At 44.2% G+C, this 118083-nt stretch overlaps 6 protein-coding genes across 13 annotated transcripts; 3 read left to right on the top strand and 3 right to left on the bottom strand.

Moving 5' to 3' along the window:
• Positions 1–3424: 3424 nt before the first annotated feature.
• Positions 3425–8906, bottom strand: LOC308410047 (T-lymphocyte activation antigen CD80-like). Of its 2 annotated transcripts, none has more exons than XM_080903135.1 (5): positions 7698–8906; positions 7119–7496; positions 5871–6164; positions 4137–4228; positions 3425–3971 (listed from the first exon to the last, which is right to left on the bottom strand). In XM_080903135.1, the coding sequence occupies exons 1-4, from the start codon at positions 7747–7749 to the stop codon at positions 4143–4145; spliced, it is 810 nt and encodes a 269-aa protein (XP_080759261.1). In that variant the 5' UTR covers positions 7750–8906; the 3' UTR covers positions 3425–3971; positions 4137–4142. The 2 variants fall into 2 exon arrangements, with proteins under 2 accessions (XP_080759261.1, XP_080759262.1); XM_080903136.1 differs by having other exon boundaries at positions 4137–4225.
• Positions 8907–12914: 4008 nt separating this feature from the next.
• Positions 12915–19769, top strand: LOC308409881 (ICOS ligand-like; the record flags this gene model as incomplete). The annotated part of the gene is made up of 6 exons (XM_080902881.1): positions 12915–12951; positions 13549–13668; positions 16044–16421; positions 17013–17309; positions 17897–17971; positions 19085–19769. The coding sequence occupies 6 exons, from the start codon at positions 12915–12917 to the stop codon at positions 19111–19113; spliced, it is 936 nt and encodes a 311-aa protein (XP_080759007.1). The 3' UTR covers positions 19114–19769.
• A 1155-nt stretch (positions 19770–20924) lies between these two features.
• LOC308409458 (ICOS ligand-like) lies at positions 20925–29630 on the bottom strand. Its single transcript, XM_080902238.1, has 5 exons — positions 29484–29630; positions 27151–27513; positions 26780–27070; positions 26416–26517; positions 20925–26162 (listed from the first exon to the last, which is right to left on the bottom strand). The coding sequence occupies exons 2-5, from the start codon at positions 27368–27370 to the stop codon at positions 26065–26067; spliced, it is 711 nt and encodes a 236-aa protein (XP_080758364.1). The 5' UTR covers positions 27371–27513; positions 29484–29630; the 3' UTR covers positions 20925–26064.
• Positions 29631–57081: 27451 nt separating this feature from the next.
• LOC308410498 (CD276 antigen-like) lies at positions 57082–70848 on the bottom strand. 5 transcript variants are annotated; one of them, XM_080903846.1, is made up of 11 exons: positions 70510–70848; positions 69316–69366; positions 69059–69101; positions 67621–67959; positions 67172–67465; positions 62393–62500; positions 60323–60364; positions 60168–60218; positions 59794–59850; positions 59651–59707; positions 57082–59353 (listed from the first exon to the last, which is right to left on the bottom strand). In XM_080903846.1, the coding sequence occupies exons 3-11, from the start codon at positions 69093–69095 to the stop codon at positions 59283–59285; spliced, it is 1056 nt and encodes a 351-aa protein (XP_080759972.1). In that variant the 5' UTR covers positions 69096–69101; positions 69316–69366; positions 70510–70848; the 3' UTR covers positions 57082–59282. The 5 variants fall into 5 exon arrangements, with proteins under 5 accessions (XP_080759972.1, XP_080759973.1, XP_080759974.1 ...); XM_080903847.1 differs by lacking the exon at positions 70510–70848 and adding an exon at positions 70277–70503; XM_080903848.1 differs by lacking the exon at positions 69316–69366.
• A 13364-nt stretch (positions 70849–84212) lies between these two features.
• Positions 84213–98392, top strand: LOC308409318 (exosomal polycystin-1-interacting protein-like). Its single transcript, XM_080901953.1, has 2 exons — positions 84213–85489; positions 95055–98392. The coding sequence occupies exon 2, from the start codon at positions 95103–95105 to the stop codon at positions 95844–95846; it is 744 nt and encodes a 247-aa protein (XP_080758079.1). The 5' UTR covers positions 84213–85489; positions 95055–95102; the 3' UTR covers positions 95847–98392.
• Positions 98393–104533: 6141 nt separating this feature from the next.
• On the top strand, positions 104534–117338 carry LOC308410177 (uncharacterized protein). Of its 3 annotated transcripts, none has more exons than XM_080903343.1 (8): positions 104534–104680; positions 112114–112211; positions 112351–112474; positions 113492–113682; positions 113835–113995; positions 115206–115359; positions 115635–115762; positions 116338–117338. In XM_080903343.1, exons 2-8 carry the CDS (start codon positions 112163–112165, stop codon positions 117046–117048), a joined length of 1518 nt encoding a protein of 505 aa, XP_080759469.1. In that variant the 5' UTR covers positions 104534–104680; positions 112114–112162; the 3' UTR covers positions 117049–117338. The 3 variants fall into 3 exon arrangements, with proteins under 3 accessions (XP_080759469.1, XP_080759471.1, XP_080759470.1); XM_080903345.1 differs by lacking the exon at positions 104534–104680 and adding an exon at positions 106607–106777; XM_080903344.1 differs by lacking the exon at positions 104534–104680 and adding an exon at positions 108430–108585.
• Positions 117339–118083: the final 745 nt, after the last annotated feature.

Genomic DNA, 118083 nt, shown 5'->3' with positions numbered 1-118083 from the left:
AATGTTACAGTTCTGAGAAGCTAGTGTATACTTTAAAGTTTTTAAATGAAACAACTTACTGAAGAATTTTACTGAGCTTGGTGACCTAAGAGGTGATTGCTTGATGTCTTTGCAGGTCTATTTCCTATTTTCTTTCCAGGCTTGTTTAACATGTAAGTGATCAATCATTTGACCTCATGTTTGTGCAGCTTTGGCTGCATTTTAACTTTTTCTCCTCGGTGCAACGAGGACCAAGATGAGCGCTGTCAGAGCTACAAACCAGGTGAGCTCCAAAGGAAAAGTAATAGTGATCAGCAAACCTGATTGGTCAGGATATATTCAAACTGGAGTGTTTTTTTCTAATGTTTGCTCGACGTTAGTGAGTGAGACTGGGCGGTTGCTGGTAGAGGTGTGAGGTGTGTCTGCATGTTGAGTTTATGGTGTTTCTGATGTCTTTGTGTTGTAATGGTTTAGTTTTTTGTACGTAGTTTTTAGTTTAGTTGTGTTTTTTCCTTCTAAGTTACTCCCAGCCCAGGTTTCCTGTCCTGTGTCGCATCCTTGCGTCTCGTCTCTCTTTCCTGTTTACACTGCCCCTCCTCGTGTATTGTGCTGTCATATATGATCCCTTCCACCCTCCCTATTCACCTTTATGTCCTTATATTGTCTCAGTTTTCCTCTGTCCTCACTCAGGCGTCGTGTTTGTGCTTCCCTGTGTTCTGTGTGTTCCTATTATGATGTTTTGTGAAGCTTTTATTGAAAAATGGTTCATTACTCAAAGCTTTCCAACACAGTCCTCTCTGCTGACCTCTGCTGGACAAAAATATGAAGAGCAGTTTGAATCCACAGCTTATAATGAGCTGCTTTGTCATGATTGGCTGCTCTGCAGAGCTTCTGGCTGATGTGACGCTTTGATCTGTTGTTTTGGGTGAAAGCATGACGTTCTGTCTGTTTTGATATAAATAATCTAGATCCGTGCAGAAACTTCTGACCACCTCGTTTAAACATGTCCCGTGGTCTGGTCTCCTTTTGCGTTTGACTTCTTGATGTTTTTTATTAATAAAAATAAAAAACATACTATATATAACAATTAGGGGTGCAACGATACTCGTATCGATATTGAACCGTTCGATACAGTGCTTTCGGTTCGGTACACATATGTATCGAACAATACAAAATTTTTAATCTATTTTATCAACTTTCCTTCTGACGATGCTGTCTGTGTTGAGCGCTCAGTGGATCTGCGCTCGACTACTCCGCCTAGGCTGCACTGTCGAGCGCAGATTCACTGAGCGCAGGGCAAGCTAGCAAGACAGAAGCTAATCTCCTTGCAACATGGCAAACTGAACCTCCCCCACCCTCATTCAGATGTGGCGTTTGGAACTATTTTGGTCTTCATGTGACGTATGACCCTGAAGGTAAGCGCGTCATGGACTAAAGTAAAACAGTATGTTGGATGTGCCACGCAATGCTCAATTACATGGGTGGGAGCTAGTGTGTTAGCGCAGTTAGCTCGTTAACATGTTGACGCCGTCCAGCCCCAGGCACGGGGCGATCCGCGGCAGCTCGTTAACGGAGATTTGCCGTGTTGTGGCGTTAACGTCATTTCAGATTAACGCTGACAGCACTAGTGGGAACACAACGAATATGACTGCACATTTACTCCGACAGCATCCTAGTGCAAAGACAAGTGGAAGCAGACAAAAACAACAAGCACGCATGCTACAAACTTTACCCGAGTCATTTAGACAGCCGTTAGCACAGGATTCTCCTTATGGGGACCTGATATGTTTAATATGCTGCTGAGAATATAGCCCAGAAGAAGCGTATAGTAGAGCTTTTATTTTGAAAGAGCCATTTCTCTGTAATAAACTCTCTTTTCCAAAGATGAGTGATTCCTCCATCAGATAGATTATTTTTTTATTACTTTGTTGTTTCCGCAACATTAAATTTGAAAACTACTTTTGAGTTAAAATATATATTTATAATTTTAATAAATGACAAATTAAAAAGGCATGAACATTTTTTTGTATCGAAAAAATATCGAACCGTGACACCAAAGTATCGAACCATAAATTTTGTGTATCGTTGCACCCCTAATAACAATGTACACCACGATCTTACAACAGGCTGTGAGTAATGCTTGTGCTGTGAGGTCCCTGCTTTCATCTGATTATGAAATAAACAGGTATGTTTATATGTGCTGTAACTTCTATAACTGTAACTATATGTACTGTGTATTTGTTATGTACATGTTAGAGCTGGGAGCAGAAGCAGATAAACTGGTTTTTATTTACACTGGACCTATACGCACATACATACTATATTTACATATGGGGATGTGTACATGTATATACTATATATACACCGGCACTGGAGTGTTTATAATGGAACCTGCATGCTTAAAATCACAAGACCCAAACATTTAGGTCAAATATGATCCACAATTATATTAATGAAGTTTGTGACTGTTAGGTTGAAATTGTTAAATGTTGTCATTGTGTTACTTAAATGTGTAAGTCTTGGTTCAAACTGTAGGATCAAAGACATTCCTTTGTTTCTGACCCCTCCCCAGCCTGTTGAACGTGGGGGAGGCTGCAGTGTTTTATTACAGGCACATCCTATGTGAGGGTTCTGTTTTCTTGTTTAGCAAACTTCCTGCCTTTATGACCCTTTTGGTGAGCAGGTCACACAAACATACCCCAAACACACACACACACACACACACACACACACACACACACACACACACACACACACACACACACACACACACACACACCTAGTGCCTGACACCATAGGGGTTTTTTACAATGGGTGTTTGTGTAAACTGTGTGAGGGGAAGCAGATTCTTTGGACTCGTTTGACACCAGGGCAGAGGACTGCTGCTGTCCGGCTCCCTTTGCTATAGCAAGTAAAACCGATCGATTGCTGTTCGTCTTGCTTCGTTAACAGGAAGAAGTTTCTAAACCAGCGAAGCCTGTGGAAGCACAGACCCACCAGTGACACTTGTTGTATGAGCATGTGTGATCAGTACTGTCTGAAATGTAGTGATTAGGATCAATAAGTAACCTTTGATTGTGTTATGGCCAACAGTGACAAGTCCAAACACGGGGCTAAATAAACTTGGCCCTGCTGAGATGCTCCTGGGAGCCTCTCTGCCCAGAGTTGCGGTAAACTCTTCCTTAACAGATATAGTAAGTCCGCCTGGCAGCAAAGCCAGCAAAGTTGTCAGGAGGATTAATTGTTTGGTTGGTTCGCTGTGCTTGCTTGTGTCTCTCGCTGTATTATACAGTTTTTTCACGTAACGCTGTAACCTGTGTTTAACACGGGCCTGGTGGTCGACACAGGAAGTCATGTTTCCAGAATATTTGTCCCTCATGCTGCACACATTTCATCTGATTTAGGTTAATAATACACACAGATGTGTGTGTGTGATTATATCAGATTATATTTGAGATATAAAAAATTTAAAGTTCAAACTGTTTGAAATGAGCTCAGCAGCTGCAGCAGGAATATTTTTTTTTAGCATTTTTCAGTAGAACCCGTCTTTACTTTTGTGTTTTATTTAAAAAGACACATTAAGACGAACACTTCACCACAACATGTAGATGTGCCAGATTCACACACACAGCCTCATTTTCATCTAAATAACTCTTTGATTTATTTTAAATAACACTTCTAAAGACATAACAGCACGTGGACATAACATTCAGTTAAACAGGCGCCCAGCATGACGTTTGATGGTCCAGTAACTGCTGTGTTTCACACTGTGGTGGGTTTAATACTCCAGCCTGAGCAGATATAGCTTCAAGTTTTGTTTTAAGCACCAGCTTAGTGCCACCCAGCAGGACCCATGAAACCCAGATTCAGAGTGTGCGCACCGTCAATATCACGCACAGATAAGGTGCAACATACAACACGCTGAAGTGTCTCCATGGCACACGGTTTCACCCCTCCACCACCGAAACGCTGCATCGCTCTACCTCGGGTGGCTGAAACACACAGATGATTGCAGCTGTAAGCACATCAGCTGTTTCCTTCATGTTCATGTTACACATGCATCATGGGAAAACCACACATCTGTGTGTGTGTCTGCGTTTAACATGCTCGACCTCTTTCACATGTTAGATAGTAAAAAGTAAATAGTTCATGCTCACCTTTGCTCACTGCACAGCTGTTAGAAGAACCACAGCAGCTGCTATCAGATATACAGTTAGGGCTGCAGGTGAGCTCCTCGCTGCTGCACCTGCTGAACACCGAGACACCAACAGTCAGCCTCATACCAGAGCATCCTAGGGCAAGTTTCTGAGTTCCCCCGACGATCAGCCAGAGTTACAGGGCTGAGTAAATGTCTCTGAGTCAGAGGGATGCTCAGTGTACGGTGAACTCTGACTCAGGTTGAACTTTGACTTTGAAACTTCTTCTGCAGAAACATGTTTCATGGTTGTGTCGCCTACGTCAGTCTGAAATAAGACATGAATGATCGATACAGATACAAAAAGAACATAATCAAATGGCAAAAGCGACACTGGTCCTGCACATTATGGACAATGCCAGGCATCCTCTGCACACGGCCATTAACAACCAGAAGAGTCTGTTCAGTGACAGGTTGCTTCTCCCAAAGACAAGAACTAACAGACTTAAAAACTCCTTTGTCCCACACGCCATCAGACTGTTTAACTCCTCTCTGGAGGGGAGAGGGAGGGGAAACAGGAGGACAAAGGAGGGGGGAACAACTAAGCTGTAGTGCCTCTTCACCTCACTGTACAATACTTTTGTGCAATACTTTTTTCTTTTGTAAATAGTCAATAGTTAATTCTATTTTTTTATACTTTTTCAACATGTTCAAAATAAAGATTCAATCAATCAATCAAACAGTGCAATAGACCTCAATACTGGAAATGTGCAATTCACTTGTATTTTTATTTTTTATTCCTATTTATTCTATTTATCCCCTTCGTATATTTTATTTATATTGTCTCTGTATTTATGTGTGTGTGTGTGTGTGTGTGTGTGTGTGTGTGTGTGTGTGTAATATTCTGTAACTCTGTAACTTCTGTCGGTGCTGTGCTTTTTTGGAAATCGAATTTCCCAGAGGAACCCACCCGAGGGATTAATAAAGTTCTATCTAATCTAATCTAATCTAATCTAATCTAATCTAATCAAAGCTTGACTGACTACTGAGGGACTCGTTTATGGTTCTGTAATTGAAATTTGAGTGTTTTAGCTGTTTTTAGTTCTGTAAGAATGGAACACGGAGCAGGTTATGTAGGGAGGCCTGCAGGGACACAGGACGACCTGCATGCATGATAAACCAGCACAGATGTTTCTCTGCAGACGTCTGAGGATTTATTTTCCTCTCAGCTGAACAGCAGCTCGAGAGCTCTGAACCTTCCACGATTACTCAGCGTGTTCAGGTCTGACTGCCTGACGGCTGACAGCTGCACATCGCTGTAGTCTTTGCACCCTGTGATTGTCAGTTTGCTGTGAATGAGCTCCTCATGTCCTGTTTGCACAAACTAAAATAGTGATGGTCTGAGGTTACTCAGCATATTTCCTGTCAGCTCTCATAATTCGTACACTCGTCAGCGCTAGAATAATAACCATAAATTATTATAAATATAAATCAGTAGTAGTAATAACAGTAATAAGATGATGATACGCTCAGAGAAACTTTTTTATCTTCAGGCATTTTTGGTTCCATCACCTGAGATTCACATCTTAAAAATATGTCTCACATATATTTTAAAAACACTTCATTATAAGTGACGTATATTCACTAACCGACTCTTTGACTGTCAGTTGGTGTCACTTTCATCATTATTAGAGCGCTCCCCTTCGCGCTGTTGTAGTTTACCTTCCCTCGGCTGACTGGACGATGTGGAGCGTACCTGTGTTGAAGTAGTGGGTGACCTTGACAGTCCTGTTCAGGGTGGGGTTGTGGCTGAGACAGCTCACGGCCTTGTGACGACCTGCAGGGATGTGCAGGATGCTGCGGGAGCTGTACAGGTGATCGTGGACGTTCTGCTTCGTTTCAGTGTTGACGTTCCTGGACTCCACTGCCTGATGGGAGCTGTTATGGAGGAGGACCCACTGTATGTCAGGGGCAGGAAATCCTCCTTGCAGACTGCACACTGCAGACATAGCCTCTGTATTAACGTCCAGCCTGGGCTCCTGGTACGGCACTGAGGAGAGAGGAGAACAAAGGTCACCTTCACTTTTTTGATTTTTGTAGTGGGCGTTAAACAGGAAAAGGAAAAGCGTTCCAGTATCTGTGCACTAAATATGAAGCTACATCCAGTTAGCATGCATGCTGGAAACAGCTGTCCTGGGTTTGCTAACAACATGAGCGTGCTAGCCATGACAGCATGTTAGCTAAGCTGAGCTAAGCTAATTTGTGTTATTTTTGTTTGTTTTTGTATTTTGCAGTAATTTGTTTGTAATATGTTGGATTACAGAGCAAACAAAAAGGGTTTTTCCTATTTTAAGACATTTTTTTAATCTCATATTGGGAAATGCTTTTGTTATATCAGGTAAAATAATTATTATAATAAAATTTAATGCAAATATGTCAACAACCTTTGATCCTCTGAGAATAGGACAGTGTGTAAAACCAGAATATCAATGATGTGGACTCTCAACACCTCATCAGCCTTTCATGGCTGAGGGGGTATAAACATTAAATAAATCTATTAGTGTTGTTACTGTATTATTGTTGAGTCTTTACCTTACGATATAAAGGCCTTGTTGTTGTGATTTGGTTCTGTATAAATAAAATTTAATTGAATCATTGACAGCAAAACCTCAAAAAGGAAATTCCACATTCTGCATAAATCATAATAACTACAGATTTTCTCTAAATGTAATCTGTGCTGACTGTAGCTGCCTATGTTTGACCTCTGATGATGTCATCTGTTGCTAGGCAGCTCTGTGAATTAAAAGTTATTCAGCATGCTCAGGTCTGCAGTTCGTGCAGCCCAGTGTTTGCTGCAGCATGAGCTCAACATGGCCATCGTTGAAAAGCTAAACTGGTGAAATATAATCTGTGCTGATGATGTCACGTGTTACTAGCCAGCCCGGTGTGTGCCGGTCTAACTTGCCTTTCCTATTTTTGTGAGGAAAACAGAAACCTTTCTCACCAGCTACATGCAAAGTCATTTCACAGATTTGTGTGTGTTCCAGGTGGTATCGCGTCGTCCCGCTGTCGTCCAGCACTGCTGCAAATGATGAGTATGTTCTTCCATTATCGTCAAGAGTCAGGTTTTTGAGTACGATGGTGATATTGCCTCTGACTATGTCCTGAGGGAAGTCTGTGACTCTGTGTTGATAGAGCTCGTTTACATGCTCCGCCACCTTTCTTCCGTTATTATAGGAGTACAAAACCACATTTCTATCATCTTGCCAATAAAATCGGAGACTCTTCCAGTCCGTGATAGCTCTATCCTGTATGCTACATTCGAGGACTGCCGAGTGAGAGATGGTGGTGTTAACATCACGCACGAGAGTCGCATCGCCCGCTGAGATTAAAAAGAAGACAGAAAACTGTTAAAGATGAATGATTCCTCAAAAGCTGCGACACTCCAACACCAAACACTCACATCTGTAGACTAAGTTTAGCTCCAGATAGGCCAAAAGCTAAAGACGCTAGTTAGCTTTGGTGTATTACCACCAACACACACACACACACACACACACACATTTAAACTGGAGTAACTTACCAACCACGAAACTGGAAAATAATCCAAATACAGAAATCACTTTGGGGAGCATTTTATCAGAGACCAGCGAGCAAAATGGATGTTAGTGAACACCAACACGACAAACGAGGCTAAACTCATGTGCAGATCAAGAAATACTTTCTGTTCTGACTCCGGTATTTCCCCGTGGCATCAGCGCTGACTCATCGTTTCAAAATAAATCACAACAAAGCTCTGATGATACACATTTAAAGCCCTACAGACACCAACTAATATCTGCACTATCTGTACCCTGTGACCACGTGTAGCTCATGTGCTTTAGCTGTTTTGCAGAGGAAGTGGGACATGCAAAATAGCTGCTGAATAGGAAATGACGTCTGTTTGGAGGACATGGAGACTGTCTGAGCCCTTCCTACCCATCAAAGGGTCATCGAGTACCAGATTCAGAGAGTACTTTCTGCTCTGCACTTTAAACAGCTTCCGCTCTGCTGAGGACGTTTAGCTGACTTCGTTGATTTTAAAAAACACCTGCTGCTAGTTACAGATGTGAAATCAGTTTGATACAATAGGAAAGCAGGACCATGACTCACAGATGTTTGCAGGTCCAATGAGGATACCTGATTCTGTTCACCTGGACGTAGCGTTTTGGGGGAGAAACGTTTCGTCACTCATCCAGGTGACTTCTTCAGTCTCAGCTGACTGCAGGTTTCCCCAGTCTTATAAACAGTGGATGTTGATCAATGTTCATGAGAATTTGCATAATTAAAATTAAGGAACAGACCTCCCAGCCCATTGTTCCTTCAGTGGGCTGGTTTCAGTCATTATGCAAATGTCCTGGTTATAAGATTGGAAACCTGCAGTCAGCTGAGACTGAAGACGTCACCTGATGATGACGAAACTTTTCTCCCACTGAAAACATCCTGAATTTTGGAGATTTACTTACCTGGATGACTGAGCATGCATCAAGATAAAGAAGGCTCCGTTTGCTGCCCAGCAGTTAAACCCAACTATGGCCAATAGGAGGAGACTCGTTACAGCTTCCTGTTGCTGTGGTTTAATTCTGAAGTTGGTTGTCTCTCTCTTACCTTTGGCTCCTCTGATCAGGCTGGTTGCAAGATAGACAGCGCACAGTGTGCTTTGAGGCAGCAGCCAAGAAAGCTGTAGTCTGCGTCTGTGAATACCCGTGTGTACACCTGTGTGCATACCTGTGTGGATCAGCATGCTTGCATTCCAAAGGTTTCTCCATGTAACGATCTGCTAGGGAGTGTGGGGGGGCCACAGCCCCGTCCCCCAGGGCATGAAGCAGGTATGGAGGAGATCAAAACTCCAGACATCCAGAGGCCCCCAGAACACAGCCAGCTGTGCCTGAGTGACCGAGCCCCAGGCCGAGAGGCCGGGGTCACCCCACCTCCGAAGTGGCCCGAGCGAGCCCCAGGCTCCAGGCCCCGATAAGCGGCCGCCAAGGAGTGAGCCGGTGTGTACCTGGACGCCCACCCCCAGACACAAAGAACCACCAACGCACCGACACCTGAGGGGGTCCGCCACTGGCAGGGGAAGTGGTGGTGGGGGGAGATAGGCCTCCAAACCTTGGAGGACCTGAGGTGTCCCCAGAGAGGTGGCGTCTGACACCCAACCTGACATATAGACACAGACATACAGGCACACACAGACACAAACATCCATTCCCACTCTCATGCTCTCATATGCACTCACTCCACACTCAACCAACGTGGAGACAGACATAAAGAGACGCTGTACACACGATCACACTCCCCAAGCGTACTCTACAAACCGGGTCTAGGTACCCTTGCCCCTGGAGGGGGGAACTGCACCCAGACCCAGGTGGTGTTACCCTTTTCCCTGCGGTGGGGGGAGGCAGACCGCCCCGACTCCGCAGCAGCAGGGAGGCCCCACACTCCAGACCGCAGTTGGACGGCCAACTCCTCCTCCTAGCCCCCCCGCTCCAGCAGGCCGCAGAGAATGGGGGTGAGAGAAGACTCCAAACCTCCCTCCACCCGCTCATTGTAGTGTTGATGCATGTGTGTTCTAAGGTGCATTTAAAACCCAGGAGGGCATGGAGCTACCTGCCAGAGAGCAGCAGGTAAACGCATGGTCCCTCCTGCTGGCCCTCAATGTCTACGTGTATTCAAAATTGAGAGGTGGGCAACGACGCCAGGGGTGGGGTGTACACCCTGATGGTACTTTGGACTCCGTGTATCGTGCCCACCCCCAAGATCCTACATGTATGTGTAATGAGAGTGTGAGTAATGTGAATGTCTAAGTTGTGGGATAAAATTGAGGCAGAGGCAGCCAGAAGGGGACAGGGGGGGGGGGGGGGGGGGGGGGGGGTAGCCTCCTCTGCACCCTGGTGACATACCCCTACTCCAAGGCCCTGCATGTGTGGGTGGTTGTGGTGGAGCGGGAGGAGGGAGGCAGCTGGAGATGGGGAGGAGGGGAGGGGCAGGTGACCCCTCCCTGGGGCCAGCTCCCCCGCTGACCCCAGTAGGCACCCCCATACTCCGCGACCCGCCAGGGAAAGGGGGCCCAGGCCCATCCAGACCGGGGCCCAGCGCAGCAGCGCCCCCCGGCCCCACAGAGCCCGGGACAGTCCACCCAACCCCACCACAGAGAAAACTGCACCTTCACTGACTGTACACCTACCACCTACCAATTTATTAGGTACACCTTGCTGCCAGCAGGTTGGAGACACTTTTTTTCTTCAGAACTTCATTCTTCGTGTCACAGATTCAACGAGGTTCTGGAAACATTCGTGCAAGATTCTGGTCCAGACGACGTCACTACAGTGTCTGCAGAATACTGCTGATACAAGGATGCAGGATGGATCCATACTTTCATGTTATTTATACCCTGTGTTGGGTAAGTTACTTTAAATTAGTAACTTAGTTACATTACTAGTTACTTCTATCAAAGCATGAGGGTGGGAATGGATGTTTGTGTCTGTGTGTGCCTGTATGTCTGTGTCTATATGTCAGGTTGGGTATCAGACGCCACCTCTCTGGGGACATCTCAGGCCCTCCAAGGTTTGGAGGTCTATCTCCCCCTACCACCACTCCCCCTGCCAGTGGCAGACGCCCTCAGACATCGGTGCGTTGGTGGTTCTTTGTGTCTGGGGATGGGCGTCCAGGTACACACCGGCTCACTCCTTGGCGGCCGCTTATTGGGGCCCGGAGCCTGGGGCTCGCTCGGGCCACTTCGGAAGTGGGGTGCCCCCGGCCTCTCGGCCTGGGGCTCGGTCACTCGGGCACGGCTGGCTGCCGGCGGAGCTCACGGGCGCGTCACTGCAACTCCCCCTGGCTTCTGCTCCGTGGCTGCTGAGTGAGCCCTCATCTGGGACTCTCCACAGCTCTTACTGGGACAGTGGCGCGGCTGCTCCTCTGTTGGTCTTCCTTGGTCTCTTGTGTTCTGGGGGCCTCTGGATGTCTGGAGTTTTGATCTCCTCCATACCTGCTTCATGCCCTGGAGGACGGGGCTGTGGCCCCCCCACACCCTCTAGCAGACCATGACCTTTTGAATACAAGCGCGCTGATCCACACCTGTGTGCACACAGGTGTTCACTGTTCATAGACATAAACTACACCTCTATTGGCCTCACTGGAGGGGAGAGGGAGGAGAAACAGGGGGACAAGGGAGGGCAGGAACAACTGAGTTGTAGGTGCTTTTCTACACTGTGCAATATTTGTTTTTTGTTTTGTCTTTTTTCTTATATTTGACTGTGCAATAATCACTGTGCAATATACTCACTCAAATGAGCAATCCTATTTATCCATATTGTATATTCTGTATCTATATATGTGTATATATGGTGTATTTGTATTTATGCTTATATCCTTACTCTCATTCCCCTTAATGTATCTGTAACATGCAACTTCTTTCGGTGCTTTGCTACTGGAAACTGAATTTCCCGGAGGAACCCACCCGAGGGATTAATAAAGTTTCATCTAATCTAATCTAATCTAATCTAATCTAATCTAATCTATTTCCAAGCACATTGTGCGCTGTCGGTCCTGCTTGCTACACAACAACATTCAATATTTAGTATTTACTGCTGTTTACACTTAGCTAGATTAACCTGATGGTGTTGTGTTTAGTATGTTGCTCTGTTGTTTTTGCTTGTTTTCTCTTCTTTCTCTCTCAACAGGTGATCCAGGAGATTTTTTTCTCTTCTTTCTCTTTTTAAGTGCCCTTTCTCACTGTCCCTCTTCCTTTCTGTTTTTCTTTTCCTTCATCTTTCTTTCTCCCTTTCCTATCCCTCAGTCATGTCTGTCCCGTATGTAGCAAGTGAAAATAAAATAAAATAAACAATAAAAGGTGAACCAAATAGACCAATATGGCAGGGCTGGGATGGTCCATTTGGTAAAGTAAATCCGTTGGGCATCTTTCTTTGCCTTTAGACAAAAATTCTGATGCAAAAGAGCCAAACGGGACAGGCAGAAAAAAACTCCATTTACTTCAGAGATGATGAGATCTCCTTCTTGGTGGCTTTGGGCCATATTTATAGTTCCCCCCCCCCCCCCCATCTTTAGCCAGCTCTGCCAGGTTGAGGTAAACCCTCAGCCTCTCTGCGGTCTATTGCTTGGGCTGCGTTCCACGTCCATCCTGTACGGACCTGTACGCTGGCATTTCGAATGCCTCGGTCTGCTGACGTGGTGGCTTCAGGACTAATGTCATGGTGATGTCACACAGCTTCAGCGGCTATATGATATGAGATAAACTGGTAACACCAAACCTTAACTTTCCCTGGCAAGAAGCACAGATCGATCACACCAGCAGCTCCTCCAGCCTTCTCCTTGGACTCAGCTCTCCTCCATGATTTTCTCAGGTGACGTTGTTCCTTTACCAGCTGTAGGTGTTCTCTTTCTCACCATCTTCTATTTCATTTCAAACTTGGGATCATTAGCACTGGCTGTGATAACTCCTCACAGCCACTGGTACTGGATGCTGCCACACACCTTCACTCACTCTGTGTTAACAGACCTCTGTGCACTGAATCACTTCCACAGCATGTCTTTGTCCTGTATTCCATCTCTCACCCTGAGGTGGACCCTACAATAACACACATTTATTATATTAATATAGCACAAGGTTCAGTTAGCTTTGCAAAAAAATAGCTGGTAGAAACATCCTTCAAAGAGCTACAAGTTACTTTCTTACTCTGAGTACATTTCATAGCCTGTACCTTTACTTTAAATCTATATTTTTACCAGAGTATTTGTACTTATGACTGAAACTAAGCTGACCGTTCAGAGTGTGAGAGGTTAAAGCAGCTCTGCCACATTTGTACCATCAGATCGAGACTTTGTGCTGTTCGGCTTCTTGAATTCGTCAGTTCACATTTGAACTTTCACACAGTCATAAACCACATTCCTGGTTTTCTTTGCTTTTTTATGTGTTACATGAAACATTGCAGAACAAATATCCACAGTTTCAGGTTCATTTCCTGTCTGATCAGATAGTGGCAACAAAGAAGGAGGTCTGACGGCGATCTGTCGAAACATGTGGCACTCAGACTTCTGCTTTTTGGTTTTTACTCCTCTGGGAAAAAAAGGTTTCACAGAGAGTTTCATCCAAGATAAAATGATTTATTCGGATCCTGTAGCTGCCAAGTGTCACACAGACGATCTCTGATGGGAAAAAGAAATCTGTGAGTCGCAGTAAACTGCACTCGGACAGTAACGTGAACATAACCATCGATAACATGTGACCAGAAGCCACAGCGAGAGTCAGAGTGGCGTCTGAAAGAGGAAACGGCACCACAGTCTGCAATCTGCTATCAGAGCTGCTATCACTGTTTATGAGAACATTACTGGAGCTTGTAGTTGGAGTGACTTACAGCCAAATGGTGCTTTATCAGGATGCGGTGCCCGAGTATCCACTGATGGACTGAACATCCTGCAGACACTGATCGAGTCTCACCAAAGCTTTTTGTTCTCCCTGCGGGGCGCGATGGAGTTTCTGCTCCTGATCTTTCTCTGTAAGTGAGATTGTCGCTTTTCTCATTTTGGTTTGTGCCAGTGTATTTTAATAAACCTTTGAAAGTTATTATTATTTTCCAAATAACAGCTGCAAAGAGCGTGGAAGAGAAAGAATATAAGTCATCATTGTTTAAAATGGCCTTTTTTAAATTAACATTTTGGGTTATAGTTCGTTATCTATAATTCAGTGTAGTAGCTGTAACTGACGGACTATAATCTTAAGTAATGGTTGTAAACCCAGGCAAAACAATCATAAACAGATTTAATCAGAAACCCTGCAGTGAAATCAGACAGCAGGTATGTAACAGGTAACAGGTTACGCCTCACTGAAACAGTGAGTCAGGCTATTCACAAACACCTGACGTGTGATACAAACTCACACACAACAACACTCAAACACCAAAATAAGGGACTTTAGTTAAAAGACAGAGAAATGAGGTTTCAGACTAAACAAAATAACTATATTACCGTAATTGTCGGGCTATAAGCCGCTACTTTTTGCACAAGCTTTGAACCCTGCGGCTTTTAGTCAGGTGCGGCTTTTCTATGGATTTTCCATGATTTTTGTCATATCGTAAGAGGATTTGTTTTGTGTGTTCCGCTGTTGTACGGCACTACGTTGCCTGGCGGAAGGATCGGGGTTCAAGAGTGGTATGTTAGTCACATGTCCGTCCGCCAGGCAACGTAGTGCCGTACGAAGTAGCGCGAAAAACAAACTTCAAAGTAGCGCTACGCATTCAGCGGGAGGCGTGGATGACGAGCGGCGATAAACTTGCGAAAAGCAAGTTATGCCCAACTCCACCGGTGGATTCTGACAGCGTGGAAAAGTGCGAAAACATCCACGATCACCAACGGATTTTGAAGGGCTGGACTGCTGCATGATGGAGAGGAGGACACCGCCACGGCCCTTCTGAGGGTGTTCGACTCTGACACTGACAACGAGGATTTCTTTGGTTTTGAAAGTGACAACGAAGGAGAGAAGCGGAGAGTGGATGACGAAGCCATCCTGAGCCTGTTCGTTTCCGACATTGGAGAAGAGGACTTTGGTGGTTTTAGAGCGCAGGAAGAAGAGAAAGATGGTGAATGACTGACTTTTCTTCTCCGTGTCACTGCACCTGAGCCTAAAAGGTAGTCTAAATCTATTTTTCTGGTGTGCTGTAGGCTACTGTTATGTACTACATGTGCAAATATGTACCCATAACTTGTTTTTCAAAATATTAATAAAAGGGGTGTGTCTCCAAACAGCCATCTCTTTCCTGACAATTCCCTTTGTGCATATTCTCTTACATATGATAAGTCAACATTGAAACACCTGCGGCTTTTAGTCAGGTGCGGCTAATGTATGTACAAAACAGGATTTTCCCCTGATTTTAGCTTTTGCGGCTAATATTCAGGTGCGCTTTGTAGTCCGGGAAATACGGTAAATAAATGTCCGTGTCAGTTCCTTTGCAAACACATAATAATCACAATCACTTAAGGAAAGACTGTCTCAGTATCTCAGACAGCAGAATACTCTCACACTGTTTTACTGCAACCACAAAGCAAAGGATGAGAAGCGACAGCGACCAAACTCCCACAGAGGAAGTCAACATCTGGGCTGGTCTGTGCTCACCCAGGAAAAAACCTCCCCTGGCCCTGTAGTCCAGGGAGCACACTCAGTCCATTCACTCAATGACGCTTTTAAACTCATTTCAACTTTTCATGACTTACAACATCAGCACACGTTACCATAGTAACACACAGCTACAGGTGGTACCTGTGCTAACACTGCTAGCCACTAACATGCTGTTATTAGTAATACAATAATACACTGACAGAAACAGTTTGAAACAAATGCATTTGAAATAATTAATCTCAAAGTATTCATCACCTTCAAACCGAGCTCTGAATTCACCAACAGGAACGTATTCTTCAGTACTCTTACAGTTCTCACCTGCTCGTTTGCTGTACATCTGTTGGGTTTCTCTCCACATCTCGCGTAGTTGCTCTCTGCGAGGTCAACTTCACACCCCGCCCCACAATTCCCTGGTTGGTGCAAAATTGAACAACAACCAATACCAGTGAACAAACTTCAGACTGACAGTCTGCTGCTCAGCCAGGATGGCAGCAGACTGCACGTCAGCGAACATTTTAGACTGTTCTCTCATTCTTTCAGTCACTTGTGGTCTGGGCGACATTTCAATAAACAGGAAAAGACTGGAAAAGCTTAAATGTACAAAGTCAGTTTCCATCATGTTAGCAGTGAACATTAAAGGCCTTTTCGACTCTGCTTGAGCCTCATGGGGTCAGGTGAACTTTGACCTGTGCCTGTTTTTGATGAATGCGCTGAATTTGCTCGTTTGGAATGAATGAATCGTTTTGTCTTTCGTCACAGTTCTCCTTGCACCTCTGCTGCTGCCAGCCTGGTGCCAAACCATCAATGGAAGCATTGGAGAGACGCTCCTTTGGCCGTGCATGCACAAACTTACTAAGAGGTTTGTCCGTGAGCAAACTTACATCTACTGGCAGGGGATGGACGGCAGCAGCAACCCCACTGTGGCCCACGTCTATGTGAAGGGAGAAGAAGACTTTCTTTATCAAAGCTCATCCTTTCAGAACAGGACTGCAATCTTCCTTTCTCAATTAGAGGATGGAAATTTCTCTCTCCTGATTAGAAACCTGATGCTGGACCACGATGGGACCTTCATTGAAGTTGTTTTTATTTCAGATGACTCAAAGGAGAATATCTGTCAGAAGACCCTGCATGTAGCAGGTCTGTATACTTCTCTCTGCAAAACAAAAGCTGATTAACATTCCTGTTTTCCTCCTCAGCACAACCAGCTAAAGTAAAATCTTAGATACTCTTGTTCAGGTTTGGACCTCTGTAGAAAAATCTGTGTGAGTTTCTAAAAATAACAACATGAAAAAATAATAAGTTAGAGCTAAAAACTAAAGTGTAATCTGATCTCTAGACTCACTGATATCCTTCTTCCTCACCATCAATTTGGACTCACACAGGTGTAAAATTCCAGGTGGAGGCAGGTGGGGTGAACAGTGCACGCTGCATCATGTTACATTATGTTGAAATCATAAATTGACCCACAAATAATCGAAAAGGTACAAAATTGACCAGAAATGAAGAGAATGACATGTCTTATACTCTGTTTCCTGTGAAAGGACCAGACCGGGTTTGGATGCTTGGATGTTTTTGTGAACTTCAGACGTCTGTGGGACCTCAGCCTGTGACGACCCACAGAAGCCGTTAACTCCTGTGGGTCATCACAGGCTGATAAATTAATCACATGCTCAAACACATTTGTACAGTCCAAAACATCCTGCTAAACTGCTTGTGACTTGTTTCCAGCGGTCTTCCAGGAACCAAACATTGAGCTAAGCCAGGCCTCAGCAACCTGCAGCACGGCGGGGGGCTATCCTGAACCTGAGGTGACGTGGCTCTCCACAGACGACCAGGGGAATGAAACCATCCTGGAGCCACTGGAAGTAAAGACTGATAATAACACCAGGAATGGAACATTCAGCGTCTTCAGCAAAGCCAACATCAGCGGATTAAAAACTGTAACGTGCAGAATTTGTAATCCCACCTCGGGCGAATGTCAGACAACAACTAAAGACGTCTCACCTGCCGGGACTTTTATTACAGGTACTTAAAAGCCAGTAATATCTCACTGTTAAAGTCACAAGGACCACGAAACACCAGCTCAGGTCACAGAGTGTAACTGCCAAACTTTATTTATTCTTATTGTACATTTTTATTAGATATAATAAACTTTACATTCATGTTAGATCTGATCTAATACCAGCTTGTGTAATGATGGAACCAGGGGTGTCCAACTCCAGGCCTCGAGGGCCGGTGTCCTGCAGGTTTTAGACGTGTCCAACGCAGCTGATTCAAATGGCTAAATGACCTCCTCAACATGTCGAGAAGTTCTCCAGAGGCCTGGTGAAGAACTACTCATGTGATTGAGGTGTGTCGACCCAGGGTGAGATCTAAAACCTGCAGGACACCGGCCCTCGAGGCCTGGAGTTGGACACCTCTGATGTAGACTCACTAACAATAACACCGATGTTCTCCTGTAGGGCATCAGGATAATCTGATCAAATGTTTCTAGAAGGCTCAGTCATCTTTGTTTCTTCTGCTGTGTCCTCGGAGCAGAACAAGCCTCTGCACACCGACAGACGTGATCAGTAAAACTAACACCACGCTCTTTTTATTGTGTTTTTTTAAAGGTGGCATCGCTGTCATCGTCATCATTACCGTCATCGTGGGGATTATCAGCATCGCTCTTTGTGTGTTCTGTCAATGTGAGTGATGATTGATATAAATGCTTCTGTGCTGAGTCAGTATTGTCTGAGTTACAGCCGAGTACAAAGACAGAAAACAGGAGTCACATCTGCAGGTTTCACTACGTTCTTAAAAAGCTTTTAGCTTTTAGCTTTTAGCTTCTGTGTTTTAGGTGAACGTTTGCAGTCTGTCCATACTCTGCTGCTCAGATCACTCAGATCATCCTGTCTGCAGCGCTGACGGTGTAACAGTCACCCAAGAGCAAGGCACCAGGAATCAGAGGCAGTATTTTAACCCTTTAACATCCACCAGGGTAGTGGTGCTTCATCTAGGGTGGGGGTTATTCAGCTTCCACCTCTTTTTACTGAACCTTTGCCTGTGTGCAGCAGGTTTCACAGAAAAACGTCTGATGTCCAGAATGGACGAGGCTTTAGTTGAAAAGTAAGATCCTCTAGTTTCTACAAGTCACATGTGGTTAAAACTAAACCCGGCTGTCGACAGCTTAGCTGTGACCTGCTGAGAGGTGGACTGGAGTTGTTTCCTTGGATTAGACAGAGGGGCAAGTCCAGGAAAGAGTCTGAGAGTTCATACATGAAGAACCTAAATGCTAATACACAAGCAGCCATTTCAACAAGTTTGCAGGTCCTGAAAAGAAAAAGACACTTTTTCAAAGCTCTGTGTCCACAGCTTGAGTCAGCACAGTTAAGATTGGTTACTAGCTGTTATGAGCTGGTACTAGCTATTCACAGTGCAGCAACTAAAGCTAATTTGACAGTAGGGAGCAGGGACACAGGCCGAGTGCACCAGTTCAATCCAGTTTTATTTGTATTGCATCACAAAAGCAGTTGCCTCAGAGCAGCTGCTGGAGTACCTGAGAGATTCTGGGAGAGAGAAGATGTGGAAGTTAGACGCACCTGTTCAGGTCCAACAGTCTGTCACACAAAGTGTTAGGAAACAGTAAAAGTGTTTGTGAGCCTGAATGTGACACTGGTTGAGAGAACTTTTCTACCTTCTGCTTTCAGACACAATCAAATTCTCCCATAAACACAGTTTGTTGGATGTTTAGGAAAATGTTGGTCTTCAGTGTTCAAATCTCTTCTTTCCTGTTAATGAAAAACTTTCTTTTGTTGAAGTAAATGGAAGAAGAACCTCCACAGGATGAAGGTCTTTCTGTTTGACTGTGGACGTTAGAGGAACTCACATTTTTGGACACGAACACCAACGTGAACGCGGATGCTGGAGCCTTATTTTTTTATTTATCGTCTCTTATTGACAGTATGACATCTTAATGAACACTGACAGGTCCGGCTCCACATTGAGCAGGACGCCGGGTCCTTCTGAATCAGCTGACTCTCTTTTTACCATAACTTTAGAGGAGTTATAAGAGAAGCCACGCAACACTTTACTTCATGCTATAAAATTTTAAAGTGGCAGATTGCAGCCGACTTGTTTTCTGTCAGGAGTCGTTGGGAGAATGGAGCAGGAAGCATTATCAGGAGGAGGAAGGACCGTCCACCGTGCGCTCGGCTGTTTGTTTGGACTGAAACAGGAAGTGATCGGGTTTTGGAAGCGGTCTGCTGGGACTGAGTAATAAAGACTGGACTGCGCAGTGACCAACATCCATGTTATGACTGTTTCTGCAGGACACGTCCTTTTCTAAAGTCCACCCTTTACCCAGAGTTTATGACTGACATCTTCTTATTACAGCCAGAAGAAGGTCGGCCCGTCTAATGCTGTGCTTCCCGTATTAGTCATTAGCAGTGTTGGACAAGTTACTTTGAAAAAATAATTAATTATAGTTACTAGTTACTTCTTCAAAAAAGTAACTGACTTAGTAACTGAGTTACCAGATTCTAAAAGTAATCAATTACTTGAAAAGTAACTATTGTGTTACTTTAAAAAACAGTTTAACGCTCTGGGGTCCAGGGTATTAATGTCCATTTTTGACTACTTTTGATGTTTCCTCCACATTTCACTTTAAAAACTGTTTATTTGTCTTGTTTGGTCTCATTGTTTTCAGCACAACCTCACGTGTCTGAATCTACAGTCATGTTTTAATTTTGACTGTATTAACAAAATTGATCTAAAATCAGATAAAAAACATCAAATCAGAGTAGAAGAAGTTATATTTTTACTGTAACAACCACAAACATGTTTAATGATCATATTTCATAACTTTAAATGCAAATATAAATTGTCAATTTTAATTTATATGCACAAGTTTTGCGAACAACAAAGTTATTTGCAGCCATTTACCTTTTACCCTTTTTTAATAACCATTTCAAACTGTTTACAGAACAATCAGCTGTTCTTCAATAAGATGCCACAAATTATTTGTGCCACTGCAAATATTTCTGTCCACTATAAAGGAAACATCACAGCCTGATACCTGCAGGTCTGACAGCAGCAGGTGTGTCACTCCTGTTTCTACCTGGAGACAGCAGTCGCCTCATTGTTCTGACACACAACACAAAACTATCCACAACACACTAACTACACAAGACAACACATTAACTACACAAGACAGCACACTAACTACACAAGACAGCACATTAACTACACAAGACAGCACATTGACTACACAAGACAACACATTAACTACACAAGACAACACATTAACTACACAAGACAACACATTAACTACACAAGACAGCACATTAACTACACAAGACAACACATTAACTACACAAGACAACACATTAACTACACAAGACAGCACATTAACTACACAAGACAACGCATTAACTACACAAGACAGCACATTAACTACACAAGACAACACATTAACTACACAAGACAACACATTAACTACACAAGACAACACATTAACTACACAAGACAGCACATTAACTACACAAGACAACACATTAACTACACAAGACAACACATTAACTACACAAGACAACACATTAACTACACAAGACAGCACATTAACTACACAAGACAACACATTAACTACACAAGACAGCACATTAACTACACAAGACAACACATTAACTACACAAGACAACACATTAACTACACAAGACAGCACATTAACTACACAAGACAACACATTAACTACACAAGACAACACATTAACTACACAAGACAACACATTAACTACACACTCCAAACACGCTAAACGTCACAAATCTCTCTCTCTCTCTCTGTCACTCCTAAAACTTCCCCCTCTTCCTAAACAACCAAACGTCATGTTGCCATATCATTTTTTGATTGGTCGACATGGTGCATTTTTCCACCAACACCAATGGGCTGTTTTTTGTTGTGGTTTTTTTTGCTCATAAGCAGAGAGGTCTCGCTGCTGTCCTTAGACAGTAAACGTGACGAAACTATTGAGAAAAAACAGCGCGTATATCTTGTTTATCATGACTCTGGTTTTACTGGCCTATCAGCACAGTTTATAAACTGGTATATGTCACCTTGTTGCTTTGTCTTGAAGTGGTCATGTGATTGACCACGACTACTTTATTCTTCCTCAGTCAAACAGCAGCACTCGTGCGATTGTTTTGTCCCCTGAGCTCCAGGTGTTGTGCCAAAAAGTGGTCGTCGGCCAGAAAGTGATCGCCGCCCGCGAGAGCGCAGCTGCTTAAAGCTGCAGCGCCCAGATTACTTACAGCTACTTTCTGCAACTGATACAAGATGCGGTAAACTGAACACAGCTTCAACCGTCTGTTTGTTGAAAAATAGTAACGGACTGCATTTTCTGTAACGGTGTTGTAACGATAGGGATAGTAATTAGTTAGCTACGTCGTTACTAAAAAAGTAACGCCGTTACTTGTAACGCTGTTATTCCCATCACTGGTCATTTACAGGTATTTTTCTGTACTTCTTAACTATTGCAGTGCATTGTGGGAGCAAGAACCCCAAAAGGAGGGCAAAATAAGAGCAAGAGCAGACATTAGACTTTTTTAAGGCTTCATTTAGGTTTTAGACTCTGGAGTTGGAGAAGCTGCCTTCACATTTCTGTGGTAAATATTAAACTTTTAGATTTTTTTTATTAAGATAATGTTTTTCAAAACACTCAGTGATTTTGTTTAGAAAGAATTGTTAATTTATTTGTTAAATGGTGTCCACTGTATCCAGATAAGTCAGGAATATGTTGCTGACTTACTTTGAAAAGAGTTGTTATTTAGGTTTAACATGACATAAACTTTCCATTTTAGTTAATTATCTTTCGCTATGATACTCGGTTTGGCTTCCAGTGGCTGGAGCAGTTTTCATGAATACCATCTGGTCTTTAAGTCTGAGGTCATTTGCTGTTTCTCCATCCAAACTCCGCTTCTGGTCCCAACATCAAACGATCACTGAGAGTTAAAAACTGTCTAAATTCTTTCATCTTTAATGAAATGATCAGTGTAACAATTAAGTTTAACATCCATGAAAACAGACTTTATGAAGTTTAACGGATTTAGAAGATAGCAGGAAGTTGATATAGCATGATATAGCACAGTGAAGCTGGAGGATGAACACTAACTTTTTTCCACTCAATAAAAGTTAACATGAGGGTTCCTGATGGTTAGAGACAAATGCAATCGCATGGCAGGATGCTGTAAACTTCAGCCAGGAGAACAACTGAGATAATCCATCCACAATACGAGGTTAGTCATTCATATACTGCTGCATGGGCTGTAGTTACATCGTAAGGGTTTAAAACTGAGCTTTAAAATGAACAGTGGTGGTAAAAACCAAGAGAGGCCGACAGTGATCACTGACTGTTTTTAGGGGCTTGTTCAGATTAAATAGAACAAAATACAAAACATGTTAAAAACACAATAATAAACACACCGTAGGTTGGACCTGGAAGCAGGCTCATCATCACTTAAAGACCAGATAGCAGTGTTGCCAGCTTAGCGAGTTTGTCGCTATATTTAGTGAGTTTCAGACCCCCTTAGCCACTTTTTTCTAAGAAGCGACTAACAACAAATCTGGTGACTTTTTCTGGTGTTATTGGAGACTTATGATGACACATATCGCTCTTACTCTCAACAAGCAACAGGTGCTGGCACAGGTGCAGGTGGGCAACAGGTGGGCACCTCGCCCGTGCCAAAGCGCTCACAGGCAGCGGGTAGTCCACACGGAATGACTGAAGTAATGTTGTTAAGTCCTTAAAGTCATATTCTTTTATTGTCATGACTGTATTTGAAGCTATTTTTGTATGATACCTGATTTATATGGAATATGGCTGAAGTAAACTAAAGCCTAAAATACTTAGTCAGTCATTTGTTTAATAGTAATTTAACATTATATAATTCACATATAAAACTATGAATTGTAATTTTAAATGGTTTAAAAGCAGGTAGAATAGCATATGTAGGCAAGTATACTTCTCCTTTTATCAAGAAGCAAAGACAAAAAGGGGAACAAAAGAAACAGGGCAGGGTTCGGTGGTTGAATCATCCGTCCCCACCAATGCCACAACCAAATCTACGCCCTTGGAGGAGTTGGCAACACTGCCGGATATTTAGTTGTCTGCTTCTCTCTGGGCTTTGCACAGCTCTGACTGCTAGCTAGCTAACTAGCTAAAGTCAGCCATGTAGATAATAATAATGGATTGCATTTATATAGCCCTTTTCAAGGCACCCAAATGCCACTATTCATTCACTCTCACATTCATACACTGGTGGAGGCAGCTATGGTTGTAGCCACAGCTGTCCTGGGGCAGGCTGCCATATCGCGCCATCGGCCCCTCTGGCCAACACCAGTAGGCGGTAGGTGAAGTGTCTTGCCCAGGGACACAATGACCTGGACAGAGAGCCCGGGGATCGAACCGGTGACCTTCCGGTTACAGATACGCTTCTCAACCCCCTGAGCCACGGTCGCCCCATAACTGGGAAAAGTGAAAACTTCATGGTTCTACTGATGTATAGAGAGGAAGAAATAATTTTAGGACTATAAAAACTTCCATAATAATACTTATGCTCCACGGTTGCCTTTACTGTACACTTTAAAGGGTTTCAGGAAAAGTTACACAAACTCTCGTTTTAGCCTCAGACTATCCTGGCTCGTGCTAGCAAATGCTAATGTTAGCCTCTGATTTAGGCTGCTAAAGTACAGACTTTTAGCTAGCTGACCAGGATAGACTAATTTGGTGGTTAACAGACTGAAGTCCAACTTTTGTTGAAAATTTACCCACATGGAAAAGATAAATATAACTCTTATAAAGTTTGTATCTGTCTTGTGTGAAACTTGTATGAAAAGCATACAAGAGTGAAAACAGATATAAGATCCCTTGAAAAATTATATAAATGAAACTTGTGTGTTTTGGATACTAAAACAATAAATGAAAGTAATGAGAAAGTGGCCACTTTCATGAGTAAATCATGTAAGTTTTTACTGTTTCTTTTCCATGTGGGTTATGTAGTGCTGAGCATGTCATTTCTGGTATTGTGGGATATTTTTGTGACCTCGTTGAGCTAATGTGGTTAAATCATAACTATATCTTGATTGAAGCATAATATAAGCACTGTGCTGGTGTGCAGGGCTGTGATATGCCTTATGGGGATGCTGCTAAAATATATAATTGTCTATATCACGCTTTTAGCCTAATAATGAGCAGAGATATTTGCATGTCTTCCTTCAGATCCTTAGAGATTATTTGAGAAGTGGATCATCAGCTTTTACTAAATGAAACACCTTTTACCTGTAAGCCTGGTTTAGTAACCTGTCCTAATAAATTTGTGTTGTATTTCTTATAAGGGGCAAAGTGGTGTCAGCCCTGCGCTGAGAGGGCTGTGCTCATCCATCCGTCCTGTTCTAACAAAGACACGTTTCAGGAACACCTGTAGTTCCCTTTTATTCATATAGCATCAGTGAACAAACACACGTGTTACTGTAAGGTGAAGACCCCACAGAGTTAATGCAGGACAAACGTTCACTCGGATTCATTGATGAAGTGAATGCAGGACTACATGTGTGTCCTTCTCATGAGTGGACACACATGGATGTGAACCACGCGTGTTTGGCTGAGCCAAACAACCGCAGCAGTGATTCGAACCTAAAGTACTCTGGATACTGTTACTGTACAAATACTATTACATGTTTGTTGGTCAGGTGTCCTGTAGGAAGAAAACACGTGAATGTGCATGAACGCGTTTACATGAGGACAAAGTGACTTCAAGGGAAATACAAATCTTCACATTTTGATGTCTGTCAGTTATTTTGTTCATGAATCGGCTGTTTAGTCATTCTAGGATGAGATGGATGCTGTCATCATATTTTAGGATAGTTTTTAAGGTGAAGAGAGTAAAAGAATATTTCACTTTAAACGTGCCGATGTTGTTGTGGACTAAGCTCAGATAATTATAGGTTGTAACTGCATAGTATGGTTAAGGATATAAACATTAAGTCTAAGCTCTTCCTCTCCTGTCCGTCTTTCTGATCTGTCTCCATCTCTGAGTGAACGTAGCTCTCACCTTTAGCTTTAGCACACACTGTGAGACAAACTGTGTGTTTGCTGATGTTTGTTGAGCCGATAGAAACGTTGGAGAAACATCCTTGATGCTCTTTCCTCTTCTGTAGAAACTAGAAGCTGACGACATACGTACGCCCGCTTTAACCCAGAGTATAAACACTATAAATGATACCGTTGAACCAAAAGTAATGAGTCTGTTTTGAAAAGTCAAGGAGTAGAAAGTAGTGTTAACATGTAGGCAGTAAAAAGTTGTCAGAAAATACTGAAGTCCAGATACCTTCTACGTAAGTACAGTAACAAGATCCTTCAGTTTATCTTCACAGAGGGAGAAATGTTAAAGCTCAGAAATCTGTTTCAAGCAAGAATTACAAATACTGAGCATAACGAGGTACAGCCCATCATGTGAAGCTCTAACTTTAATAATGCCACAGAGATGAAGCTGGTCTTTAGAGTCTTGGTCTCACTCTGAATCTTAATGCAGGCTTCATCTGTGGTCATCCTGCCTCGATGGCAGGAGAGCTGACCTCAGAGCTGTGCTTCTCCTGAGCTTTCTCTTTGGCTGTCTGCGCCTGAATGGAAGGACAACGTTCCTGCATTGAGGTACAGCAGAGCAGCAGTGTTTGGTTTAACACACGTATCCCCGACAAAGTCCTGCCAGTACTGGTCAGCCCGTGTGCAGCGCCACCTTCCTGTACAGCACTAGCACACACCTCCATTCTCTGCTAGCAAAGCACCGTTGGAAAGATAAGCAGCTGACGGCTCAGGGCTGTCTGGCCTCCGTTGTCTCTGTTGGTGATCTAGAGCAAAAGAAAAATGTGTCAGTCACAAACCAGGACAGCAGGGGGCGCTCGCCAACTTTTGTTCAGTGTTAATGATGCTGCTGTGACACTAAGAGCACTCTGGCTAACGTGTGCGCAACATTTTTTGTAATAAATTAAAATTTTGATGTTTACATATTAATATCAGCTGTCCATAATTATTGTTCGACACGAAATCAGATAATTGTATCTGCTAAAACTGTAAAAGAACAACATTCAGAAGCTTACTTACATTTCTTGTAGCCAAAGGCTGCGAGTACTATCAGTACTACAAGTACGATGGCTACTATAAATACTCCAATCCCAGCCGTTTCAGCCACAGGCAGACCTTCAACTGTAAATAAGCAGATTATGTTGCATTTGTGGGTGATGCACAAAGTTATTGTGACTGCATGGATCATGAATGTAGTGGAAATGTAGTATAAATGTAAAGTCATAAATAGTAGCTTCAGTTTATTTGGTGTGTAAGTAAGTTAGCTGTGATGTGACAGTAATGGACAACAAATAAAACTGCAGCTGATCAGCAGCTCTGCTCATTTCAGCAATGCAAGTTGTCAGCTGGATGCTGATTAATGGTGATGTAACCCTCTGTGTACCTGCAGGCAGGTCTGCAGTTGCTCCCACAGTCTTGTTAGAAGTTGGGTTGTAAACGTTGCAGGTCACCGTCTTTGACCCCGTGATGTTGGCTGTGCTGATGACGCTGTAGGTGCCGTCTTCCTCCTTGTGGATCTGCAGGGTCAGAACATCAGGTGGTTCCAGTGCACGTTCATGTCCTTCGTGGTCGGTGGAAATCCATGCCAGTTCAGGTTCAGGAAAGCCCCCCTGTGTTATGCAAGTTGCTGTCATCTTCTTTTGGTTGATCTCGATGTTTGGCTCCTTAAAATTAGCTGTAAATATTGTAAATATGTATTAATGACATATATAAGATAACAAGTTTGATGTGCTGTAAAATGACGCAGATACCAACCTGCTACATGAACCATGGTTTGGCAGAGTTTGTCCTTGATTTCTCTTGCGTGGTTGAAAACGACTTTAAGGGACTTCAGGTTGTCTTCATGCATCAGCGGATCGATGATAAGGGACAAGTTTCCAGATCGTAACTGATCAGGAAAGATTTTGGTTCTGTTTTTAAATGGCAAGCTTTGATGTTCCAAATCCTCCTTTCCATTCCTGTAATAGTGGAGCATTTCAGTATTGTTTTGGTTCTGCCAATAAATGCTGACTTTCTGTGGATCAAACTGTTTGCTGAGTGTGCACTGCCAGAGTAATGGCTCTCCTCTGGTTCCATTAGTTTCAGAGGAAGCTGCCACCAGTGGGAACCCACAGAGAGCTGCAACGAAACAGACAAAGGTTCAGTCAGAACGAACAAAACAAAACAAATTTCCCACGTGTGGGACTAATAAAGGTTATCTTATCTTATCTTATCTTAAACCATAACCGCCATTCATCATAGTCGCTCCTTTGGCAGTCTGAAATCATGCAACCTGTCAGCCGTCCAACTATTAATGAAAATTATAACAAAGTTTTCAAAACAAACGTGGTAATAGTGGGACAATACAGAGGCAACAAGGCGCTAACGATGTGGAAACAATACGTTAATTTCTAAAGCACCAACCCAGTAAGACACTGTATGACCAGCGAGCTCAGATGAGTTCTGTTGACATTTTGTAACTGGATAAAAACCAGAAACTGAAGGTAATGATGTATGCACAAATACTTATCAGGCAACACCAGTTAGTAATGGTGCACTAATGTATGTGTAACAACACAGGGGCGTAATTTCCAATAATCAGACCCAGCCAATACCCCCCCCCCCCCCCCCCCAATAAAATTATGAATTATCTTGCATGAGTAGGCTATTGAATTTATTTACTCATTTCAGTTATTATAATCAAAATAGTTGCATGTTTAATCATCCGGGAATTTACCCAGATTTATTTATTTATTTATTTAGACAGACATCTTACCCCCCACCCAATGCTCAGCACAAAGTTACACCCATGTACAACACGACAAACCTGTTAATAACATGGTAACATCCATGAATAATAGTTTTCATTTAACAATTTGGTGGAAAGATTCAGAAATCATAGTATAATGAACAGCAGTACACGAGAACTGCAGTATATCAGTAACGTGTTTTATGATTATTTCATTTTCATGATTTTATTAACTCTAACAAACGTAATAGATCACAGTGTGAGCAGTTTGTCACATTCAATAAATTTCATTGAACAAAAAATGAATGAATGTTTGTTTGATTGGTTAACTGTATCTTTAAGAAGCAGGCGCCGCGCTTTAATACATCTTACTTCCCACTATCACACAGCATAGTGCTGTGGAAACGTCAAAGCTTCCTCTCGTACTGACACACAGAACAACCAACCAAACAAAGTTATAATTTAATCATTTAATAATAAATAAATAATTATTAATAACCACGTTTTTTTAAAGCTACAGCCTGTTAGCAGCAGCTAGCTCCAGGCCACTGAAAGGTCACAAGCAGAATGGCTGAATCATCACCTCACTGCTTCACGCTGACGGATTTATGAAAGTAAAAGTGCAATAAAGTCAAAATCAGACCTACCGAAGAAGAAATAAAAGCTTTTCTTCTCCATCGTGAACGAAAACCCACTGGTTTGTCTCAACACGGCTGCCTGCCTGGCCACACCTGATGCCTACGATGTTTCTGCCACTGCGTTTACGTTACGCTTGCTCCGCCCTCTCAGGGCGGGCCTGATGCAAAACTTCGACTGCTGGGATTTTGTGGTCAGACACCATCTCCAGCTACGAGACAGATGTCGACTCTGATCTGCTTCATTTCTCTTTCATTAAACCTGTCAGCGCTCTGAAAGAGGTGTAGGTGTTGTTATAAGGCTGTTATTAACCCGTAATTACATTTGTCAGATTTCACCAACAGATTATTTTTTTCACTTGAAAATGTCAAAGAATACTTTAGATCTTTAAGGTTCAATAACTAAATCACTGAAAAAGCAGCTTAGGGGTGTGTGTGTGTGTGTGTGTGTGTGTGTGTGTGTGTGTGTGTGTGTGTGTGTGTGTGTGTGTGTGTGTGTGTGTGTGTGTGTGTGTGTGTGTGTTGGGATGCCAGGTTGGTGGTAATGCTCCCTCTGTGGGTTTCCTGTCAACGTTTTGTTGCTCTATTACTGCCTGACTTGAAGTTCTTTCTTTTGTAAATAAAAATCTGAGAGACAAAACTCTGGATTAATAAAAGTTTGCTGTTCCTCCAACCGTCTGTAGTACAAGCTGTTAAAGAGCAAGAACAAGAAGGACTCTGCCTACCTGCTGCAGTAAGTCTGTCCTCTTTGATGGGTAAAGCTGACGTAGCTCCTCGAATATTTTCTGTTGTTCTTAAATTCAAGTTTACATGAACTGCACGAGTTAATCACACAGTGTAGAAACTGCTGTGCTTCTGTTTCAGTCGCTCCCTATAAGAGGAAGTGTTGCAGCCACTCCTTCATGCAAACAATGTGAACAGACTGGTACGTCAACTTTGTGTGTTTAATTTAAAAAAGAAAAGGTGCCTTATTCTTTGCATGTTTAAGTCAGTCTGAGGTGACTTGTTTGCCTTGCAGCAGTTTGAAGGCTTCTGTCTCTAGAATGAGAAGACGGGTTCAGCACGGGTTGGGGAGGGGGGCACCGTGTCATCAGACTGAACCAAAGCCAGGGTCTAACTGGTTAACTGGACTGTGGTTGGTCAGTGTTGCTTGGTGATGGAGCAGAGAAATTAAAACTGAGCTCAGTGTGGAAAACGATGCTTTAAGGAGTTCGTGAACTCAGAGCGAGGGGGAATTCAGATATTACAGTGAGGGAAAAATTCACTTCCTCCTGCTAAATTTGTAAGTTTGTTCACTTCCAAAGAAACGAACAGTCTCTAATTTTAGTGTATGTTTTATTTGAATAAGACAAAATAACATGACAGCTCTTTGGTCTTTCCCGAGGGACTGTACTGGGTCCTGGTGTTGTTGTTGTTGATGTGTGGCTGGCAGCTGCAAGGCTGCAGCCAAGTGCGTTGGAGTGTACAGCAACTGGAAATAAAGACATGTATTCTGAATGTGTTACAATGTGGTTGGGTCCAACATGCATCTACAGTGGTGCTGATAGCCAGGAGTGTGGCGTGGTGGAACCAACACGGGGCCAGCCAGTGGGACCAGCTGCAGGACCGGTCTAAGCACCGGATGCAGCTAATAGAAAGTCTGTCAGCTCCCCATGGAAGTGGCCGGTCTCTACGGTGAGGCCTGCATCGACACTGCCTACCTGTGCACCTATACCCACTCCTCCAGTGGGAGCAGGTAGTGGCCGGCAGGTTCCTGTTCCCCAGAGGAGGGCGGCTGTGGTCGGGTCCGTCATGCTTCTGTACAGCCTTCCTGAAAGCTTTCTGACAATAATAGGAGGCAAAAAGAGTTCTGACAGTCTTTTCTTCTGGATCAGGTCATTTTGCTGTGTGTGTGTTTGTGCATGTGTGTGTGTCTGTGTGTTAAAGTGTGCAGTGAGTGAGTTTGTGTCTGTAAGCATTTACAATGAAGAAAAACGTATCAGCGTTATGAAGTTTGCCCTGTGCTTTGATGCTGCTGAAAACAAACGTTATGATCAGGGATGTCAAACATTAGGTTCGGGGCCAGAGTTGGTCCGACAAAGACTCCGATCTGTCCCGCTGGACGGATTTGGGAAATATGATGCTGGACAAAGAGTTTTGTACTTGCATATCAAACAAATCTTACATCTCTTCTAATAATAATGATAATAATAATAATACAATTTATTTAATAAATCGCCTTTCAAAACACTCAAGGACACTGTACACAATCAATAACAACAACAAACATAACAATTTACAAAATAATAAGGATAAAACGTTGAGCAAATAAATGAAAGTAGCAGGATGGAAAATGCATGTGGAATAGACTAATGTGAACAGGTGAGTTTTGAGTCTGGACTTAAAAAGAGGGAGGGAAGTGATGTTTCTTATCTCAGAAGGAAGAGAGTTCCAAAGACGGGGGGCAGAGCAGCAGAAAGCCCTGCGCCCCACGGTGGCTAGCTGGGGGGAAGGGATGGTGATCTGAACCAGGTCAATGAGGTATAAAGGCGAGATATGGATAGCCTTGAATGACATCGGTGGTGTCAGACTGAACAACAGTGTTAGCCGCCCTGGGCAGACCGGCTAAAACACTGTGGTCAGCAGTCCTGTCAAAGCTCCGTGGGGAATGACGAGAGGTGGAGCAAAAGGATTGTATTGGTTTAGAGTTGTCATGATGAAACGTCTTGATGCTCAATCAGCCAAGTAAGTAAATCTCCAAAAGTTGATTCTGTTCATCTGGACGTTTTCAGCGGGAGAAACGTTTTGTCACTCATCCAGGTGACGTCTTCAGTCTCAGCTGACTGCAGGTCTCAATCTTATCAACAGTACATTTGCATAATGACTGAAACCAGCCCACTGAAGGAACAATGGGCTGGGAGGTCAGTTCCTTAATCATAATTATGCAAATGAGTCCCAATCACAGAGAGTTGGGGAATGGCTGCAATCACAGCATGTAAGATGGTGACAGATGTACCCTTAGGCCCCTCCTAAATTCAGAGATGGTCTTTCCCTTTTCTCGTAAATGGCCTCCTTGACTCCGCCCTGAAACCAGCGTTCCTCCCTGTCCAGGATGTTACATCCTCATCATTGAAAGAGTGTCCACTGGCCTGTAGGTGTGAATAGACTGCAGAGTCCTGGCCTGACGAGGTGGCTCTTCTGGGTTGTGCCGTCCTCTTAGCCAGAGGTTGTTTAAATTCCCCGATGTATAAATCCTGCCAATCCTCCTGCACTGAACAGCGTACACTCTGTTACTCTGTGTGTGTCAGGGGACCCGATCCTTGGGGTGGACCAGTTTTTGGCGCAGCGTGTTTTGGGGTTTAAAAGCCACAGAGACCCGGTGTTTAGAAAAAATGTGTCTCAGCTGCTCCGATACTCCTGACACGTACGGGATCACTACAGGTTTTTGCTTGGGCAGCGGTTGTCCTTCTCTCCTGGATCAGCTGGAGCTTTCTTTGACAAAAGTCCAGCTGGGATAACCACACTTACTCAGGGCCTTCTTGATGTTCTTCTGCCTCCCTGGCTGCTGTGTCAGTGGGGATGGTGTTCGCTCTGTGTTGTAGCGTCCTGATGACGCCCAGTTTGTGCTCCAGTGGATGATGAGAGTCAAATCTTAGATACTGATCCGTATGTGCAGGTTTACGGTACACGTCAGCTTTTAGATGTCCCCCATTACTGATGGAAATCTCACAGTCTAAGAAGGCTAACCTGCCACTGTTCATATCCTCCCTGGTGAATTTGATGTGTCGGTCCACCGAGTTAATGTGATCCGTGAAATGTGGTACATCCTGATCTTTGATTTTCACCCCGGTGTCATCCACATACCTGAACCAATGGCTTGGTGGTGTTCCAGGGTAGGATAGCAAAGCCCTCTTTTCCACTTCTTCCATGTACAAATTGGCCTCGATGGGTGAAACTGGGAGCCCATGGCACCCATGTTTCTGCCTGTAGCACTGACTCTTGTATGTGAAGTAGGTGGAATGAAGACACAGTTCAAACACACTTGGTCGATGCTGAGAGTGGTCCTGTTGCTGAGGTTGGTGTCATCCTGTAATCTCTTACGGACTACCTCCAACGCTTCCGTGACTGGGATGCAAGTGAAGAGAGATGTAACGTCGTACGAGACCATGGTTTCATCTGCCTCCTTCTCAACAAAATCCAGGGTGTTCTGGATGTGGTTTTCAGAGCTGCCCACCAGCGGGTTGAGGATCGAAGCCAGAAACTTGGAGATGTTATAGGTGACCGAGTTGATCATGCAGACAATCGGTCTTAAAGGTGCACCCTGTTTATGTATCTTCAGTAAACCATACCGACTTTAAGATTAAGGAACTGCCATCTTTTGCTCCACATCCTGCAAAAGAAGCAACCATGAGGGGAGAGGGTGTGTCTGGTAGCCATGTGAAGACGTGTTGTACAGGGCTCCTCAATGGACTAACTTTTTTCATAATTTCATTGCTCCAAAACTAATGAACTTTTAATAATAGTACGATAACACGCCCGTGTGCTGCTCTGAGGCACTTTTTACATCTTCAAAGCTCCGTTGTACGAAATATGAGCAAAACTAGATCGGGGAAAGAGCAGGCCGCAAAAGCCTCGGACCATGCTGAGGACAGACCGGAGGCACCATCCCATGACATGAGTGAGATTATGAGAGCTATTGCTAGCTCTGAAAAGAGGATATTGGACCGTATCGATTCAAGCACGAAAGATTTAAATGATAAAATAGACACAATCAAAGAAGATCTGGAGAAGCAAGAGACCCGTTTGGAAAGTGTAGAGTTTGGTTTGAATACTTATTCAGACCGGACAGTGGAGTTGGAAAACGAGGTTAGCAAGCTGAAATCGGACCAGCAAGTTGGACGACATCGAGGGGCGACAACGCCGGTGCAATGCACGCATTGTAGGGGTGAAGGAGGGCTTTGAAAACACCGGGAAACCCACGGCAGCTATTGCTACAATGCTGAAAGACATACTGGGCCTCGATTTTACTCCGATGCTGGACCGCGCTCATCGAAGCTTGGGTCAACAGGGAAACTCCCCCAGGGCGATCGTGGTGAAGTTTCACTATTACCAAGAGAAGGAAGAGGTTTTCCAGAGGGCCGCCAAGTCGCAGCCGTTGCTGCTGCAGGACATGAAGATAAGCATTTTTCCTGATTTTACAGCAATGGTGGCAAAGAAACGAGCTGCTTTTATGGAGGCTAAACGTTTGCTCCGAGGCTGGCGTTAAGTTTGGACTTTTGTTTCCAGCTGTTCTCCGCATCACTTCACCTACGGGACAGGACAATCGTTTCACCGACCCAGCAGCTGCAATAGACTTTATCAAAAAAGACTTACTACGGCCGTGAGAGGTACAGGCGAGTGAGAAGAGATAAGTTGGACTTCACCAGGGCTGGACTGGGACAAAAAATCGGCATTTTGACTAGAGACCGGCCCACCAAAAATGTGACGTCATTCAGGGGTAAAACCGCAAAGGATTCTGGGAACTTGTGGCAAGAGGTACTAGCGCACGCAGGCTTTCAATTGAACTCAGTTACACAGCGATAAAAAGAAACACAAACAATGGCAAGAAGCTGTTGTATTATTAACCGCAATAGCCGGCGTTGTGCCAAAAACTGATTGCTCGTATTTAAATTGCTATGAGTAACTTGTTGGGCTATAATATGTGAAACATATGTCAAATGCATCCCTCATGGATGACATAAAGTCATCTCTCCATCTCTCTCTGCTGCTCTTCTGTCTCCTGTCACAGACTTCTCCACTTTAGATGATAAATCAGCCTGGTGCAACATGTAAGGATTGGCACAATTTGTTAAGATTTTGAGGAGTTTGAGAAACTAACCTTAAGCATAAAATAAAATGTACTATCAGTAACTTCATAGCACCCGCCCAGCAGTATATAAGCTCCGTCATGCTAGCTAGTACGCAGTACCAGTTATTCTAAGCGCCTGTAAAAAGTCAGCACAACGAAAACAAACTCCAACTAAACTTGGTTTATATCTGACACAGACAGCAGGTCATAACTTCTTACCTGAAGTTCAGTTCCTCTGCCACTATGACCGGCGGCCGCCTCGCGTCTCTCCTCCTCTTGCCTCCCCTTTCCCTTATCCACCTGCTGGCCTCCACCACTTGCTGATGTTGCTAAATCTGTGGAAGCTATGCCATAGCTACCGCCAAACACTTCAGTTATTTTTACACATTTGGCAGCATCTGCCTGAAGGGCTTGTTTCTTTTTGGCCCTAATTTTTTCTGCACCTTCTTTCCTTTTTTTGTTCTCCATTTTCTTTAGTTCGTCTATAAGATTGCTAAACAAGGGGGAGGGTGCATCCGACCTCCTCGGCTGTAATTGGTCCAGCCCAGAGTCGATCATGACCAATTGGCCAATCCAACACCTTTCATTATTTATACCCTTCCCAAAAAAAAAAATCGATCGGCCCATAAAAACAAAAAATCGCCAGCGGCCCACCGGGCTAATGCCCGGTATGCCCGATGGCCAGTCCAGCTGCGGACTTCACATGTGCGATTGTTTGAACTCAAGGGACATTGTTATACATCGGTGTTGGGGAGAAGTCAAGTAACTAATTGGGCCATATTCATAAAAGGCCGGAAGGTATAATAATCTTGATTTAATTTATTAAACGGTGCATAACCAGCATAACGGTGCCCATCTGGAAAGGGAAAGGCGATGTGGCTGAATGCTCCAACTACCGCCCGATCCGACTCCTAAGCCATACTATGAAGGTTTTCGAACGGATCATCGACGCCAGGATGCGAGAAATCGTCAACTTAACGCCCAACCAATGTGGCTTCATCAGGGGGCGTGGCACGACGGACGCCATCCATGCTGCCCGCCTGCTTTTGGAGAAGCACCGAGAGAAGTCCAAGACCATCCACATGGCCTTCCTCGACTTGGAAAAGGCGTTTGACCGTGTCCCACACGACCTCATCTGGCACTCCCTGCGATCACATGGAGTTCCTGAAGCCTACGTCAACTGGACAAAGCTCCTCTACCGACAAGTCACCAGTGTGGTCAGAAACCCAGTGGGAACATCGCCGCCCTTTAACATCAATGTGGGCGTCCACCAAGGCTCGGCACTCTCCCCGCTGCTCTTCATCCTTTGCATGGACACTGCGACGGCAGATCTCCAGTCACCCCATCCCTGGACACTTCTCTACGCCGACGATGTCTTCCTGGCCGATGAATCGCGAATAGAACTGCAATACCAAACGCAGCAGTGGAAGACTCGCCTAGCTGACTTCGGCCTGAGGCTCAACACCAACAAGACCGAATACTTAGAGGCTGGCCCCCAGACCGACGGCACGATCAGCGTCGATGGAGAAGATCTGGCGAAAGTACCTCATTTCAAATACCTCGGATCGATGATCAGCAATGACGGCGATATCCTACTAGATGTACGAGCCAGGATCAACGCAGCGTGGATGAAATGGCGCCAAGTCACCGGCGTCCTGTGTGACCAAAGAATGCCCAATCGCCTCAAGTCAAAGATCTACAAGAGTGTAGTGCGCCCCGTCGCCCTCTATGGATCCGAGTGCTGGCCAGCCACCGCAAAGCACGAACAAGCCCTTCACACGATGGAAATGCGGATGCTGCGATGGTGCCTAGGCCTGACACGATGGGACCACGTCATGAACACCGACGTTAGAAAGAGGATGGGCATCGCGCCAATCACAGATAAGATGCAAGAAGCGAGGCTGCGGTGGTACGGACATGTGGTACGGAGCGATGAGAACTCAGTGGTGAGAACAGCACTGCGGCTCAGCCCCCAAGGACGTCGACCTAGAGGCAGACCAAAGCGGAGATGGATGGACCGAATCAAGGACGACGTGAAGAAGATCGAAGCCGATCTGACCGACGCCCTTGACCGACCCAAGTGGAGACGACTTTGCAGAAAAGCGGACCCTGCAACCGAGCGGGAAAAACGCTAGGAGGAAGAATTTATTATGAATACTCTGCCTTCCTACTTTGTTCCGATTTTTGATATGTTCGAGATATTGCTGTTATTCTGGGGCATTTGGTTAGAATAAACACGGGGAAAGTGGAAAATATAAGTTTTGGAATTTAGTTTAGTTATTAAATGTTATATATTTGCCCAGTTGAGGGGCTGTTTGATGGTTAACAGTATGTTTAGTCACTGTGCTATCCTAGCCTGGAGGGTTGCGATCTCAGGGATAATAGTAGATCAGCATGGGGTTTTGAGGCTCGTTTTATTTATTTATTTATTTTTCCCTTTATTTTCCTTCTCTTTCTCCCCCTCTTTTTTTTGGGCGGGGGGGGGTTCCAGAGGTTGGGACATATTTTTTCTGCACCTGCATTTTTGTACCTGAATGGTAAGCTCACAAAGTCATCTGCCTCTTTGTTTTATAAGCTGGAATGTTAAAGGTATAAATAATCCGGTTAAACGCACAAGGGTTTTTACTCATTTAAAATCATTGAGATCCGATGTTGTATATCTGCAGGAAACACACCTCCGATCAAGTGAACAAATTAAACTTAAAAAAAACATGGATAAGCCAAATATTTAGCTCAAAATTTGAGGAAAGATCACGGGGTGTGGCTATTCTAATTAGGAAGGGGATTCCATTTATTCCACTACCAACTGTGGCGGATACCAGAGGGAGATATATTATTATACAGGGCAGTTTGTATGGGAAACAAGTAATTCTTGCAAATGTATACGGACCAAACTGGGACGACCCAAATTTTTATTGTACCTTTTTAAAACACCTGCCAGATTTAACAGAGTCCCATTTGATACTGGGTGGTGACTTTAACTGCGTACTTAATCCTCAACTTGACAGATCAAACCCAAAACCTGATAGCAAAATTTCAAAAGCGGGTAATGTTCTTAAATCCTTTATGCAATCTTATGCTTTTTTTGACCCCTGGAGGAACAAAAATCCTGCATCTAAACAATTCTCATTTTTCTCACCAGTGTTGTAGATAGTAGAATTCTTCCCAAGGTTTCAGATTGCCAATACAACTCTATTGTTATCTCAGACCATAGTCCAGTACAATTAGATGTTAATTTTTATGAACGCTCAAGTCAAAAACCGGCCTGGCGACTTGATCCTTTACTCCTAACTAAAGACTCATTTAAAAAAATGGTCTCTGAGCAAATACAGTTTTTCTTAGAGACAAATCAAACCCAAGGGATGAAAATGACTGTTGTATGGGAGGCATTAAAGGCCTATCTTAGAGGCCAGATAATTTCATATGTATCATTTCAAAAAAAGAAATACTTACAACAAATGAACAACCTAGCCAACAGTATAAAAGAGATTGACTGCTTATATGCAGAAAATCCAACACCAGACCTATATAAGAGAAAATTATTACTAAATTCAGAATACAAAATTCGGTCCATTCAGCAAACAGAACGTTTATTTTTCAAATCAAGGCAAAAGTTCTATGAACATGGGGAAAGAGCCGGAAAACTTTTGGCACATCAAATTAAGCAATCCATATCAGCTAACACGATTTCTGAAATCTGTAAAACCTCTGGAGAAAAGACGTCTGATCCGAAAACCATTAATGACCAGTTTAAAATGTTCTATTCCAATCTTTATACCTCAGATCCAGTTGATGAAAACAAGGTTGCTGAAATGCTTGATAGATTATCGATTCCACAAAAATCGGTAAATGACAGAACAGAAATTGATAGAGAGATAACCATTAGTGAAATTGTTGAAGCAATTAAATCAATGCAAAGTAACAAGGCACCGGGACCTGATGGTTTCCCTATTGAACTATATAAAATGTTTATAGACAAACTAGCACCAATACTCAAAGATGTATACCAGGAAATATTCTTTCAAGAGAAATTACCAGATACTATGAAACAAGCCATAATTTCTGTGCTGTACAAAAAGGGTAAGGATCCCTCACAATGCAGCTCCTACAGACCGGTGAGCCTCTTAAATTGTGATTACAAAATTCTCACAAAAATCTTAGCTAATAGAATCAATCTCATACTGCCAAAAATTATTAATCCTGATCAAACCGGCTTTATACCAGGGCGACAGTCATTTTATAATATGCGCCGCCTATTTAATATTTTATATGCATCAGAACCAAAAGAAAAGTCAGAAATGATCATTTCTCTTGATGCAGAAAAGGCCTTCAACCGTATAGAATGGCCATATCTTCATGCGGTCCTAAATACATTTGAATTTGGCCCATTGTTTCGAAAATGGATTAAAATACTTTATTCCTCTCCAGTTGCGGCAGTGAGGACAAATAATGTAACCTCTGACATTTTTCAGCTTAGTAGAGGCTGCAGGCAAGGCTGTAGTTTATCTCCCTATCTTTTCAACTTAGTAATTGAACCTTTAGCTATCGCTCTTAGGGAGGACGGTCAGGTTGCTGGAATCTCTAGGGACGGGACAGTGCACAAAGTATCACTGTGTGCAGATGACCTATTGCTGTATATATCTAATCCAACGGCATCAATCCCTAAATTGCTCAAGGTATTAGACCAAAAATGTGACGTCATTCAGGGGTAAAACCGCAAAGGATTCTGGGAACTTGTGGCAAGAGGTACTAGCGCATGCAGGCTTTCAATTGAACTCAGTCACACAGCGATAAAAAGAAACACAAAAATGGTAGGAAGCTGTTGTATTATTACTGCAATAGCCGGTATTTGCCAAAAACTGCACATACCTGCACATACAAAGTTTTGCAAAAACATTGTTTCCTTCATTCTCCTACCTACCTCCTAAAAATCAAGTGGATAGCATTTTGGAAATGGATCCTTTTGGCAAAAGGCGATTCTCCGTCATACACAAACTGATGCAGAGCTTAAGGCCTATTACTTGGGAAAAAACTAAAAATAATTGGGAAAAAGACATTGGGGTGGATTTATCTGATGATGAGTGGAGATCTTGCTTGAATCGTATACATACCTCCTCCCTTTGCACTCGCCATGGTTTCATTCAGTTTAAAATTCTTCATCGTCTTCATTATACAATAGAGAGGCTTTCAAAATGTTTCCCAGAAGCCGATCCTGCCTGTCCCAGGTGTGGACACAATCCAGCAAATGAAGGTCACATGATGTGGTCTTGTCCAAACCTGGATAATTACTGGGGAAATATATTTAAAGTATTATCTCACATCAGTGCGCAGAACTTAATGCTTGATTTCCGCATTGGCATTTTTGGAGTTATGCCACCTCAATACGAAATTAGTAAATCTCAGGAAAATGCCATAGCGTTTGCTACGTTGCTTGCCCGTAGACGTATTCTACTCCACTGGAAGTCTGATAAGGCTCCTTCATACATACAGTGGTTAAAGGAGGTGCTTTTGTTTTTACCACTGGAAAAACTTAGAGTTCTCTCATCACAACAAAAATTCTCTGCGACTTGGAACCCATTTATTGACCATATAAAAACGTGTTTTCCAGATGTGTGACGTACATTTTTTTTTGTTTTGTTCTGTTTCTCTTTACATGAGCCTCGGGTGGGGAGGGGGGGGGTTTCTTTTTGGTTTTTTGTGTATAATCGCGACGTTTTCATTATGTATTGTGACCATGATTTGTGAAAAATTTGATTTAAATAGAATTTTTAAAAAAAAAGATTAAGGAACTGCCCTCCCAGCCCATTGTTCCTTCAGTGGGCTGGTTTCAGTCATTATGAATAATTATGAATAATTACACACACCCCACTTTGCAGTTATTTATTTGTAAAAAATGTTTGGAATCATGTATGATTTTCGTTCCACTTCTCACGTGTACACCACTTTGTGTTGGTCTTTCACGTGGAATTCCAATAACATTGATTCATGTTTGTGGCTGTAATGTGACAAAATGTGGGAAAGTTCAAGGGGGCTCAATACTTTTGCCAGCCACTGTAGATAGACGTAACCAAACCCAACTCTGTGTGGCTCAAAGGCATTTACTCAGCGCAGCGCCTTTATCGTTTATCAATCCAGTCCTGATAGCCCTGTGGATAAATCTGACCCGTCATTCCAAAGTAGGCCTCCAAACCTTGGAGGGCCTGAGGTGTCCCCAGAGAGGTGGCGTCTGACACCCGACCTGACATATAGACACAGACATACAGGCACACACAGACACAAACATCCATTCCCACCCTCATGCTCTCATATGCACTTACTCCACACTCAACCAACGTGGAGACAGACATAAAGAGACGCTGTACACACGATCACACTCCCCAAGCGTACTCTACGAACCAGGTCTAGGTACCCTTGCCCCTGGAGGGGGGAACTGCACCCAGACCCAGGTGGTGTTACCCTTTTCCCTGCGGTGGGGGGAGGCAGACCACCCCGACTCCGCAGCAGCAGGGAGGCCCCACACTCCAGACCACAGTCGGACGGCCAGAGAGCAGCAGGTAAGTGCATAGTCCCTCCTGCTAGCCCTCAATGTCTACGTGTATTTAAAATTGAGAGGTGGGCAACGACGCCAGGGGTGGGGTGTACACCCTGATGGTACTTTGGATTCCGTGTATCGTGCCCACCCCCAAGATCCTATATGTATGTGTAATGAGAGTGTGAGTAATGTGAATGTCTAAGTTGTGGGATAAAATTGAGGCAGAGGCAGCCAGAAGGGGACAGAGGGGGGGGATGCCTCCTCTGCACCCTGGTGACACACCTTTATCCCAAGGCCCTGTGATTGTGGTGGAGCGGGAAGAGGGAGGCAAAAAAAATTACATAACTAACAAATCAGAGCACAAAACGTTGAAAACTTGGGTCCATTATCAAAGTTTCCTTCCTTTACAGTCCGGGTCGGAGGCTTTTGATCCTCCTGATTTTCTCCAAAAAGTTGTCCAACTGGGTCTCAACTCCAGGGAGAGTAGTAAGGAACATTTGGATAGCATTGCTAAAGCCATTTGCACTGATCTTTGTGAAAAATTAACTATCTCTAGGGCTGAGGATTTAATGGCAGGTAGCGCCTTTGGATGTCTCTTGGTTCCTGTTTTACTTTGACAGTCCCGCGTCCTGTGTTCAGTTTTCTGTGTTTTGCTTTCCCGTTGTCTCACCATGTCAGGTTAGGTTCAGCTGTATCTAATGACAACTCTCAGCTGTTATTATGTTACTGTCAGGGGAGTTTTCCCAATTCTGACCTTATACCAAAATTCTACAATACACATTTAATAAATAAATATATACATACATTTGACCATTAATCTGATTAAAAATTTTACATTTTACACTTACACCTTAACAATTATTATTAAAAAAAACACCAAAAACCTATGCACAGAGATTGGCCACACTCCCTTAACCCATGACCTTCAAATGGTGTCCAGACCCCCGGGGAAACATTTGCCCAAACATTTGGGGGGTGTCCAAATTTATAGGCTGCATCCTGCAGTCCTGCCGAGGACCCGGCCTTCGTGGTCTACGTGGGCCTTCGTGGTCTACGTGGGCCTTCGTGGTCTACGTGGGCCTTCGTGGTCTACGTGGGTCAGGTCCTCCGTAGGCTGGAAATGCGAGGCTGTGAAATTGGACGGTCTAGCCTTCAGTTTTGCTTCACCGCTGTCTCGGTGGAGTTTAATAAACTCAGCCGTCTGCTCCATCACGAATACATCATGGCTGAGCTGCTGTCATTCCCAGTCAATTTCGGTTTGTTATAATATCACTAACAGTTGACTGTGAAATATTTAGTAGTGTGGAAATGTCATGAGTGCAGTGGTCAGAATTCTGGAAAAGATTTTTAAAAAAGACGTGCCCACTCCCCCCCTACCCCCCAGTGGTCCTAATCCTCTTCCATACAAATCAAAGCAATACAAGACCAAACAAAACCCAAACTTGAAAAACTAAAAAATAAACTTGAAAGAGCCTGAACATGAAAATCCGGCGCATGTGTTAAAAAAAATCAACACACTGGCTTGGTTCGTCTCACCAGAGTCACGCGATCAATCATGTCCAAGGCATCAATCGTCACATCACTGCGTCAGTACCTGATTCAATGGTTTATAACAAAGTGATTCATTGGTGTGTTTTGGTGATTTTGTGGCACAGTGAACCAGTGTGCGACATGATTAGAAACATGGAGCCAGTTAGACAGGACGTCTGCCTGTTCCTAAACCAGTTCATCAGCAGTTCTGCTCCCAGGTCAAAAATATACATAAGAAATACACAATACATGTAGTTATTACAGAAGTTATAGTATATTATAAACACACTTGCCCACTGGTTAATTACATAGTCAGGGTGCTCAGGGCAACTTATTGTGGTTTGGATGTAGCGTAATTTTTTTTTTTTATTAATAAAAAACATAAAGAAGTCACAAGCAGAAGGAGAATGGCACATGTTTAAACAAGGAAGGTTTATTCATCTAAATTATTTATTCTTAAAATAGACTGAAAGTAATTTTTTCACCCACAAAGTATACATGTTTACACATAATAACCCGACATCAACAGAAGCTGTCGGCTCAGCTCTGTAGAGCAGACAATCAGAACAAAGCAGTTCATTATAACCTCGAGATTCAAGCTGCTCTTCATACTTTGGCCACCAGATGTCACCAATGAGAACTGTGTTGAAAAGCTTCCATTAAGAAACCGTTTTTCAGTACAAACTTTAATGCTTTAGAAAGCGTCATTTGGCCATCACTGTGCCGTGGATGCGTGGAAACATGGCGTGAACGTAACAGACAACCTAATACTGAATGCATGACAGCTAAACCCATAAATACACATGAGAGTGACGAGGGAAAAGGAAACACACGGGGAACACAGCTGGGACGAAATAAACATAATGACAAGACAGCAGGAAGCAACCTGAACACACTGAACATGAGATGCGAGACTGTCAAAATAAAACAGGAAACACGCAGACTAAGACACACAGACCTGACATGGCGATTGAGAAATAGACACTGCAGATGAGACATGGACAAAACTAAGCATCAAATACAGAGAAAGGGATGGATAGGGAGAACAAGCCTGCAGATGGGAAACAAGAGGAGTAGACGAGACAGAGCGAGTGAGGGGGACACGAAGGGAGACAAAGACATCACCGAGACACACAAAGGGCGAAGGAGACTTAAACACAGGAGACATGTAAACTCACACACTGAAGACACGACACCAACCAACATAGTGGGCAGATGGGAGAAACCTAAACAGGGAAACATGGAGAACTCAAAGAGAACACACTGAAGCCTAAACTAAACTAAACAAGAACATCACAGTGCGAAAAGGTGTGATGGCGAGGCATGAGAGGCAAATACTGTTTATGGGGTTTGCCCTAATACTGCATTAAACATGGGCTATGACATTTATCACAGGAATATCCTGAAATTTCTGCCTTCCACCTGTAAGCAAACAAGCAAAGAATTAAAGCTGTGAGGCCCGGAGTCAAACTGCCAAGCTGATGGTCGATTGATTGTAATTTGATGATATGATTATATTTCAGTCCTTCAGATATAAAAACATCAGAGTGTGGCCAAATTTCATCAAAAAATTTGTATTTTAATACAAACTTCTTTATTTTCTTATTTAAACTTTTGTTTGATCAGCCTGAAATCTTAAGAACAGTAATAATACCAACTTCAGGACCAACTTCACACCCGATCAGATCTGCACACTGTTAGACCTCTGCCTCACCACTACATATTTCAAGTACAACGAAGGCTTCTACACACAAAAACATGGCTGTGCCATGGGCTCCCCCGTGTCACCTATTGTAGCCAACCTTTACATGGAGGAAGTGGAGAGAAAGGCTCTTGGCTCTTTCAAAGGAAGAGTACCCAGCCACTGGTACAGATATGTGGACGACACCTGGGTCAAAATCAAGACACAAGAAGTGGAATCCTTCACTGCGCACATTAACGCTGTGGATAAAAACATCAAGTTCACCAGGGAAGACACAAAGGACGACTGTTTGCCTTTCCTGGATTGCGCCGTGCACATTGAAGAGAACGGCAAACTCAACATCGAAGTTTACCGGAAGCCCACACACACGGACCAGTACCTCCTCTTTGACTCCCATCACCCTCTGGAGCACAACCTTGGAGTAATCAGGACCCTACACCACCGGGCAGAACATGTTCCCTCTAAGCCTGAAGGGAAAAAGAAGGAACACACACATGTAAAGGAAGCACTCAAAACGTGCGGCTATCCTAAATGGGCGTTCTTAAAGTCAGCAAAGAGGCACAGAAAAGAAGACCAGACACCAGCGAGGGAGGATAAGAAGGACAGACGCAACAACATTGTCATCCCCTATGTAGCCGGTGTATCAGAGAAACTCAGGAGAGTTTTCTCCAAGCATGACATCCCGGTGCATTTCAGACCCAGCAACACACTCAGACACAAACTGGTTCACCCGAAAGACAAAACCCCAAAACACAGACTTAACAATGTGGTGTATGCTGTACAGTGCAGTGAGGAATGCCCAGACCTCTACATCGGAGAGACCAAACAACCACTTCACAAGCGCATGGCACAACACAGAAGAGCCACCTCCACAGGACAAGACTCAGCAGTCCATCTGCATCTAAAGGATAAAGGACACTCTTTCGAGGATGCCAATGTTCACATTTTGGACAGAGAGGACAGATGGTTTGAAAGAGGAGTGAAAGAAGCATCTATGTCCACTGTGAGCGACCATCTTTGAACAGAGGCGGGGGTTTATGACACCAACTCTCTGCCATCTATAATCCAGTTTTGAGATCCCTTCCCAGACGCCTTAACGCCCACTCACATCCTGGGCCATCTGACCTCAGGAATTCGCATGATAAGGTGGGGTCAGGTTTCACAATGAACTCACCCGAAACTCTGGCTGATTGGGACCCATGCCCAGTTTCCCACCTTGGCTCAGGCGATTAGAGGATCATCAGGGGTCCTTTTGTCCCTCTGTGGGGGGAAACTCCCACTGGGTTTATATCTGGGACTCTCCACCATTTGACCTTAGAACTGAAGAAGCTTCTCGGACGAGAGGTGAAACGTCTTCAAGCAACTTAAAGAAGTCCAGACGCTTTTCTTTGCAAGCTCCTTTGACTACGATGACCTGGATGACTGAGAACCTTCACAGACAACAGTAATAATACAGTAATTTATATTAGTGAAATGTATTTGTTTGTATACCCAATCTCCTCTGTGATTTAATCTGGACCTCTGGACAGCTTTCGTCCGCAGACCTCCGCGATCTTGCAGGAGTGTACCAATTCAAAAGATCAGGAAGGTATGAGGGTGCTAACCTGTGCAAAAACAAATAATAAAATCTTAAAAACTAACAGGCAGCCCGTGTAAGGATGCCAGTATGGGAGATATATGCTCTCGCTTCCATGTGCCAGTTACTAACTGTGCCGCAGCGTTTTGGACCAGCTGCAGACGGCTAACTGGTGACAGACTAACACCAGAGTAAAGAGTATTACAGTCGTCGAGACGAGATGAAACGAAGGCATGGATAGCTCTCTGAAAGTCTCTGAAACAGAGAAATGGCTTCTCATTGGCAAGTAGCCGAAGATGAAAGAAACTGGACTTGATTACAGCATTTATCTGTTTATCAAACGTTAGGAGTGAGTTTTGACTCGAAGTTCCTCACAAAGAGATTTTTATACATTTCTAAGGGGCCGAAGTCGCAGTGGTCACAGGGACCAAACACAATCACCTTTGTTTTCTGTTCATTTAGGTTAAAAACGTTCAGAGGATTCACAGATTTACGTTTCAGTCGCAGGTAAATCTGTGCGTCGTCTGCGTAACAATGGAATGAGATGCCAGGTTTCTAAAAAACTGAACCCACAGGGATCATGTAACCTGAAAAAAGAACTGGGCCAAGAATGGACCCCTGGGGGACCCCACAAGACAGTGAGGTCTTTGAGGATTATGTATCCCCCAATCTAACAGAAAAACCACGGCCGGACAGGCCAGATTTAAACCACTGCAATGCAGTCCCTTTGACTCCAACACAGTGTACAAGCCGAGAGATAAGAATCCCATGATCTACAGTATCAAAGGCGGCACTGAGGTCTAATAGTATTAAAATGGCAAAATCTCCCAAGTCAGTAAAAGTTCAAATGTCATTAAAACCTTTTAAAAGAGCAGTTTCAGTGCTGTGGTGCGCTTTAACCAGACTGAAATGCGTCACTAATGCCATGTTTTTTGAGAAAGGTCTGGAGCTGAAGGAGGACAACTTTGTCCTGGACTTTAGAACAAAAAGGCAATTTGGTCTGAAGTTGGATAAAACTGATATTTGCTTTTTAAGAATAGGTTCCACCACAGCACGTTTGAAGTCGACACACCCTAATGGCAACAGAAAGCAAACTCATACCCACAATATCAAAAACAACTTTCGGCAAACGCGATTGAACAATATCCAGAGAACATCTGGTGGGTTTCAAGTTGTTGACTGTTAGGTTTATCTAGGCACAAACCGATTGCTGGAACAACCAAGACAGTTCACTACAATGGCAACAACTGTCATGGTCCTGAGTCCGTGGACTCAGTGATTTTGTGTTTAGTGTAGTTATTGTTATTATTATCATTATTATTTGTGGACTGTTTTGGGATGGTTTGTGTTTTGGGGTTTTTGGATGCTGGGTTTCTGGGTTGGTGCTCCCTGTTGGTCCCTGGTGTTAGTGTTCCTCGTCAGGTTAATCAGGTCCAGCTGTGTCTCCCACCTGTGTGTGATTTCCCAGTGTCCCTCTGTGTATTTATAGTGTGTGTCTGCCTGTGTTCCTCCACATTACTCTGTGATCTCCGTCTCCGTGTTCATCTCCTGGAAACTCTTTGTGAATCCACTGTGTGCTCCCCCTGCTGTCCTCCCTTCGTGTTCAGGTTTGTCGTTCTATAGTTTAGCTTCTCCTAAGTTCTGTTTTACCTTCCCCTCTTTGTGTTCGGCCTTTTATAATAAACCACCCTCGCATCTCAGTAAGTGCTGCCTTCAAGTCCTCTTTCCCACACCTCACACGGCTGCTGCCGATAGTTACTTTTTAAAAACACGATTTACAACCTGAAGAGGTGATAAAGCGACAGACCTTTCAGCCCAATTCTACTTTTTCTGCATAATCCATCATACAAAATGTAATCAAATGGAAAAGTCTCTTTTTAAAACTTGTTTTATTAGTTTTAATCTTTTAACTTTATGCATCAAGCAAACATTAAATTATCTGCAACATTCTCTGACTGGAAGAAATTAGTTTAACATTTAAACCTATTTTCTGCACATTCCAGCACATAAAATAAAATATTTTTGTGTTTACACTCAGTCTTTCAAATAGATGCAAGTAAAACACAGCAGAAAATAAATAAAGTCAAAGACTCAGCGGTCCTGTTGCTCTATTTTCACCTGTAAAGCAGGAGTGGGGCAGGCGGAGGTTTACCCTGGTGCAGGTGTGCCGCGGTCAGTGGAAGAATCCGCGAGTTTCTCTGTGAGTTTCCCATTACGTCGTAGCTACTCGGTGCTTGTTGGAAGTTTAGGGGTTTTTTCGCTGTAAAAAGAAGTTTTCTTCCCACGCACAGCGGACACTAATGTTTTTGTCACTTTTTATGGAATCAAACTCAAAGTAAGGTCAGTACTTCCACGCTTTAAACGCTGCACGCTCATACTCTCTCTGCACTCGATATGTGATCCATTGTTGATCTGCACACAGCTGTTGCCACTAACGGCGCACTCGCTTACGTCACTGTCGTGAGACATTCTCGCAAAAACTCACCGTTTGAGTAACGCAGTAACGCAGCATTCCTACGGGAAAGTAACGGTAATCTAATTACCGTTTTTGCAATAGTAATCCCTTACTTTACTCGTTACTTGAAAAAAGTAATCGGATTACAGTAACGTGTTACTGCCCATCTCTGGGGAGGATAATATGAGACCTGATATCTGTGATCCCATTAATGAAGAATTTCAGCAGGTTTCATACGTTGCTTTCGAAGCTGCATGGGGAGCAGCAGCAGATTAAGAACTGAGTTAATAATAAGTGAATGAAGTCTGTGACAGTTATTAGACACAATCTCAGAGAAATACTGTTTTTGCTGCTCTCACGACCTTCTGATAATTTAATCCACATGAGTTCCCGCTTTCATGTCACACCTGATGTGCCCAAATACAGATCTCACATGATTACCTCAGATACAGCTGATGGTTTGGTTTGTTCTTATAAAAACTCTAATCATGCCTTACTTTCTAATAGGTCCTCTCACTTGACCACTAACAGCCGATTGTCTGTTTAATTCAACCTGCTTGGAAATTTTCAATTCCAATTCATACATGATACCAGAGAACTCAGACAGCAGAAAAGCTGAGCGAAAATAGAAAAGGACAGACATCAGGTATCGTTTGATGTTCTCAGAGAATCTTTGTTAAACCCACATCAGCAGTGTTATAATTATAAAAAAGGTGTTTTTCAGGTGTGTAGGTATGATTTGAATTTTGTGCTCTTTACCTTTCTTTAACATTTTCACCTGAAAACAGAAATCAGTCAGCCACAGACGTGGAAACTGAACCGCTGCTTCTCAGATGCAGCTCCATCAAATCTGATGAAACAGCAATGATGAACATCCAGCTCTACATCCGTGTCAGTTCTCCTTTTTCTGTTATGAAGTACCCGCTTTCTGTTAACCTCATGACGCAAATCCTGACTCTCACAATGAAGAAGAGGAAGCAGCACTGCCACTTCTAAGGTCACAACATTAGTATCTGACATTTCAGAGAAATGTCTGAGAAGACAAAGGTCGGAGGTGCCGTGTGACTGAAGTTTAATACCTCGTCCGTCCTCCTCTACAGTTTCAGATCTTCAGATTTCACTGTTCACTATTTTTATCAATGAGCTTTATTCCAAACAGAATCTGAAACCTCTGTATATTGCCTGAAAAAACAGGCTAACTGCACAGTGTTGAATCAAAATTAACAGTTTTACTGTATAAATAAATTTAAAAAGTAGAACAAACATTTTTTATCATCTAAACGTGTCCTCATTATATCATAACCATACCTTGTGCCTCTATCAAGGGGGCTGCTAATGACAAAAGAAATCTCCATAGCCTCCCTTAAAACCCGCCTTCCAGCCAAATGGCTGGTAGGCTTTTAGCTAGGCTTTAGCTTCAGCCAAGTGGAAGCTAAATTGGCTAGTCATTCATATGTAAATTAGGTTGTTATCTGGGAATTCTGGAGGGGGGTGGGGGAGCTGCTAAAAGCTGTGAACTTCCTTTTGTGTTCGTCTTGATGCATTCTCAATCATCCAGGGAAATAAATCTCCAAAAGTCACCAACTTGGAGTGTTTCAGTTTGCCATCTTAGGGAGAAATCAACACACATGGGTGTAGGTCCTTTGTTGCTGAGATTTATTGATAAAAACAGTACAAAAAACCAACCATTTGTTTTTTTTTTTTTTGTTTTTTTGTTTTTTTTTTCTAAATGACATCAGAAACAGCAGTATGCGACATTACGTGATGGCAGAGCTTCAGTTCATCCTTTGTCATTTTTTTTTTTTTTTTTAATAAATAGGACAGGGGGAATGAATGAGAGAGAGAGGGGGAGAGAAAAAAAGAAAACCAAAGGGGAGAAGAGACGGTGAGAAGGGGGGGGGAAGAGAGACAAAAAAAAAAAAAAAAAAAAAAAAAAAAAAAAAAAAAAAAAAACTCCTGGGTCACCTGTATGGAGAAAAAAACAAACAAACAAACAAACAAACAAACAAACAAACAGAGGAGACAGCAAACAACAAAGAGCAACATAATAATAGAGAAAACAAAGCACCATCACAATAAACTAGCTAGTCATAGATATCAGTATTTACTAAGTAATAAACGATATTGTGCAGCACGCTAGATAGACAGCGCACAGTGTGCTTTGAGGCAGCAGCCAAGAAAGCTTTAGTCCGCGTCTGTGAATACCCATGTGTGCATACCTGTGTGGATCAGCATGCTTGCATTCCAAAGGTTTCTCCATGTAATGATCTGCTAGGGAGTGTGGGGGGGCCTCAGCCCCGTCCTCCAGGGTGTGAAGCGGGTATGGAGGAGATCAAAACTCCAGACATCCAGAGGCCCCCAGAACACAAGAGACCATGGAAGACCAACAGAGGGGCAGCCGCGCCACTGTTCCAGTAAGAGCTGAGGAGAGTCCCAGATGAGGGCTCACTCAGCAGCCGCGGAGCAGAAGCCAGGGGGGGTTGCAGTGACGCGCCCGTGAGCTCCGCCGGCCCCCAGCTGCGCCTGAGCGACCGAGCCCTAGGCCGAGAGGCCGGGGGCACCCCACCTCCAAAGGGGGCCCGAGCGAGCCCCAGGCCCCAGGCCCCGACAAGCGGCCGCCAAGGAGTGAGCCGGTGTGTACCTGGACGCCCACCCCCAGACACAAAGAACCACCAACACACCGACACCTGAGGGAGTCCGCCACCGGCAGGGGAAGTGGTGGTGGGTGGAGATAGGCCTCCAAACCTTGGAGGGCCTGAGGTGTCCCCAGAGAGGTGGCGTCTGATACCCAACCTGACATATAGACACAGACATACAGGCACACACAGACACAAACATCCATTCCCACCCTCATGCTCTCATATGCACTCACTCCACACTCAACCAACGTGGAGACAGACATAAAGAGACGCTGTACACACAATCACACTCCCCAAGCGTACTCTACAATCCGGGTCTAGGTACCCTTGCCCCTGGAGGGGGGAATTGCACCCAGACCCAGGTGGTGTTACCCTTTTCCCTGCGGAAAACCATTTGTACACATTAGAGATGGCACGATACCACTTTTTTATGTCCGATACCGATACCGATATCATAAATTTGGATATCTGCCGATACCGATATGAATCCGATATAGTGTTTTTTAATCAACAAAACTGTTTTTTAAATATCTTGCTGCATTTTGTATAAGTTCATACTCAAGTTTAAAACAACAACTACACTAAAGCTATTCTGTTATACCTGTATACAAAAAAAATATTTCATAGTTCAGCAATACTGATCAATCTAATAAACTTAAACCTACACCATCCTCCCTATTCTGGTATTTTAAAGAGTACTTAGCATAAATATTAAGCAACCTAACTAATAGGGTTCCAACTCCCAGCAACAACAAAAATAAATAAATAAAAAATAGGGAACCACCCCTCACGCTCCACCTCATGATGCTTAATCGACGTAATCAACCTTAATTTGATGCAGTGTGAAAAAAAATGCACAGAAATCAATTATTTTTCAAGAAATATTAAATAGATTCAACATCTTTCTTCAACAAAATTGCAGACTGCACAGATGGTACCTTCCCAAAGGAAAAAGTACTATAGCTTACTAGGGTATATTAGACTTAATAGTTACTATATACAGTAATTGACTTCTATTCATTTTACATCAAATTAAAACTTTGGGTGTCAGATAATTATTTATTAAAAGCTCGACATTTTAAATGAGAATAAGAAAGAAAAGTATGTCTTTGTGCCCCCTTTTCCCTGTTAATGCCCTATCAGCCCCCCTGGCTAAACTTTGCTAGATCCGCCCCTGCACAGTTACAGCCGTCAGCTACGTAGAAAAAGATCCTGGAGTAGAAAGTAACATTAAATAAATTCTAACAACAGCTGATCAAGCTTAAACGTGCTGCTGTTGTTCAGCCGCTGGTTTCCTCTTTCTGGTGCAAAGTGGGCCAAAAGCAAACTAGAGAAACGGACTCGCGACAGAAAAGCCGATCAGCTGATCGTTAAGCAGTTTCATGATTGAAGTAGCAGCAAGAAGAGGCAGTCGCTCCATATATCGTTTGTTAAGCTTAACGCAGGAATGCTTTACAAACATTCAGAGATGGACTTACACACTTGCTTTACTTCTCTCGGGATAACTTTGTCGGAGATGAAATGCCGGGTTGCTAGCGAAGCTCCAAATGCTATCCAGACCACCGACAGGTCCCGCATGCCACAGCCGCTCTATCACGTGATGCATACTGCTCCGACGTGCTAACGTTCTGAGGTGAGTTACGGCGTGTTGCAAGTTTTGTGAGGTGCTTTCGTGATATTTAATGGATCGGATTACATTTTTTATTTTTCTCCGATATCCGATCCAGTAATTTAGGTCAGTATCGGACCGATACCGATACGTAATATCGGATCGGTCCATCTCTAGTACACATATTTACAAATAATAATAAAAAGTGAGTCAGTACATTTCAACATTTTCAGCAATCACTCACAATCCTGGCACTGCCATGGTATCTGTAGTCTGCATTTACCACATGTGTATCTGTAGCAGTGAACACATCACACAGTGGCATGATTGTTCTTGCATTTGTGTTTGACCTGACACATTGCTCTTTTTCCAGGGCTAGGTGTGGAGGGTTGTGTCCAAAGCAACTGTTCTTTTCTGTTTCATTTTCTCCGTCTCCTGCTGCAGACAAAGAGATAATGATAATGACTGCTGTATCTGTGTAATGTTCGTTCTGATGCTCCCTGTGGCCTCTAAAGCATCTGAGCCAACTGTCACAACCTTTCAGAAACACCTGCAGCTCCTTCCTGACAGAACCTGGTCGATGCGGGTACGAGGCCCCGTGCAGCAGCAGTAAACACGTGTCTGCAATGCTGGAAATAAAACTGAGCTCATTCTGGAAAGCAGAGCTGGAATAAACAATGCTTTAAGGAGTGCATTAACTCTGGAAGAAAGAGGGGCGGCGATACCCTGCTATTATATTGGTCCATAGTTTCCACTGATTGTTGTTTTATTGTAAGAGATGAGTAAAGTGAGTGTGAGACGTCGCAGCTCTTTGTGGCGAGTACTCATCACAGGACGGTTTGATAGCTGAAGCGAGCACGAGCATCTTACTCACATCTGAAACTAGAGCCTGATGTAATAGAAATAATCCTGCAAAGGTCAAGAGTTCGTCTTTCCTTCCTGTTATATTCAAAGCACTTTAACCTTTGACCTCTGCTGGATGCCCCCTGGTTCATACTGTAGCTTAGTGTTTGTGGCTGATAAAGTGCAGATATTCTCCCACTGGTGGAAAAGATCACAGCAGTTCAGTTTAAGACTGTTTTAGCTTCAGTGAGAGTCATCATCAAACAAGAACGACGTTTCTGTGTAGAAAATAACTGATTTTGCTTTTATTTAACTAAAAGTGATAATCCTGCTTAAATAGCTTAGTAGTGCACAGGTTCTGTGCACAGGCATTCATATTTCAGGGGTAATTGTGCCTCCTCGTGCCCCCTTCTATGGCCATCATATATTGGGTATATGGATGGAGCGGGCCTGGGGGCCAGTACGTAAATGTGAACCCAAACGCAGATTCAGACGCAGACAGCAGGAATCAGTCTTAACTTGGCTTCATTTACAGACCCAAGAGAAACACAGTACACGGGAGAAATGTGCGTGGACGTGGAACTCGAACGTGGGTCTCTGAAACAGCACGAGAAAGGTCAGGAGGGGCACTGCGGTACGGAGACCTGAGGACATGTGACAGACTGGATTAAGTGAACACGAACAAATAAACCACAAGAAGCAAAGGCGCCGTATTACTAACACAGCTACGCAGATGAAGAGATGAATAGTTGTGGTCTTCAATACTGCTAAGTGATCATCCAGCATCACACACAGGTGATCATGACAGGTGTGTTGATGTGGGCTCCACTGGGGTGGAAAAACACAGCCAGTCACCGGGAGCATGACAGCATATCTAAAATGAGAACATTCACTTTCCAAATAAACCAGTCAAGAGTGTTGTTGGTCCTCCTGTTTATGTAAATGATCTACATTCTCCATAATCATCACTATGTTCCCAGCACAGATCTGGCAACAGTGGGAAGGAAAAACTCCCTTTTAACAGGAAGAAACAGGACAAAGACACCCTGTGGAAGAGAGCCAGAGGTTAATAATAACTAATGATTAAATGCAGAGAGGTGAGTGAAGAGGAAACACCCAGTGCATCATGGGAATCCCTGGCAGCCTACGTCTATTGCAGCATAACTAAGGGAGGATTCAGGGTCACCTGGTCCAGCCCTAACTATATGCTTTAGCAAAAAGGAAATTTTGAAGCCTAATCTTGAAAGTAGAGATAGTGTCTGTCTCCTGAATCCAAACTGGAAGCTGGTTCCACAGAAGAGGGGCCTGAAAACTGAAGGCTCTGCCTCCCAGGGAGCCAATGAAGAGAATCCAATACAGGAGAAATTTTCAGCGTCACTCTGAGACAGGATATTTCTAGTTTTAGAGATGTTGCACAAATGTAAGAAAGCAGTCCTACATTTTTGTTTAGTATGTGCGTTGAAGGACATGTCCTGGTCCATCCATCCATTCGCTTCCGCTTATCCTTTTCAGGGTCGCGGGGGGCGCTGGAGCCTATCCTAGCTGTCATAGGGCGAGAGGCGGGGTACACCCTGGACAGGTCGCCAGTCTGTCGCAGGGCCAACACACAGGGACAGACAACCATTCGCACTCACATCTAGTGGCAATTTGGATTATCCGATTAACCTATACCCACAAGCTGCATGTCTTTGGACGGTGGGAGGAAGCCGGAGTACCCGGAGGGAACCCACGCAAACATGGAGAGAACATGCAAACTCCACACAGAAAGACCCCGGCCTGATGGTGGAATTGAACTCAGGACCTTCTTGGTGTGCGTCAACAGTGCTAACCACCGTGCCACCGTGCTGCCTGGACATGTCCTGGTCAAAAAACAGAAATCAGGGCAGCAGTTCTTGTTTTTCTGTTATGAAGTACCCGCTTTCTGTAACCTCATGACGCAAATCCTGACTCACAGTGAAGAAGAGGAAGCAGCGCTGCCACTTCTAAGGTCAGCTTGTATTTCTCCTTCCAGAGAACTGACTGAGAAGACAAAGGTTGGAGGTGCCGTGTGACTGAAGATCTCTCGTCCGTCCTCCTCTACAGTTTCAGATCTTCAGATTTCACTGTTCACAATTTTTATCACTGAGCTTTATTCCAAACAGAATCTGAAACCTCTGACAGCCATGAACCATTTCCTGTGTTGTTGTGCTGTGGTGTGCACAGGTGCCATGTGGTGTTGTCCTGTCTTGTGTATGCTCAATCTGAGGAAACAGAGTGTTTCCCACTCATCAACAGCAACAAGATAACACAAGTAAACACCTTCATGACCTCAAGCTGAAGCACATTTTGTATCTGCAGCAGGACAATGATCCAAGTCCGACTCTGAGTGGCTTTAGAAAAACAAAATGAGGACTTTAGAGTGGCCTTCAGGTCACTTCCTGTGTGTTTGCTTTCAGGTGTTTCTGACTGCGTCGATGCTTTCTAATAATAAGCCGAGCGCTCGCATTCACAGCACAGCAATGGGAATGTTAAATGCCGCCTGTGGGGTAGTGATGTTCCTGATGTTATTTCATTCTAACTTTCAGAATACTAAATAAACCACTTCTGCACTCAATATTGAGTCTGATGTTTGAGGCTACAGTTTGTCCGAACAGATAAAAGATTAATCATATTTCAGAGCCATTTGAAAATGATCCCAGCAAATATTTCAGTGTTCAATAACCGTCTGTAATCAGTCGAGTGGCAGCTCAGAAGTCGTTTAGAATGAAAGCTGAAGCAGCACGTCTCCTCCCTCACCTCTGTAATGGTAATTATCTGTTTACCGATTAGAATAAAACTAAATAAAAAAAATAACATTTTCTCAATTAAAAAAAACAAGAAGGGTAGCACGGCGGCACGGTGGTAAATGGTAAAATGGTAAATGGCCTGCATTTGTATAGCGCTTTTCTAGTCCATAGGACCCCAAAGCGCTTCACACTACATTCAGTCATTCATGCACACATTCACACACTGGCGATAGCAAGCTACATTGTAGCCACAGCTGCCCTGGGGCGCACTGACAGAGGCGGTGGTTAGCACTGTTGCCGCACAGCAAGAAGGTCCTGAGTTCAATTCCACCATCAGGCCGAGGGCTTTCTGTGTGGAGTTTGCATGTTCTCTCCATGTTTGCGTGGGTTCCCTCCGGGTACTCCGGCTTCCTCCCACCGTCCAAAGACATGCAGCTTGTGGGGATAGGTTAATTGGATAATCCAAATTGCCACTAGATGTGAATGCGAATGGTTGTCTGTCCCTGTGTGTTGGCCCTGCGACAGACTGGCGACCCGTCCAGGGTGTACCCTGCCTCTCGCCCTATGACAGCTGGGATAGGCTCCAGCGGCCCCGTGACCCTGAAAAGGATAAGTGCATGGATGGATGGGGGGAAGAAAAGGGGTCACTCAGTCCCACAGATGTCCAGGTTTAAATTCCCCTGAGCTGATTGGAGCTGATCGTCCTCACGTGTTAGGGATTCCTGACTTTATCGTACTGACATCACCACAGGAAGGACAGACGTGCTGTCAGGTGTGTCACCATGACACAAATGAAATATAATTTAGAAGTAACTGAAAGTAATATTTAGAACTTTTAATCCCAGTCTGTGCTCATAACAGCAGATTCATTGATTCTTTACAGTAATCTGATCGTCACTTTGTGCTAACACAGTTAATATAAATATACATACAGCGGACGCATGCACATTTATTACTGTACATTTCTTTACAACAGTCACACGGACTCTTCAGAAGAACCGAGGTCATGATGTCATCTGTAATCCATAACCAGGAGTGAGGAGACGCTCTCGGGCTCCAGGCGAGGTTCAGTGGAGCCGTGAGTGCTCGGTGCTTTTGCGACCACTAGCTGCCCGTTGTGTTGCTGTTGTGGTGGTGATGACTGTAAGTGTGTTAGGTCATGGACACGTGCAGAGCAGAGAGAGTCGACGCGTCGGAGAGCAGGTGTGACAGACCTTTGTGTTTACAGTGAAGTCTCCCTGAAATGTGATGTTTGCAGCTGGAAGCATCAGTAAAGGAGGTCCTGCTGGCTGTGTGTCTGCAGCTAACACAAACTCAACACGTTCTTTAAATATCCTGTTAAACTCTCCTTTAGTTTTAGGATGAAATGAGGCTCCAAAGTGAACCAGCGCATGTTGTAGCACCAGTTACCCAAAATCCTGTGAACTTCCAACAAGTATGGAATAACCAGAGGTGGCAAAAGTACACTTAAAGAATACTCCAGTAAAAGCTGAAGTACTGATTCAACCTCTTTACTCAAGTCAAAGTAAAAAAGTACCGGCTCTGAAATGTAACATAAGAAATAAAAACATAGCTCCGCTGGTCTGATGCAAAGGGAACCGAACCTTGTGTCTATATTAATGTAAACAGAAAAGTGAGTACATGAAAGTCGGGGGTGGGGGGAGCCTAACATCAGTTGTAAGGGCTCAGCGTGGGGAAAGTGCTTTGGCGTAACCAGCAGCTGGGGGAGCGCCTCGTCTCCTCGCCTCTTCTCCTCACCTCGTCTCCTCGCCTCGCCTCCTCGCCTCTTTCTCCTTTCTCTTTTCCGTCCCCCGGTCTCCTACGTTGTGGTTGTACAAACTCAAATTTTTAAAATTAAATAAATAAAAAACCTTTAATAGATTCTGACTCGTGGACCATTGTAAGAAATGCTGTAATGGTCCAGTTGGGAAAATAACTCTGGCAGTTCTGATCGTGACGCTGTTGGACTGATTCAAAAACATGAGGACTGACATGTAAGCTTTAAATGAGCACTTGAAGCTCTCTCCTTCCTTTCTCATCTTTCTCGAGTTAGTTTCGTTTCTCTGTGAGTTGGACCTTTAGCTGCCAGACACACTGACAGCATAGAAACAGTTTGTTTGTTAAGCTGATGCACCTGAAATTACCTGCAAACGCGTTGCTTCCTTTCTGCTCCCTGGTCAGTATTACTAGCTTCAGAGGATCAGTGAGCGCAGCATATGAACATCTGACCACGTGGATCATGCATAAATTGTCCTGTTGCCTCTTCCACCCCCCTGTCCCTAAATTTCCAGTGTTTCATGTTTGTCAGTGTGTTACTGTACCAGCTGTGTATCGAATGCACACAAATTAAAATGCATAAATAAATATATAAAAGATGAAGTAAAGGAGTAAAACTGTTGTGAACATGTTCATAGCAACACTCCATTCACATGCTGCTGAATCATCGTCATCATTATTAGTCATCACTGCTCCTCATTCTCACACAGCAAAGATGGATTCAGCCTCCTATAATCTGTATTTACAGCATACAGCAGATGTCAGCTAACATCTAAAACAGCATTAAGTTATGAAATTCTGGATTGTAGACTCTTACAGTTCAGAATCTTTAAATAAAGTGACAAACAAGAAAACGGTGCAGCTGATCGGACCCTGTTCAGCTGGGAAACAGTAAAGACGCGAAATCCTTGTTTTGTTGCTCGAGGAAAGCTGAGCTCAGTCAGTCACAGCAGCTTCACCGGCTCACGGTTCATTTGATCGTTTCATCCTTCTCAGCGTCTTGAGGCAAAAGCAGAGCTCAAACAGAACATTTTAGCTCCCTGCATCGTTCATTGGTTTTACTGTAGGTTTCACTGAGTCCGCCTGGAGAAGAACTCGTTGGCACTAAGAACGAGCCAATAACAGGTCATTTTAAACTGAACTGTGCAAATAAAAAGGTTTAAACTCTTCAGGAAACGACTCTGCCGACGCCTCTGGTGTGTCGGCTGCACAGCCGTCGTCCTGTTCACAGCGTGTGTGAGTGCAGTCGAACAATGAATCCATCCTCAGTTTAGTCAGTGTTTGCGTGCACGCTGCCTCCGCCTTGCTCTGCACCACCTGCAGGGCGGTGCTCCTGGTTTTCTAAAAGAAAAGCAGACAAAACATTTTTCTCAGAAACGATCCAACAGCGATTTCTCGACTGTGAAACAGATGAATGCAGGTTTTAATCCTCTTCACCAGAGTGTGTGCAGCACAGTTAGAGCTGTAAGTATCTGGACATCAAACACTTCTCATTTTCTATTCAGTGTCTGTTCACCATCACAGTGACTCAAACAGTTAAGGTGTGACCAAAGTGCTGCTTTAAAATTACATTTTTATTCATATTTCTACAGACTGTTAATGTCTGCTAACTCGGTGCAGCACAGACACGAACACTACCTGCTCCATCTAGAAGGTTTTGGTCCACGTTGTCTCGATGTGCATCTCCCCACTCATCTGTGGAAACAGCACATCAGAGTGTAGCTGCTGAGTGTGTCAGTCATCTTATCTCATTGTGTTTGTGAGTGAGCCAAAGTCCAAACCTTCATCCTGTGGATCCTCGTCGTCTCTGCTCCCTTCATTTGCTGCCTCTTGAGATTCTAACAAAATCAAAGAAACAATGGTTGACAAACATTAAAGAACTGTGACATGTGACACGCTGTCTTTGGATGTGAGAGCTCCGAGACCCTCACGCTGCAGGATCACTCTTTGCATGACTACCAGAGTCCCTTCCAGCTGATTTCAGGGGTTCCTTCTCTCCATGACGAGTTTAATTTTGAAATATAGCCGTCTGCACAGTGTTGGTAACACCATCATGGTCTCTACCATATATTTCCAAATATGTCACTATTTCCCAGGCGTTCCAGATGTTGAACCTCTGCTGTGAGAGCACCAGGACCGCCTCCCCCCTTCTTACCTTCTTGGAGCTCCATTTGTTGGTCTGCATGGTTTTCACCTCCTGGCTGTTCTACACCAGAAACAAAGCAAAGCTCTTCAGTCAAGAATCAACTGTGGAGCTGTGACCCTCCAATCGTGTCATCATAGATCTTTTTGACCTCACTGCAGAATTACCTCCATTCAGTTGTCCGTTGGATTCATCGCCAGATTTGCAGCCTAAAAGCAAAAGCAGAGGAAAAAGGTTAGGAGCAGGAAACACTAAATAACTGAAGTGCTGTGAGAAAAATATTGTTTCATTTGGAAAGTCAAATATGGATGTGGGAAGAAACAGCCAGATCCTGACTGGTTCACCAAAGATCTGACAGATAGAAGTTAAGCTCGAATCTAACTCAGTTACGGTCACTGTCACTTCCTGTTTTATTTTGTAATCCTGGATATGTTATGCCTCTGTGTCTTGACTAACAGTCTTGTTAGTAACAGTGGCTGTATCCCAACTCAGGGTCTGCAGCCTTAAAGGCGCATTTTAAGGCCGATTACGTCACAGCGACGCGACGAAGGCTGTCCCAATTCGAAGGCTGCTCGAAATGCGGCCCTCAAATGCGTCCTTCATTTCCCTGAATTTTAAGGCTGTGGCAGTGTAGACTTCGTGGCCCAACATATCCCAGAATGCATAGCGCGGCGGTGGGTGTGGATAATTTTGCCGATAAAAAACGGCGGATGAGGGGCGCCCAAAGAGTGAACTTTAAGTACTGAATATGATGTCACTTATTTATGTGCAAATGTTTAATAACGAAGAGCATTAAAACATTACTGTTGGCCACATGTCGGCAAAGTCATGTGACATTAGTGACGTTTGTACTAACTTGGTTTTAAAGCCTTTACTTTAAATATACGTCGTTCAATAGCTGAGCTTAATCTCACAGAGAATGATCAAAGCTCATGTTGAAACAAACAAATGAACAAAAGATTTTCTCCTTCATCTCTGTCAAACACAGCTGTATGACACGTTTCCAGCTGTTAGTATCATGGTTGCTAGGCAACCTGGGCAGCGCGACGGAGGCTAGACCGTCCCATTTCACAAGCCTCGCACTTCCGGCCTTAGCGGTCTTTGAGTACGCGGCCCTTGTGGACCGTTAAGGCTGCAGACCCTGAATTGGGACACAGCCTCTGTCTCTTCCCAGAAATCACAGACCAGGCACATAAGTGTCGTTAGCACAGCTGGTGCAGGGTCCTCCAGTCACTCACTCTGCAGCTCTACAGACTGCTGACCTTTCACTCCTGTAACACGACCTGTTAGGACTTGCTGAGCTTTGACTTCTGGCAGTTAACAAAGTTTGAAGGTTGCTTTACTTCCTTGTAAACTACCTGGATAGAATACAAAAATCTGTTTAAACAGAAACAGCAGCTACCTCTCAGTGTACTGATGCTTTACTATGATCATTGTATGAATGGGCAGCAGGTGCATGTACTGGTCTGCTGTGGTTTAGTGGTCGATCTACGTTCCTACCCTGACGTTTGCCCTGAGCTGAAATGATCTTCCCCGAGGAGTTGTTACTCTCCCACACTGGAGTAGCTAAATGTCCTCTGATGGATCGCTGCAACAGTCGGGGCCGACTTAATGAATCCTCTCTGCACTGTGAGAAAACGTTTCTTCTGCTTCATACACTGTGTAACTGTGACAGCAGTGTTACTTATGTAGCTACGGCTGAGTCTATGACCACACAACAATACAGCCATAGCTACAGTACGACTGTAAAGACGACTCAGTTTACAGGTTAATAATAACGTTGTGTTGCTGTGCTGTGTGACACGTTTGTCTCATTTAAAACGTGTGTTTGTGGACAGCCTGTGTGACTTTACAGACGGATGAACGTTCGCTCTCTTTATGAAACAGCTAAGTGCTCCGTAGGCGGGGTCAAAACGGTGGCTCTGACCCCGCCCACTTTAACATCACAAAAACATGAAGCGATCACAGCAGTATGCTCCTGCTGATTGCTCAAGCATGTCTGCATGTGACCCGAAGAGGTCATCAATGAAGACACGACGCTGACAAAGTGCAAAGATTCTCCATCACAGCTCTGAAGACCTGAATCCAAAAGCCTAACAGGGTCTATGACTGTTCAAACTTTTGACTGATTATTGCTGTCACTGATTTATTGATCAGTGTTTGAACAATTCATTTTCAACATTACATCATATGTTTACTGTAAATGTTAAAAGAACATAACTCAATGTTTTACTTACGTTTCTTGTAGCAGATGTATGTGCCTACTGCTAATCCTGCTATTACTAATGCTACTGAGACAGAAACTAGACGTATGAATGCGTGCACTCCTGGATTTGTGTCTGGACCTGTGAAGAATATGACAGAACAACAGAAATGAGCTGGGCTGCTTTACCAACAACTGTAATTATTATTCAGGTTACCTTAAAATCCAGGTTAGGCTACATGAATATTTTCTCTTATTAATGAAATTCTAACAGTGACAGTGGTGTCCCATAACGATGTGGGCTTCATAGATAATTGGCAAACCTTCTGGAGGAAACCTGGTCTTGTTAGGAGAGACGGCATCCATCCCACTTTGGATGGAGCAGCTCTCATTTCTAGAAATATGGACAAATTTATTAAACCCCCCAAAATATGACTATCCAGAGTTGGGACCAGGAAGCAGAGTTGCAGTCTTACACGCCTCTCTGCAGCTTCTCTCCTCCTGCTACCCCCCAAAACCCATCTCCATAGAGACTGTGTCAGCTCCCAAACAGACAAAAAACAAACTAAAAACCAGCAACAAACAACTTAAACATAAACAATTACAAAGAAAGAACAATACAGTATCCACATCTGAACCAAAGAGTAAAACTTTATTAAACATTCAGTTCATCTGGACGTTTGCAGTGGGAGAAACGTTTCGTCATCATCAGGTGACGTCTTCAGTTTCAGCTGACTGCAGGTTTCCTTATAAACAGTACATTTGCATAATGACTGAATGCAAATTCTCATGACCATTGATCAACAACCACTGATCAATTATTAAATATTAGGTCTCTCTCCTCCAAGTCTCTGTTAGTACATGACTTAATAATTGATCAACAAATCGATTTACTCTGCCTTACAGAAACCTGGTTGCAGCAGGATGATTATGTTAGTTTAAATGAATCAACACCCCTGAGTCATTCTAACTACCAGAAACCTCGAAGCACAGGCCGAGGGGGAGGTGTGGCAGCAATTTTTCACACCAGCCTATTAATTAATGAAAGACCAAGACAGACTTTTAATTCATTTGAAAGCCTGATGCTTCGCCTCGTCCACCCCAGCTGTGAAACTCAGAAACCAGTCTTACTTGTTATCATCTATCGTCCACCTGGGCCTTACACAGAGTTTCTGTCTGATTTCTCAGACTTTATATCTGATTGAGTGCTCAGCTCGTCTGTAATAACACCACCACTCATTCACCTATAAGTATGTCAAAGATGGCCCCGCCCCTCCCTGAGCCTGGTTCTGTTGGAGGTTTCTTCCTGTTAAAAGGGAGTTTTTCCTTCCCACTGTCACCAAAGTGCTTGCTCATAGGGGGTCATATGATTGTTGGGTTTTTCTCTGTATGTATTATTGTAGGGTCGACCTTACAATATAAAGTGCCCTGAGGCGACTGTTATTGTGATTTGGCGCTGTGTAAATAAAATTGAAGTTGAAATCTGAAGGACAGCCATGTAACACTGTCAGGACAGTGATGGCAGTATCGGTGTCATCTCTGTCATAACGTTCATCAAACATTCTGCAGGATGATCCAGCAAGGTCTTGGAGGATTTACAGGATTTCGACTCAGTGAAGTGTTTGCTGACTCAGAAAGTCCCTGATTTTTATTGGCTTTTAATGATTTTTAATGTCTTATGTTTTACGGAGTCGTGGCTCAGTGAGGACATCCCGGACTGCGCGCTCAAGCTGGAGGGCTTTCATCTGCTGCGCGCGGACCGGCAGGCCGCTCTCTCCGGTAAAACCAAAGGTGGAGGTGTCTGCTTCTACATCAATAGTGGCTGGTGCACAGATGTAACAGTGATTGCTCAGCACTGCTCTCCCTCTCTGGAATATCTTTTTATTCACTGCAAACCGTTTTATTCTCCGCGGGAGTTTGCTTCATTCATCCTGGCCGCTGTTTACATCCCGCCAGACGCGGATGCGCAAGCAGCTCAGTGCGCACTCGCAGAGCAGATTCTCCACACGGAGCGGACATACCCGGACTCTCTCATCATTGCTCTTGGGGACTTTAACAAAGCCAATCTGAGCCATGAGCTTCCGAAATACAAGCAGTATATTAAATGCCCGACCAGAGAGGAGAGGACATTGGACCACTGCTACAGCACGATCAGCGGGGCCTATCGCGCGGTGCCGCGCGCTTCACTCGGACTTTCTGATCACGTCATGATCCACCTAATCCCCGCGTACAGACAGAGGCTGAAGCTCTCCAAACCTGTCGTGAGGACCAAAAAACTGTGGAGCAACGAGGCTGTGGAGGAGCTTCGCACGTGTTTGGAGACCACAGACTGGGACACAATGAAGGCTGCTTCTAACAGCTTGGACGAGTTTACGGACACTGTCACCTCCTATATCCACGTCTGTGAGGACAGCATTGTGCCATCACGCACCAGGGTGAGTTATAACAATGACAAACCCTGGTTTACTCCTAAACTCAAAAAGCTGTGGCTGGAAAAGAGTAAGGCGTTCAGAAGCGGAGACAGGGACTGCTACAGAGAGGCCAAGTACAGGTTCACTAAAGAAGTGGACATTGCTAAACATCAGCACTCTGAGAAGATGCAGCAGCAGATCTCAGAGAATGACTCGGCCTCTGTGTGGAAAGGTTTTAGGAATATTACAAACTACAAGCCTAAAACCCCCCACTCCACTGATGACTTGCTCTTAGCCAACACCCTCAACGACTTCTACTGCCGTTTAGACGAGCCATCAGGCAGCCTTCACACCTCCAACGGCCCCAACAATAGAGGCACTTTGGACACTCATTCCCCCACCTCTCCCCCCTCCACAGAGCCATCACCACCTTCAAACTGTTCACCTGCAACACCCCCCTCCTCACCCCACACAAAAGAGGATTTCACACCACCTCCTCCGACCACAACTCTTCATATTCATGAAGCAGATGTGAGGAAGCAGTTTAAGAGTCTGAATGCTCGGAAAGCTCCCGGCCCAGACGGTGTGTCTCCTGCCACCCTCAGACACTGTGCAAACGAGCTGGCCCCAGTGTTTTCTGGCATTTTCAACTCCTCACTGCAGGCATGTCATGTGCCTGCCTGCTTCAAGTCCTCTACCATAATCCCTGTCCCCAAGAAACCTAGGATCACTGGACTAAATGACTACAGACCCGTGGCTCTGACATCTGTGGTCATGAAGTCTTTTGAGCGCCTAGTTCTCTCCCATCTCAAGACCCTCACGGCCCCCCTCCTGGACCCCCTGCAGTTTGCATATAGAGCCAACAGGTCTGTAGACGACGCCATCAACATGGCCCTACACTTCATCCTGCAGCATCTGGACTCCCCAGGAACCTACGCCAGGATCCTGTTTGTGGACTTCAGCTCAGCCTTCAACACCATCCTTCCAGACCATCTCCGAGGCAAGCTTTCCCAGATGAATGTGCCTGATCCCATCTGCCGGTGGATCACTGACTTCCTGACGGACAGGAAGCAGCATGTGAGGCTGGGAAAGAATGTCTCGGACTCCCGGACCATCAGCACCGGCTCCCCTCAGGGCTGTGTTCTTTCTCCTCTGCTCTTCTCCCTGTACACCAACTGCTGCACCTCCACCCACCAGTCTGTCAAGCTAATCAAGTTCGCAGATGACACCACCGTCATTGGGCTCATCTCTGACGGGGATGAGTCTGCCTACAGGAGGGAGGTTGAACGTCTGGTGTCCTGGTGCAGCCACAACAACCTGGTGCTGAATGCCCAGAAGACAGTGGAGATTATTGTGGACTTCAGGAAGCACACAGCCCCACTCCCCCCCATCATCCTGACTGACACCCCCATCACCTCTGTGGACTCATTCCGCTTCCTGGGTACCACCATCACCCAGGACCTGAAGTGGGAGCCCACCATCACCTCCGTCATCAAGAAAGCCCAGCAGAGGATGTACTTCCTGAGGCAGCTGAAGAAATTCAACCTGCCAACACGGACGATGATGCAATTCTACACTGCAATCATCGAGTCCATCCTCACCTCCTCCATCACCGTGTGGTACGCTGGAGCCACTATCAGGGACAAACAGAGACTGCAGCGTGTTGTGCGCTCTGCTGAGAAGGTGATTGGCTGCAGACTCCCATCTCTGCAGGACCTGTACACCTCCAGGACACTGGGGCGTGCAGCTCGGATCTCAGCTGACCCTTCTCACCCTGGACACAGTCTGTTTGACCTGCTCCCCTCAGGCAGGAGGCTCCGGTCCATTCGCACCAGAACCTCTCGCCACAAGAACAGTTTCTTCCCCTCTGCTGTTGGACACATGAACAATAACCACATGACTGTCCCCGCCACTAACACATGACCCTACGCTGTGTCACTGCATCATTTCATGTCTGGCACTGATCACCACCTGCACTCATGTATATATCTTTCTACGTAGCACTCATAATTCTTATTCTCATGTATATATCTCATGTATATCTCATGCACATATCTTTCTTTCTACATAGCACTTTAATTCTTATTGTCTGCACTGAAGCACCGCAGCAATTTCCTAATGTTGTAAACCTCAACATCTGGCAATAAACCCATTCTGATTCTGATTCTGATTCTGATTCATTTTAAAAATGTTCCCCAGATTCTACCTGAAACTGTGTGAACATCCATCGGGGGACGGATGTACAACAGAAACATATCAGCAGCGTCCCTTCAATACTGATTAGGCTCAAACAAGCACTGAGTTTAACAAAATAGTGCTAATGTTACAACATTATCTAGCCCCGCCTCCACCAGCACTCCCACTCTGACAGATACTGGGGTTTGCTGATGCGCTGCACTCACCAGCACCATCTCTGTCTATCTTTGTGGTGGTGTTGATGCTTTGGTTGGAGCGAGGGTTGGTGATGCGGCAGGTCACCGACACCAGCTCCTTCACACTGACGGAGCTCCTGACAGTGAAGGTTCCATCCTTTGCGTCCCTCTCGTGGGTCGGTTTGTATTCATGCAGGTCCACATATTCACCACCGGTCGTGTTTTGACCCGACCATGACACGCTGGATTCAGGGTATCCTCCACGCGCTGTGCAGGTCACAGTGTCTGCTGTGTCAATGGTCAGGTTTATATCTCTGTAGGAAGCTGTGACAGAGGTGAACACTGTTTACACACCACAGACATTCAGAGCACATCAGCACAAACACTTCATGCCAGAAACAAGAACATCAGAGTCAGAGCTGTATGAAAAGTCTCAGGGAGACGTATTCGATCTGGACGTAAGAAGATATCTTCCTTACCTGAAACCTGCAGTGTTGAGTTGCAGCGGCGCTCACGTCTGTCTTTGAAGGAAGCCATGACCCAGAACGACTTCTGGTCGTCTGCAGCTGTAACACTGTGAAGTTTAATGGAGATGTTCCCCGATCCAAACTCAGAAGCAAAGACTGTAACTCTGTTCCTGTAGACTTCAGATGTTGTTTGTTGACACGTTTGTTCACAATGAATCAAAATGTTTTCAGTCCCGTCCTCCTGCCAGTAAAACCACTTTGGCCTTGTTGGAACTGGGAGTTTACAGGTAACCAGCACAGAGCCTCCAACAGTGGCACCGAGGAGCTCCGCTCGCTGACCCGAGATGAGGGCTGGAAAAAGAAACACAAACACATCAGTAACGATGTAATTATGACATCAGTGATGTAACGCACAGTTTAAGAAAACCAGCCAAACTGTAAACAGACAGGCACTGACAGGACCAACTTCAAGTTTGTTTTTCACTATTTAAAGATTTTATTTTAAAAACAGAAATCTGATTGGTTCTTTGTGCCTCACAAACCTTTTTCCTTCTGGCTGGAGTGCAGTCTCTCACACTAGTGGCTAATTTGGGTCATTAACTTTCCCAAATTACTATCAGTTGTTTTGGATTCTCTGTATTTTTTGCGTTACTGTCCAGTCTTCACCTTATAATATAAAGCTGTTTTTGTTGCTAAATAAATAAATTGAATTAAACTAAGTGAAACGTAATTTAATATTAAAAATCTCCAGTGAGATGAGATGGATCTGTTGGGTTATTGTGGTATTATTAGCTCTAAATGCTCCTTCATCCCTAAAATCAAAGAAACAAACTGAAGGTTAAAAACAGCAGAGTGTCATAAACAAGAGGATTTACAAGGTTAGGCAGAGTTAGCAGGTAGTTAGCTGGTTTCTATTGAGAGTTTAGTCGGCTTGAGAATGATTGTTTACCAGAGGGTTTAAATATTTGCTGTCTGGGGCACCTCGAGCTGCAGAGGCCAAGAATGATGACTGAAGAGCTTTAGGGGCTTTGTGTCTGTTCAATAAATAAGAGCCTCACACAGCGCAGGAGACACTTGGACAGGACGCTCAGTCGATACATCAGCACTTAACATGCAGACAGAGCCTCAGCTGTGTGCTGTAAACTCCATTTAGCTTTCACTGAAGCCGATACAGCTGGAATGCATTTACTTGGATTTAGTATGGATGCAGCACACTTATAGCCAGGACATGGTAAATCATAGAGCTGTAATAGCTGTATGATTTAAATATGGCTCATGAAAGAAAGACAAATGGAGCAGATGGTCTTTAATAACTTTAGGTTTGTTAGTCCTTAAATAAATATAAAAGTACAAATTACAAATCGAGCCCAAACATGCATATTTCTGGGGATATTTGAGCATCATGTAGCAGCACATCCTCCACCAGGAGTAAAGCCCAAACATATCTTACCACCGAGCAGTCCGACCACGAGGCCTGCAGTTAACATGTCTGCCTGTAAAACAAAGGTAAAACATGCTGTGGTCACATATCTATTATTGCGTGTAAACACACTGTTTCATCTTCCTCATGAAGTCTGGCTGGCCTCCAGCAGGTGTTACTGGAAATGTAATGAGCCCACATTGTATTCAGATTAGTAACAAGATCACAGTAATAAAGTGATATAATCCCAGTACTTTGTGTTTAAACAGTGTTTAGCACACACTCACAGGATTACATGGTGTCGGGCTCACAGACAGCAGCTGTTCCACCTCTGCATGCTGTAAGCAAATAACAACAACAGCTACAGAGTCAAACATCCTGGAGAGCAGCTTTCTGTGAAGGATCCACACAGTGGGGAGAGCCCACAGAGCATCACGGAGGGAAATTCTGGGATTGTGGTACTTTGCAAATGTGTGCTCTATGCATGCAGCTGCTAACCAGTTAAACAAATAGATTTAGCAGCCAAACCTCAGGTGTATTACAGGCATCGTGTCATAAATGCAAACAACTTTTTACTGATGAAGTAGCGAGTCAAACTTGGCTTGAAATAAACCATCATGAAGCTGTTCTTTGTTCTTTGCACAGTGATGTGTTTTCAGTGAGAAACTTCTGGTTTCTCACTGCAGCAAATGAAATCTGAGCTACATGCACTCAACAGTAATTCAGTTCAGTTTCGTTGTATTTATATAGCTGGTTTATACTGGTTATACTGGTTTACTATTTTTCTTTTTACATTCAAAACAAAAAAGGTAAACTGAACATCAAGACAATTCTATAAAAAAATAAATGTTGTTATGTTACCTCAATATTACTGAGATGTATTTCAATATGTCTGTAAAATACATTTGTTTTATTTATTTTTCGTTTTAATGTTATGAACTACAGCAACATCTGTGGTGTTACAGGTCAGTTTTGACAATTTTATATTTACTTGAAAAGAAAAAGGGGGGAAAGTACTTCATTTTATGGTGTTTATAAAAGCAGATTCCGAAGAAAGTGTCCGGATCTATAACGGCTCGCTCTTTGGTTTGCTGAAAGCCTTTAAGCGCTGATCCGACATAAAACAAAGTCACACAGACGAGCACGCGCGCACACCACGGAAACACTGTTAATATTAAAATTAATAAACAGGAAGTCAAACATGGAAGGAATGAAAAAGAAGCAAAGCTGTAAATCTCCAGACTGTACCGGCTCAGGTCAGCACGATAAAGATGATTCAAAGCAAACTGAGTTTGAAGACTCAAAGGTTTCCAGCAGCGCGCAGGACGGTGCACAGTCATAAAAGCTCAGGACACGCGTGACAGCCGGAGCTGTTCTCTCAGCTAAGTAAGAGCCAAATATTTCTTTCATCGCCAATAAACGCGTAACTGATCCCAGGAAGCCTCTGTGAGCGCTGCGTCCTCACAGACTTACAGACTCACCTGAATCAGAGTCTGTCACAGGAGCCCGGGCTGCTCCTCTCACGGCCGCGGTGAAGAGTGGCTCCCGTTATCCGCACGTCCTCTCTTACAGACAACCTCGACTTCCCCTTCTCACTCTCAGCCACGCGCACGTGCACGTTTTCTGCTTCTGCATTGCTTCCTTTCTGGTGATAAAAACCTTTCAACGATCGTGGCTCAAGAGTTGAGAGGGCGCCTTGTAATCGGAAGGTTCCCGGTTCGAGCCCCGGCGTGAACAGTCTCGGTCGTTGTGTCCTTGGGCTGGTGGTATGTAGCTTACCATCACCAGTGTGTGAATGGGTGGCTGATTGGATATGTAAAGCGCTGTGGGGGTCCTTGGGGACTAGTAAAGCCTCCTACAAATACAGGCCATTTACCATTACTCTGCTGACGTCATAACCTCGGTGTCATGCATTCATAAAATCTGATCATCAGTTTAACCGGAGAGTGTTTCAGGTGCTGAGCAGTTGCAGTTTATAGCTGCCATTATTATCATCATCGACAGAAATAAAAAGGCTGCTTCCCGTCTGCTATGACTTCCACAAACCTGTGTGTCCACACCTCGCTGTGACCTGAACTGTTACAGCAAACATCAGAGGGGACACTTTGGTGCTCGTGATTTTACCTCAAAGCAAAAATAATCGTGATAATAAACTGTCATGCTGCTTTCTGAAGAAAAGAAGAACTGGGCATACTCAGGAAGCTCCTCAGGTGTTATCGGTCCATTCCGTGTGTTGGGAAGCCCAGCAGCGACACCTTGTGGCGACGCGTTTAATCACCGTCATATGGCAGATTGCCCTTTCAGCTACAGCAGCACTGCAGCTGGTTCAGCTGGAGATTCGGAGGCTTACCGCCATGCAGCGGACATAACCTGAGGCTTTCGCAAAAGACACTCGCAAAACACTTACAAGCTAATGTGTGGGTCACATGTGGATCGACTGTTGAGTAAAATGCCTCCAGCCTAGTAGCGGTTTTTGATATGGGCGACATGGGCGACTGCTCACGGCGGCATCGTGGTGGGGGGCGTCATCACGGGCATCGGCAAAAAAAGTTGCTCGTACTCATTCTGCCCAGACATCATGGCAGCGCGTTTTGGGGATGGCATTGGTACCCAGTGGCGGTCACTCCCTCTGCCCCCCCCCCCCCCCCCCCCCCCACACACACACACACACACACACACACACACATACACATATAAAACATATTAAGGATTGCACATTAACATAAAACTGTTGTACACACACACACATATGAAGAGAGAGAGTGCATAGTATGCAAGCGGCTACCAAACAGCCATCATAATTCATCACACAATGAGAACAGGACAAAGCAACAACTGACAATGATTCATTAATATTAAAACCTGTAACATAATGTGTTGTTTGGAGTTTCGTCTGTTACTGTTGCTGTTTTTACCATTTCTTCTTGGAGCAACTGTAACCCACATTATTTCCTTAGGGATTAATAAAGTATTCTGACTCTGATTGTTTCAGGATGAGCTGCCATTATCCAATCACACATCTGCTTACCTGCATCTGTTGCTCGTTTCTCCTCCTCTTCTTTTCTCTTTTTTCTAAACTGAGCACCTGATGACTTTGAACGTTTCTTGTGCATCTTCCACTGGTTTTAATTTTGCACTCCAGTATGAACACCCATCCCCCAACCCGAGGATCAGCACAACATAACCTAACAGACCTACACCTTAGTTCACAGATTCAATTAGTCTAAGGTGTATTTCTGGGATTTCACACAACCGAGGAATACATGATGGGCTTGGATTTACAACATTATAAATGAAATGTGCTCTATTTGGAAGCAGCAGGCCCCTCCCCTTTCAACGGGTTGTGTGTGACTTTAAATCATCAAACTGTAAATTAAACATTTCAAATTGTTATTGATCCTTTACCCCGAGTCCTAAAGTGTATATTAATTCTTTTACTCTTAAATATTTATTGTGTATGTATGTAGCGGAGATGACAATAAAGTTTACTTTGACTTCAGCAGCGAGCACCGATGTTTTTTCGAAATTCTACACGCGAAAGGTGAGCGCGAGAGGCCTCGGTGCGCCTGCTCGCTGCTGAAGTCAAAGTAAACTTTATTGCTGCTTCCGAATAGAGCACATTTCATTCATAATGTTGTAAATCCAAGCCCATCATGTATTCATGATTTGAATCCTGGGTTGTGCGAAATCCCAGAAATAAACCCGAGACAAAGTGAATCTGTGAATTAAGTTCATACTGGAGTGCAAAATTAAAACCAAGATGGACAAGAAAAGTTCAAAGTCATCAGGTGCTCAGTTTAGAAAAAAGAGAAAAGAAGAGGAGGAGAAACGAGCAACAGATGCAGGTAAGCAGATGTGTGATTGGATAATGGCAGCTCATCCTGAAACAATCAGAATCAGAATACTTTATTAATCCCTAAGGAAATAATGTGTGTTACAGTTGCTCCAAGAAGAAATGGTAAAAACAGCAACAGTAACAGACTAAACTCCAAACAATACATTATGTTACAGGTTTTACACATTTAAGAAACAGCACTAATATATACAGATCACTCAGTTATAAATATCAAGGATTAACAGAGGGGATTATAAATAAATATCAAGAAAATTGATGAGAATATTCCAGAGTAGAAAAAAGCGTGTGCAAAAAGGCTGTAACTGTTGCAGTGTTCACAGTGTGTTAGATGGAGGAGCTGTACAGGGAGCCACAGACAGGAATGATTCCTGTGTCGGTCAGTGGTGCATTGTGGGTAATCTCAGTCTCTCACTGAACGTGCTCCTGTGAGTAGCCAGCATGTCATGGAGAGGGTGGGAGGTGTTATCCATGATTGTCCTTATCTTGGACAACATCTGCCTTTCAGACACCACCCTAACGTCCAGCTCCATCCCCACAACATTACTGGCCACGTGGATCAGTTAATTTAGTCTGTTGGGGACAGTGAAAACTTGGGCGCTTCTCTGGCGCTGATAGTTGGCGTCTGTCTTGTGTCAGTGACATAAAAGACGGATTTAATGCGACATGACCATCAAACAGCAGTCGCTTTCTAAAACATCAGATATGTATCGGATTCAGGACCCAAGTCGGATTTGTGCCGTTCACACTGTCACACCATGATGGGATATGGGTCGCATAGGGTTTGGCAAACAACATATGTTCATTACCCAGAAGGAATTAGACTTGCCGAAGGTTTCCTTGAAGCTAACAGCTTGTTATGTGAAGGGGCTCGTCCGGGATATCGTACAGGGTCAAAAAAGTCGGATTTGATGCGCTTTCGCCTGCAGTGTGAACGTAGCCTTAAGCTTAGGCACAGAAGCGCCCGAGAAGACATCGTGAACGCTTCCTGGCCATCCAGTGTAGATGTTAGTGAAACTGTTGGGAAGACAACGTTGGAGAAACGGGAACATTTTATTTGTAGTGTGAACAAGCAGACAAAAAAAAGCAGATTTGATCAAAAAATCGGAATTGAGCATTAAGACCTGCAGTGTGAACGCAGCCTTAGAGATGAAAGAATTTGGGCTGGTCTTAACTTTCAGCCATGCTGCTGTGTATGTTTGAGTTTGGACCAGGAAATAGCAGATGACGTCACAAAACTGTGCAGCAATATTCAAGAAAAAGTTCCAAAACATGAGTACAATCAGTCAAACAAGAAGCTGGACTTGGCGACCTGCTCTGACTCATCACAGAATCTATGAGAACTGACGGCACGGAGCCGTGCTCGTCCTGACAGCAGTCACTGACAGGTGAGACCTTTACTAACACCTCTTTTTTCCTCAAAGCTCGAATTTGTGGCCTTCCTGTAATGTGATCCTGTATCTGTCGTCTTTATCCTTCTGCTGCTCGGAGCAGCGATCTGCTGCTGCAGAAGTGAGCTGCACATTTCATTTCTTTTGTTTTTATTTAAACTATTGAAAAATATAAAACTAAATAGGAACGAATTTCCCAGCAGTCGGGAGTTTTTGGGGAAGCTGTGAGAGGGCTGAATGACACAGCTTTAGAGCTTTAATTTACAATTAATATTAGGAAAACATACAGTTGATATCAAATGTTAAAAAAGTATAAATCCAATATCTTGGTTACATTTTCCAGTCACCGGCATGCAGCCAGTGTCAGCCGCTCCTGCTCTTTTCTTAGTGTTTTACTCAGTATTGGAGTGCTGGTTTGTTCCCCTCAAACGAGTGGGTTGAGACAGTTTTGGTTCTCCTTGATGCTGAGGAACTGTTGCTTTCATTGAGGAACGTGGCCGCGGCGCAGCAGATACACACTGCACGCTTTGTGATTGCCCTGATGGCGCCGGTGTTCTGACAAACCATCCTACTTTTGGCAAAACGTCCTACCATAAGTAGTTTATGCACATTTCTGCTGTCACAGAGTAATTTCAGCACCAATTTAAGTAGGTATGACGGTTTGCCACGTAACTGTGCCCATCAGAGTATGCTTGTAGCTCATATTCATAAAGCCAGGACGGTTGGCCACTTCATTTTACCCGTGAAAGTATGTTTGTAGGTCACATTCACAAAGGTAGCATGGTTTGGCACTGAATTTTACCCGTCAGAGTATGTTTCTAGCTCTTATAAACAAAGGTAGGATGATTTGGCACTGAATTTCGTGTTGTGCGTATGCGCAGAAATAACGGGTAGGATGGTTTGTCAGGTAGGATGGATTCCCTGATGTGTCAGCAGACTCACGGCTGACATCAGGAGACTAACACATCGCAGGTATAGAACGATCAAGTGCTGATTCTGGTTAAAACATTGCTTTACTGAGTGTGCACTGAGACGTCCATCCATCATAACACAACAACAGAGAAAACAACTCTACGATCCTGCTGCTGTAAAAGTACTGCAGTGATGTAAAGCTGTGTCACCTCAGCGTATTGTACGCATGAACATAAACCCGTAGACGACTTTTCCTCCCTTTTCCCTGTTATTGTGAATTAAAAAAAACACATATAAACCGCAAAAAGTAACCACAACATGTTAGTCGTGGGTTTGTCTCATAAGGGAATGAAGGTGAAGTTAACCAAGGTCACTTGAAGAGCAGTTGAGTATGGGGAGCAGTTTGTAAAGTGAAACATGCTGAAATTAACGGCAACATTTTTCCACATTTAGCTCAAAGCCTTACAAAAACATATTTTTTCGAGTAATTTTTTACAACATTTAGTAAAATATTTGTAACTTTTCATCAGATGTTAAATGTAAAATCTAAATATTATATTTAAATCTAAATGTTAAATGTTAAACCTAAATGTTTAGGCTAATATGCAAATGTATTGTACGGATCAACGGAAATACCAAAATAAAAGCTTCCCGAAAACCTCCGGTGCAAAAGTGTGCCGGTGTTGTGCCAGAAACTGATTGCCGTCTGCGGGAGCGCGCGCAGCTGCTTAAAGCTGCAGCGCCCGGATTACTTGCGTTGCCAGCTACTTCCATGCAACTGATATAACGGGCGGGGGGAGCAAACAAACACATTTATGCCTTTGTTATTAGGCAAAGGTATGCATTTATGGATACCTTTGCCTATGACTGATATGAACTTCAACGTTTCTTGTAACTGAATTATGACGCTTTTCAGAACATTGCTTTCAGTGTGTAGCGCAGTCACGAATGACTACACGCATCAGGATGGAATAATTAATGCCTACAGGTTTAGTATGTCTACTCTCGTTGTTCATATTTGTTATAAGACTGTCGAATAGTAGTTAAAACAATAAAGACCTATTGTGCCAGTATCACCATGACTCTTTCTTGTTTGTTCAGAATAACGACTGAGAACATGGCATTTTAGCGCTACCAAAAAGTGATTGTGGCCTATAACTCGTCACTGATATTTCTGCTTCAAACTTGGCGGATGTCATTCAGAAGGGTCATATGTCAAATATTACATCTCAAACAGTCCCTTAGAACTGCTGGATAACCTGTAAAGGAACATTAACATTGATAATATGCAATTTTCAGCCTGCCAAAAAGTGATTGTGGCCTATATCTTGTCACTGAAACAATGTTTCTGCTTCAAACTTGCTGCATGTCATTCAGAAGGGTCCTATGTGACATATTATATCTCAAACACTCTCCAAGAACTGCTGAAAAACTTTTAAAATAACATTAATACCGATAATATCTCATTTTCAACCTGCCAAAAAGTGATTGTGGCCTATATCTTGTTAATGAAATACTATTTCTGCTTCAAACTTGCTGCATGTCTTTCTGAAGGGTCCTATGTGACATATTATATCTCAAACAGTCCCTTAGAACTGCTGAATAACCATTAAGGGAACGATAAAACTGATAATATGCAATTTCCAACCTGCCAAAAAGTGATTGCCGCCTATATCTTGTCACTGAAACAATATTTCTGCATCAAACTTGTTGGGTATCATCCAAAAGGGTTATATGTGACACATTATATCTCAAACAGTCTCTAAGGACTGCTGAATAACTTTTACAGGAACATTAACATTGATAATATGCCATTTTCAACCTGCCAAAAAGTGATTATGGACTATAACTTGTGACTGAAACAATGTTTCTGCTTCAAAATTGTTGGATATCATCCAGAAGGGTTACATGTGACATATTATATCCCAAACACTCTCCAAGAACTGCTGAATAACTTTTAAAGGAACATTAACATTGATAATATGCCATTTTCAAGCTGCCAAAAAGTGATTGTGGACTATATCTTGTCACTGAAACAATATTTCTGCTTCAAACTTGTTGGGTATCATCCAAAAGGATGATATGTGGGACATCATATCCCAAACAGTCTCTAAGGACTGTTGAATAACTATTAAAAGAACTTTAATACCGATAATATGCCATTTTCAGCCTGCCAAAAAGTGATTGTGGACTATATCTTGTCACTGAAACAATATTTCTGCTTCAAACTAGGCGGATGTCATTCAGATGGGTCATATGTCAAATATTATATCTCAAACAGTCTCTAAGGACTGCTGAATAACTTTTACAGGAACATTAATACCCATTAATGTTCCTGTGGGGCGACCGTGGCTCAGGGGGTTGGGAAGTGCATCTGTAACCGGAAGGTCGCCGGTTCGTTCCCCGGGCTCTCTGTTCTGGTCGTTGTGTCCTTGGGCAAGACACTTTACTCTACCGCCTACTGGTGAGGGGCCGATGGCGCGATATGGCAGCCTCGCTTCTGTCAGTTTGCCCCAGGGCAGCTGTGGCTACAACCGTAGCTGCCTCCACCAGTGTGTGAATGTGAGAGTGAATGAATAGTGGCGTTGTAAAGCGCTTTGGGTGCCTTGAAAAGTGCTATATAAATCCAATCCATTATTAATGTTATCATCTATAGCCCATTGTGTAAGCCAGTTCTTGTCATTTAGTTAGTATGACATGTATTTCTTGTCTGTGTGTTTCTTGTTGTCAAGCCTCCCTTGTTGGTTCGTGTCATGTCTGTAATTTGTTATACTTGCTGTTTTACTTTGACAGTCCTGTGCTTCTTTCTTCTTAGTGCTTAATTTTACTCTTCTACTGTGATGTCATAATTTTCATTTCATTAAGCTGTTTCCCTATATGTTTCCAATGTCCATGATCACCTCCTGTCTGTATCTCAGACCTTTTTCTTCCTTTGTTTTGCTGTCAAGTCATCTGTGTATTTTACCTTCACGTCTCATCACAATACTCATTGTAGTCATCATAGATAAGATAACATAAGATAGGATAGGATAGGATAAGACTTTATTGATCACACAATGGTGAAATTTTTGTGTTACCTCAGATCAAGTAGGTAGGTATCAGAAGGAAAATACAAAAATAACAATAAATACAAACAAATATGAAATACACTTTATACAACGGTAGCATACAAAGTATGTGCTTATGGATGTGCTTGTGGAAATATCCAAGACATAAACTATATAGCTTAACATAACTATTCTACCATTACTGTTCCTGTGAAGTAATAGATATCTATACGTATAGACATGTACATGAGCACACACGTAGACAATAAATATACATATGTATACATACATATATACCTGCACACCTCCATAAACAGAGAAGGTGCATTTTGCATTAATTTTGACCATGGATGACCACAAAGTCCAGTGAATTATGACATCGTCATTGAGGAGTTATAGAGTTTAACTGCTGTTGGGATGAAAGATCTGCGAAAGCACTCCTTCCTGCAGCAAGGATGTTTCAGGAAGGAGCTGTGATAGTTGTCTAAATTGGTTTATATTTAGCATAGTTTCATAACAGTTTTCATAATTATTTTCCAACTTTAGTTGTTTCTCCTGTTCCATCTTTGCTTGAGTTTTGTCATGTTTACCTGCCTTAATAAAATCACTTGCTTTTGGTTCTAGTCTCTGCTCTGTCTCTTCCAGTGTCTCCATTTGTGTCCTCTTTCTTGTTCAACACAAGCACTTACTATGATTTTCTAAAAATAAATATGATTCCAATTTTTGGAATAGCAAATGTTACTTCAAATAATGACTGCATTGTTATATATTTTATTCACAGTTTGCAGAGTGCATCTTAAAAGATGTTCCAGTAGAGTTTGAGAACTCTGCTTCAAGTATTGCAAGTCTGAGACAACAGATTGCAATATGTCTTCTTGAGAATACAGATATCATTACAAATATAAATTAAATAGTAAACTACAAATTGTTTTATTGAACGTGTTTTTAACATTGTTCTTTTATTGCTATAATCTTATTATGTAGTCATGCAAACAGATTTCATTATTATTAAAATTAAAGTAATTGCTTCTTGTTGTTGAAGATGACCTGACTGACCTATGCCACTATTGTGGGAACCACGATGGTGACACCGATTGGGTAAATGCTTATGTTTTACATGTCCATAGCCCATTCAGTCTAAAAACATGATAAAAAAATCACGAAACAAAAATATAATTTTAAAAATGTTACAAACTATGTGAATACATCATCTGAATTATTGTAGTTGTAATGAATGGTGGACTGCTTTATGATCTGCGTATTTTGCAAAATTGTTATTTAAATACTTCTTTGTATACCACTATTAACATAATACTTGTGTTTCCTTGTTTTGTCTAATTCAGATTGGCTGTGACATTTGCTCACGGTGGTACCACAGGGGCTGTGCAAAGAAGCCCCGCAAGAGCACAGAAAACAAATTTGTCTGTGAGCATGCTGGTCAGACAGTTAGGTTCTCTGGCAATTTTTCTAAGGCTTTGAAATGTGTGTTTTGTATCGTTGTCTCCAATAATATTAATTCGTTGTTTATTTATTGATTTATTCATTCATTCATTTATGTTTGTGTTGCTGTGTGTGCTTATGTATTGTTAACAACATTAAAATTCAGCTTTGATTTGAATTAGTTTGTAGGATTATTCAATTATTTCCTGTTTCCTAACATGTTAGCATTATAGTTACTGTGGGAAAAGAATTAATATATATGTTGTTTCATGGTTTACTGGTGTTCAGCTTCCACTATACCCCCTGTTTCTGGTATATTTGTTAGTTTATTTAAATTGGTGGTTTCTTCTTTAATTGGATGTTATTGTTATTGTTATTTGTTTTTTGTTTAAATTAATAAGTGCCGTATTGGAATGACATTTTTTTACCTTTTGTTTTCTCTTTCCTATTACTTATTGTTCCTAATTTATTTATGCAGATCTCCTCCCAGCTGTTTCCATTTGGTGTTATATTTGGTTTTATATTTGAAATTTGACATTTTATGCGCTGTCCAATAAAGGCTTTATTTAAATTTTCAGCAGAATGTGTCACATATTATCCTTCTGAATGACATCAGTCAAGTTTGAAGTAGAAATATTGTTTCAGTGACAAGTTATGGTCCACAATCACTTTTTGGCAGGCTGAAAATGGCATATTATGGGTATTATTGTCCCTTTAAAAGTTATTCAGCAGTTCTAAGGGACTGGTGGAGATATAATATTTGACATATGACCCATCTGAATGACTTCCAGCAAGTCTGAAGCAGAAATATTGTTTCAGTGACAAGATATAGGCAGCAATCACCTTTTGGCAGGTTGGAAATTGCATATTATCAGTTCTATTGTTCCCTTAAAGGTTATTAAGGATTTCCTACAGACTGTTTGGGATATGATGTGCCACATATGATCCTTTTGGATGATACCCAACAAGTTTGATGCAGAAATACTTTTTCAGTGACAAGATATAGGCCACAATCACTTTTCGGCAGGCTGAAAATGGCATATTATCGGTATTAATGTTCTTTTAAAAGTTATTCAGCAGTTCTTGGAGAGTGTTTCGGATATAATATGTCACATGTAACCCTTCTGGATGATACCCAACAATTTTGAAGCGGAAACATTGTTTCAGTGACAAGTGACTTTCCCTGGAATAGCCTCCCACTGTCGTTCTCTAAACCTAAAAGAGAACTATGGATTTGATCAACTGGTCTCTGAACGCTATTGACTCCCTTTTCTCAACGAGAAATCTGGGCTCGGGAGAGCCCGAGTGCCCTGGAGGGACTTTCCCTGCCGGATACACGATGGACGGGTGGCAGAACTGGAGGATCATGTGCCTGGCGGGACTGTCGATCGAGGACGCTGAAGATATCTATCTATTCGGAACCATGATAACAGGGTTCATGCTGATCGGAGTTGGCTTAGCCCTGGTTTATCGGAGAAATAAGAGAGCGGAACCGGCTGTTCAAACCCCCCCCCCAAGGCTGCCCGCTGGAATCGAAATGGAACGAGGCGCAACCTCTCACAACGAACGTAATATGATCAACACCTTGGAGACGCTTGCAGCTGCTGTGAAGGCTCAAAACAACACCATTGAGCGTATGAGGGGAAACATCAGAGAGAGGCCTGCTCAAAATGAGACCCTTGAGCGACAGTTGGAAGACATCGCGGAACGGATCACTGCAGTTGTGAGGTCTCAGAATCAAAAGAACGATAACACCATGGAACAGAAGTTTGATACCATCATAGGGAGGCTCGCGACTCTCCAACGGGAGATCGAGAGGCCAGTGTCAGAGTGTTAAAGAGCAGCCTGAAAAATTCTCCTGGGCTGCTCGCATGAAAATTAACAAAATCAACATGAACATTGTGGACCCCCATAACGCGCCAGCTGCAGGCCCAAGGCTGGAGCCGAACAATCACTCCCTGATAACGACTGTGTTACGGCTATTCTTCCCATCCCATGCAAGGACACCTGGATTGGCTGGAGGACTGTTTACTTAGCCTGATAGGCCGAAGGACACTGTCTCAGCTGAACTATGGACACGCACACACATACACTTACACTGATAAGCACTCACTCATCCCCCCTCCCTTTCCAACGCCTTCGATGCTTGTTTCCTGCGAGGGAACACGGCGGGTCTGAGCCCACGCTGGAATGATAGCGCTGTGCAGGGCGGCTGCTGTGTTTGCTTCGGATTACTCCTCACCCCCCACCCACCCCTGTGGCTTGTCATGTCTTCACAATGTTGTGCTGTGGACATTTATGTGCTTTTTTGTGCAAAGGAGTTTTTTGTTTCCTGTTCTCATGCTGTCCTACCATGGAAGCACAGTATGAGTAGGGGTCTCTTTTTTCCTCTTGTACTTTCCCCATTGTAGTGTACATTTCAATGTTTTTTCTCTGATTCTACCAATCTCCGACCTGTATCCCCATGTACTGTTTGTGCTATATGTGTAAGGTCGGGGGGGAGGGGTCCCATTTCACTGCAGGGCAACCTGCATGTGACGAATAAAGCTTTGATTGATTGATTATAGTCCACAATCACTTTTTGGCAGGTTGGAAATTGCATATTATCAGTTTTATCGTTCCCTTAATGGTTATTCAGCAGTTCTACGGGACTGTTTGAGATATAATATGTCACATAGGACCCTTCAGAAAGACATGCAGCAAGTTTGAAGCAGAAATAGTATTTCATTAACAAGATATAGGCCACAATCACTTTTTGGCAGGTTGAAAATGGCATATTATGGGTATTAATGATCCTTTAAAGGTTATTCAGCATTTCTTAGAGACTGGTTGGGATATGATGTGCCACATATCATCCTTTTGGATGATACCCAACAAGTTTGAAGCAGAAATATTGTTTCAGTGACAAGATATAGGCCACAATCACTTTTTGGCAGGTTGAAAATTGCATATTGTCAGTTTTATTGTTCCCTTAATGGTAATTTAGCAGTTCTGAGGGATTTTTTGAGATGTAATATTTGACATATGACCCATCTGAATGACATCCAACAACTTTGAAGCAGAAATAGTATCTCAGTGACAAGTTATAGGCAGCAATCACTTTTTGGCAGGTCGAAAATGGCATATTATGGGTATTAATGGCCCTTTAATAGTTATTCAACAGTCCTTAGAGACTGTTTGAGATATAATGTGTCACATGTAACCCTTTTGGATGATACCCAACAAGTTTGATGCAGAAATATTGTTTCAGTGACAAGTTATAGTCCACAATCACTTTTTGGCAGCTTGAAAATGGCATATTATCAATGTTAATGTTCCTTTAAAAGTTATTCAGCAGTTCTTGGAGAGTGTTTGAGATATAATATGTCACATAGGACCCTTCAGAAAGACATGCAGCAAGTTTGAAGCAGAAATAGTATTTCATTAACAAGATATAGGCCACAATCACTTTTTGGCAGGTTGAAAATGGCATATTATCAATGTTAATGTTCCTTTACAGGTTATCCAGCAGTTCTAAGGGACTGTTTGAGATGTAATATTTGACATATGACCCTTCTGAATGACATCCGCCTTTGCCTAATAACAAAGGCATAAATGTGTTTGTTTGCCCCCCCCCCCCCCCGCCCGTTATATCAGTTGCATGGAAGTAGCTGGCAACGCAAGTAATCCGGGCGCTGCAGCTTTAAGCAGCTGCGCGCGCTCCCGCAGACAGCAATCAGTTTCTGGCACAACACCGGCACACTTTTGCACCGGAGGTTTTCGGGAAGCTTTTATTTTGGTATTTCCATCCCTCCTAAAGGGAAAGAAGTCCAATTTAAAATCTTGAATAAAATTTACCCGACAAATAGACTCCTTAGTGATAGATTCAAAATAGAAACGGGTAATTGTGTATTTTGTGAAACAGAAGAGGAGGATTTGGACCATCTATTCTTTTTGTGCAATTTTATACAAATATTTTGGTTGGATTTTCATACCTGGCTTTATTCCAGTGGGATTCAAATTACCCCATTTACCTTAAATATGATAATGTTTGGAGTGTTTTTGAAAGAAAAGAAAGCTAATTATGGTGTTAATGTGTTATTAATCTTGTGTAAGTATTTTATACATAAATGTCGCTTTTTTAAGATTAAACCAACACTGGCTTACTGGAAAAACGACCTAAACCTGTTGGTTAAATCTTTGACTTTAGTTAAAAAGAAAAAGGCTGCTTTTTTTGTTTCCTTTGTAGAAGATTTTGATTTAGTGAGTTAATAATCTGTTAATTTATGTGACCCCATCTTTATATTTTATTTTCACTATATATGAAAGTTGCTAATATGTAAGAAATGTTTATTCTCTGAATCTGTAATATATGGTGCATTTTGTTTGTATGTTTATATTACTAATAAAAGAAAAAAAATTTTTTGGTATTTCCGTTGATCCGTACAATACATTTGCATATTAGCCTAAACATTTAGATTTAACGTTTAACATTTAGATTTAAATATAATATTTAGATTTTACATTTAAAATTCTGTTTTAATTATGAGAAGTTACAAATATTTTACTAAATGTTGTAAAAAAGGACTTGTTTTGAGCTAAATGTGGAAAAATGTTGCCGTTAATTTCAGCATGTTTCACTTTACAAACGGCGCCCCATAGTTGAGGTGCTGCTGGAGTGGGTGCAGTATGACTCCCTTCAAACCCTCTGAGGTCCCGGGTATAATCGGCTGTTTTTGACTACTTCTGATTTTGCATTTCACCTTTAAAAGCGGTTTCCTCGCCTTGTTTAGTGTCATTCTTTGAGCACAACGTCACAGGTCTGAATTTACTGTTATTTTTTCATTTTAACTGTATTAAGAAAATTGAAAACAAAACAACATTTTAACAGCACAAATTTTGCAAATAGCAAAGTTACAACTCCTTACCTAAAAATGGAGGCAATACATATTTTTTTCTTTATCATAATTCTGGTTTAGGGGCGTAAGGGTTAGTTAGTCTACACATGCTGACATGGAGACTCAGTGTGGCAGCATTTTGTTGCTGTGGCATCTTTAATCGGTCATGTGAGTTTGAGTGGTAAAGCTGGACTCAACATATATGAGACCAGAAGCAAGAATTGCTAAACTCATAACATATGTTTCAAAACTAAACGATATAAAGCTGCTAAAACACATAAAAACGATGACTTCATGTCCAGAAACAAATCTGGCACTTGTGTGTAATACCAGTTTATTCCACAAGATGGTGCAGCGAGTCAACGAGCCTCTGGAGGACACGTCTGGAGGAGAATTTTAAAAAGAAGCTGGTGGAAGTTAAACTTAGTATTGTTGCACCTTCAGATGCTCAGCTGATATCTGAGTCTTTTCATGTCCTGCAGCCTGAACGAGCACACAGCGAGGCTTCTGCTGAATGCTTCTGCCCTGTTTCCCCTGTAATGGCCTGAGGAGCCACGAGATGGCTGCATTCTTAAATGTTTGATGGAGAAGACGCAGGAGGCGGGTCCACAGGGGGAGGAGAGTGAGGCTGAGGAGGAGGCGCAGATGCAGAAGCGGGCAGAGAACATGGACAGGGAGCTGGCCACGCTCTTCCATCTGATGAGGAAAGTTTCCACACAGTGTGCAGAGAGTAGGCCTCCCTCACCTCCTTCCTCCTCTCAGCCCCGGCTCTGCCTCCATCCCGGCCTCCTCTCCCTCCCCCCCTGCTCGCAGGCAGAGTGATGAGTGTTTCCTGCCAGCCTGCAGACAGACGTGGACGCTGCTGCTGCTCTCACCGCCGCAGGAAGCAGGACGATCAGCCCAGAGCTCCGTGCCACCTGAACCCGCTGTGAGCCGCACATGTGAGTGCACACACACACACACACACACACACACACACACACACACACACACACACACACACACACACACACACACACACACACACACACTGATGTCTGTGAATGAGTGTGTGTGATTGGAGCTGCGATGGTGGTTCCAGAGGATCGGTCAGGTCAGTAATGAGAAGCAGACGCTGCTGAGATCACAGAGAAACCAGCAGAAAGCTGAGTCATCATCCGTCTGTCCTGATGGCCGCTCACAGCTAAACCCACAGACTCACTGCATGTTCTGACCTCGTCGGGTCATCGCGTCCAGGAGCTTCAGCATCAAAGTAAACCCTGAGCTCACTGGCTTCATTTGAACTCTGAATTCATTTCTTCCATCTTTTAACAATCAGGAGCTCCTGCAGCAGCCAGAGGGCTGATCCTCTGACGGTAACGTGTTGTGAAGCCAGCGCAGTTTCACGCTCCGCGCTTGAGTCTGTGGACAGCCCACATTTTACTGACTTTTTACGTGTGCGCTGTTAGAGCCTGGCCAGGAGAGCGGCTCAGAGAGATTCACTGCTGTGAATGTCCAGCCTCTATATGTGCTCATTTTAAAGCTTCAGCACACTTTGAAGAGGATCTGAGACCTTCAGGTTCCACAGACACAGAGAAACACTTCTTCACACAGATGCAGCGGATATCTTCATATTCCAAGGAAGTCTCTCACAAGTGGATACAAGAACTCTTAATGATAAAAATCTATTAGTCATTTAAAGTAACTTGAAGATGGAAAGATTGTAGAGGTTTCTTTGAGGTAAAGTCCATATATGCACTCTTCTTAAATAATCTCACTGTCAGATCGGATGTTTGACCCTGTGAGAGGTCGTCTGGATGGATAGATGGATGGTGCCCAGGTATAAGAGTCTGGACTTTAGTTTCACAGCCTGCCGTCTACTTAAAAATAAAGAGACCACAGTCTCAATGTGGGGAAAAGTATGGGGCAGGGGGCGTCTGCAGCAGCACAGATTTAAACCTCCAGTGAACGGCTGATGGAGGTCAGTGACGCGTAAACACGCTCCACACACAGGAAGCTCTTCATCAGCACTGAAACACCACTTGTAACCACGAAGAAGGGAGACGCTGAGAGCCTCACAGCTTCAGTCATTTCTCTTTACTCAGCTGGTCTTAGAGATGGAAGTGCAGATTAACCCGATACGCCTCAGGCTGCTCGACAATTTCCCCCAAATTTCCCCTCAAACATCTGCTTATATTGGTATGAGAGAAAAATCATTCTGCTGCTGGATGTAAGCTTTCTGGGTCTACGTCTGGATCTCTGAGCCTTTCTAAACACATGCAGCCCCAACGCTTCCAAACTAGAGATGCACTGCTCGTGCATTCAGACTTTTCTCTAGCAATGACCTGCTGACGCCGATATTCTTTCCAAGAACTTTATTTTCATAATGAAAGAAATGCTTAAACTTTATGATTTCCCCCAAACTCCAGTCAGTTCCAGGATCTGCTCTCAACAGCTGACTGCTTTCATCCTTTCATTGCTCATACCGAGGCTCTGGACAGCTGTAGCCTTGTTTCCTTTGTTATCTAATCTAAAATATCCCTGTTCGGTTGGGTGACAGAGTGTCAGTGTCTCATTAGGTTTGTTGTTACAAACATTGTGGTTTAATTAGGTCCCACTGACAGGAGAGTGACGAGGCTAAAGACATGTTAGCATGTGCACCGCTCTGCATGTTACACTTGCATGAAACGGACGACTCGCACTCGGACATATGGGAGGCTGACCAACCGAGAACACTGGAAACCAGCAGATTATTATTCATGGATGATTACCCGGGCTTTTCTTTGGCCTCTCCTCGTTCGCCTCCCCGCACATTGAGATTACAGATTCTGATTTTTGGAGTTTTTTGATTTGAATATTTTAGCCCGTACTTGTTTTTAGTGTTTTTTCGTCTAATTGTCTGATGTCTTCTTTAGTGTGGGTTTTTCACACCTGAGCTGGTTACTCAGGTCGGACGAGATCTCCGCTCAGTTCCAAGCAATCGCCAAAGCGCTTCATTTGTGGTGTGTGGCGTACACAGAGGGTACCTGTGTTTACCTTTGTCGCTCCTGCCTCAAACACACCTGGCCAATAAGCAGACTGGACGTTCCCACCTGGTTCATAGTGACGTGTTGCGTTTCACTCTGTGTGAGCAGACACCAAAGCTCCGACTGATTCAGACCACAGCAGGCAAAAAGCCTGATCATTAGCTTCCTGCGTTCCTTTGAAGGCTGATCATCTTTTATTGTTCTCCTGATTCTCTTCATCCTCGCCTACATCGATCGACCTTGTAAACTTTACTTGGACCTTGATAATAACAATGAATGACTTTCTCTTCTTATGCTTTGGGATTTGTTACCATAACATATGTAATCATCACAGCACAGCCTCCATAACTGTGATGGTAGGAAGATAGAATAAAAGTGCTGGGCTCATATAATCGATGTTTACAGCAGGTAAACTGTGTTTTAAGGTGTTCAATCATCATCAAAGCCAAAACGTGGCTCTCGCTGTCAGACATGTCTGGGCTTGTCTTGTTGTGCTGTGGGGAACACAGTTTTTTAACCAAATTTAAGTGTCTGATGGATGATGGTGTGGCTGTGAGCTGTTTTAAAGACGGTTACCATGAAGACGCCACAATAAAGGCCTGAGCTTGGTGGTTAAAAGAGCACATGATGCAGCCCACTGGGTCACAAGAACACGGTGAACCGCTCGGGAATAAACCAATAAATCATGTTAGATAATCGGTTTTACGTTCAGTGTTCAGAGCTGTGAGTCTTTCAGCTCTGCCTGTGAAGCTGCAGCTGCTCAGAGGGAGATGGAGGAAGAAACGAGCTGTAGCTGGAAGAAGGAGAAAGGAAGGGCGGATTAGGGTGGGTGCCTGTGGCGGAGCATGATGTCAGAGGAATGTGCTGAGCCTCTCCTTTAACGAGCAGCGGCCACCTCGCACTCATACGCTTCAACCCCGTCCAGCTCGTTTCGCTGTCGCTTTTCTGTCCTCGGGTCAGCCGCCGCTCGCCTATTGTGGTCCGAGCAGCCCGTTTGTATTTGTCGCACACATGTGACAGATATTTACTGAACAAAGATGCTTTAAAAGAGCACAAATATGACACGCAATCACATGAGAGGAAGAAGAGTGTCGTGTCAGAGTGTGGAATGTGTTTTCAGTGGTCGATTTCCAGCATCCGGCCCTGCAGCTGCAGCTCGTTGCAGGATTACAGATGGAGATGGAGGAAAGGGAGTGGAGAGAGCGAGGGAACACACACAGAAAGTGACTGGTATCATGAGCGGGAGGGCCAGATGCTGGGAACAGCTGGAAAGACTATGACTAATATTAGCAGTGAGGTAAGACGGTGGAGGATGGAGGGGACGGAGGGCAGCTGCTACTGTAAACCAGCCACGCTGAAGTCACGTTTATTTATAGCCACACAGTCATCTCACCAGAATCTTTCATGGTCGACGGCTCGATTTACTCTACAGACTGTATATAAAAGATGGAGGTGGCCACCGTGACCTCCTAGAATCCAAAGTTTGACAAATCAACACCTGCCACCTTGTTACCTGCTAATTAACATCCAAATTAAACACTTGAGTTTAATTAGTGCATTCAACTGGAAAAAAGAGCAGACGCCAGCCAACGCTGCAGTTCCTCTAACGTCCAGCAGAGGCTCCAGCAGGGAGGCAGTCCCCCAGACTCCCATGTTAGAAGATCCAACTTTACAGCAGAAACAAACATGAGCCTGAGGCCTTAAATCAGAGGCGTGGCCTCTGCCAGGTGGATGGTGACACAGCTGGCTGTAGCTGCTAGCTGTCTGCTAGCTTCACATGAACCTGACCTCTGCACCGTGTTCGTGCTGTTGGATCATTTTTAATGGCATCATGTGACCAATAATATGGCTGCTGTGAGGTCACTGTACCAACTGCCCAGGAAGCCTGAGTGATTATGAAGCGTTGTGAACAGGTGTGTGTGTGTGTGTGTGTGTGTGTGTGTGTGTGTGTGTGTGTGCGCGCGCTATGTTCCTATAACTCCTAACTAAGCTAGCTAGCTGATATCTTAGCACTGCACCCTCTGTTCAGCTCCAAATAAAAGATGGTGCTGACCGTGAAGTGTCTAAACTAGTGTGTGATGTCATGGCGAGACTATCCAGCCTTTATAAACGAGTAAAAGGTTGACTTTACTTCACACACACGCGCGCACACTTGTTTACACTGCACTGAAATCCATAAAAGGCTGGCAGGTTAACAGTTTGTGTTCTGAAAAAAGATCTTCTCAGAAACAAAGTCCGGGAACATTTCTATAAATAGCGTCCCCTGTGGCTGCTAAAGCGGTGTGTAGAGCTGAGAAGTGTTTGCCGAATCCGTGAGTGCAGAAGCACCTCGAGCAGAGCTGGGTCGGCCTCGTAAAGCCGCTGATCGCTTTATATCCCAACAGTCTGCAGTCGGCTTCAGACGAGGGAGCAAAACACGATAAAACCGAGCGCGATCCCAGAGTGAGACGGATCCCACTGAGCATTTAAATACAGCCCGAGTGAAGCATTTAAACTGCGTCAGCACTTGGAGCACAAGCTCAGCACAGGCGTGTTCTCAACTACAAACTGACCTGGGATCAGTGCAGCTTCAGACACACAACACAGAAAACACCACAACACAAATATGTGAAAACCTCTGAAAGGTCTGCCTCACTGATGCTTTCAAAGCCAACATCATGTTTGTTGTTGACATTTATGACATCTCCTTAATCTCTGGTTTTCCAAAGCTCCCAAAGAAACAGTGCTGAGTAAAACGACAATCTGAAACACAACAAAACCGACGAAAACAGAGCGAAGAACAGGAGAGATTTATTAGAAACATGAGCAGGTTAGCAGAGCAGCACAATATCACCTTAAAATCGTGCCTCAAGAGTTGAAAGAGAGCTGTGATAATGATATTTATGGTGGTAGGGACATACTGAGTGATGGCAGACCGTATGACATGTAAGCACAGGCATCGCCTTAGTGATGATTTCAGTGGAACAGCTATTTAACCGTTTACTTGAACAATAACTAGACTAACTAACCACACTCTGTCACAGGATGAAACTGAAACTTCCTGTGATGTTGTCTCGGGCCACTTAAAGCTTACCTTTACCACCGTGTGACCACATCATCACTTTCCATCTGCCACAAGCTCTTCCTGTCTCGTGGAGCGCAGTTAGCGAGCGTTTCCTCGATGTGTTTACATCGGGGTCATTGCCAGTGGCTCGTACCTCCTCCTCGTGTGCCCTCACAGTCTGATCACGTTTCCAGAGCACTGTCATTTGTTGGTGGTTGTGGCTCATTGGAAGCTGGCGGGAACATGAAAACTGTTCTTTCAAAAAAAAAAGTCAGTTCCAGGTAAACTGTTTTATTGGTTCACTTAAACATTCAGTAATCCTGATGTTTGAATCTGTTTGTACGTCTGTGTGGACACAAACCAAACCAAAATTAAACACAAACTTGTGAGTCTGGATGTGCTCACTGTTTCATTTGGGGCATAAAGCGAGTAAATGAAATTATTTTAATGAATGTAAACAGGAAGCTGAACATCTCGCCACAGCTCAGCTCTCACAGACTTCAATTTAAAATCCCAGAACATGTGAAGCAAACACAGCGAGGTGTTCCTGGTCCTGTCACTGATGGATGGATGGACGGATGGATGATGGACGGATGATGGATGATGGATGGATGGAAGGATGATGGATGGATGGATGGTTTGATGGATGATGGATGGATGGATGGATGATGGATGGATGGATGGTTTGATGGATGATGGATGATGGATGGATGGAAGGATGATGGATGGATGGATGGTTTGATGGATGATGGATGGATGGATGGATGATGGATGGATGGATGGTTTGATGGATGATGGATGATGGATGGATGGATGGTTTGATGGATGATGGATGGATGGAAGGATGATGGATGGATGGATGGTTTGATGGATGATGGATGATGGATGGATGGAAGGATGATGGATGGATGGATGGTTTGATGGATGATGGATGGATGGATGGTTTGATGGATGATGGATGGATGGAAGGATGATGGATGGATGGATGGTTTGATGGATGATGGATGGATGGATGGTTTGATGGATGTGTAACGCGCGGCAACACTAAAGCGGTCGCGCCAGAATGTCACGCTAAAAAGAAAGATTCTTTAAAATACAAGGGGGAGCAAGCGAGTCAGATACCACGGGCACAGAGAGGGAGCAGGTCTGATCAGAAACAGTTTATTACTGGGCCAGGGAGCACAAATAAAACACCCTTAAAATGTACATAATAAAATGTTTGCTCTCTACTAAAAACAATTCTAAAACCCGTAAAACTACCATTTTCTACATTCACTAAAACCCCCCCTGCTATAATTAGGCCACATGTTCATTATGGGTCCATCAGCAGGCCAGGAATTCCTTCTTTAGAGCAGAGTCCACGCCAGCCTCGTCTTCGGCAGACAAGAAAGAGCCTCCCATCTTCTTGTCCTTCCGCTGGCCCATCACTTCCCAGCCCGGCTTGCGTTCTGCACCCGAATCCATGATGCGACCACCGCCACAGCTCCCCTTGCGTCGGTGTCCTGTAAAATAACAAATAGGGGCCAGAACAATGGTCCCAGAAGCGGCCCTGGCTCATGGCGACCCTCTCCCAATCCAGCTGCACCCAGTAAACAACAGTAGAGACCCTACTCACAAATGCAGGCAGAGGTAAACCTCTGCCCTGCTGCCAATCACAGCGTCGTCTCTTACTGTTGCCGTTCCATCAGGTCAGGACTTGGTCGCCGCATCACACTGGCCATCTCGCATTAACCTTCCAGTCTGGGGCCTCCCTCCTTCAGTGCTCAGCTAGCCTGTTTTTAAAAGGTCTTTACACAGCTGATAGGCCACCTCTGGACACACCCCTGCCTCAGCAGGTGGTCCCTATCAGCTAATTTGTCCCATGTCCACAGTGGATAAAAACCATGTCACATAAAACACTAAAAACCATGCAATAGAAACAGAATAAAACCATGCAAATAAAACGACACTCATAAATAAACACTAAAAATCAGAATAAAAATAAAATACAAATTTCCACTGTGTGACAGATGGATGGATGATTTGATGGATGATGGATGGATGGAGTTCACATGTGAAGAATTCCTCCTTCCTGCTCGGGTTGTCCTCACAGCACTCAGTGTGGGAACAATGATCCTAGTGTCTCAGGTTCTGTTGGAGCAGCAGGAAAATTACTCCGAGTGCCGACGGGAGAAGTGAGCACATCATTGCGTTCGTCTGATTGTCATTAAAGTGTTTACAACAGCAGCAGGGTCTAAAGTGACCCCTGACCTTTCCAGGACAACGTAATGATTTCAGGTTTCAGACGTGTCACAGGTCGAGCGATGTCTGCAGAAACTTTGCATTTAAAGTTATTAGTGAAGAATAAGAAATGGCTGTGACCTTCCTGAATGCATCACTTGTTTGTGTTTTTTGGAAAACTGATTCGACTTTGTCCGACGTAAACTCTGGAAAGAAGAGGGGAAAGTTTCGCTCTGGAGGTCTAGACTGCTTATTCAGTCCACTTTTCCACGACTGAGCCGGAGAATAAAGAGAGCAGTGTGCTCATTCCTGAGCGTTTAACACGGTGGGACGCAGCCGCGCTGACCGCAGCGCAGCGTGGCACAGGAAACTTCCATCAACCCAGCGCCAGCCCGAGGCCTGGAAGGCAATCAGCCCATAAAGCTGTGTGTGTGTGTGCACCATGTTCAGAGATCTTTGTGGGGACCAAAAACTGGCATGCTGCTATACTTGTGAGGACCAACAGTCCTTATGCAGACAAAACGCCGTCACCACGAGTTTGAAGACGTTTCTGAGGCTCAAAATGTGGTTTTAGTGTCAGGGTTACAGTTATGGTGGGAAATGATGTCATGATGATGGCAACGTCATTTAGATCCTTACTTACTTAGGTCCTTACTAAGATATGAATGTGTGTGTGCGCGCGTTTGTGTGAGCGTGTGTTTGTGTGTGTGCGCGCGTGTGTGAGCGAGCGTGTGTTTGTGTGAGCGTGTCTGTGTGTGTGTGTGTGCGCACGAGCGTATGTGTGTGTGCGAGCGTGTGTTTGTGTGTGTGCGCGTGTGTGAGCGTGCGTATGTTTGTCTGAGCGTGTCTGTGTGTGTGCGCGTGTGTGTGTGTGCGCGCGTGTGTGTGTGAGCGTGCGTATGTTTGTCTGAGCGTGTCTGTGTGTGTGCGCACGAGCGTTTGTGTGAGCGTATGTGTGTGTGCGAGCGTGTGTTTGTGTGTGTGCGCGTGCGCGTGTGTGAGCGCGCGTGTGTGAGCGTGCGTATGTTTGTCTGAGCGTGTCTGTGTGTGTGCGCACGAGCGTTTGTGTGAGCGCGTGTGTGTGCGAGCGTGTCTGTGTGTGTGCGCACGAGCGTGTGCGCGCGTGTGTGCGAGCGTGTCTGTGTGTGTGCGCACGAGCGTGTGTTTGTGTGTGTGCGCGTGTGTGAGCGCGCGTGTGTTTGTGTGTGCGCGCGTGCGCGTGTGTGAGCGTGCGTGTGTGCGCGCGCACGAGCGTGTGTGTGTGCGCGCGTGTGTGTGCGAGCGTGTGTGTGCGTGTGTGTGAGCGTGTGTTTGTGTGAGCGTGTGTTTGTGTGAGCGTGTGTTTGTGTGCGCGTGTGTTTGTGTGTGCGTGCGTGTGAGCGTGTGTGTGTGAGCGTGTCTGTGCGTGTGTTTGTGTGAGCGTGTGTTTGTGTGCGCGTGTGTGAGCGAGCGTGTGTTTGTGTGTGCGTGCGTGTGAGCGTGTGTGTGTGAGCGTGTGTGAGCGTGTGTTTGTGTGAGCGTGTGTTTGTGTGAGCGTGTGTGAGCGTGTGTTTGTGTGAGCGTGTGTGAGCGAGCGTGTGTGAGCGTGTGTGTGTGAGCGTGTGTGAGCGTGTGTTTGTGTGAGCGTGTGTGTGTGAGCGTGTGTGAGCGTGTGTTTGTGTGAGCGTGTGTGAGCGAGCGTGTGTGAGCGTGTGTTTGTGTGAGCGTGTGTGAGCGAGCGTGTGTGAGCGTGTGTTTGTGTGCGCGTGTGTGAGCGAGCGTGTGTGAGCGTGTGTGTGTGAGCGTGTGTGAGCGAGCGTGTGTGAGCGTGTGTTTGTGTGCGCGTGTGTGAGCGAGCGTGTGTGAGCGTGTGTGTGTGAGCGTGTGTGAGCGAGCGTGTGTGAGCGTGTGTTTGTGTGCGCGTGTGTGAGCGAGCGTGTGTGAGCGTGTGTTTGTGTGTGCGTGCGTGTGAGCGTGTGTGTGTGTGAGCGTGTGTGAGCGTGTGTTTGTGTGAGCGTGTGTTTGTGTGTGTGAGCGTGTGTGTGTGTGAGCGTGTGTGAGCGTGTGTTTGTGTGTGTGAGCGTGTGTGTGTGAGCGTGTGTTTGTGTGTGCGTGCGTGCGTGTGAGCGTGTGTGTGTGAGCGTGTGTGTGTGAGCGTGTGTGTGTGTGTGAGCGTGTGTGTGTGTGTGTGTGAGTCAAGCTCTCTGGTGCTGTCCATGCTAACACCCTGCCCCCCCCCCCTCCCCCGTGTGTTCTCAGGTTGGTCCTCTCCCTCCACCTGGTGAAGATGTAGTCTGTTTGGTCTCCATGGAGATGTCTCCAGTCTCATTCTTTGCCCTGTTGCCATGGTCACTGTGCCTGCTGTTCTTCCTGACTGCCGCCCGCCCCCAGACGACGAGCTCCGCCCCCACACATGCAGCTTCCCCGAGGGCCAATACGACGCTACTCTACGAGAGCGGCGCTGCGACTAGCCGCAGCCTGCGTAACTGCAGTTGCTCCGCCCCCGTCACGGACTGCGACGAAGTGCTGGCGAACTCTCTGTGCCGCTGCCACAGCGTGCCACGCTCCGCCCTGCCCCGCGCTGGGCTGCGGGAGGCGGGGCAGCTGGCGGTGTGGGTGAAGGAGCTCTGGGTCCTGGAGGAGCTGCTGAACGGCAGCTCGGTGGGCCACCTGCGCCTGTCGTTCTGCGGGATCAAACCTGTGGACAGCCGGTACCTGGCTCTGCGGGGTCTGCAGACCCTCGGGATCCACAGCGCCGTGCCGCAGACTCCATACCCTGACCAGGAAATGACCCTCTCCCCCCCAGCGGGGGTCACAGCGGAGCTGGACGCCCTTTCCTTTGGCTCCTCCTCCTTCCTGCACATGACCTTCGTGGACGTGGCCGTGCTGAACGGGCTGTCCGCCCTGAAGGCGTACAGCGTGGCAGGACCGCCTGCCCCCACCCTCTCCCAGCACTTCCCCCTGCTGCCCGTTTCCCCGCCCCCCTCTGATGACCCGGCTGAGATGGCTGCAGACCGCCTGCAGGACCTGCTGGTGACCTTCGTGTACTGAACCTCGACACCGATGGCACTTTTTTGTGGGACGCGTTCCCTTCCTGCTGCTGCTCCTGTCCCGGAGATGTAGTGCCCTTTGATGCTCTGATCCTGTAACGAGGTTTGGGAATGTTTGCACTCTGATTGGATAAGAGGACAGCTGCCACAGAGGTTTCACACGCATGTACACACTCTGACCGTCCACTGTGGTAACGCACCGCAGTAGAAACTCGTAGCTTTATTAAACATCATAGGTTAGGTTTGGGCTTCATGTGAGGTTAACAGGAATTCCCACTACCAGGACCTGCTGGAGTCTCATGAGTCTAAACATCTGCAGATGCTTCACGGCTAACCTCTCAGTGTCCGTCAAGATACTCTGACCTGTCACAGATAATGAAAATTAGCCTTTTTAGCATTTTACCAACAAAACCAAACAGTAAGCTGAGCCCAGCGATGTTCTCATAACTCACTGATGTGCTGTTGGTGTTAGTGGTTCATAAAGCCTTTCACTCACAGTTTATAACGAGTGTCTCATCAGGAAACTGAAGCTGGGGGATTTTAATGGTTTGGTGTGTGAGTGGCATGTAAGTGATCTGTAAATCCTTAGTAATAGTGGGCGAGGATGAAAAAATGTGTGAAACAGCTGGAAGGGGACGAGGTGCTAACATGACTCAGGCTGCAGGCGCTGCGAGCGCTGATCTCTCCTGTCTCTGCGCTCACTTTTCTCCTCCAGTTCACATTCAATCTGTCTGCGCTTCATGAACTGAAGGTTCACGTCAGCGACCATCGACCGCGAGCCGTCTCACAGCCTTTAGACCTCGCTCAGACTTTATGGACTGCAGCGTAACTGTTACCAAAAGCTGTGGTTCATTCAGGTGCCGTACGGCGATTAAACGACTGTAATTGTGAAGTCATTACTGGGCAAACAGTCTGCAGGCTTCCTGAATCTATGAGACAAACAACACGATTGTTCCCGGAGACAGAAGAGCTCTGCCTCCAGCTGCCGGCTGGGTGTTAGCGCTCCGTCCTGCCCAGGTGCTCCGTCTCTTTCTCAGTTCTTAGACTTACATGGGCGACAACTTACAGCAAAAACACAAATCAGAAAAACAGCAGGGCTCCCTGCACACTTTTACTGATGAGCCACGCCATCCTCATCATCACAGCAGGAATATCTTTACAAAATAGATTTCATAGCAGATCTCGAGTAGGGTTGGGCGATATGTAAAAATTTTCCAACCGACAATCATCAGTCCAATAATCGACGATGGGCGATATATTCACGCATGCACAGACTTTTTGATGGGCGGAGCAATGTAATCATGCAGAAGTACAAACATGGACGAACTAATAGGGCTGTCGGCATTAACGCAGTCGTCACGATTAATGCGATTAAACTTTTTTTAATGTACTCAACCCATCTGGAGCGCAGAAAGAAGGGATTTTGACTCAATCTGTGTTCCAGATGGGTTCATTGTTAATCGTGTTAGTCATGATGATGGCGCGTTAAAGCTGGCAGCACTAAAAACATATAAAGTCGCCAATTTGGGATGAAAGAGGCAAACCTAAGGACGTAACCAAAGCGGTGTACCACTTGTGCAGACACATAGTACGAGCAAAGTACTCAATAACCCTAATCCCTAGAGACTTGCAGAACCTCTCAGAGGCTCACGGCTCCAGAGTTCATACTTCAAAAGAGCCAACAATAAACCCCATACGAAACCTCTTCAGGTGCATCCTGGGCAGCAGCTCAGCACTCAGTTTTATTTGGCGAGATAATAAATCAACATTAAGACGGTCTGAGAATGAATTTCCACCACAAAGCGCTGAAGCCGCTCTCAGATTCACGTCTGTACTTTAACTCCTCCAGTCTCATTCCCAGAGCATCAAATGATGAGTGCTGAGCGGTTTCAAACTCAAACCAACGTTCAGCAGCGCTGCGGATAGAGCGAGGGCGCGTTGGCTTCCTGCAGGTCTGCGTTACATAACGGCCTCGTGGAAGAACATTTGTGTGCCACATGATGAAATCCTGTCGGTGCAGATTATGAAGATGAAAACAAGACGTACTGGGGCAGCTGGCCGCAGTGAACGCTGTCCAGAGCGGGACGAGCGCGTCTGCCGCTCTGTCTTTGAAACATGACTCAAACACACCGCTGTGTCGGTTTAAGGACGACGCCTCTGAATGTAAACATGTCCGACAGCAGCGGGGTCTGCTGAGGCCAGAGAGCTCGGCAGGCGCTGTGCCGCGTTTTCCCAGCTGCTCTGATTGAGAGCAGATGGCCTCATAAAACAAGTTGTTTTGAAACAGGTTAAAATGGACGCCGAACAACACGAGTGCCAGCGTTAGGATCCTCCGTCAGCAGCCAACACCGCGCACTCGCTTGGACGGCGACCATGACTTGGGCTCTGCTGAGCTGGACGGGGCTGCGCAGCTGTCGCTCAGCAGAGCGCAAACAGAATGTGTTTGTTTCACACTCGCTTTAAGGCCGAGGAGCTTGCATGCTCTCGCTGTCCTCCTGCTCGAGTCCTGAGAGGCTCTGTGAGACCTGCTCGCACAAACGTGTGTGTGTGTGTAACCCATGCAGTGAGGATTCAGAGCAGAGAGTCAGAGTTCAGGTCCACGCCCAGCACACGCTGGCCTCTATGCTTAATTACACGGCGGGACTTTGCACGCTGCTCAGCGCCTCTGTGTGAGGAAATGTTCCCGCAAACAGAAACTTTTAAAACGTGCACAGAGCACGGCTCACTTTTACAAACACCAATCTTAGAGTCCAAAATGATGTGCGTCAGAAATGCTTTGATTCGCTTCCAGGTTCTAATTCTCATTCACAGCAGGACAGCTACAAAGTGCACACACATGGCCAGAGTCCAAGCTAGCACGTTCGACTTAATCAAGGCCGGGTGGAGGGATTAGCCCTTTTTCTTAAACTGGGTTTGATCTCATGCACAAACATTTGATGTGAACAGAGGGTTCAGTTTCCTGGAGTTTCTCTGTTCTGAAACAGTTCAGTTTTGGCTCTGCAGGTGTCGCTGTGCTGCAGCCACACAACAGAGGATGTCAGGCAAATCAGTGCATGTTTGCTAATGTCCTGGTAGTTCCTCACACTCTGGTGGTCAAAGGCAGAACTGAAAGCTACTCCTGAGTTAAACCATAAGCTATAAAGATACATTTATCATTTCTTATACTGTAACAGTCCATATAAACCTTTGATGGGCTGTTGCTGTTTGAAGCACCCCCTAAATGACCAAAACAAACGTTCTTCTTTATTTTCTGGCTGTTTGCAGCCCTCTAGTGGTTGTACGTGGAACTTCAGTTGAAAGTGTAGACATTTAAACCGCTAATCCTTTTCCAGAAAAACGAACGTGCAGATAAACACTGACGTTCAGGCTTGATGTAAGCGCACATTATTCATGACCTCTCCGCCTATTGGTTAGTTAAATGCCTCAGCAGTGACCAATGACTCGTGGTTAGCCGTCCTAACAGCAGACTCTGATAAGCACCCAGAGTCTTGCAGGCTTTGGGATCTGGTCTCATATGAGCAGCTTTTATGACATAATTATAGATCATGTGGTGTGAAGTCAGGGAGGGGTCAGGGCTGCACGCCCCATCAGCAAACAAACCCAGCAGCAGTGACACACGGTCCGCTTGATTTTTCTCCATGTAACATGAAAGATGCTCAGCCTGTGAGTGTCTGACTTCATCAGAGGGTCTCTGCACTTGATTTTCATGCTTACATCATTTACACTTAGCATTTATCAGACAGTCAGCGACTGCACGGAAACCTCCGATTGTTAAGGAAAAATGTGAATTCTCCACCTGGTTGCTGGAAGCGGTCACAGGGAGGTTTAGTGCTTCTCCATCCAGCTGGTGAATCCTTGTTTTTCCGGGCCGACCTGTCCGGTCTCTAGGCCTGTCCAACAGCTGACGTCACCTGGTTAGTGGTGAAAACCTAAATTTAAGAAGCACTGCTCATGAGAAGAAAATGTTTAAGATCACTTTGATTTGGAGGGGGCGGGGTTTATAACTTTTGCCCCAACCTGCCACCAGAGGGCGATTGCCATGCTGTCCATCTTTATATACAGTCTGTGTTTTCAAGTTTACCCAGTCAGGAACAAGGAGAACCGCTGGGTGAGTTTGCCCTCCTCGGTGACTGTCAGGCTCCTCCTGCTCTTCCTGAGCACAAACACTTGTAGTTATGCAACAGGCAGAAGTCTGTCTGTGAACGCCATCTGCTGTGGCAAACGCAAACAGAGCAGCTCACATTTCCAGCGTGCAGCGCTCTGACACACTGGGATTTTTCCACAGCTCTTCCCATCTGCTAAACTGGGCTGTAACACACCTCCATAATGGTTTTCAGGCAGTTCACAGAGGACTGGCACTGAAAGTCAGAGTCTGGAACTTTCCACCACAAAATGGGTGAAAATGAGCTCAGCGGGGTTTTTGGGTTTGACGTCACTCCCTCGTCCTGTCTCCGTTTCCTCTCCTGGTCTCTGTTCCAGCACCTTAACTCTGCATCAGGGAACGTGTTTTGCTTTCGGATGATTTGCACGCTTGTTGCAGGCTTCGTGATGACTTGTGTGTTTAAGGAGCAGGTTGTGTATTTGGAAACGGCTCGGCACCTTTGATTTGTATATAATTTGGAGTGAATGTCATAAACACGTCATCATGTGGAAGCTTTGTGTAGTCTGACAATAAAGTTTGAAAAAGTGTTGTGATGTTGACTTTGTTACAGCTTCATGCCTGCACTTCACACCAACAGTAATAAACAACAGTCACAGTCAGACCAACAGGCTTTGATTCTAAAAACTTTATTAAAGCGAGTTGCTGAGACATTTCCTCACAGCTCTGCAGCTTTTCAGAGTTCACAGAAATAAAAGCGTTTAAAAAAACTCCTAACTAATAAACTCCCACAGCGCCCTCCAGCGGCGGCCCCCCGAACAACAGCCTGGAAACCACCGAGTGACGTTTGGGAAGCGCAATCCGGTTGTTCAGTCTGATGTCACTAGCCGTGTCTGGGTCTAAACTCCGCTGCAGGTCCATATATCAAACGATCACTATGGCATCACTGAGAGTTAAAAACTGTGTAAAGTCTTTCATCTTTAATAAAATGATCAGCGTTCTGCTCTACCAGGTGTAACAATTGAGTTTAACATCCAGGCATCCATGAAAACGGAATTTATGACATTTAACGGAGTTAGAAGTTAGCAGGGAGTTAGCTCGCTAGCTTCTATATAAATACAATATAGCATGTCCTGACTGCGGGGTTTTGGAAACAAATTAAAACGTACAGCTCTACTATCACTTCCAGCATAAATGAAGACAGAAAACTAAACAGCAGTGACGTTTGTAGGGTTACTGAAGTTGGGCTAGCTGGTATATAATGATGTGCTATGTGACTGCTAGCGACACAGCTATGTTAGCATAATATAAACAAGCTAACTTTTTTTCCACTCGATAAAAGTTAACGTGAGTGTTCTCGGTGGTCAGGAACAAATGTAATCGCATGGCAGGGTGCTGTAAAAGGACCAAACTTCAGCCAGGAGAACAACTGAGATAATCCATCCACAATACGAGGTTAGTCATTCATATACTGCTGCATGGGCTGGGCTGTAGTTACATCCTAAGGTTTTAAAAACTGAGCTTAAATAAATGATTAGTGGTAATAAAAGCCGAGGGAGGTCAACAGTGATCACTGACTGTTTTAGGAGCTTTTTGAGATTAAATAGAAGAAAATACAAAACATTAAACATGTTAACAACACAAAAGCCATATTAAACGCAGACTACTTTAGACCCGGAAGTAGGATTCCTCGCGTCATCACTGAACAACCGGATAGCAGCGAGACAGGAAGCGGAAGAACTTCAACGTAAGAGCACTGGGTCCTCCTGCGCTTTCTGCCGCCTGTCCTACTAACTAACGAACCAGCAGAGGGAGCCCAGGGCTTTGTTTTCACACAGCGGGTGAAAGGAAGAAAAGTGACAACACGATAAATCACAAAGTCTGAATATATTCAAGTATTTGTACAATTATAAATACAAAACCTTCTGTTTTCTTTTTCGTTTTATTATCTATTTATTTAATGAAAAAATAAAATCCAATAAAACTTTGTTTTCTAAAAGCACATCGAGTCCTTTCACAGGAAAACAGATTCTTAATGATTTTTACTAAAAATCATTATTATCACCAACAAACCGAGAGAAAACAAACAGGGAGACGCTGTTCTTATTCATATCTGATGAACACATTCATTTCCTCCATTCACTCGCATCCATGTTTAACATGTTTCAGAGCACAGAGGAGGACAGCAGTCACCGTCTGGCTTAAATGAGTAGAGGACACATTCGTGGACACAGATCCTTGTTCACTGCGCTGCTGTTTACAGGTTAAAGTCTTCATCAGAACAAACACTGCTAACTGTACTTTGCTGCTCGCTGTCCTTGAAAAGCAACAGCTGACACGATCCGCTCAGTAAATGTCCTTTTACCTGTAAGCCTGGTTTAGTAACCTGTCCTAATAAATTTGTGTTGTATTTCTTATAAGGGGCAAAGTGGTGTCAGCCCTGCGCTGAGAGGGCTGTGCTCATCCATCCGTCCTGTTCTAACAAAGACACGTTTCAGGAACACCTGTAGTTCCCTTTTATTCATATAGCATCAGTGAACAAACACACGTGTTACTGTAAGGTGAAGACCCCACAGAGTTAATGCAGGACAAACGTTCACTCGGATTCATTGATGAAGTGAATGCAGGACTACGTGTGTGTCCTTCTCATGAGTGGACACACATGGATGTGAACCACGCGTGTTTGGCTGAGCCAAACAACCGCAGCAGTGATTCGAACCTAAAGTACTCTGGATACTGTTACTGTACAAATACTATTACATGTTTGTTGGTCAGGTGTCCTGTAGGAAGAAAACACGTGAATGTGCATGAACGCGTTTACATGAGGACAAAGTGACTTCAAGGGAAATACAAATCTTCACATTTTGATGTCTGTCAGTTATTTTGTTCATGAAGTTTTAATTTACGAATTTTTGAGCAGATGGTGTAAAAGGTTGTAACTGTATCGAAGTGTAAAGATATAAAGAAATTAATTTAATGAGTTACAGTGAAAACCAGTGTCTGTAAATGATAAACACGACTTTCAGTTTTTCTATTCATACAAATTTTATTGTGAAGAAACGGAATTTTCCGTTTTAGAGTTGAAGGAATGTCCGTAAATAGTAGAGAAATTCTACGGAATCTTCTGTTTTACCGGAAAAGTTCGTGAACTTCAGTAAAAGATCTACGATTTTTTTTTACCTGAGCGAGGCCGCATCTGTCCACGCCAGTATAAACCACAGCACAGGATCCACCCACTGCAAATTAACGACACTGCACACTGACAACCCCAACTGCGACTACACCTCCCAGCCACCTCCTCCCAGCTTCCCCGACATTAAAATACCGAACTTATAGACCCCCCACACACCCCCACACCCCCAACCTTTCCCCTGAACAAGCATCCTTTATAGGATGCTTGTTCAAGGCTGCAGTTGGTCCAGAATGCTGCAGCTCGTCTTCTGACACGTACTAAAAGATGTGAACACATTTCCCCGGTACTTGCCTCCCTTCATTGGCTCCCTGTCCGCTTCAGAATTAATTTTAAAATGTTATTGTTGTTACAAAGCCCTGAATGGACAGGCTCCCGGGTATTTGTCTGACCTCTTGCAGACTTATACCCCCCTTAGATCTCTTAGATCAAGTGATCTTTTGCTTTTAGCTGTACCAAGGTCGAGGCTGGTTCATGGAGGTGATCGAGCATTTGCAGTCGTAGCGCCTAAGCTGTGGAGTAATTTACCCCTACACATCAGACAGGCTCATACTGTCAATCTTTTTAAATCTTATCTTAAAACACATTTTTATTTACTGGCTTTTAATACAGCATGAGAGTTGTTTGTTAATTCATATTTGGTGTTTGCTTTTAATACTCTAAGTTGTTTTATTATGTATGTTGTATTCTGGTACAGCACTTTGGTAAACGCTCCTGTTGTAATTAAATGTGCTATATAAATAATTAAACTATTAAACTATTAAACTATATGCATGCGCGACGGGATCCCAGAGACAGCAGCTGATCCGGCGGGGTCTGGAGTCCCTACCTAAACACGGCACCCATCCTCCCCTCCTCACCCCCGAACATAACAGCCTTTCCATCCAGCTGGATCGCCGGTGTGGTGCCAGGGTTGGTATCCCCAGACGATTTGTTTCCCCTGCGTCGGGAGCGCGCACAGGGCTGTCCGAATCACGGATGAACACTATCTGTCGTTTTTAGATTTAGTTCACAAACACTTCTTATAAAGACGTATTACTGCTGAAATATTAGCGGCGTTGGCTCTTTAAACAGTAAAGTTACAGGATACAAATAAATATGAGCCACGGTGTGGAAATGATGCGCCGCGTGAGAACTTTTAATGCATCATTTTCTCCTGTAACCCACAAACACTCATCAGTGCGCGCTCCCGACGCAAGGGAAAAATTCTACCCTGGCACTCTGACACGCCCACGCGTGATGTTAACCACTCAGTTCCTACTGTGAGAGGTCCACAGTTCATCCCGATCACATTACAATAATTTAATAACATATTATTAAGATACAGAAAACTAGATCCAGCTTAAGGAAAAAAAAGTCCACGGAGACCAGTGTAGAACTGTGTTGGTGCGGGAGGCTTTTACTTTGAAGGGCGTGGCAGGAAGCGGTGGTAGGTTTGATGTGGAGAGCTGAGAGGAGCCCGTCTGCGTCACAGTGTAAGGAGAGTTTCTGGGAGCTGCTCGTCTTTCTCCGAGGCTGTGGAAGCTCCGCTCCGGGCAGACAGGAGGTGAGTGACCGGGCAGAGGGCCACCGAGGCCGGCCGAGCATGTCCACGACACCGCTGTCTGTGTGTGGCTGTGTCGGTTCCGCAGGGAGCAGTGACCGGCGGGCACTCCGGGGCCGGTGTTCCAGATCAACTGGCGTTTAGATCAACTGGCGTTGGTCGAACAGATGTGTGGCAGTCTTGCGTTTCAGGAGCTGCTACCGACAAACCAGCAAAAAAACGCCAAATGTGTCACCTGTGACACTTGTGAGGTTGTCTCAAACACACTCCGTCAGTCTTGATGCTGTTGAACAACAAAATGTTTAAAAATGTGGCGAGTTTACCTGGTGATATCCTCGTGCGCGACGCGATCGCGAAAACAGCAAACAAGTAACACCACGCCGATGTTGTTCACAGGACAGCAAGAGTAAACGATCGGGAGACTCTTGTCGTCGTCATCGTTCCCCTCGCACGGTTTATTCCTCCGAATTCAGCGTTTTTGCTTCACAACTACAGCGAGCTGTTTACTTTGTGCACTAACATGGAGTCGAGTCAACCAGCGCCACCTCTGGCCAAGTGCCACAGCCTACAGCCAGATCAACCTGTGACACATCTGCACCACGTTTTAATTCGTGTCATGCACATTTGTACCTTTCAATTGTGTGTTTGTGCGTCATGCAAATAAACCTTTGAAATGAATGAAATGATATTATGTATTTATTATCAGCCTACATTTGTACAAAATTCCAAATGACATACACATAAGAATCACCATCCTGATATCAATACTTTTGCACATACGAAAAATGTCGTGAACACACTAATATTTCACCAGTGTTGTAACATCACATGTCGTTAGCATAGTCTGTCTGTGTCTTCCCTCTGCAAACAAACATGTTAGAGTTGGTTGTGATATACAGTCTGCATAAGTGTGGTCAATCTAATAAACATTTATAAGGAGATGGCAGTTACTGTGAATGTACAGCAGTTACACAGTGATTAGTAATAAACAGCCAGACAATGACTCTGACAATCTCATTCAATCTTGCAGATTGCACCTTCTGTGGAAAGTGGTACCACACGGTGTGTGTGGACTTCCCTTGTGCAGAAGGCGACTACAAATGTTGTGGGTGCTAAATAAACAGAAAAAATTGATCCCTGTTGTCTTTGCTTACTGATTGTTTTTAGTGTTGACAATCCACATTGCTGGCATTGCATCTTTCAACATGTTTGTGGGTAGATTTGGATGTACCAGGGGTAAGTGCAGCCACTCAGCCTCTACTCACTGTGATCATAGCAGCAGGTGCAGATGTGTCACAAGTTAATCTAGTAGTGGCCTATGGTCATGTGTTAGTGGTGGGAACAGTCATATCCACTCACTCTCACTGGCTGTTTATTACTAATCACTGTGTAACTGCTGTGAATTCACAGTAACTGCCGTCTCCTTACAAATCTTCATTGGATTAACCACACTTATACAGACTGTATATAACTCCAGCCATGTTGATGAATTGCCTATATTGGCTGGAAATATTCATTTTCAGGGAAAAGACACAGACAGACGATGCTTACAGGATGTGATGTGACAACACTAATGAAATATTGATGTGTCATATTTGTCCAAGGCGTATTTCATTGTTATGGAAAAAGAGAATATTAAAATCATGATGACCAATTGGAGTGGTGATTTCTATGACTTTGTGTATATAATTTGGAATTTTGTACAAATGTAGGCCAATAAGGAATATATGATATCATTTCATTCTTTCCAAAGGTTTATTTGCATGACGCACAAACAGACACAATTGAAAGGTACAAATGTGCATGACACGAATTAAAACGTGGTGCAGATGTGTGTCACAGGTTGATCTGGCTGTAGGCTGTGGCACTTGGCCAGAGGTGGCGCTGGTTGACTCGAGTCCATGTTAGTGCACAAAGTAAACAGCACGCTGTAGTTGTGAAGCAAAAACGCTGAATTCGGAGAAATAAACCGTGCGAGGGGAACGATAACGACGACAAGAGTCTCCCGATCGTTTACTCTTGCTGTCCTGTGAACAACATCGGCGTGGTGTTACTTGTTTGCTGTTTTCGCGATCGCGTCGCGCATGAGGATATCACCAGGTAAACTCGCCACATTTTTAAACATTTTGTTGTTCAACAGCATCAAGACTGACGGAGTGTGTTTGAGACAACCTCACAAGTGTCACAGGTGACACATTTGGCGTTTTTTTTTGCTGGTTTGTCGGTAGCAGCTCCTGAAACGCAAGAATGCCACACATCTGTTCGACCAACGCCAGTTGATCTAAACGCCAGTAGATCTGGAACACCGGTTTATGGTGTTTAACTACCGACTAGTAGGGGAGACCGGGGATAGTTGTAACGTGGGTCAGTTGTAACACTTCCAATTTCTCCAATCACGGCTAAGTTTCAAATGATGTGACTCATCCTGTGCATGCCCAATTCAGTTCTGCTATCACATGTGAAAAATCAGCACATTTTGTCAAACACAGACAATTTAACATGAAAAAAAGTAATTTGTATGCCAAAAAGTAAGTTTTTCTACTTTATTTCAATGTTTAATAGCATTATCTGCTTTGCAGTTAAACTCATCAAACTTAAATTATGTTATTTGTATGTCTATGGGGATATATTCTGTGTAAGTCTTTAGTGCTAATGTTTTAGCCGTTGGCTGTAATGTTAGCTAGTTCATGGCTATAGGAGTCTGGGTCAGTTGTAACAATAATGCAGATGTTACAACTTACCACACTATTACTTTAACTTATATTAAACAAGTTGGGGCAACGACACCAGCAGAGAGAGGTTCACTGGTCACCTTTGTATATGCGGTTAATGCCATTGGCAACACAATTCCTCCACTGTTTGTGTTCTCACACATACATTATGCAGACCACTGTGTCAGACACCGCTGTCTGTGTGTGGCTGTGTCGGTTCCGCAGGGAGCAGTGACCGGCGGGCACTCCGGGGCCGGTTTATGGTGTTTAACTACCGACTAGTACACGCGAGCAGGGGCCAGACTGTGGAGCGGACACCGACCAGCCGCGTGAAGTGATAACAACAACAATGATCATCATGATAACAATGATAATAGGGATAAGTGACTGATCAGAAAGTCAATCAGGGTGTCCGTGGTCACTGAGACTGTGTGTTGTGTTCCTCTGAACAAAGCGCTCATTAAACTAATCTGGTTTTGCCTTTTATTGTTTTAAACGTGGGAGAGTGGACAGGTTTCACCGTGGGCTCAGATTATTATATCACGATCTGTCACTCTGACAAACACCACGCTGACTAAAACTACTGTAATGCGCCAAATCACAACAACAGCGCCTTGAGGCGACTTTTGTTGTGATTTGGCGCTATATAAATAAAATTGAATTGACTTAAGTGCACGAGACTGTCCAGTTATTATTATTATTGTTGTTGTTTAGCAGCACGGTGGCGCGGTGATTAGCGCTGTTGTCGGGTCTTTCTGCGTGGACTTTGCGTGTTCTCCCCGTGTCTGTGTCCAGTCTGGTCTGTCTCAGACTGGCGACCAGTCCAGCGTGCAGGGTAACTGGGAGGCTCCAGCCCCCTGTGACCCTGACAAGGATCACCAGATGATGGATTATCGCTATTGTCACTGTTATTGTTGTTGACTGTGTTGTGAGTAGGGCTGCTCAATTAATCGAATTTTAATCACGATTACGATCTGGACTTTCAACGATCATTAAAAATGAGTGAGCCGATTATTAGCCCCTCCCTCATTTATCCGCGACACCTTAAAGGCCGTCCGTAAAAATATTGTCGGGCATAAACCGGTCGTGGCGCAAAAAAGGTTGGAGACCGCTGATTAAGAGGACCCGAGGGAAGCTCGGAAAGCTAAGCAGGAGTTATTTGGAGAGGAGAGTGACTGCCGCTGGTTGAAAAGACAGGTAAAAAAAAACTTCAGTGGTGTTGCACACTATGTTATATTATTTTTTAAAGTCATTGTTAACCCTTTAAAGCCGGTCAGAGCAGCACGCTCCGTTTTGTGTAACTATTTTTAAATCCCTGTAGAACCGGAACCGCGTAAGCTAGCGCAATAATTTGTTTTGCATATGGGCGATCGTGGCTCAAGAGTTGGGAGTTCCCCTTGTAATCGGAAGGTTGCCGGTTCGAGCCCCGGCTCGGACAGTCTCGGTCGTTGTGTCCTTGGGCAAGACACTTCACCCGTTGCCTACTGGTGGTGGTCAGAGGGCCCGGTGGCGCCAGTGTCCGGCAGCCTCGCCTCTGTCAGTGCGCCCCAGGGTGGCTGTGGCTACAATGTAGCTGCCATCACCAGTGTGTGAATGTGTGGATGACTGGATATGTAAAGCGCTTTGGGGTCCTTAGGGACTAGTAAAGCGCTATATAAATACAGGCCATTTACCATAAGAAACCGGAGGAGTTGTACTTACATCTGATGCCATCAGCTTGTCCTCGGTCACGGTTTCCTTCCACAAAAAGCTTTGCAAAAATTGCATAAAAAGCGCTTGCAGGAACAAAAGCATAATATTCCAGAAACAGGCTTCGCCGATCAGCTGTTCTTAACACTTCCCACCGTGAAACAGACGTCAGCGCGAACTATCACATGTCCGCCATTTCCTGGCCAAAACCGGAAGTGACGTCATTTTCGCGGAAATGTAGTTTTTTACTTGTAGGCCTTAAAAGCCTATACTGGTCATGTTTGACTTTTCTGAATAGTTGCTGGGATGCTTAGAACTCGAATTGCACTGCTGGAAATAGTTTATTTTGATGCACCTGCTGTTTTCTTTGCAAATTTGCATCATAGGATTGTTTTTTCGTTTTTCCTGCAGTGTATAAAAATTGCTGTATCTCCAAAATAAAACTATGAAGACACTCAAAATAAATTTCCTGTTGTAAACTATTTTTTGCAACTTTTTTGTATTTAAAGTTTTGAGGGACAAACCTCTTAAATTTCTCCAAGTAGAAATATATGTAAAAAAACCAAAAACGATTTTCAATTTGTTTTTTGTAGTTTATTGCACTTTTTTGCAATTAATGTAGTTACTATGGACTTAATGCATACATATTATTAAAATATGGGCTATAACAGTTGTATAGCAACTTGAAATGCTCCCATAAATGGCACTACAACATGTAAAAAATTAATATAAGCTCTGGTGGACTTGGTTCTAGTAGGTCTTAAAGGGTTAAATAAATATCGTCAAATAATCGAGATCTCAATTTCAGTGAAAATAATCGTGATTATCATTTTTGCCATAATCGAGCAGCCCTAGTTGTGTGTTTTTCACGTGTGGTTTTTCAAACACCATACAGTAAACCTTTGATGTCCTGGTGTTTCACGCTCATGAACCGTCCTCATCGTGATGTTTTCACTGAAAACAGGAACTGGGAGACTTTCACAGCGGTGCTGAGGCTCCCAGCCTCTGGACCAGACTCGGGGTCCTGAGCGTGTTTCCAGTCAGTCTGCACGGCTCCTGTTTTTGTAAAAGAACGTCAGTTTTTTCTGCAGCTGCCGTCTCGTGAACACTGAGTAAAAAGTTCACCTTCAAGCTTTAACTCTGGTTTCTAATAATGTGGTAGAAGTGATGCACGTGGGAGGATGTGAGAGTGCTGAGTACAGCAGGGCGATATTGCCACAAATATTTATCACGATATATATTTGAAAATTTGCGATAACGATATAACCGACGATATAATTGATGCGAGACAAAATACAACTCCACAACATTACTAGCGCAAAAAGACAACCTTCCATTTATTTTCACTTAAACAAGAAGCTGGTTTTTATGTACATTAAAGCTTTATAAAAATGTAACAGTGCAAATGCAAATTCCTTGCTGAAAGTTTAACCAAAAGGCATTTCCAGTAGAAATGGGCTGACATATCCTGAGCATAACCATGTATAATATCCACTGAAGTTAAAAAGAGGTGCTTTGCAACATTAAACTGCAGTGTGCAGTACGCATTTTTCGTACCATAAGGATTATAAGGCACATTAAGCGAAACAAAGCAGTCAGATAAATCAAACTTTATTAAACTCATTCTTCTTGCTTCCTCCACTTCTGTACCATTGATTCATTAATGTTGAATTCTCTGCAGCTGCTCTATTCCCATGTTGCTGCAGTATATTAATGACTAACCTCGTATTGTGGATGGATTATCTCAGTTGTTCTTCTGACTGAAGTTTGGTCCGTTTACAGCATCCTGCCATGCGATTGCATTTGTCTCTAACCATCAGGAACCCTCACGTTAACTTTTATCGAGTGGAAAAAAGTTAGCGTTCATCCTCCAGCTTCACTGTGTTTATGCTATGCTAACATAGCTGTGTAGCTAGCGATCACGTAGCACATCATTATATAGCAGCTAGCCCAACTTCAGTAACCCTACAAACGTCACTGCTGTTTAGTTTTCTGTCTTCATTTATGTTGGAAGTGATAGCAGAGCTGTACGTTTGAATTTTTTCAGAAATCTCTCAGTCAGGACATGCTATATCATGTTTAGGTGGAAGCTAGCGAGCTAACTTCCTGCTAACTTCTAACTCCGTTAAATGTAATAACTTTTGTTTTCATGGATGCCTGGAAGTTAAACTTTATAGTTACACCTGGTAAAGCAGCAATGCTGATCGTTTTATTAAAGATGAAATAATTTAGACAGTTTTTAACGCTCAGTGATGCCGCAGTGTTCGTTTGACCTGAAGTATACGGAGTTTAGGACCCAGATTACTCCCAGATTTAAGAGCATCTTAGTCCGACAAATACGACAATAACAACGGCCGCTTGCATGTTCTGCAAAAAAATGTGCTTTGTCGTGTATCTGACGGACAAACACCAAACCAGTTCCACATCACGGAAGTTGCACCATTTTTACAAACCAATTCTGGTTCATCTGTTTCACTCAACAATCCGCCATGTGCGTATGAAAACAAAGGCACTGCGCATGCGCGCTTTACTCATATTCTATCGCTATATTTCATTTTCCTATCGTTGCCTAACATTATACCGCTATTACCGTGAACGGTATAATATGGCCCAGCCCTAGTGCTGAGGCAGCAGGGCTGGGCTCAGCGGCAGAGGAGGAAGAGGAGAGAAGGGGCCAGACTTGCTGTGATGTCATCATTCATGCTTGATGCAACATGTTGACGATGTTGCCCACAAGTCTGAGAGTCTGTCTCTCTCTGAGCGTCCTCTCCCCTCTCTCGCCGTTTGCAGTGCGTCACTAAATGTTGTCTTTTTAGTGTTTCACCCTGTTTCCCTGCTCTCTTCCTGTGAAAAGGGGTTTTTGTCACCGCTGTCTGATGGTGGGGGTTTTCTGTCTTCAGGATGAAGCGGCTGCAGTTGGGCAACTAACTGAGTTTATGTTTAATTGACTGAAAATCTTTTCTCGAACTGAAACAATCCGAAACATTACAATCGTCTCGTCGATGAGATGTAAATGTAGATGATGTTTCGCTGCAGCTGGACCGCGTGGTGCTTCCTGGCTCTCAGCGCGTTTGCAGACGTGACGATGGCCTGTCTGCCTCTGCTGCTCTGCCTCAGCTTGCTGCTGCACTCAGGTGAGTCATGTAAAAGCAGTCAGGTGTTCAAATACCGTCCTGCCCCACCCACACACAGGCTGATACCTGTCAGGTATACTTTGGATCCCCGTGACTCATCAGATTGCCTCACATATTTTCTCTTTTCTTCCTCTCGCAGAGCTCGCTCATCCGCCTCCCGCACCTGTTAACCTGTCTGTTGACTCTCTGAACTTCCGCCACGTCCTTCGGTGGAAGCCCGGCGACAACACGCCCCCTGGGACAGAGTACGGGGTCTTTGTGAGGTAATTTGTCCGCCGTCTGTCCTCACGTCCTGTCACTCTCAGCCTGGTAACATGAAGACGATGGTGCTCACATCAAACCCCAAAAAACCTCTGAGCTCTGTGGGTGATGTAGAAACGCAAAGTTCAGACGCTTGAAGGATCAAGTTCAAGCTCAGCTGTGACTCCAGGCTTTTATTAACACACACACACACACACACACACACACACACACACACACACACACACACACACACACACACACACCTGAGATAAAGGACAGGATTAAACACCTGTAAATAAAAGTGTTGCATCAGCTGCGTGTTTTTGTCAGATGCTTCCTGTCGAAGTTCAGAACACGATATTTTTTCTAAAGGAGGGTAAAAGTCCCCCCGTAGCCTGCTGGGAAATTCCACTGTTGCTTCTTCTTTTTTACCAAAAGAACGATTCAAAAATAGATTTCCTGTTTTATTTTGTAACTCACACAAGTTTGTCTGCACTTTTCTTCAGATCAAAGAAAGAAATGAAACAACAGAATAATTTCATTTTTAATTATATTGTAATTATGCAGCTATACAAAGTTAGTTAGTTACAAGTTTTTTTGTTCATATTTTATAAAATCAAAGGAAACAGTTTCATCTTTGCAGTTTATCCAGAAGAACAGATTTCATGGAGACAGACGTTCTGGTCTTTAGACCCGGTGTCGTGTCCACGTGTGACGACATCAGAAACATTCGAGCCAAACTCATCGTGACATGGGAAACATAAGCAGCTCGTTAGGTTTGAAAAGCTGCATCTGAGCAAAGCAGCAGACTTCTGAGCTTTTTAATTAACATCTAAACTCCTCTCTTATTCATGAATGGTAACCTGACAGTAAACGTCCAATCAGAAATCAGCTTTCGTTTGAATCTAGGACCAGCTGGATTCGAGACATGAACAGCTCATCGTCGCTGTTTGAGCAAACAGTCGTAACACAAAGCAAATGTTTCTTTTACTGTTTTTGTCCTTCTGATCTAAAATGTTCTGTTTGTCGTTGTTCAGTGATAATAGAAAGAAGTGGAAACAGCAATGCAACATACCAACGCAGCCCCAATGCAACCAAACATCTGGAACATCGATGCCGCTGATGCTACCAGAGTGGAACTTTCATTATTACCTGCAAGTCAAAGCGTTCTTCAACCAAACCTGGTCTCCGAGGTCCAAAATAATTGTGTTTGTCCCTTACAAAGAAAGTACGTCAGCATGAGCGTCTTCTGGGTTTCACACTGGTGCATTTGGATTTAAGTGTGTCCCATAATCCAGATCAGGCTTTGATTGAACTAAAATCTCTGGACTGGTTGAATCTTTACCAAAAGGTGACCGCGTGTTTTCTTCTGTTTACAAGCTAAATTAGGTCCTCCAGAGGTCTCACTGGTCGGATATGAAAACTACATCCAGATCAACATTTCACTGCCTTGGCCCGATGACCTGCCAAACTTTCCCAGTATCCAGCATTATAACGGCTTCAGAGTCTCATTTCGGATCGGAACCGATGGAGAAATCCAGGTAAGACATCCATTTCATCCCAACATCAGCGTGCAGATTTAGACCTCAGCTGGTATCTTCATTCTAGAGTTCCTTTAAACCTGTTTGAGGCTTCAGTCACATGGGCCTACAGGCCGGTCAGCAACCTCTCGCCATCCTGTCCCTGAGCCAGCGGTCGCTGACTGGTGTCCAGGCGCGGCTGTAAAACACATATAGTACATATACGATATAAAAATGGAAATGCAGCCAATCACACAAAGGTGCAGATTTGGCTTAAAATAACCTGGTTGCACAAATATGCACACCCTTAAACTAATACCTTGTTGCAGCACCTTTGCCTTTTATCACTCTAATCAGTCTTTTTGGGTAGGAACCTATCAGCATGGCACATCTTGATGTGGAAATATTTGCTCACTCTTCTTTGCAAAAAAAACGTCCAAATCGGACAGATTGCGAGGACATCTCCTGTGCACAGCCCTCTTCAGATCAGCCGACAGATGTTGGAATTCAGGTCTGGACTCTGTCCGGTCTCTTCCAAAGCCTCAGCCTTATTCCGGTGAATCCATTCTGTTGTTGTTCTGGATGTGTGCTTTGGGTCATTGCTGTGCTGAAAGATGAAGTTCCTCTTTATCTTCCGCTTTCTAACAGAAGGACGAAGGTTTTGTGCCAACACCAACTGGTAACAGTAGTTCATGTTTAGAAGAAAAGATCCCAGCTCACTGATTTGATCGGGGCAATAGTGCCTAAAATGTTGCAGAATTTTGCTGAGAGATCTTTTACTCTGTGGTCATCTTTCGTGAGTAGTTTTATGGACAAAACCCAGCAGGTCATTCAGTGTTCCCTTAGTGCTGATGTAAAGAGATAGCTTATGTAGGCAAGTATATTTCTCCTTTTATCAAGAAGCAAAGACAAAAAGGGGGGAAAAAGAAACAGGGCAGGGGTCGGTGGTTGAATCATCCGTCCCCACCAATGCCACAACCAAATCTACGCCCTTGCAATCACAGCAGGCTTCTGCCTAAAAGCAGGTGTCGGGTTGATTGACATGAGGAGACTTTGACTTTGAGAGTCACCTGTCAGAGCAGGTGTTGCACACCTGGTCAGGCCTCCAAAGGTGTCTTCATGGCCGCGTAGAGGTCAGAGGAGAAAACGATGCTGAGGATCACACCAGTGGGTCGTGGACAAATCCCAGATGTGATTTTAATGACACGTTTCCTCCTTCTTTGACTTGCAGACGCTGGAAACAGAAAATAAAAGTTTTATCCTTGAAAACTTAAAGAAAGGGGCGGAGTACTGCATAGAGGTGAAGCTCAACACCAGAGAACTAAACAACCATGAGCCGTCTGCCTGGAAGTGCACCTTCACCACGGCGGTGGACCAGCAGAGAGGTGAGCTGATGTGCAGCCGGTAAGGCGGGCGTTGTTGCTGAATCAGAGCATAATGAGCTGCCACAATTCATCTGCCTCCTTATCTGTGTAAATATGCAGAGGGAGTAATTACTAACACATGCCAGGGCTGCCCCTCTCGCCAGTGGGACTCCTCCCCCAGCCACCTGCTCCACCCATCCCTCCCACAGCACAGCCACAAACCACACCCCTCCGCTGTACTTCGGCTGGTTCAGACGGTCGTCTGCATGGAATAATGTGTGTCTGTGTGTCTGCAGGCCTCACTTTAGGTTTGGTCATCGGAGTCCCGATGGTTGCCATCTTCATCGTCACGAGCTGCCTGCTCCTCCTCTTCTACACGGGAGTCATTTGTAAACTGAAGGAAACTGTGCCCAGAGCTCTAATTGTAAGAAATCCAGTTTCATGTGCACTCTAACACCTGTGGTTTGAGAGATTTTATAATGATGTGTTTATTTCTGCTGTGAAGTTGAACATCGCCTTCATTTCATCCATGAGCGTCTCTCAGAGGACAAAGTTCAAACGCTTTGAAGCTCCACAGTCGTAAAGCTCCTCCAGCATATTGTGATTTGCATTTCCACAGAAGGACCAAAGTCCTTCAAAGGTTAAGCAAATGAGTCAGCTGAGCTGAAAACGACTTCTGTTTTGCCCTGCTGCTCTGTGTATATCTTGCTTCAGTCTTAAATATGATCAACCTATCTCTAATAATCGGCTATGTACCACAGGCCTTCAAGCTGGCTGTAGTTAAACCTTTACTCAAAAAGCATCTCTAGACCATCTCTAGATCCTTGAAAGAGTAGTTGTCAAACAGCTAACAGATCACAGTGACTGTCCCCAGAAAACAGCTTTGGCTGATGTGTTTGTCCTGCATACTTAGACACAGCTGTGACTCGATGATAGACATCTTCAGCAGAGTTTGCCTCTGTTCCTCCTTCTCAGAGCTTCTTTCTCTTCTCTTTGTAGACGGCTCTAACCAAAGGCTACGTCCTGGCCCCGCAGCCCACCGTCCCAGATCCCATCTCAGTTACCTCGGAGACCGGGGAGCATAACAATCACACAACATCACCTTCTGCCAACATTGACGATGTCTCAGAGGACGACGATGATGGCAACTATGTGAACAGAGCAGTGGATCTCTCCTCGGGGGAGAGCTGCTGCTGTGAGGAGCTGTCTGGCAACATGTCAACGAACAGCGAGCCAACGGCAGCACTGGACGCTGGAAGCTCAAGGTTATTTGCTAAGGTGAAAGTAACGGCGCTGCCTGCAGAGTCTGACGAAGGCCAGGTGGAGACGGAGGTGGAGGGAGCGCAGCTCTGTTTGGTGAAAGAGAGGAGTCGAAGTGGAGTCTGGGGACAAAGTCAGGACGAGGAGGTGACGAAGTCCAAAGAGGACAAGGAGGTGCGGGACATCTCCGGCAATGTCAACCTGTTCTCAGTCACCCTCGCCTCAATGGCTGCACGCGATGGAGATGAGGAGGACGTCACAGGCTTTTTGAAAGAGTCCAGCCTGGAGGGTTTACCTGCCACAGACTCACAAACTGAATCAGATCACCTGACACCTCAAGTATTCCCGACACACACAGACCGCACTGCGAGCAGATGTGAAGGCAACAGCACGGACACGCTAACTGAAGAGGAAGAGGAGGAGTTCTCGCCCTATTTGAGAAACAGATGATACTGATGTGTGCTGCTCTGAGCGTCGATGACTCGCAGGGTCTCCTCGTGTTTGTAGACCAGCTTATTATTTGGTGCTGCAGGTCAGAAGATCTGCAAATGAACCAGCCGGATTTTCTGTGTCCGACTTTTTGACTTGTTTGACTGTGAACGTAAAACTGATGCTGCCAAATGGGGTCCAGACACTTTTTAATGTTGTTTGAAAATTAACATAAGCATTTTAAGAAAATCAAAGGAAACTGTGACATTTCTCTTTCTAATGTTCTTCATTAAATATAGATTTTAATGTTTGCTTTTCTCCTGGTTTCCATTCTCTGTACTTCATAATTAAGTTTGGGTCATCTCACGCTGGGTCTCAGGAAAAAATAACCACAAACTATATCACATGACTTCTCAAAGGTACTGGGAGCCTGTAAGGTAAGCGTCCGTGCTTCCACAACATCACGTGATTCATAGCTGGACTGGCCCGGTATGCCCGATGGCGATTTTTTTTTTTTTTTTAGGAAGGCTTTCAATTGAACTCAGTTACACAGCGATAAAAAGAAACACAAAAAATGGCAAGAAGCTGTTGTATTATTAACTACAATAGCCGGTCGCATGACAGCCACGGAAAGCCGACGGGTAAAGAGATCGGTTGTTATCGGATTACGTCGTTGAAGAGAAATTGTTCGAGCCATGTTTCCGAAGTGACAAAGAGGCGACTGGATATATAATGAAAGGTGTTGGATTGGCCAATTGGTCATGATCGACTCTGGGCTGGACCAATTACAGCCGAGGAGGCCGGATGCACCCTCCCCCTTGTTTAGCAATCACGTGATTTTCGCGCATTGCATGCCGGGAACTCGTGGCAAAACAATCCAAGTACCGCATCAAATGCAAGCATTTGCAGCACCGCAAAACGTTCATTCTCCGGTTCCAATGCCTTCTGGTTTTTTCTTTGACGCACAAAAAAAGGAATGTACAAAACAAAAGGAGAACAATGCCGGTCCGTACAAAGACAGACTCGACGAAAAGACAAAGAAAAGATACAAGAAAA

The sequence above is a fragment of the Rhamphochromis sp. 'chilingali' genome, assembly GCF_963969265.1.
Source record: "Rhamphochromis sp. 'chilingali' genome assembly, chromosome: 14".
Taxonomy (NCBI): Eukaryota; Metazoa; Chordata; class Actinopteri; order Cichliformes; family Cichlidae; genus Rhamphochromis; species Rhamphochromis sp. 'chilingali'.
The sequence above is the reverse complement of the archived record's forward strand: the minus strand, read 5'-3'. Positions and strand labels throughout refer to the sequence as shown.

Bases quoted from the DNA above. Each gene is read 5' to 3' on its own strand.
- LOC308409458 (XM_080902238.1), bottom strand. From the start codon at position 27,370: ATGCTCCACTATTACAGGAATGGAAAGGAGGATTTGGAACATCAAAGC. The intron at 26,518-26,779 runs GTACACAGAGGG...GCTTATTTACAG, and splicing joins AACTGCAGACCTGCCTGCAG to TTGAAGGTCTGCCTGTGGCT. The intron at 26,163-26,415 runs GTAAGTAAGCTT...CTTTTGCTCTAG, and splicing joins AGCCTTTGGCTACAAGAAAT to ATCACCAACAGAGACAACGG.
- LOC308410177 (XM_080903343.1), top strand. From the start codon at position 112,163: ATGGCCTGTCTGCCTCTGCTGCTCTGCCTCAGCTTGCTGCTGCACTCA. The intron at 113,683-113,834 runs GTACGTCAGCAT...TCTGTTTACAAG, and splicing joins GTTTGTCCCTTACAAAGAAA to CTAAATTAGGTCCTCCAGAG. The intron at 115,763-116,337 runs GTAAGAAATCCA...TTCTCTTTGTAG, and splicing joins CTGTGCCCAGAGCTCTAATT to ACGGCTCTAACCAAAGGCTA.
- LOC308409318 (XM_080901953.1), top strand. From the start codon at position 95,103: ATGGAGATGTCTCCAGTCTCATTCTTTGCCCTGTTGCCATGGTCACTG.
- LOC308410498 (XM_080903845.1), bottom strand. From the start codon at position 69,405: ATGTTTGACTCTGTAGCTGTTGTTGTTATTTGCTTACAGCATGCAGAG. The intron at 67,960-69,058 runs GTAAGATATGTT...TTCTTTTTCCAG, and splicing joins CGTGGTCGGACTGCTCGGTG to CCCTCATCTCGGGTCAGCGA. The intron at 60,219-60,322 runs GTAATTCTGCAG...TTTCTGGTGTAG, and splicing joins CAACGGACAACTGAATGGAG to AACAGCCAGGAGGTGAAAAC.
- LOC308410047 (XM_080903135.1), bottom strand. From the start codon at position 7,749: ATGCTCCCCAAAGTGATTTCTGTATTTGGATTATTTTCCAGTTTCGTG. The intron at 6,165-7,118 runs GTGAGAAAGGTT...CTCTCTCCTCAG, and splicing joins AATGACTTTGCATGTAGCTG to TGCCGTACCAGGAGCCCAGG. The intron at 4,229-5,870 runs GTACGCTCCACA...CTCGGTGTTCAG, and splicing joins CACCCACTACTTCAACACAG to CAGGTGCAGCAGCGAGGAGC.